Genomic DNA, 144,179 nt, shown 5'->3' with positions numbered 1-144,179 from the left:
AAAATAAAAATAAAATAAAAACTCCAAAAATAGAATAAAAGGAGTCAAAAAGCCAAAATAAAAAGGCTAAGGATGGAAACAAAGTGTAGAAGCAAAAGAACAAGGTTTTCTCTAGTTACATAATATGAAGACCCTATTTTCTTAGACTTGTCTTTTTGAATATCCATTTCCTTCCTTCTTTAAGCAACACCTACGCCCTGTATCACCTAATAAAGACCTCTAGCTCAATTAGGAATAGGTTGGTGTGATAGTAAGTGGTAGATGTGTTTGATCAACCTCGGCTTCCTTGGATTGTCATTGAGATTGTGAGGAAACGTGTGCCCACTATACACTGGAGTTAGCAAACTTGAGTGGAAAAATTAGAGTGTTATGTGTTTTGACACAGTTCCTTGTGAGAACCTACTTAGGCACGCTACCTAAAAGTTTCAGAAACGGACCTGTCATTGCATTTCATATCATAGTTCATTGTATAGTTATTTATCTTAAGATTATTTGATTATTATGCATGTATTAGTTTAAGTTTTAGAATGATCATCCTTGTTTAAATACTAGTGAGATGTAGAGATTCTGAGATAAAATTAGGAAACAATTACTTTTATTTCTTAGTCGTTGTAGTATAAATGAAGTTTGTGAGTACCTTCTCAAGAAAACTCTCACAAGGCTATAACTCGTCCACTAGGGAATTCCTAGTGGTTTAAGGCCTTATAGCATATTGGTCAATGCAGTCGCACTCAGCGAAACGAGACTAGCTAAAAATATATTTTTTGCCACTTATTTTAATTTCACATATTTGCTTGAGGACAAGCAAAATATTATTTGGGGGTGGTTTGACAAGAGCCTAAAACTGTAGTTTAAACCCATTAATAGTATTTCTATTTAGCCAATTATGTTATTAATAATATAGGTTTATCACTAATTACGTGCTTTTGAGTATTTCAGGCTTTGGAGTTGAATAAATGTCAATTCGTTACTAATTAGGCGCTAAAAGGAGCTAAAGTTATTGCTAGAGAAGTTCCATGAAGAAAGCCCAAGTTTAATGGAGAAAAAGCCCATAAAAAGCCCAAGTCAACACTGTTAAGTGAAAGTCAAACTGGATTAGAGAGCTGAAGAAAAGTCAATAAAACTTCAAAAGGCCATATCTTTGGACTCAGGCCTTGGAATCAGGCCCATTTTATATCAAAATGACTGAATCAGAAAGCTCTTTCCAATGGTCTAGACCTTGACTCGATCAGAGTAGTATAACTTAGTAAAAATACGTGCTACAGTAATATGACCAGAATTGGAAGTCTTGGATTTACCCAATTGGGTTATGGACTTGATTTATGGGTCCACAACCTAACCTAAAATCCCATGCACGAAATTGTAACCTAACCCTCTCTTATATAAAGAGGGTTAAGGCTAAAACAAATATTGGCTACTCTTCTCTTTAGTTTAGAATAAATTAGGGTTCTCAAATTAGGGTTCTCTCTCTCTCTCTCTCTCTCTCTCTCTCTCTCTCTCTCTCTCTCTCTCTCTCTCTTCCTTTTTAGTTTTAGTTTTAGTTTATAAGTTTAGTTTGTAGCCTCCATTAGAATTATTAATAAAACCTTTAGTTTATTCAATTCAATTACTTCTTCTTTACATTATGTCTTCCTTTCATTCTTTTGTTCATGATAGTCCCATGAATCAAAGCTAAACTCCCATTAGAGGGAGTTTGAATGAAGCTTTGAGAGGACTTGATTTGTTAGTATAGATTTGCTATTAGGGTTTTAAGTTTAGGTTTTTCTTGACTTAGAGATAAGAAGAGTTTACCCTAAACTAGTGAATAGTGAGTTTGTCATGAGAATGGAAACAAGCTTTTTCTCATGCTAATCAGTTTATGACTGGAGATAGTATAAAGTAATTAGGGATCATTAAAGGTCTAGTCTTTATATTTTAACATTGTGTAAAAATATCTAGACTAGAGTTTTCTATACAAATCTATGCTAGCATGTTAAGAAATTAAAAGTGGATTTTAATCTCTCTCTATCTTTCTCCATATTTGATTCATCTATATTTAATTACTTTAGTTAATATTAGTATAAAATCAATTTATAGTATAATCGTAGAGTATAAATCTCACAACACAATATTACTCTCACCATTGTTCCTTTTGTTTGATTAGTTGGATTTCTTTTATGTCTTGGTAGTTTAGGAGTGGAATGAATCCATACTCTTTATATTACTTCATTATTTGAGAGTAGGAATATTGATCTAAACACTTATTTAGTTAATTGATTACGCATAGATAGTTGGTTTGCGTAAATTTGTCTTTATCAATAGGATAGTTTTGGGGTCTTCCTAAAAGTGTATGATACTGCATTCAGGGGCTTCTAGTATTAGCAAGAATAAAACTTACTCACGTAGGAGAGTTCATTAACCTAGACAATCTCCTGTTTCTAGTCCTCCATCTCTTAAGATGGTTGACGAAGTAGTGCAAGCTAAAAAGCCTCTCTCCAACTTCTACACACCGTTGCAAGATGGGCCTCCATCTTGTATACGAATGTACACCGGGTGTACACCGCTTATGAGCGATTTAGGATTCCACTGAACATGTTCAATCTTCTACACATCTTCCACGGGTTAGAACACGAGTTACCGTAGGAGCATCTACGCCGGATACATGAAGTATGTAATACCTTTCATCATTCGGGCGTCACCTACAATCAGGTTAAGCTACGAGTGTTTCCTTTCACTCTAGATGGTAAGAGTCACGCTTGGTTTCTCTCACAGAAGGCCGACTCTTTCGATACATGGGAAAAGGTTGTGTTCTCCTTTATGAAGAAGTAATTTCCGCAGAAGAAAACAGAAGAGATAAGAAGCAAGATACAGTTCTTCAGACAGAGTCCGAGTGAGACATTTTCCAAAGCATGGGATAGATTCTCTGACCTACTCCATTCATGTCCTCACTATAAACTAGAAAAATCCACTCTTGTCTAATGTTTCTTCAAATGCCTTCTCCCAGAACACAAAGTAACCCTCGACATCATGAGTAATGGTAATTTTTTAGATAGAGGTGCAACCGAAGCTTTAACCTTTCTTGACAACCAAGCTGAAAAGAGTACCCATGGAGGCGACATAAACAATTCCAGAATAGCCCAACCCAGTACATCTAAGGCTAGTGGTATTTTTTAGGTGAAATCAGATCCATAAATCAAAACCCTAATAGAAACCCTCACAAGAAAGATAGATGCCCTCACAACCAAACAAAAAGACCAAACCCCTCATCCTGTCATGAACGTAAATACCTTACCATGCAATTTTTGTTTAAGCTTAAATCATATAGATGCCACATGTCCCTTGATCACAAACCTATCATCACTTCAGCCAAAAGAAGTATGTGCTTTCAATGTACCAAATGCACCATGCATGGAGACAACATCCAACCTTCGCATGGACCAACATTCCACAAAACCAAACACCACCAGGTTTCAACAGACTAACAAATGCAATCAGACAAGGGCAAGGTACCTATAACAATCAGAATAGAGCATTGGTTCCATTTTAGTTTAACCAGAATTATCAAAACCCACCTATCAACAACCAAATAGACCTAGACCCAATTACACCATCAAGTAGTGTCCAAACAGATAAGCCCACCGAAATAATGCTATCTGTCATGCAATAGCAAACCCAAATCCTAGCATCCATGTAACAATCTCTGAACTTGTTAGCCCAAGATAAAACCCAGAAAGGTGTGTTCCCAAGTCAAGCTATTCCTAATCCTAAACCGACAAACACAGCCTTTGAAGCAACAAGTGACGTGAACGAAGCTGGAGTGCTAAAACTCTTTCTTAATCATCCCATCTACGAAGATTGACTCCCCTTGTTCCGATGTATTCCTTTCCCATTCCATTCTATCTTTTGCTTTAAGGGGATACATCAATAAGGTAACCGGACCTCTCCACTTGGAGGGTGTGGTTGTAAGTACCTGAGCCTTAGTCCACAGTATATCTCGCATATTCTTTGTAAAATACCTTTTACTCGTAGTTGGAGTAAGTGTAAACCTGTGGAGCGAGTATACAATTTTTCTTTTCTTTATTTTACACTTCTTTTTCAAAAATGTTTTTTTTTTTTTTTGCTATTAATGATAGATTCTCGATACATCAATAGTTAAGTGATTTTTTTCAAAACGGGCAATGGATTTTACACAGACCAACCCCTAGAACAACGCAATCTAGGGGCGGTTTGAGATCAGCTTTGCATACTAAAGGTCGCCTATATCACCGAGCTATTCTCCCGGGTCAGGAGGTTCCATGTCTTACATAGTAAATCCCCCAACTTGCGTAGCTGAAGCTCTGTCTGTCTAGATTGAGTTCGCCACAGAAGCAACACTAAAGTTGCCTAAGATTATTTGTTATGATTTGTTTTAAAGTAGTAACATCTAGAATCACTGCTTTTGAGTATGAGTCTCTTAAAATATCTCTCCAAAGTTTTCAAAACCAGAAGATATAAAAATGAAAGTTATACGTCTGCAGTAACCAAAATGATACCAGATTAACGTATAATTTTATCTTCTTGGAAAAATCTCTATATGGATAGAGATATATTTTGAATGAGAAAACCTAAAAAAAAAAAGACGAGGCGTCTCCAAACGAGAATTAAACAAATAGAGTAACCCAAAGTTATACTATTCTCTGTTTAATTCTATCTTTTGCCTCCACCTCTTTATTTTGTCTAGAGAATCTGACGTTAAAAGACTCAAAAATTTCCAAAATTTTCAAAAAAAATCTTTCTTAAAAATCATTACCCTCTCGTTCAAATCTTTTCCCCGTCTAAATCTCTCTCGTTTCTGAAAAACTTTTCAATATGTCTTCTGTAGCAAACAAAAACCCTCAACCTAGCAAGACTAGATGGATCAGTTTCAATGATTATGTGCAAGCAATTCCTAGAGAACTGCAACATAAGATATGGACACATATACCGAAAATCATTTCTGGTTTAGGTAAGAGTTCATACGCAAGTAAGAGACAAGCCAAGAGAGAAGACTGGTGCTCGAATTGTCTAACATCAACTTGCCCCAGTTTTCAACCTCATAACAATTCTATTTTTACATTTTTCATGTGCCAGCCACCTACTCATCGAGCATAACTGAAGAGAGTAATCCAGCCATCTAGTTGGGATTGACTCAAGTTTTCAAAAATTTCCAAGTCTTGGAGTTCTAACTTAAAACCAGCCACCTTTTTAAAATTTCTGTCAAACTTATTCAAAACCCAAAAAAAATTAATTAAAATTTTCTTTCTGTTATCTGTACATATTTCCCTACAGTTCATGTACACTTCTTTCCATCATCTGTTTTTCATCCACCATAGGATGTGAGTGTACCCTATACCGTTACGTTATATTTTTGATGTTGATCATTTTGGTACCTCACGAGTCAAGATCGGACTAGTAACGAAGCACGGATCAGCTCTGGAAGTTGGCAAGACACTAGGACAAGATTGGAATTTCCTGATTTCATTTTGGCTTGGGCCTAAATTTCATTTTCTTAAAAGAGGCACGTGCGAGGCACATGCCATCAAACCCTTAAGCCCACGCAATCGCCCACCTTCCTTTCTTCCTCCCCAAAAATTTCCAAACCCTAGCCACCACAAGCTGACACGCACCCGCCCCTACTCCACTCGCGGTTACGACCTCACCCCAACACACCACCATACAATTTTTTCACAACCTTCCCCATTTTCAACCCCCATTCCAACTCAAAACCCCAATTTTTTAAATCCCTACTCTAAATGGCTCGAGTTCTTAAAATCGTGCCGGAGCAAAATTTTCAAGACCTCTTCTATTCCGATCTGTTTGAAGTGCACTTCAGGGCTGAGATCATAAGAAGAGGATGGGAACCCTTGGTTTTGTAGGAAGATGTGGTTTATTCTCCCTCTCTTACTCTCTTGTTTTATACCTGCATGCTTAGAGGGGAGGATGACCGCATTACGGTTGTTAAGGATGGTCGCTCGCTGGAGCTCACCAAGGAGGTGGTGAGTGGACTTTTGGGGATTCCTCTGAAAGCTTATGTTCAAACGGAACAGTCCCCAAATGGAAGGACCATCAATGTGATGATGATAGAGACGCTTCTCGAAGGGGTTAAAAACCCCAAGTCTCATCAAGGCTTACAGAGTTCGCTCCGAAAGAAGAACCAAAATTATCAAGATCTGGCCAAGATATATAACCTGCTAGGCTCAGCCAAGCCTTCGGATATAGGTAAGGAGATGCTTCATCTTCTATGGATTCTTCAAGATTAGAAGAATAGCTTCTGCATTGTCTCCTTTATCTTTGAGCAACTCTGAAAAACCGAAGAAGTCAACTGCCCTTCTACCAGTGCTGGTAACCAAGATCATGCAACACTGGGGGTTCTAAGCCACAAACGCCCTAGTGGAGGTTAAGGATGCTACCACATGTCCTAACTATGCCCACTGCGTCCAGAAGTCATGGCTTCCACCAGCCGTTAGAGCGACTAAACAAGCACGCCCGACGAAGAAGGTGGATTACTTCGTTGAAGATGCCACTCGACAAATCACTCAGCCCATGGATGGAATTCACTTCCTCCATGGAGGCCAGAGGATTCTGCACTCATATCCCCACCAGCTCAAGGAAACTCAGTAGAACATCATAACAGAACAACAAACTATCCTAGCAGAACAGCATACCCTAAGAGAGGAGCAACGGTCCTTCCAGTAGGAGCAGCGACGTTTTCAGTACAGTGTCACTAGAACACTACAGAGGATCAGAGATGTGCTCTCGCGTAGTGATAGACATGCCAAGCCTCCACATCAGCAAAGAGAAGGATCTTCTAGACGTCGAGACGAGTCACACACGGATTCTGACTAGGATTCCTAGTGTCCGTATAGTTGGATCTATTTATTTTTATGTTTCTTTTTCACGTGTATGACATGGTATAAGTTTAATTTTATGTTTAATATTATTTGCTTGTTTTATTTTGTTTTGCTTTTCTTGTGGAATTTGGTTTATGAGTAGAAGGTAAAACAGATACATCATTCCAAAATTTTCCATTTTTTCTTTCATGCATGTTTTCAAAAATACAAAAACCCAAAAAGATTTTATTGTAGAATAAATATCCCTAGTATAATAAACCATGTATTTCTCGTTCTATATCAAACAACCCACGCCCCAAACTTATTTGGGGATGGCATATTTTCATCGTGAAGAACATAATACAGGTGTCTCGCCATTTTTGCTCATGTTTCTATGATAATCTCTTTCCTTATACTTTGAGGACAAGCATAGTTCTATATGGTATAGTAACATTTTGCAGAAACTAGGCATTTTCTATATAATAGTATATTTCTGCCTTTCTAAAAAAAAATTCGAAAAAGACCAAAAATATTTTTCCGTTTAGAATTAAAAAGTCTTGTTTCCTTTTTCTATGATGAATAAAAAGTTTAGAAGTCTCATTATATCAATAGAGTAAGGACTTGTTCTTCGTACTTAGACTAATATACGTACAATAGTTTCTGCATCTCTTTTTATGAATGACATGCATCAGCATTTGTTTGTATATAGCAGTTAGTTTCCAAAGCCAAGGTTAGAACAATTAAGTTCCATATCCTGTGAGAATCTAACCAAAAGCCTCATCTGAATGATTATTGAGTGATGACACAAAGGATGTCCGGATAGAAAGACTACACGTCCACTTGCTTAATCGCCACACCATATCCTATGATGGAATTTAAGCCCTTTTTGGATCGATATAGCCAAATAAACGTTAAAAACCCAAAAAGATAGTTTCCTCTAGTTACCCTCTTGAGTCTTCACCCTTTCTAAAAGCCTTTTTATTCTTCACCAAAAATTCCTAATCCGTTATAACACACAGTTAAAAGCTTACATAGCTGATGAGTTGAGAAATGGATGGATATCAAAAAAAGAGAAGGGAAGACTTTGTACAAAAACAGAACAGTTATTTTCTTCAAAAAGAAAAGAAAAGAAAAGAAAGACCCATCCAAAACCAAAACTCCAAAAAAAAAGTCAAAGGAGTCAAAAATCGAATCTCCCAAAAGTTCAAAATCAAAAAGAGACAATATCAAAAACAAAAAGAAACAAAAGCAAAATTATAACTCCCAAAATTCAAAATCATATGGAGTCACAAAGCCAAAAGGCAAAAAGAATGTATCACAATTCGGAAGTAAAAGAACAAAACGAGGTTCTTCTCTGGTTACAAGTATCTTGAAAACCCAGTTGCTCAACTTATCAGATTTTGTTTTTCCTTTCCTTTTTCCTTCTAAACCATCACCCTAGCCCCATAACTCCTAATAAAATACTTCTAGCTTGATTAGGAATAGGATGGTGTGATAGTAAGTGGCATGCGTGATCAATCAACACCGGTTTCTTTCTACGTCATTTGAGTATGCGAGGAATATAAGTGCCCGCTGTACTTGAGAGAACAAACCTTGAGTGAATCTATCAGAGAGTCGTGATTGCAACACACCCCTGTGAGAACTCACCTTAAAGAAGCTCTCCAAAAGCCTCGGAAAAAACTCTACTTTTGCATTTCATTGCTCATGTTTTGTGCATTTATCTCTAGATGATTAAATTACTATATATATGTTATTCTAAGTCCAAAGGAGCTTGTCCTTATTCCCCGCTAATGAGATATATGAACTTCTGAGAATAAATTAATAAGGAAACAAGACCCTTTGTACTAAATAGAAGAAGTTTTTGAGTACCTTTACTAGAAAACTCTCACGAGGCTTAAAGCTTGTCCAATAGTGAATTCCTAGTGGTTTAAGGCCTTGTTGCATATAGTCAATGCAATCGCACTCTGCAAAACAAGATTAGTATAACTGATAATAAATCACTCATTTGTGATCTTAATTTTTTCTCTCATCCTTGCTTGATGACAAGCAAGATGCTATTTGGGGGTGGTGATCAGCTCCCAAAATGTTTTATTACCATATATATTGTCAGACATTACAGTCCCCTCTTGCGCTTTTAACTAAAAAGATAACTCAAAGCTTTTATTACCTTTTTCAGGTGAAGGAGTACTTCAGACCACTTATCATAAAAGCTGCATCTTAGCACCAATAGGAGCCTTAATCACGCTTATTATGAAGACCAATAGCTGCTATGGAAAAGTGCTGAAAAGTCAAAATCAACTGTCAAAGGAAACGGTCAAAGTCAATAGTCAAAGTCCTCAAATCAGAAGACCAAAGATGTGTAGGAACCGTTATGGTCGCAGTTTACAAACCGTGAAAACCACTCGCAGCGGAAAAAGGGTTTCATGATTTTGATTAGGAACATACCTTTGCTCGACTTTGATTTCTCTGAGAATACGAATTAGCAACCTCAAGATCTTCTGTTGTATTCCTATCCTTAGAATGGAGTTATGTGGGCAACGATATACTAGCCCTTTCTTTCTCTCTTTGCCTCTCTCAATCACAAGGTCAGAACCAATTTTTGGATCTAACTTTCTTGAACAATTCTTGAGTGATTTCGGCCAAAAAAAGAGAGGTTTCTTTATATAGGCTATAACAGGGACCATGAGGAGAAATTAGGGTTGGGCCGCCTAACGGACTTGGGCTTCCCATGTTCACCCAGAACACACGGCCCAAGTCCGTCAACAAATGGCTTATTCCACTAAAGGTCATTGTTGCACTACCGCCTTAATCCCAAATTACGTGTATTATGTTTATGGGCTCCATATTATATGCTTGTTTATCTCCCCGTGTTAAGATATTGAATGCCCATTGATTAAGTCAAGTTACTGACAACTACATTATTCAACTTCTTATTTCCTTGAGTAGTACCACTCAACCTCATTGTCATATCGGATTAAATCAACCTGCAAGGTTTACATGACAATCTTTATGAGCTCCTCAAGGGGACATCATCAACCCGACTTCTTGCGGGTCACGGATTCCTTCTATAATCAACAGCACACCTTACGTACAATGTCATTACCCAATCCATCGAGTTTGTTGATTCACAAATGAAGCACACTCATTGTTGATTTAAAGCAATGTACAATGCACGTAAGTGCCCGTTATTATATCCGGATTAAGAGGACAAGCATCCATAATAACAGAGGTGTTTGTTCTCTTATATATTCTTTATAAAGAGAATCAACCTCACTTGGTCCTGTTCAATACACACAAAGTGTACTAGTGTAATCATGTAGTCAAGATAGACTAATACCAGATTATACTACAACCGTACCAATGGTTTGTCCAAATCCATCTAGGTTGTGAACGTTTACTTATACTTTATAAGGTACTGATGAAATGATCTTCTGTGTGTCACCACACACCATATCATCTACAACATAAAGTATTAAACGCATGCATATAACTAATAACATATATAATATGCATAACATTTGCCTATATGATTCTCATTCAAAATATAAAGAATTAGAGTTAATACAAAAGTAATACTTTTATTATATAACCCTATCAATCTCCTACTTATACTCAAAGCATTGCTCTTTAGTATACTACTAACAAATCTCCCACTTATACTTAAAGCTATGCTGCCAAGCATCTGATTCCCATTCCCTCAACAGGCCTATATAAAGACTTAGCCATTAAGCTCTTTGTAAAGGGGTCAGCCAGATTATCTTCTGATGCTATCTTGGTAACAGTAACATCTCCTCTTTTTATGATTGATCGTATCAGGTGGTACTTGTGCTCAATGTGTTTACTTGGTTTATGGGCTCGTGGTTCCTTCGAGTTAGATACCGCACCAGTGTTGTAACAATAAAGTGTGATACACATAGGTAAACCAGGTACCACAGTCAAGTCCAACAAAAAGTTCTAGAGCCAAACTGCTTCCATGGTGGAGTCAGACACGCATTTCTGCTTGACACTCCTCCATACTATGGCTCCACCTCCCAATGTAAACACACAATCTGAGGTAGACTTACTCTTGTCCCTATCTAACTAAAATTCAGAATCTGTATACCCTAAGGGAACCAAACTATCTGCATGGTATACTAACATATAATCCTTAGTCCTTTTCAGGTACTTCTGAATATGTTTTACCGCAGTCAGTGTCCTTGTCCTGGGTTTTTCTGATATCTGCTAACCATACCATTATGTCTGTCAACACTTTCACATTATTTCCAATGAGTAAGATGTCATCTACACAAAGCACAAGAAATACCACTACGTTTCCATCAAATTTCTTGTACACACAAGATTCATTTGGGCTTTGATCTAATCCATAAGATTTGATTACCTCATCAAAATGAATGTTCCAAGATCTAGAAGCTTGTTTAAGTCCATAAATGGATCGTTTAAGCTTACAAACAAGATGCTCTTGACCTTTTTCAATGAATCCTTCTGGTTGCTTCATATAGATGGTTTCCTCAAGACTTCCATTAAGGAAAGCTGTCTTGACATCCATTTTATAGACCCACTTGCATCCAATGGTTTTTACACCATTGGGTGGCTCTACAAGCTCCCAGACCTGATTAGAATCCATAGATTCCATCTCAGAAATCATTGCCTTTTGCCAAGATTCTACATCTCTATCTTGGAGTGCTTCATTGTAGGTCCAGGGATCAGGACCTTGGTTATCAATGGTTATGTCTAAAGACATTCCCAAACCAATCCTTTAGGTTGTCTAACAACCCTCCCACTACGACGAAGCACCTCTTGTTCTTGTACATCATTAGTGATACGTTGTGGTTCCTATTCTTGTACTATTGGTACTGAAGTAGTTTAAAGTCTCTCCTCTCAATACTTCTAGAATAATACTACTCGGGGTAATAATTTAATGAACTGTGGGTGGAATAAGATTAATGATGTATAAATTGCCTTCTAATGCACCAGAACAGATAAAAAGTTTAATTTTCTTAATGACGATTTGTCATTTAAAAGAAACAGAATATCCATCCTTAATTATCATAGAAACTGAAATTAAATTCTTTCTAAAATTAGGAACATAAAGACAATTCTTTAACACCATAGTCTTATTTCTACCAAAAGATAAACAAACATCTCCCACTGTAACAGCTACTACTATCATAGCATCCCCCCAAAGATATGGTAATCTCTCCAGCACTAAGTTTTCTGGTTTCCTAAAACCTCTGCAATGAAATGCAGACATGGTTAGTGGCTTCCGTATCTACATACCAGGTACTGGTAGATAACGCCGCTAAACATGTTAAACGACTAGTGCATGAGACATACCTCCATTATTCTCTTGGTTGAGAAGAGGACAATCTAGCTTCCAGTGTCCTGACTGCTTGCACTTGAAGCACTTGCCCTTAGGCTTTTTCACAGCTCTTTGAGGTCCCACGCCCTTCTTTACCATATTCCTATGCTTCTGAACATTATTCTTCTTCTTACTGCCATTAGGCATAGAAGTAGAAACCTTCTCAGTAGCATAAACCTGAACATAACTCTGCCTAAAGAGACTTTCAGCTGACTGAAGTTCTGTCATAAGTTCCGCCAAAGAATACAACATTTTGTTCATGTTGTAGTTAAGGCAGAACGGTTCAAATCTCTCAGGCAGCGTCATGAGAATGATATCGACCTGCATTTCTGCATCGATATCAGCTCCAAGGATCCCCAACTCATTCAAATAAGCCATCATCCTGAGTATATGATCCCTTATAGGAGTCCCTTCAGTCATAGTTGTGGTCATCAAGTTTTTCATGGCAGTTTGCCTAGCAGCCCTATTCTGGTGTCCGAAGAGTTCCTTGAGATTGAGCATCATATCATAAGCCGTGGTCATGGCCTGATGCTGATGTTGCAGCATACCTGACATAGATGCCAGAATGTAACACCGTGACATCTCATCTGCCTTGTTCAACATCTTATATGCTCCTTTTTCCTCTTCTCCAGCATTATCTTCAGGCTTAGGTGGGCATTCCTCATTGAGTACAGATTTGTACTCTTCAGTAGTCAACACAATATCCAAGTTGCGTTTCCAGTCTATGTAATTAGGGCCAAGGAGTTTGTTTTCCTTAAGAATAGTTGCTAGTGGGTTGAAAGTAACCATTTTGAAAACCTGAGAATCACATAAAATAACTATTATGTAGGGCAAAAACTTTTTGAGTTAATAACAAAAATTAATTAATTAATCAACCCGTCAGCACCCTACACACCGAGAAGTAGTAAGCCACGATAGTGTGGACATTTACCATTCTACATTTCTTGGAAATACTTTTTGGAGTTAACTTAAAATTAATTAATTAACTCATCAGCACCCTACACACCGAGAAGTAGTAAGCCACAATAGTGTGGACGTTTACCATTCAACATTCATGTAGAGAGGTTTTTCCTATTAGTTCTACTTCTCGTCAACTTAACAACACACCACTTGTTAGAGTGGACACATGCCATCTAGACAAGTTAAACTAAAATGCTGACCTTTCTTTGTTCCTACAAATAATAGCAGTGACTCCGATGGGGAGGATACCATTACTTGCATATAAGTGTATACCATTACTCAACACTAAGTCCATTATTTGTAATGAATCCCTTCAGATGGAGAAGTGAATCCATACATTAATAATTTCATATAGTTGTCATTTTGAAGTTTGTTCTGGTGATCCGTAATTAGACTCATCCGATATGGAGGAAGGCACTAAAACCGACGCGCAAGTATAATTTCATTACCAACAAACCAGTAATGGAGACCGTGAGATTTATATGAAACAAAATTCCCACTCCCACTTAGTTATTTAGAATTGAGGATCTTTCTGTTTACTGGTCAGGCCTATGTCCATGTTATCTATTATTCATGTGGGCTTAGTTTTTATCAAACATCCACAAATAAAAACATGCATATTGAATAAGCCAATATGAACAATAAAATGGAAAACAAATTCCCAACTGTTATGGCCCATATTCATTGCTCCATCCTGTTCGCCGAACTCTTTTAGTTGCCTTCACATAGTCCGTGAGGGGCTTTCGGCAAATATCTAATTTTTTTATTTTTTAGAAATCATGGCATGTTTCCTTCATTGGAAACCTCACGAAATCACTGCATAAACCCCCGAACAGCAAACAGTTTTAACCTTGTAGAGAAAAAAATTTCTCTCTTTCTGGCGTTAAGGGCGCGAGCCGCGATCTCTTTTTGGCTGTACAAGGCGCATGGCACGGCCATGCCTATGACGACTTCCAGGAGCATCAGCGCGACCTGCGCTCATGCCTTTGGCGATATCCAGATGCTTAAGCGTGCCCGCACTCCACCAAAAATGAACACGATTTGAATCCTGACCAATCCAACTTTTGATCTTTTGATCTCTTGATCTTACAGTAGGTTACATCATGGATTAAAAACAACAACACGATACATACCGTGATTTAAATTACATCCACCAATAAACAAATACTGTAAACAAATCGAAAACCAAGTCGATCACTTTTCATACATTCTGACCATAACAGTTGGTCTAGATGCCTGCAAAACCAAGTTAGAGCAGTTCTACATCTACCAACAGATCTACATGCTCCGATACCAATTGTAGGAACCATTATGGTCGCAGCTTACAAACCGTGAAAACCACGCGCAGTGGAAAAAGGGTTTCACGATTTTGGTTAGGACCATACCTTTGGTCGGCTTTGATTTCTCTGAGAATACGAATCAGCAACCTCAAGATCTTCTATTGTATTCATATCCTTAGAATGGACGTTGTGTGGGCAACGATCTACCAGGCCCTTCTTTCTCTCTGTGCCTCTCTCAATCACAAGGTCAGAACCGATTTTTGGATCTAACTTTCTTGAGCAATTCTTGAGTGATTTCATCCAGAAAAAGAGAGGTTTCTTTATATAGGCTATAACAGGGACCATGAGGAGAAATTAGGGTTGGGCCTCCTGACGGGCTTGGGTTTCCCATGTTCCCCCAGAACACACAGCCCAAGTCCGTCAACAAATGGCTTATTCAACTAAAGGCCATTGTTACACTACCGCCCTAATCCCAAATTATGTGTATTACGTTTATGGGCTCCATATTATATGCTTGTTTATCTCCCCGTGTTAAGATATCGAATGCCCATTGATTAAGTCAAGTTACTGACAACTACATTAATCAACTTCTTATTTCCTTGAGTAGTACCACTCAACCTCATTGTCATGTCAGATTAAATCCACCTGCAGGGTTTATATGACAATCCTTATGACCTCCTCAAGGGGACATCATCAACCCGACTTCTTGTGGGTCACGGATTCCTTCTATAATCAACAACACACCTTATGTACAATGTCATTACCCAATCCATCGAGTTTGTTGATTCACAAATGAATCTCACTCATTGATGATTTAAAGCAATGTACAATGCATGTAAATGCCCGTTATTATATCCGGATTAAGAGGACAAGCATCCATAATAACAGAGGTGTTTGTTCTCTTATATAGTCAGTATAAAGAGAATCAACCTAACTTGGTCCTGTTCAATACACACAAAGTGTACTAGTGTAATCCTGTAGTCAAGATAGACTAATACCAGATTATACTCAACCGTACCAATGGTTTGTCCAAATCTATCTAGGTTGTGAACGTTTACTTATACTTTATAAGGTACTGATGATATGATCTTCTGTGTGTCACCATATACTATATCATCTACAACATAAAGTATTAGACACATGCATATAACTAATAACATATATAATATGCATAACATTTGCCTATATGATTCTCATTCAAAATATAAAGAATTAGAGTTAATACAAAAGTAATGTTTTTAGTATATAATCCTATCAAGATGGAGGCCCTTATCTCAAATTATGAAGACTTTTTCCCTAAACCTACCTTGGTTATGAAGAAACCAAAAAGTAAAAGCAAAAGCAAAAGCAAAAGTGAAGGGGTGAGGTGTCTAGTTTGTAATGGAGAAGGGCAAATCTTTAAAAGGTAAAAGTAAGCGTATATAAGCAAAAAGCAAGATAGAGAGAAACCATCCATTGTCTTAGGATCCAAACCATTTGGTTTGTTTAATTTCTTGTCTTGTTATTCAATTCATGTTTTTATTTTCTTGTTGTTTTATTTCATTTCAATCTTGTTATTTACTTGTTCTTTGTTTCATTTCAATCTTCTTGTTTACTTTTTCTTTGTTTTAATCTTCAATCTTGTTTGTTTGCTTTCATTTCAATGTTTTAATTAATCTTCCTTTCATGTTTTCAATTCATTTCCATACAACAATCAAAGCTTTCAAGTTTTCATAGCTTAGAACCATTCTAATCCTACAAGGGTCTACCTTTCTTCTTCATATCTCCCTTACTCAAACTCTAAACAGTTTAGGATGAACCTTAACTTCTAATCTAAACTTTTTTGAAGTATACTCACTACAATATTAAAGCTTCATGAAGCCACATTAATTCTAATATTTTACTCACATTTGATCATCCTCTTTCTAATTATTAATCATTAATATGGAAATTAATGTGGATGACAAGCCACCTGACACGTGAATCACTGTTTGTCATAGTGATCAACTAAGATTAGAAATCACTAAATTTATGAAATACTTAATGTATTAAATGATGGCGTGAATCACTGTTAAAATACTCCTCATTATTTCTATGATATTGAGAGTAATTTAACTATTGTTTTTCCATCATAAATTTATTGTTTCTTCATCTCTAATCTACTGCTCATCAATTTATTTTAATTCTTTCTTATCAATGGCACCGCTTGCCATCTAGTTCATTTATATTACGCGTGTTTAGATTAGAAAACACTGTTTTTACTATTCCAAACACAACACTGAAAACACTGTTAGCAATTTCTTCAAATTTTTCTGCTACTATCTGAGTGCATACGAGTTGCGCAATCAACTCCCTGCCCTTCTATGACCTGACATTAAAAAAGTCAAACCCTATTTTTAATTCACGAGCGCGCGCACCCTATATTTTCCTTCACAGAGTGCGACCCACATTATATTCCTTAGGCGCGACCCGCGCCCAATTTGTCTTATTTCTAAGCACGCATGCGCCCTAGGTTAATTAGCTTAAATTAATTTTTTAATATTATTAGCAATATTATCTCACGAGTGTAGTACAGTACTCGTATACTATCAACTACAAAATTTTTAAAATTATTTTTTTCATTCTAAACGGTGTCTAGAAAACTCAAAGAATTGGGGTTCTCTAATTAAGGAATGTGCATGCACGGACAACCTCCCTCAATTCTTTAGTGGACTGGTCGTTGGTTTTATACAAAAATACAAAAAAAATTAATTAATATTAGTTAAATTAGAAAGCCCACCCACTACCAAAGCCGGTTTCACAGGCCTGACATCCAGGCCCAACAAGAAGCCCATAGTAAAAAGCCTTAACCTAATTTTTAAAACTCTTCGACTAATAAGGTTAATCTTTTTACAGGACTTCACAATCCACCCTGTACCAGTACTCGTATAATTGTTCAAGTAACACTAGACATGCTTCAAGGCTGTTGAAGACGCTATTTATAGGCGTAGCAAGGACGCTCCTGTAGGAACCGTTATTTCAGAACCACAATTTCTATGAACCGCAAACACCACACGTAGCGGAATCAATGGGTGTTCACGGTTTGGATAGAAAACATACCTTTAGATCGGATTGATATCTCTGAGAATCCAATAGCAATGAAATCAATAACCTCTTGATCTTCTGTTGTATTCCTTTAGAACATATTGGACGTTGTGTGGACAACGATCTACCAATCCCTTTCTCTCTTTCCCTCAAGATCAAAAACCAAGTTTCAGATCTACTTTTGCCTCTTTTTCTAAACCGTGAAGATGATGAATAGTGTTTTTGTGAATAGTGATTTTAGGCCTGAAAGAGAGTGTTCTATTTATAGGCTACAATAGGGACCATGAGGAGAAATTAGGGTTGGGCCTCCCGACGGGCTTGGGCTTCCCGTGTTCGGCCCGAACACACTACCCAAGTCCGTCAACAAATGGCTTATTCCACTAAAGGCCATTGTTGCACTATAGCCCTAATCTCAAATTACATGTCAGCGTTTATGGGCTCCATATTATATGCTCACTAATCTCCCCGTGTTTAAGATATCGAATGTCCGTTGATTAAGTCAAGTTACTGACAACTACATTAATCAACTTCTTATGTCCTTGAGTAGTACCACTCAACCTCATTGTCATGTCGGAATAAATCCACATGCAGGGTTTACATGACAATCCTTTTGTGCTCCTCAAGGGGACATCATCAACCCGACTTCTTGCGGGACACGAATTCCTTCTATAATCAACAGCACACCTTACATACAATGTCATTACCCAAACCATCGAGTTTGTTGATTCACAAATGAATCTCACTCATTGATGATTTAAAGCAATGTGCAATGCACATAAGTGCCCGTTATTATATCCGGATTAGGAGGACAAGCATCCATAATAACAGAGGTGTTTGTTCTCTTATATAGTCAGTATAAGGAGAAACAACCTCACTTGGTCCTATTCAATACACACAAAGTGTACTAGTGTAATCCTATAGTCAAGATAGACTAATACCAGATTATACTACAACCGTACCAATGGTTTATCCAAATCCATTTAGGTTGTGAACGATTACTTATACTTTATAAGGTACTGATAATATGATCTTCTGTGAGTTCACACCATATCATCTACAATATAAAGTATTAGACACATGCATATAACTAATAACATATATAATATGCATATCATTTGCCCATATAATTCTCATTCAAAAAATAAAGATTTAGAGTTAATACAAAAGTAATGCTTTTAGTATATAACCCCATCAGCTCCAGGTAACACCTCTATACATCCTCGAATCTACTGTAAGAGGATTCTATTTCTAGTAATAATTAGGATATTTTTGCATGCTCATTAGGAATTGCATATTAGACTTAAAATTTGCATGCGATTAAGATCTGGTACACATAAACCTGCCATATTATTTTATCGTAGACGCAGAAATAATTGTTTATCTAGAAATTCACCAATCACCACACACACACAACCTACACCCACCACCACTACATTTGTAGCAATGCGTGAAGAAATAGCAGAGAGACCCTCTCTGATTTCTATAAGACTTTCAACGATAGACTTGAATCCTGCATAATTCTTGCAGATACTACGAGAGATTTTAAAATACTTGCATGGGCATCTATCATTGTACTTGGCAGTATTTTTTGAGACCTAGGTTATAATACTTAATACATATCATGTGAGCATCTAGCCTAAAAGCCTCATAAAAGTGAAATATCTGAGTGATGACACAACGGATAAGTAAATTCTGAGTAGAGAAATCACACATCAACTTGCTTGATCACCATACCATATCTTAAGCGAGAATTTAGGCCCTCTTTAGATCGATATATCCTGAAATTCTGACCTAAGTATATTTTCCGCTAGTTACCCCAGTGAGCCTTTCATTAGCCTTTTCACAAACCACAAACCCTTTACCTAATAAAACAAAATAAAATAAATAAAATAAAATCAGCCTACCTATCTGGATAAATCTGAGAAATAGGATGAGTGAAGGAAATAGAAGAGAAAAACATGTATAAACAAAAATTAGTTAGTTGCTTCAAAAGAAAAAGAAATAGAAAAAGAAAATAAAATAAAGTTTCCATCAAAAGAAAAAAGAAGAAATAGAAATAAAATAAAAAGTTAGAACTCCAAAAAACATAATCAAATGAGTCAAAAGTCAAAACAAAAGGGATAAGGATGGAAACAAAGTGCAGAAACAAATTGTAGAAGCAAAGTAAGAACAAGGTTTTCTCTAGTTACATATTTTGAAAACCCTATTATCTCAGACTTGTCTATTTTGAATATCTATTTCCTTCCTTTTTTTAACCAACACCTATGCCCCGCATCACCTAATAAAGACCTCAAGCTCAATTAAGAATAGGTTGGTGTGATAGTAAGTGGAAGATGTGTTTGATCAATATTGGCTTCCTTGGATTGTCATTAAGATTGTGAGGAAACGTGTGCCCACTGTAAACTGGTGGTGTTAGCAAACTTGAGTGGAAAAATTAGAGTGTTATCTGTCTTGACACATTCCTTGTGAGAACCTACTTAGGCACGCTACACAAAAATTTCAGAAACGGACCTGCCATTGCATTTCATAGCATAGTTCATTGTATAGTTGTTTATCTTAAGATATTTGATTATTATGCATATATTAATTTAGGAGTTAGATTGATGATCCATGTTTAACTGCTAGTGAGATGTATAGATTCTGAGATAAAATTAGAGGACAATTACTTTTATTCCTTAGTCGTTGTAGTATAAATGACGTTTGTGAGTATCTTCTCTGGAAAACTCTTATGAGATTATAACTCGTCCACTATGGAATTCCTAGTGGTTTAAGGCCTTATTGCATATGGTAAATGCAATCGTACTCTGCGAAACGAGATTTGTTAGGACCACATTTTTTGCCACTTATCTACTTTTATTTCTCATCTTTGCTTGAGGACAAGCAAAATGCTGTTTGGGGGTGGTTCATAAGCACCCAAAAGTGTAGTTTAAACCCCTTAATAGTATTACATTTAGGCCAATTATGTTTATAATAAATAAGAGTTAGTACTGTTTACGTGTTTTTGTGTATTTCAAGTCTTGAAGTTGTTTATGTGCTTAAAGATGTTATTTTGCATGGAAAATGAGTCAAGATGAATGCTATAAGAGTTCTATGTTTAAATCCTAAGAATCAAGAAAAAAAAATTCAAGCCCAGTCAAAACTGGGAAGTCAAAGTCAATTCGGGTAGAAAAATAACTGAAAAGTCAACAGAACTTCAAATGGACCTATCATTGGACTCGAGCCTCGGAATTGGGCCTACTTTATGTCAAAACGACCATCTCAGAATAAGCTTTCTAATAGATTCAGTCTTGTCCCAATCATAGCTGTAAATATAGATGAAAAAATCACTAAAGTAATTTTCAGTAGTTGTGGCCTCTTTCGACTTAACCTAATAGACTTTGGGCTGACATTAGAGGCCCAAAGTTCCCTTTTTTGGCCCATGCACGAAAATATAACCCTAACCCTCTCCTATATAAAGAAAGTTAAGGATAAGTGGGGCGACTTGCGGATAATTACTTGTAGATATGAATTTTTAGTTATATCGATCCAAAAAGGGCCTAAATTCTCGCTTAGAATATGATATGGTGATCAAGCAAGTGGATGTGTGATTTCCCTACTCATAATTTACTTCTCCCTTGTGTCATCACTCAGATATTTTACTCACAAAATATGTATTAAGTACTCTAACCTAGGTCTCAGAAAAATATTGCCAAGTGCAATCACAAATGCTCATACAAGATGTTCATGAAAAGATGCAATTACTATTACCTACATATTAATCTAAGTTTTAAAAATTAAATCCTAATTCAAGTACTATGTGAGATTTCTAGACTAATATCATCAGATTGCTACTTTAACGGACACATCATCATTTAACTGACGGGTGCTAACAGATTGCTATTTATGTGAAATCAGGCATAGTACATTAATACGTTCGTTAAAAAGAATTGTATGTTGATACAAGTGTTAAGAGGACCTAAGTACATTGTATATTTTTGTAATTAAGCCTTCTTTATATTAGTATAGATTAACTTTCTTTTTCAGGTGCTCCCATTTACAAGCATGTTTCTATGGTACTCTCTATCCTTTATTTTCATTCCATACTTTGGGGACAAAGTATGATTCCGTTTGGAGGTGGTATAGAAACATGTTGTAAATGTTTAAGTACATATTAGGTTGTATATTATGCACTTTTCTTTATGTTCTCATCCTATTAAACTATTTGATAGGATTTAAACTATTTAATAGATTTAATTCTTAAGTACCCCTTAATAGGATGATTCTAAACAAAGCAATATTTAGTATATTTACTAAATGGACAAGCCACCTGACACATGAAGCCATACTAACATTGCTTTTAATTAATCATTAATGTGGCAAATTTTACTCCTATCTCTAATATTTTCTCATCATTAATTCTATTGTTTCTTCATCTTCTCATTACTGTTTTGGTAGTATACTTTTCTTATTTATCAAATGGCGACGCTTTCCATCTTGCTTTGTTACATATCGCGTGTTTAGAATTCACAAAACTGCTCACTATTCACTAACCAAAACACTGTTTTCACTGTTCACGATTTTCCGATTTATTTCTGCTACTCTTTGAGTGCATACGAGTTGGGAAACCAACTCCCTGCAACTTCGTGACCTAACCCTAGAAAAATCACACTCCACTTTTTACTTACGAGTGCACGTGTGCCCTAAATTTGCATGTCTAGAGTGTGCCCCGCGCTCCTTTAAATTTACGGGGAAAAAAAAAGGTACCAAAGTGCGACCCGCGCCCAATTTAGCCTATTATTTTAGCGCGCCCGCACCCTATTTTAAGTAGAATAGATTTATTTTTTTATAGTAACTATAATATTACGTCATGAGTACAGTACAATACTCGTATGCCCAACCGCTCCAGTAATTGCATAAAAAATTTGTCATACTTTATGGTGTCTAGAAAACTCAAAGAATTGGGGTTATCTAATTAAGGAACTTGCACTCACGGACGACCTCCCTCAATTCTTAAGTGGCCTGGTCATTGCTTTGAAAAGTTTTTAGTAGACGTGTTTTAAGGCTGTTGAAGGCGCTATTTATACGCATAGCAAGGATGCTCCAGGTAACACCTCTATACATCTTCGAATCTACTGTCAGAGGATTCTATTTCTAGTAATAATCAAGCTAATTTTTGCATGCTCATTAGGAATTGCCTATTAGACTTAAAACTTGCATGAGATTAAGATCTAGTACACATAAACCTACCATATTAATTTCTCGTAGACGCAAAAATAATCGCCTGTGTAGAATTTTATAGTTAGAGTTTTTGTATATTAATTAACATAGAATATATATTTAAAGCCAATATAGCTTATCAATATGTAGACCAACAATCATATGGTTATTATGCAAACCCTTCACCTTGTTCATGTTGTGGTAGTCCTTACCACTGGGCTTCTCAGTGCCCATCATATCAAGAGTTTGGGCATATTATAGGATATAATTATAATTATGAGCCTCAATTTTCAAACTTCCATAGTAACCCATCATACAATCAAGAGTTTTCTAGTCATCCAAACTATTCATGGAGTTCCACCAAAAACAATCAACCAACCATTCAGCCTCAACCTAACCCATCACAGTACAATATCAACCAGAGTCACTCAAACGCCATATCCCAAGAGAGACTCATATAGTATCCATTTGCCAATAACTATGACTATCAAACACTATACCAACCAAAACCACACACCCAAGCTTCCTCTCTGCTAACAACATTTGAGGAAATAATGGCCTAAAACAAAATAATACTTCAAAACCTAGAACGGACAAGATTGATGCTAACCTCACCTACGCCAGACCTTTCCACCATGCCAGAAATCAACCACACATCTAGTTTGCCACCCTTCCCAGACCAAATTTCCCAACTAGTAGCCAACTCAACAAACTTATTTAGGGAACAAAAAATTGAATCAGAACAAACATGTAGGGAACAAATGGCCGACTCAGTAAAAACATTTAGGGAATAAACTGCCATCACCCAAACTATGCTTCAGAATCTAGCCCAAATGATTTCCATGATCCCCTCACCTAACATAGAACTTTCAACCTTGCCAGAGATCGACACATAACTAGAACAACCTATTCCCATAACCAAACCATTCGACCTAGTTTAGACCAACCCTAAATTTCATGAACCATTACCTTCCCATTAACCATTGTATTGACTCCACACCCTACCTGGATGAGGAAATTCTTGAAGACGACTCTTTATGACTTGTTTTGGATGACCACTCAATAAATTCGAACGATGCCATTAAGGAACCTTATATTGTTTTAGAGGACGAGAGTGAGAAAATAGAAATCAACAATTATAATCTAAGGCATGAACACGTTAATGTAGAATTAAAGGAAGTAACTTCTTTAGCACAATGTGATCTCAATTTCGTTTGGCAGATGAGGAAATAATAGATGAATTTTTTAAGGATGAAGCCAATGACGACAACTTTGTAGATTCAGCCAAGCTAGATATAAAGTTCTCAAGTACGTGTGAGGATCCACCACCAACCAACCACCGTCCACCTGATTTACAACATCCGGAAATCCAACAATCTACCTTAACTAAGCCATCCATTCCTCCACCATTTCAAAGGAACCTCAAATTTGCACTTGAGTCTTTTGCCTCAGAGATCCTCCATTATTTTTTCAACCCTCACGATGAAGAATTTTTGCCTAGCATAGAATCCCATGAGTACACCATTCTTGTAGTTGAAGACTAAGCTTTGACTAAGTGTAGTGAGAAACCTAGTTTGTCTTATTTTTCATCATCTAAGCCTCATGAAAGACATCAAGATCCATACTTCATTCCTTTCTCACCAAAAGTATCACTAGTTCATCTTGGGTCATTCTAACTCTTTAAAACAACTATAACATGATAGTTTGCATATGTTCTTTGATGGGCTGCATAAGTTTTCATTCATTCTTCTACATGATTAGTTACAATTATACCAATTCATTCTGTTTGGAAGTGCATTTAGTATCATGTTTTTATGGCTAGACCCCTAACTCTTTCGACTATTAGCTTATGGTTGACCACGCATCATCCATCTTATGCCACCCCAGTTTCTTGCTTGTTTGGGGGTGGGCACAGTCTCGGGGAATCTGACTTCAAACGATCCCACATTAAGTCTAGGGAATCTAACTTTAAAATACCCATATAATTTTTTGTAACATACCACCTTAATAGAATATAGGCCACAAAAATTTTCAAACTTAAAAAGAGTTTTCAAATTTTGTTTGGGGGTGGCGTATTTTGGCTTTTCATTTCAAAACTTTTTGCCACCTTTTTGCCTGTCATGTTTACTCCGATCCAGTAGAATTTAGGTTATTTAGTTACGTAATTTAATTGTGTTATTGAATTATTTCTTGAAACCCATTCTCCTAAATTGTTTGGGAGTGGTATATTTAATGTTAGCACAATGTACGTTCACGTATTAAAATTGCATATATAAATATCAAAATATTGATTTAATTGGGATGCATAATGTAATTAGGTACCTTAATTTCGTGAAATTTTACTATTTTGTGGAATTTCGGAAGCTAATCCTATAGGAGCCACGATATACACATACTTGGTTTGTGAACGTATGATATTATTTTATATATGTTAGAGTCCGCTTATGTCCCAAGCACAAGTGAAATACATATAGGAGTTGCGTATGTTTTTATTTCTTTATATTAGTATAGATTAACCTTCTTTTTTAGGTGCTCCCATTTACAAGCACGTTTCTATGGTACTCTATATCCTTTATTTTCATTCCATACTTTCGGGACAAAGCATGATTCTGTTTGGGGGTGGTATAGAAATACGTTGTAAATGTTTAAGCACATATTAGGTTGTATATTACGTATAAAAATTAGAAAAGTATAAAAATCATAAAAATAGTTTATACTATGCACTTAGTAAAAATGGTATTGTTCCCTTCTCCAAGATGATATTAGTCTAGAAATCTCACGTAGTACTTGAATTAGGATTTAATTTTTGAAACTTAGATTAATATGTAGGTAATAGTCATTGCATCTTTTCACAAACATCTTACGTGAACATCTATGATTGTACTTGGCAGTATTTTTTTGAGCCCTAGGTTAAAGTACTTAATCCATATCTTGTGAGCATATACTCTAAAAAGCCTCATAAGAGTGAAATATCTGAGTGATGACACAAAGGAGAAGTAAAATCCGAGTATAGAAATCACACATCCACTTGCTTGATCACCATACCATATCCTAAGCGTGAATTTATGCCCTCTTTGGAACGATATAGCCAGAAATTCTGACCTAAGTATATTTTCCGCTAGTCGCCCCACTGAGCCTTTCATTAGCCTTTTTCATAAACCACAAATCCTTTACCCAATAAAACAAAATAAAAAAATTAGGCTACCTGTCTGGATAAGTCTGAGAAATAAGATGAGTGAAGAAAAGAGAAGAGGAAAACATGTGTAAACAAAAATTAGTTAGTTGTTTCAAAAGAAAATGAAAAGAGAATAAAGTTTCCATCCAAAAAAAACAAAAATTAAATAAAAAGTTAGAACTTCAAAAACAGAATCTAAGGAGTCAAAAGCCAAAACAAAAGGGCTAATTAATGAAGGAAACAAAGTGTAGAAGCAATGTAAGAACAAAGTATTCACTTTTTACATATTTTGAAACCCTATTACCTCAGACTTGTCTTTTTGATTATCAATTTCCTTCCTTCTTTAACCAACAACTATGCCCCATATCACCTAATAAAGACCTCTAACTCAATTAGGAATAGGTTGGTGTGATAGTAAGTGGTAGATGTGTTTTATCGACCTCGATTTCCTTAGATTATCATTAAGATTGTGAAGAAATGTGTGCCCACAGCACACTGGAGTTATCAAACTTGAGTGGAAAATTAGAGTGTTATGTGTCTTGACACATTCCTTGTGAGAACCTACTTAGGCACGCTACCCAAAAGTTTTAGAAACGGATCTGCCATAGCATTTCATAGCATAATTCACTGTATAGTTGTTTATCTTAAGATGATTTGATTATTATGCATGTATTAATTTAGGAGTTAGATTGATGATCCTTGTTTAAATGCTAGTGAGATGTATAGATATCTTCATTTGAGATAAAATTAGGAGATCTAATTACAATTTTATTTTATATTTCATATTATGTTTAGTTTTGTTGTAGTATAAATGAAGTTTGTGAGTACATTCTCTAGAAAACTCTCATGAGGCTATAACTCGTCCACTAGGGAATTCCTAGTGGTTTAAGGCCTTATTACATATGGTCAATGCAATCGCACTTTGCGAAACGAGATTAGTTAGGACCACATTTTTGGCCACTTATCTGTTTTTATTTCTCATCTTTGCTTGAAGACAAGCAAAATGTTATTTGGAGGTGGTGTGATAAGCACCCAAAAGTGTAGTTTAAACCCCTTAATAGTATTCTATTTAGACCAATTATGTTTATAATAAATAAGAGTTAGTACTGTTTACGTGTTTTTGTGTATTTCAGGTCTTGAAGTTGTTTCTGTGCTTAAAGATGTCATTTTACATGGAAAACGAGTCAAGATGATTGCTAGAAGAGTTCTATATTTAAAGCCCAAGAATCAATAATAAAATGCATTTTCAAGCCCAGTCAAAGCTGCGAAGTCAAAGTCAATTCGGGTAGAAAAAGGACAGAAAAGTCAACAAAACTTTAAATGGGCGTATCTTTGGACTCGGGCCTCCGAATTTGAACTACTTTATGTCAAAACGACTGGCTCGGTATAAGATTTCCAATGGACCTGACCTTGCCCCAATAAGAGCTATAAAAGTGGACAAAAAAGGCACTGAAGTAATTTCTAGCAGTTGTGACCTATTTAGACTTAACCTAATGGACTTTAGGCTCACATTAGAGGCCCAAAGTCTCCCTTTTTGGCCCATGCACGAAAATGTAATCCTAACCCTCTCCTATATAAAGAGGGATAAGCCTAAATAAAACTTTGCTACTCCTACTTTAGTTTAGTTGTAATTAGGGTTCTCTCTCTCTCTCCCTCTTTAGTTTAGTTAGGTTTAGTTAAGTAATTAGTTGTAGTGTAGCCTCCATTAGAACCTACCAATAAAAAGCTTTAGTTTTATATTCAATTATTGTCTTTACATTATTGTCTTAGTTTAATTAATCCAATTATATTAGGTTAATCCCCCCATTAAAGGGAGTGATTATGAAGCCTAATGAGGAATATATTACTAAGTATAATTATTTAATTGTGTATGTGTTTCAATGAGTTTAGTTTATTGTATGACTTCCAAAATAAGAATATAGTAAATTAAACTAGGGATTGTTATGATTAAGTCGAGAGATTTGGTTGTAAAAATCCTACATGCTAGTAATAATGACTATATATATTTAGGTTATTGTTAAGGATGATAACGTTTGAGGCTTTAGGTTGGATCATTGAGTGAAAACCTAAAGACGGTCTCTTTTCAATGAATAATTCGATTCTTGCATGAAACTAATCATTATGTTGATTTATTATTACTATCTCTAATATCATTCTCATAATTTAATTCACTGTTTAGCATATTTATTTACTATTTTTATTATCTCATATTACTCTCATTAGTGAATCGTTTGTTTAGTCTAAATTCATTTTAAGTACGTGCAAGCAAGAATGAATCGAACACGACTACTCCATTTATTCTATTATATTGAGAGTATTATTATATATTGATTAGCATGTTTTAGTACTGTAGAAACACTGTTTTTACATCTATCAAATCTTAGTTATCAATCATCGTACCATATCCTAAGCGAGAATTTAAGCCCTCTTTGGATCGATATAGCCAGAAATTTTGACATAAGTATATTTTCAGCTAGTCGCCCCACTGAGCCTTTTCATTAGCCTTTTCACAAACCAAAAATCCTTTACCCAATAAAACAAAATAAAAAATAAAATCAACCTACCTATCTGGATTAGTCTGAGAAATAGGATGAGTGAAGAAAAGAGAAGAGAAAAACCTGTGTAAACAAAAATTAGTTAGTTCGTTGCTTAAAAAGAAAAGGAAATAGAAAAAAGAAAGAAAATAAAGTTTCCATCTAAAGAAAAGAAAAATAAAATAAAAAGTTAGAACTCCAAAAACATAATCCAATGAGTCAAAAGCCAAAACAAAATGGCAAAGTATGGAACAAAAGTGTAAAAGCAAAGAGAGATGGTTTTCTCTAGTTACATAATATGAAAACCCAATTTTCTCAGACTTGCCTTTTTCAATATCTATTTTCCTTTCTTCTTTAACCAACACCTAAACCCCGTATCACCTAATTAAAACCTCTAGCTCAATTAGGAATAGGTTTGTGTGATAGTAAGTGCTAGATATGCTTGATCGACCTCGATTTCCTTGGATTGTCATTGTGATTATGAGAAAACGTGTGCCTACTGCACACTGGAGTTAGCAATCTTGAGTGGAAAAATCAGAGTGTTATGTGTCTTGACACATTCCTTGAGAGAACCTACTTAGGCATGCTAACCAAAAGTCTCAGAACAAGACCAGCTATTGCATTTCATAGCATAGTTTATTATATAGTTGTTTATCTTAAGATGATTGGATTATTATGCATATATTGATTTAGGAGTTACATTGATGATCCTTGTTTAAATGCTAGTGAGATGTATAGATATTTGAGATAAAATTAGGGGACAATTTCTTTTATTTCTTAGTCGTTGTAGTATAAATGAAGTTTGTGAGTATCTTCTCTGAAAAACTCTCACGAGACTATAACTCATCCACTAGGGAATTCCTAGTAGTTTAAGGTCTTATTGCATATAGTCAATGCAATCGCACTCTGCGAAACGAGATTAGTTAAGACCACATTTTTTTGCCACTTATCTATTTTTATTTTTCATCTTTGCTTGAGGACAAGCAAAATGCTATTTGTAGGTGGTGTGATAAGCACCCAAAAATGTAATTTAAACCCCTTAATAATATTCTACTTAGTCCAATTATGTTTACAATAAATAAGAGTTAGTATTGTTTACGTGTTTTTGTGTATTTCAGGTTTTGAAGTCGTTTATGTTCTTAAAGATGCCATTTTGCATAGAAAATGAGTCAAGATGATTCCTAGAAAAGTTCTATGTTTAAAGCCCAAGAATCAAGAGGAAAAACTTTTTCAATCCCAATCAAAGCTGGGAAGTCAAAGTCAATTCTGGTAGAAAAAGGAAAAAATGAGTACCTAGCTTTGCCCCATTCAGAGCTGATTAGGTAGAGAAAAAGAGTACTGAAGTAATTTTAAGTAGAATTGGCCATTTTAGACTTAACCTAATGTACTTTGGGCTCACATTAAAGGCCCAAACTCTAACCTCCAAGCCTATGAACGAAAATGTAACCCTAATCCTCTCCTCTATAAAGAGGATTAAGGCTAAACCTAACTTGGCTACTCCCTCATTAGTTTAGTTTTAGTTAGGTCTCTCTCTCTCCCCTTTCTTTAGTTTAGTATAGTTTAGAATTAGGGTTTGTAGCCACCATTAAAACCTTTTTATAAAAGCTTTAGTTATTATTCAATTCTCTTTTACTTTTATGTCTTTATTTTATTGTTTTAGTTTAATACGTCCAATGAATCAAAGCTAAACTCCCATTAGGAGGAGTTTTAATGAAGCCTATGTGAGGATTGTTTATGATTTTGTTTGTTATTTGTGTTTATGCGTTTAAAGTTTGAAGCTTTCATATTTTTAGAGATAAGAATTGTTAGTTTTGAACTAGAGTTTAGTAATTATATACAAGAGATTGATAGAAGTGTTATTCTCTCATGCTAATTAATTATTAACTTGGGATAGTAATAGTTGATTAGGGATCTTACAAAGTAGGAATCTTTATTTCATTGCATTGTGGAATTTGATAAATATGGTGACTTTAATACATTAACTAATTGAATTATGAATAAACTTGCATTTATAGATTTATTACTTCCTCTATAATCTTCTTTTCTATCAAAACCCTATTTCTATTAGTTTAGTTTATTTAGTTTACATTTTAATTAATAACATAATCATAGTTAGTTTATTATCAACATAATTATTACTCTCACCACGTTTCCCTTGATTTAATTAGTTGAATCCTATTGAGTCTTGGTAGTTTAAGAGTGGAACGAATCTATACTCTTATCTATATTGCTTCATTATTATTTGAGAGAAAGGAATTAGAATTGATAACATAAGAACGGTAATATTATGTGTTAGTTTCTTAGCATTAACATTAGTGTTTAATTATTTTTATGTATATCAAATGATGCTACTGCCATCTTAAACTTATTTAAGACAAGAATTCAATTGGTTGAATCTAAAGGGAAAACCCTCATTCTCAACCTGCCCACCCCTTTTAATTTTTCGTTCTTGTTTTTTCGCGTTTTCATTAATTTCTTATTGGATATTCTTACTGTGATTTTTTTTAGACTCCCGGTTGGGGCATACGACTAAAGAAAAGTTGTCCAGACATCTATGGAAGTCATCTATCAAAAGTTCAATTTCATTGGTTAAAATTAGGGAGCGCCCGCGCTCCCATTTGCCTTACACAGAGCGCGCCCCGTCCTCCCTTGTGACTGCGGAGTCACAGTGAAGAATATTGCCGTAAAACTATTTGTAAATTTTAGAAAATTCTGAAATTTTGCAGACATAATCCTTAAGGTGTTATTGATTTACTGTAAGTTTTTTAGAATTTTCCTAGTTGTTTTACCTAGTAAACTAATACAATATTTATAGTGCTGCATTTCCATTTTTAAACCATAAGTTTCTGGAAAAACATACGAGTAGGGTTACTTAGGAAGTTCCAAAAATTCTAATATTTTTACAGGAGTATCTATCATAAGTCAAGAGTTTGCAGTAAACATTGGAAGAGTGTTTGACTTGTTTTAACCACCTAACTAGTGGATTGTTTCCAATGTGTTTCTGCAGTTTTGCAACACTTAATTTCTGGAACAACAGCCGATAAGGATCCCCTAATTCAAGTGGTTGAAAAACCTAGTTTGTCATATGTCGCATCATCTAAGCCTCATGAAGAACAACTACTACCATACTCAAACTCTCTTGGACAATTCAAACATGACGAGTTATTGCATAAATTCCATGATGCGTTACATAAGCTTTATTTTATCATTCTGCATCTTACACTCCAAATGCAATATTTCATTCTATTTGGGGGTAAATGTTTTAATATGTTTGTCTATATTGATCCCTAACTGTTTAGACTAGTAGTATATAGTTAACAGCATATCATCCATCTCATATGTATAGTCTTGGGGAATCTAACTTAAAACAACCCCACATATAGTCTTGAATATCTAACTATAAAAGATTTATGTTATGTTTTCTCGATGCAATCTATGGGAGTGCATCATAAAAGGTAACCAGACCACTCCACCTGGAGTATGTGGTTGTAAGTGTCGGAGCCATGAGTCCACGTATACCTTGTATATTCCTTGTTAGCACTTTTACTCGTAGTTTGAGTAGTGTATCCCTATGGAGCAAGTATACAATTTTCTTTTTCTTTATTTTACAGTTCTTTTTAGAATAGCTTTTCTATTCCTGTCTTTATTTTCATTTCCCTATTTTCTATTTTTACATAAGCATTTTTCTTTCAATCTCACCTTTGAAGCTGAGTAGTCTTTCCTCTATAAAGAAAAGATGTGAAACAAAGCAGAAGGCGATAGGGATTAAGTGAAGGTGTCTTATGGTTATCTCTCATGGTTGTTTAGCATGTCTCGTCTTCCATAGGCATGTCATACCGTGGGATGGTTACCAGCTAGAGCCCTTGATTTCCAAAAAAAATTCCTACTGTGGGTGATTTCTACTTGCCCACTGATAAGAGCCCAAGACTGTAGTTTTAACCCCTTAATAATAATGTTTTTAGACCGATTATACGAGTAATAAATAAAAGTTAACGCTGATTACATGCTTTTATGAATTTCAGGAATTGGAGCCAATTATGTGCAGAAATATGCCCCTTTTGCGAGATAAAGGAGCAAGGGTTGGTTGCTAAGGAGTTTTGTGAATATAGGCCATGAATCAAGGAGAAAAAGCCTTTTTAAAGCCCAGTCAAAGCTGAAAAGTCAAAGTCCGGGCAGAAACAACACACAAAAGTCAGCAGAACTTTCGAAGGTCGTATTGTTTGACTCAGACCTCATCATTGGGCATACCTTATGCCAAAACGACCGGCTTGGAAAGAGATTTCCAGTGGTCTAAGCCATGACCCAATCAGAGGAGTAGAAGTGAATGAAAAGTCTGTTGAAGCCAAATTTAGTTGAAGAGCCCTTTTTGGACTGAAGAAATTGGGTTTTGGGCCCGATTTTCCAACCCAAAACATGGCTCCAAGCCCATGCACGATTTTTTGGATCTGTTTTCCTACATATAACAAAAGGAGGCTTGACTCTTAACAATGGTAGCTAGGGTAGGAAGAAAAGATAGATCTAGATTTAGACTCAATTAAAATTAATTAGTTTTTATTGTCTTGTTTTAATTTAGTCTTTGAATCAATTGTTATTTATTTATTCGATCAATAAAGTTAGTTTGTTCTTCATAATCTAGTTTCATTCCATTAATCATTGTAGTTTCAATTCATAGATTTAGTTATTTTGTCATTACTATATTCAATTAATTCTTGCATGATTAGATTTCCATTTGAATTAAAATAAGCAAAGTTAGAATCTTTATACCATGTCTTGCTTAAATTCATATAGAAATGATAGCATAATGATTCTAGGCTAAACCTCCAATAGAGGGGGTTGAAGAAGCCTTGATGAAGTTTGATTTGTGTTAGCGTAGAATAGTCGTTATTTTCCATTCCATTCTAGAAAATGATTAGTTCACCATGAGAATGGGTTTGATTGTTTCACATGCTAGATGTTAGTTGGTAGAGATTACCATAAACAACTAGGGATTAGGAAGAACCAATTGTTACGCAAAAGCAGTTCAATTTGGATTACGACGATTCTTCGTTAGTGAATTAAGTCGAGTTAAGATGCAATCAACCCCCTAATTCCTTATCATAGTATCAATTTAATATTTCCGTAGTTGAATTATCATAGTTAGTATTTTAGTAATTGAATTACCATCATAGTATAATTTCGTAAAGCTCTCATTAACTTTGGATAGATTAATAATCTTAGGAAACGTGAATTCTAAAGAACTAGGAGTGGAACGAATTCTCTACTCCACTTAGTACAATATCATCAAGAGTAGAACTTTGATAAATATAGAACCACGAATAGCTTTAGTTTTACTCGCGTCCGAGTTTCGTCGCTTGCGCGTGGGTAGAACTACATTTTACCCTTTTATCAAATGGCGTCGCTGCCATCTTAGTTCCGTTTAGGATTGTTTTATTAGTATTGTTAGTCATCCCAAAGTCCCATTATACCCACCCACCTTTGTTTGATCCTAACCGTGATTGTTTGGTTCATAAACAAAAAAAAAAATCCGAGAACAGAACTGAGCGCGACCCGCGCCCATATAAGGCTAATTTGGAGCGCACCCCGCGCCCAAATCACTGTAACTCGAGAATAGACCTGAGCGTGACCCGCACCCATATAAGGCTAATTTGGAGTGCACCCCGCACCCAAATCACACTAACTCGAGATCAGACCTGAGCGCGACCCGCGCCCATATAAGGCTAATTTGGAGCACACCCCGTGCCCAAATCACTGTAACTCGAGATCAGACCTGAGAGCGACCTACGCCCTCCCAAGGTAAATTGTGAGTGCACCCCGCGCCCTTGCAAGGAAAAATCAGAGCGCCCCCACGCCCTCTTCTGAATAGCCCAATTTTCACCGGTTAGTACAAACTTCCATTTTTTCAAGTTATTCAGTATTTCTAACTTGTTTATTACACTGAGCTCGCGTATTGAAGACGTTATTCATAAGCGAAGCAAGGAGGCAGTCAGGTACTTCTTTCTTCCAATCCTCGTATCTTCTGTAAGAGGATTTATACTAGCATATCATGATTGTTTGACTGTTATTGTGTTTCTTTAAATTTGGACTTAGCCTTGCATGAGATTAAGGTCAGGTAGAGAAAAAACGAGTAACGTAATCTATCGTGAACGTCAACAAACACACCTATCTAGTATACCACACACTCCACCTGAATTAATGGCCGAAGGAAGAGAGACTCCTCTCTCTGACTTTTACAAAGCCTTGAGCGATAGCCCCAAATCTTGCATCGTTCTTGCAGACCCAGTGGGGGATTTCCGAATTCCCCCAAAAATATTTAATTTGTTATCCGTTTTTCATGGGTTATGCCATGAAAAACCTTATCAGCACATGCGTAGGATCGAACAAGTCCTTACCATATTCCATCATCCTACGGTGGGTGCTGAACAAATTAAACTGAGGGTGTTTCCTTTCACCCTAGCAGATAAGGTGGCGTCTTGGTTAACTGCCCAAGCGCCTAATTCTGTGAACTCTTGGGCTAAACTTGTTCAAATGTTTATGGAACATTTCTACCCACCACTCAAGACAGATGAAATGCTTTCCAAGATTCATTTTTTCCGACAGAATCCTCATGAATCCTTTTCAGAGGCTTGGAATCGTTTTGAGTGACCTTCTTATAGAGTGTCTACACCATAACCTTGCAAAAGACACGTTAGTTCGTGCCTTTTTCAAGGGACTTTTACACCATCACAAGGAGGTCCCTGACATAATGAATGGGGGTAGTTTCCTCAGTAAAGGAGCCTCAGAGGCTTATAGGTTTTTAGAAGAACAAACAAAACGTAATAATAACTGGGTGGTAGTGACGATATTCCCCGCTCCGCTAGTTCTTCTTCAACAGTTAAGGCTGTCGGTATGTTTAAGATGAAACCTGATCCTGAGCTTAAAAGTTTAATCAAATCTCTCACTAAAAAGGTATAAGCTATTTCTGTTCAACAAAAGCCTCCTCCTGTCATGAATGTCAACTCCATCCCATGCAATTTCTGTTTGAGTCCTGAGCATCCCGACTCCTATTGTCCTCTCGCCTATGAACAACAACCATCACAACAAGATAACGTTTGCTCTATAAATAGCTATCCCATTCCTAACGCCCCTTGGAGACAAAAACCTAACTTCAGTTGGAGAAATAATCAACAAGTTACACCTCCAGGGTATAATAATCAAAATGTTAGGCCAGCGCCCAATTACAACCAAGCTCCACCGAGACAAGGACAAGGACAGGGATATTATAATAATTATAACAATAATAATTATAATGCAAATAGAGGTATCGTTCTGGTAAATTATAACTATCGAAACCCACCTATTAATAATCAACGTGAGATAGTTCAAGTCACACCACCTGTGACCACTACACCTACAAAACCGGACCGTCTTGACGCCTTCATACAGGTTAGCCAATAGCTTTTTCAATCCATGGCTCAATCTAACCAAAATGTTTTACAATCCATTAATCATTTAACCCAACAGTTAGCCCAAGAGAAAGCCCAACCAAAAGGTGTGTTTCCAGGTCAAGCGATACCTAATCCTAAAACAACAAACACAGCCTTTGAGGTAAACGGGAATATTAATAATGAAAATGGAAACGTAGGTGAGCTAAATGCAATCACCACTCTCCGTTCTGGTAGAGTGGTTGATAACAAGGTAACTATGCCTGTAGTTACCCCACCAGTAGTCCCTACACCTGATATTGTACAAGATACCGAACTAGAAACTGAAGATCCTACCCCTGTAGAGGTACCAGTTAAACCACAACCAAAGAAACAAAAAAGCCAAGGTTAAACATCCTGTTGATCCATATGTTAAATATAGAGAGAAACCACCATTTCCTCAGAGATTAGCCATGTTAACCAGGGATACGAACTTTGAGGAGATTAGGGACGTTTTCAAAAATCTGACGATAAACCTCCCTTTTCTTGACCTATTAAAAAGCTACCTCACCATGCTAAGTTTCTCAAAGAGTTATGCACTATTAGGCGTAAAACAAATATTCCTAAAGACGCCTTTCTAACTGAACAGTTCCCAACCTTATCCAAGCATAATGGAATTGTTAAGTACAAGGACCCTGGTCATCCTACTGTACAATGCACCTTAGGAGATTCCTATACGACGACCGTGCTATTAGACCTGGGGGCGAGTGTTAACTTACGCCCGTTTTATTTGTATAAACAAATAGGTCTGCAGGAGATGCAACCTACTAAAATGACGTTGCAATTAGCGAACCGGTCTATTAAGTATCCTAAGGGTGTAGTTGAAAACGTGCTTGTTAAGGTTCATGATTTCTACTATCCTGCTGATTTTGTTATCCTCGATACAGAAGTCGCTAACGACTCTATTCCGATCATTTTAGGGCGCCCTTTCTTGACAACTGCCGTGATGGTTCGATGTCCGTGTCTTTTGGCCATATTTCGGTCGAAGTAAATGTTTTTAAAATGATGCAATAGTTACCGGATACGACTATCGATGGGGAGATTAGCATGATCGAGAGCTTAGCTCAAGACTACTTTAATAACACATTTCCAGAAAACCAGATGCACAAATTCCTTTCCTTTGGAAGTTCAGATTTCACCGATGACTCCTACTTAGAGGAAGTCAATGCCCTCTTCGAGTTTACACCTACTTTAGACCCTTCTGTTGCTCCCCCTACTGAGTTTGAAGACCTGCTACCTAAACAAGTCTTCACTACTCAAGATGAGGAACTGCCATAAGCCTTTATCGACATCCCTACCACCCCTATGCTTAAACCTCTCCCTTCTGAGTTGAAGTATATTCAACTTGATCCGGATGGTAGTCATCCGGTAATTATATCTTCTCGATGAAGAGACACGGTTGATTAGGGTGATTAGGGAACATCGTTCTGCGATTGGATGGTCCCTAGACGACATTAAGAGAATTGACCCTAATGTATGCACACATCGTATCCTTTAAAAAGATAATGCAAAGACTTCTCGCAAACCTCAGCGTCGCTTGAACCCGGCCATGAAAGAGGTGGTCAGGGAAGAAGTCTTACGGTTACTCGATGCGAGAATCATATACCCAATTTCCGATAACGAATGGGTAAGTCCTATTCATGTAGTTCCTAAGAAAATAGGGATTACCATGACACGTAATGCTAAGGGTGAATATGTTTGCACGCATGGTCCTTTGAAATGGAGGATCTGTATTGATTACAGACGTTTAAATTCCATGACACGAAAGGATCATTTTCCTTTACCATTTATAGATCAGATGCTAGAACGTCTAGTTGGTCATGCTTTTTATTGCTTTTTGGATGGCTACTCTGGCTATTTTCAGATTATTATTGATATTGATGACCAAGAAAAGACTACCTTCACATGTCATTTTGGAACATATGCCTATAAACGAATGCCTTTTGGCATTTGTAATGCTCCTTGTACCTTCTAGCGGTGTATGCTTCATATATTTAGTGACATGGTAGAGCGCTTCATGGAAGTTTTCATGGATGATTTTTAGACCTATGGAGACTCTTTCACCGACTGCCTATCTAACCTGTCTAAGGTTTTGACACGGTGTGAAGAGAAGTGTCTGGTTTTAAATTGGGAAAAATGTCATTTCATAGTGCAAAAGGGAATAGTGCTAGGTCACATTGTATCAAGTGATGGCATCGAAGTAGATAAGGCCAAACTAGATAAGATAGCGTCTCTGCCTATACCACGGACTGTTCGTGATATTAGAGCCTTTCTAGGCCATGCAGGTTTTTATAAGCATTTTATCAAAGATTTTTCAAAAATACCCAAGCCTTTAACTAATCTGCTTTTAAAGGATGCCATTTTTTATTTCAATTATAATTGTAAATATGCTTTTGAAACTTTAAAAGCAGCCTTAACATCTGCACTAATTATACAGCCACCCGATTGGTCTAAACCTTTTGAACTCAAGTGTGATGCTAGTGATTATGCCGTTGGTGCGGTGTTAGGTCAGAAACTAGATAATAAGTCCTCCGTCATTTATTATGCTAGTAAAACTTTAAACGATGCACAAAGGAATTACACAACTACAGAAAAAGAATTTTTAGCTGTCGTTTATGCTTTAGACAAGTTTCATCCGTATTTGGTTGGTACTAAGACTTTAGTTTACACGGACCATGCAGCCCTTAGGTACCTTCTCGCAAAGAAGGATGCTAAACAGAGATTAATCCGATGGATTCTTCTCCTGCAAGAGTTCACCGTAGAAATTAAGGACAAAAGAGGGGTCAAAAATGTAGTTGCTGACCACTTGTCTAGACTAACAAATGACGATGATAGTGATTCTGAGTCCATACCTGACCTTTTTCCTGATGAGCATCTATATGCTATTTTTTCTACACCATGGTATGCTGACATTGTGAATTACTTAGCTTTTGATATTATTCCTAATGTTTGGTCAAGAAATGAACATAAGAAGTTCTTGGCCAGAGTTAAGTTATACTACTGGGATGAGCCCTACCTTTTTAAGTATTGTGCAGATCAGATTATTCGTCGTTGTATTCCCCAGTGGTAGGGGTGACTTCGGATCGGATCGGATCGGATTAACCTCCTCCTTCGGAATTTTTCCTAATTTTTTTCGGAACCTAATATGCTAGCCAAATCCGATCCATTTTTTTTTCGGATTCAAAATATATTTCCAATTTCGGAACTTTTGAAAATTTTGAAATAACTCGAAAATTTCGAAATACTTGGTAAATTTTCAAAGATCTCTTTAATTTCAATTATTTTTGGAATATCATACGCCAATGTTAATTGTAGGGAGAGAAAACCATGTCCACAACACCAATGTACCAACATCAATACGCACTTGTTTACTGAGAAAACCCATTTTCATTCAAACAAGTGATCCAAGAAAAAATGAAAAAAAACGCAGGCCACCAACAGCAAGCATTGCATTCTGTTGAGGTCTGGGTATTTGTAATGTTTCAATCTTTTTTCTTATGAGGAAATTGAAGCGTGAAGTGTCAGCATGAATAATGGATTCTGGTCTTGAACTCTAAGTAGCTTTACATAACATTATATCTATTGGTATTTGGCTTTTGGATTGGTCTAGAAGTCATTGTATGACTCAATGACATTTTTTTTTCATATCATTGTTGTTATGGCAGACGGTGTAATGACAGTGGAGTGGTCCAATTCAAGTGGCGAAGTAGCGGCTAGGTTATATTTTTGTTTTGTTTTTGGAAGTAAAAAACTAGAAAATGAATGAACGGTCGAGATCTAATCAAGTGGATAGTGAGAGAAGTACATATTTTCAGAATAAATTGGCAATAATATCGGAAATTTTGAATCGGCTATATATCGGAACTTTCAGATCGGATACCGTATCGGATCGGTTTTTAAAATTATATCCGAATTCGATCCAATTTTTATTCAAAATTTTTGGAAATCGGAAAATCGCCCATGAAAACTACACCCAGAGCCAGACCAATTTCTGGTCGGATTTCGAAAAAATTGAAAATTCGGCAAAAAGAGACACCCCTACCCAATGGGAATATAATGAAGTTCTATCGTTCTGCCATGACAAAGAGTGTGGTGGCCATTTTAGTGGTATGAAAACAGCTGCTAAAGTTCTTCAATGGGCATTTTATTGGCCTACCCTTTTTAAGGATGCCCAAGTGCATTGCAAGACGTGTATTCGTTGCCAACAACTGGGGCGAATAACTAAACATAATATGATGCCCTTAAATCCAATCATGGTGGTAGAAATTTTTGATGTATGGGGCATTGATTTCATGGGACCTTTTCCTATTTCCCACAATTTTATTTATATTCTAGTTGTCGTGGACAACGTGTCTAAATGGATAGAGGCCATGGCTTGCCGTAGCAATGACCATAAGACAGTTGTGTTTTTTGTTAAAGAATATATTTTCTGTCGATTTGGCATTCCTAAAGCCATCATTAGTGATGGTGGAGCACATTTTTGCAACAGAGTTATTACGTCTCTAGTTAAAAAGTATGGAGTTACACATAAAGTGGCAACTCCTTATTATCCACAAACTAGCGGCCAAGTAGAAGTTTCTAATTGGGAAATAAAAAAAATCCTAGCAAACAACTGTAAATCCTGATAGGAAAGATTGGTCTAAGCGTCTAACTGATGCCTTATAGGCATATAGGACTGCTTTTAAAACTCTTATAGGTATGTCTCCCTTCAGACTTGTATTTGGGAACCTTGTCATTTGCCCGTTGAATTGGAGCACCGTGCTATGTGGGCTATAAAAAGCCTTAACTTCAATATTGATGAGGCGGGTGTCAAGCGCAAGTTGTAATTAAATGAGCTTGAAGAAATCCGTAGCGATTCTTATGATCTCGTAAAGGATTATAAAGCTAACATGAAACGTGTTCATGATAAGCAAATCTTGCGCAAAGAATTTGTGGTTGGTCAAAAGGTCTTACTTTACAACTCTCGTTTGCATATTTTTCCCAGGAAATTAAAAACCCGTTGGTCTGGTCCTTTTCTGGTTACTGAAGTCACCCCTTATGGGGAAATCACCTTGGTAAATCCCAAAGACAACAGTACCTTTCAAGTCAATGGCCAACAGCTAAAACACTTTCACGAGTTAATATCCCCAAATGTGGAGGAAACCCTTTTACAGGACCCTGTCTATGAGGACTGACCTTTGTGGTTTGGTGCACTTCCATATATTTGTAAGTGCACCATTTAGGTAACCGGCCCTCCCTATGGAGTGTGTGGCTGTAAGTACCAGATCCTAAGTCCATGTTTAACATAATTCATGTTTTCCACTCTTGCATGTTTTCTCGGTTTTTGAGTCATGTTTCTCTATGGTGTGAATTATGTCTTTATTGCTTATTATTTTTCCTTATATTAATCCGTATTTATAAAAAGTAAAAAAATATTAAAATCATAAAAATAGTAATTTAGAAAGTCTCGGGAATCTGACTTTAAAAGACCCACGTTTTAAACAAATTTTCAAACTTCGTTGCCAAAAATTTGTTTGGGGGTGGGGTGTCGGTCTTTCCATCCTTGATTGCGAAACTTTCCATTTTTGTTGTTTATGCCATTTAATCATATTTTGATTCGGGTTGACAATATTTATAAATTTAGATTTCCTTTGTTCGCATAACTTACATCACGCATGCACTTCGAGGCATTTCCCATCTTTTTATATGTCACCCACAATTAAAGTAGCGTGTTTTATGGATCATTAGATTGGAAATTCTCCCTTGATCGTTTCCATATATCATTCGCAAAAATCGGACCGGTAACGAAGCAACAATTTTAGTTTGAAATTGCGCGGAAACATCGGAAAATGTCGGATATCGAATTGGGCTTGGCCCAATATCGCATGCACATGCGCGGCACATGCGTCTCCTTCCTCAAATCAAAAACAGATCGCGAGTTTTGTCTCACTTCCGCCATTAACGATTTTTAACCTTTAAAAAAAAAATTACATACATACCACCACGCCAATTAAGATTCCCCCACCCCAAATCTTCTCCACATCATCTCCACCACCATTTCCAACAGTTTAAACCACCAAAACTATTAAAAAAAATCCAAACAATTTCGAACCACCACCGCCCACCATTGCGCCACCTCCCAAATTTTAAGTGAGTTTGATTCAAACTCCATCCCCACATTGCATTCAAGCCCACAAACTGACTACAACCTTTAATGGCTCAAAGACAGAGAATTTTGCTGGAACAAGCTTTTACTGCTGACTACTTCGCACCGTTTTACAGTGACGAGTTGATTCGTAGGGATTGGAATAGTTTGTGGTATTCGACAGATGATTTCTACCACTCCAATTTAGTCAAACAATTCTATAAGATGAGAGAGTTGGAGGGTCAGAAAATTTTTGTGAAGGTGGCTGAGACGAGGAGAGAATTTCTAGAAAGTTGTTGGCTGATATTTTAGGCATTACGCCTAAACGCCATCTCGAAGCCACCTTGCAGGAATCCCAGTATACTGGAGTTCCTGCATTGATGAAAGACACTATCTTGGAGGGACGGTACAATCCGAGTTCACATTATGTCCGACAGTCATCTCTGCGAACCAACCAGCTAGCTGTAGCTTAGTAGATTGGTAAGAATGTCGTCGGGAAAGAGAAAGTCAACGACATCGGTCTGACCTGTCTAAACGTTCTCTGGATTTTGCAATAGAAGAGGTATCATTTCTGTATCCTCAATTTTATCTTAAATATGATTAGAGGAGTTGGGAAGAGTATTGTACCTCTCCCTGTTTTGGTAACAAAAATAATGAAGAGTTTGAGAGCTACTCCGAAATCTAATCGTATTATGTTCAAATTGCATTCAAATGCAATTATTTATACGGAGTGTATCCAAAAGACTTGGAAGTTATCAGAGGATAGGGTAGTTGATTCGGATGATGAGAACGAGGATATGACATGTTTGGATGAGAATGCCTTGGAGAGTTGTACTTCTGATTTAGAACGCATGTCAGTGTTGCATAGTGGCTTGCGTTACATTTATAGTATTTGTGAAGATTTACGGACTCGGCAGATTATAATTAGAAATAAACAAAATAACCTTCAGACAAATTTCGAATTGCTCAACGAGGGTGAGAAGGATCTCCAGGCTAACAAGGAAACTTTCGTCCAGCGTCAGGATGAGCATTATGTAGAGATGGAAGCACAGCGTAAGTTCCGAGAAGAAATGTGTGAACGCTTCCTACCCCACGGGGGTTCTTCTGAGGAGGAGGCATCTGTGAGGCACGAGCTTTGTCGCCGAAGGACGGATGGCTCGAGCCCATCAAGAGCTCAAGACCCATCTTCATCTCATGTTCCATCTTCAAACAGTAGCGGGTGGCTTAGGGAATTTATTGATTGATGTTGTTTTTATTGTTTTTTATTAGTTCGGATGTTAATTTTGAATTCAGTAGTTAAATTTGTATTCGGTAGTTAAATGTATTTGAATTTCGATTTTAATTTAATGTGGTTCTTTTCAAATTATGCGTTGATTTTTGTAATAATCCCACATTCCCGAATTGTTTGGGGGTGGTATTATTTCTTTTAGCATGGTTTTTATATGATCCACATTTTTAGAAGTAATTTTGCGAGGATTGTTGAGAATGTTGCCGATATTGGCATGCCTATGATTAGATATAGTGGTAGGATGAAATTTTAATGAGTTAGGAAGTTACTATCCTAAATTCAACCTAAAAGATATTAGGTTTATTTTGGAATAAAAAATATGGGTTGGTTCCGTTTTCGGTTTTGCAAATATTTTGTTTCCGGCAATTGCCTTAAAGCTTTTTGGCAACTTGCCGATTCGTTTTGGAAACTTAAACCCTATATAAACTTCTTTCATTCTCCACACAAAACCCACATATCTCACTTTCATCTCTCACCTTAAACCTTCAATTTTTTTTCCCTTTTGTTTTTCATCGCGACCACTCGCCACACACCTGAGCGCGACCCACGCCGAAACACCCTAGTCCCCGAAAGCACCCTGCAGACTGAAATCACTCAGAACTTCGGTTATAAGGGAGCGCGACCTGCACCCATCCAAGGCCAATTCAGAGCGCGCCCCGCTCCTTCTTCGCTGTAACTCGGGGTAGACACGAGCGCGACCCGCGCCCTACCAAGACCAATTCTGAACGCACCCCGCGCCCTGATCTTCACAGTCCGAATTTTCTGATTTTTTTTAGAGCTTTTCCAGGGTTGTTGGCAGCATTTTTTGAGAGTAGTTATTGTGATGAAATCTCCTACAGTCATACCTGAGCAATCTTTCGAAGACTTGTTCCAAAGTGACACCTATGGGGCGTGGTTTCACGACATGATCATACAAGTAGGCTGGGAATCACTAATGGTAAGTCCTGATGAACTCTATTCTTCTGCACTTACATCTTATTTTTATGATAATTGTAAGTTCTTTGATAGACCGGATGGAGAACAAGTGTTCTCCAACACCATTGAGGATGAACCAATGGAAATTTCCAGGTTCTTGTTAGCCTTTGCTCTCGGACTTGCTATGCCTGCTGAAATACAAGAACCATGAGGCTATTGGGTAGATAATATGTATGTCTACACCTATGAGTTCTTGCATGAGGCTTATAGGGCAGGAATTTTCCAAATAGAGGACCAAGGGCAATATAACGTAGCCCTTGGTAGCTTGTCCCTTAACGTGGGCACGGTGATGTTTTTTATTATGCTAAACATATTAGGGGAATGGCGTTTTTCTTCTATGAATGACGCCACTTGTAACATTTTCCTTGCTTTAGCCACGGGACGTATGCTCTATGACCTTCCCCGGACCTTAGTTTCAAGTTTAGCTCGAGCTCACAGTATAAGGCATAAGTATCTTCTTATGCCTGTATTAGTTTGCCGAATAATGCTATGCTTCTTCCCGGATTTTTGTGCCCGTTTCACGGATTTGGTTAGGGTCGAAATCATGAGACCCACCAATTGCGTGGTTCGTTCTTTTTGAGTTATGACTTGGCCGGGATGGCAGGTGCAACCTCATTTGGTTGCTCCTTACACCCTATCAAACCAAGTAGCACTCGCCAGGTTAGAACAGGTTGATGATACACAACGAAAGGCTTGGCAAGTTGTCATGGCATGGCAGGACGCGAAGGAACCTCACTTCTTTATAGAAGAGGAGGATGATGATGTTTAAGCGGTGCAGATAAGGTAAGTTTTTAGTTCAGTTAGTGTCTGCTTATGTCCCAAGCAATTTAATTTTTGTTAACCCCATAATGGGTGGAACTCCTATAGAGTTGCGTTAGTTTTTATTTTTTCTATATTAGTATGTTCTAACCTTGTTTTGTAGATGTTCCAGAATTTCACGCGTTTCCATGGTATTTTTCTACCCTTTTTATTTAAATACTTTGAGGACAAAGCAAGCATGCTTCTTGTTTGGGGGTGGCATAGAAACACGTGTAATTAAGGCATTTGTTAGGATATAGATATGTATAATATGCACTTGTTTTCTAGTTAAAATTTCAAAAAAAATTAAAAATAAAAATAAAAAGTTTATGCTATACACTTAGGAATATTGGTATTGTTTCTTACTCTATGCCCGAAATAATCTAGAAGTCTCACGTTAGCTTTTACATTAGAATAATTTTTCGAAACTTAGGTTAATATGTATGTAATAATCTTGCATCTTTCTATAAATATATTGCATGAGTATCTATGATTGTTTGGCAGTAAGTTTCTGAAATCTAGGCTAGAGTACTTATTCTACAAATCCTGTGAGAATATAGCCTAAAGCCTTATATGAGTGAAATGTTTGAGAAATGACACAAGGGATAAGTATATTCTGGATAGAGAAATCACATGTCCACTTGCTTGGCCACTATACCATGTCCTAAGAGAGAATTTAGGCCCTTTTTGGATCGATATAGCCAGAAATTCAAACCTATGAATTATTTTCCACTAGTCGCCCCTCTGAGCTTTTCTTTAGCCTTTCATAAACCACAATTCCTTTACCCTATTACAAAAAGAAAACAAAATAAAAATTCAACCTACCCATTTTAGAATAAGTCTGAGAATAGGATGAGTGAAGAAAGAAGAAGGGAAAAACCTGTGTAAACAAAAATTAGTTAGTTGCTTCAAAAAAAAAAAATCCATCCAAAGAAAAGAAAAGAAAAGAAAAATAGAAATAAAATGAAAACTCCACAAATAGAATAAAAGGAGTCGAAAAGCCAAAATAAAAAGTCGAAGGATGGAAACAAAGTGTAGAAGCAAAAGAACAAGGTTTTCTCTAATTACGTAATATGAAGACCCTATTATCTCAGACTTGTCCTTTTTGAATATCCATTTCCTTCCTTCTTAAACCATCTCCTAATCCCCGCAACACCTAATAAAGACCTCTAGCTCAATTAGGAATAGGTTAGTGTGATAGTAAGTGGCATATATGTTTGATCGACTTCGGCTTCCTTGTGTGTCATTGAAGATTAAGGTAAAGTGTGCCCACCGCACATCGGAGTAATGAAAACTTGGAGCGGAAAAATCGAGTGATTTTTGTCTTGACTTTGATGTGAGGACCTACTTAAGGACGTTATTCCAAAGTTTCATAAACGAACCTGTTACTGCATTTCATATCATTACTCATTGTATATATGTTTATTTATAGATGATTGATTTTTATGCATATATTAGCTTAGGTTTCGACTTGGTTATTCTTATTCATCGCTAGTGAGATGTATAGATATTTGAGAATAAATAAGGAAACAATAGTTTTATATCTTAGTCGTTGTAGTATAGATGAGGTTTGTGAGTACCTTTACTGGAAAACTCTCACGGGGCTATAACTCGTCCACTAGGGAATTCCTAGTGGTTTAAGGCCTTGTTGCATATGGTAAAAGCAATCGCACTCAGCGAAACGAGATTAGTTTGAACTCCATTTTTGGTCACTTATGCTAATTTCTCATATTTGCTTGAGGACAAGCAAAATATTGTTTGGGGGTGGTTTGAGAAGAGCCCAAAATTGTAGTTTTAACCCCTTAACAATAATGTTTTTAGACCAATTATGTGAGTAATAAATAAGAATTAACGCTGATTACGTGCTTTTATGTATTTTAGGCATTGGAGCCAATTATGTGCAGAAATGCGCCCCTTATGTGAGATAAAGGGGCAAAGGTTGGTTGCTAAGGAGTTCTGTGAATAAAGGCCAAGAATCAAGGAGAAAAAGACTTTTTAAAGCCCGGTCAAAGCTGAAAAGTCAAAGTCAACGCGGGCAGAAACAGCACACAAAAGTCAACAGAACTTCCGAAGGCCGTATTGTTTGACTTAGACCTTGGAATTGGGCATACCTTATGCCAAAACGACCGGCTTGGAAAGATCTTTTCAGTGGTCCAAGCTTTGACCCAATCAGAGGAGCAGAAGTGGATGAAAAGTCTGTTGAAGCCAAATCCAGCTGAAGAGCTCTTTTTGGACTGAAGAAATTGGTTTTTTGGCCCGATTTTCCTACCCAAAATATGGCTCCAGGCCCATGCACGATTTTTTGGATCTGTTTTCCTCCATATAGCAAAAGGAGGCTTGACTCTTAACAATGGTAGCTAGGGTAGGAAGAAAAGATAGATCTAGATTTAGACTCAATTAAAATTAATTAGTTTTTATTATCTTGTTTTAAATTAGTATTTGAATCAATTGTTATTTATTTATTAGATCAATAAAATTAGTTTGTTCTTCATAATCTAGTTTCATTCCATTAATCATTGTAGTTTCAATTCATAGATTTAGTTATTTTGTCATTACTATATTCAATTAATTCTTGCATGATTAGATTTCCATTTGAATTAAAATAAGGAAAGTTAGAATCTTTATACCATGTCTTGCTTAAATTCATATAGAAATGATAGCATAATGATTCTAGGCTAAACCTCCATTAGAGGGGGTGGGTTGAAGAAGCCTTGATGAAGCTTGATTTGTGTTAGCGTAGAATAGTCGTGATTTTCCATTCTATTCTAGAAAACGATTAGTTCACCATGAGAATGGGTTTGATTGTTTAACATGCTAGATGTTAGTTGGTAGAGATTACCATAAACAACTAGGGATTAGGATGAACCAATTGTTATGCGAAAGCAGTTCAATTCGGATTACGACGATTCTTCGTTAGTGAATTAAGTCGAGTTAAGGCGGAATCAACCCCCCCTAATTCCTTATCATAGTATCAATTTAATATTTCCGTAGTTGAATTATCATAGTTAGTATTTTAGTAATTGAATTACCATCGTAGTATAATTTCATAAAACTCTCATTAACTTTGGATAGATTGATAATCTTAGGAAATGCGAATTCTAAAGAACTAAGAGTGGAACGAATTCTCTACTCCACTTAGTGCAATAGCATCGAAAGTAGAACTTTGATAAATATAGAACCACGAATAACTTTAGTTTTACTCGCGTCCGAGTGTCGTTGCTTGCGCGTGGGTAGAACTAACATTTTACTTTTATCACCCACTGCACACTGGAGTTAGCAAACTCGAGTGAAAAAATAAGAGTGTTATGTGTCTTGACACATTTCTTGTGAGAACCTACTTGGGCACGCTACCCAAAAGTTTCATAACAAGACATGCCATTACATTTTATAGCATAGTTCATTATATAGTTGTTTATCTTAAGATAATTTGATTATTATGTATGTATTAATTTAGGAGTTATATTGATGATCCTTGTTTAAATGCTAGTGAGATGTATAGATATCTGTGATAAATTAGGCGAAATTACTTTTATTTCTTAGTCGTTGTAGTATAAATGAAGTTTGTAAGTATCTTCGCTGAAAAACTCTCACGAGGCTATAACTCATCCACTAGGGAATTTCTAGTAGTTTAAGGCCTTATTGTATATGGTCAATACAATCGCACTATGCGAAATGAGATTAGTTAGGACCATATTTTTTGCCACTTATCTATTTTTATTTCTCATCTTTGCTTGAGGACAAGTAAAATATTGTTTGGGAGTGGTGGGTAAGCACCCAAAAGTGTAGTTTAAACCCCTTAATAGTATTCTATTTAGGCCAATTATGTTTATAATAAATAAGAGTTAGTACTGTTTACGTTTTTTTGTGTATTTCAGGTCTTGAAGTTGTTTATGTGCTTAAAGACGCCATTTTGCATGGAAAACGAGTCAAGATGATTGCTAGAAGAGTTCTATGTTTAAAGCCCAAGAATCAAGAAGAAAAAATATTTTTAAATCCAGTCAAAGCTGGGAAGTTATAGTCAATTCGGGTAGAAAAAGGACAAAAAACCATCAGAACTTTAAAACAGCGTATGTTTGGACTTGGACCTTAGAATTGTTCCAACTTTATGTCAAAACGACCGGCTCAGAATACTCTTTCCAATGGAGCTGGCCTTGTTCCAATCAGAGCTGTAAAAGCAAACTAAAATGGTCCTAAAGTAATTTCTATCAGAATTAGCCCTTTTAGATTTAACCTAATGGACTTTGGGCTCACATTAGAGGCCCAAAGTCTAGCCTCTAGGCCTATGCAGGAAAATATAACCCTAATCCTCTCCTATATAAAGAGGATTAAGACTAAATCTAATTTGGCTACTCACTTATTAGTTTAGTTAGGTCTCTCTCTCTCTCTCTCTCTCTCTCTCTTCCCTTTCTTTTTAGTTTAGTATAGTTTATAATTAGGGTTTGTAGCCACCATTAAAACCTTTCAATAAAAGCTTTAGTTATTATTCAATTCTCTTTTACTTTTATGTCTTTATTTTATTATTCTAGTTTAATACATCTAATAAATCAAAGCTAAACTCCCATTAGAGGGAGGTTAATGAAGCTTTAAGGGGACTTGAATTGTTTAGCATAGATTTGTTGATTAAGATTTAAAGTTTTGGTTTTTCTTGACCTAGAGATAAGAAGAGAAAAATCTAAACTAGAGGATTGTGAGTTTTGCCATGAGAATGGAAAACAAATTAAACATTGTTCTCATGCTAATTTGATTATGACTAGAGATGGTATAATTGAATTAGGGATCATAAAAGTCTAAGATTAATATTTAAGTTTTTAATGAGAATATAAAAATTAGGGTTTTTCAACATATATGCTTTCAATATTAAGGAATCATAAAGTGGATTTTTTCTCTCTCTAATTTCCATCATATTTGATTCACATTATTATATTGTTAGTTAATTTAGTATTAAGATTAAATTCATAGAATAATCATATTATTAGATTTCACATCATAATCATTACTCTCACATGTTCTTCCTTATATTAAATTGGTTGAATTCTATTTATGTCTTGGTAGTTTAGGAGTGGAACGAATCCGTACTCTTTACATTACTTCATTATTATTTAAGAGTAGGAATATTGATCTAAACACTTGTTTAGTTGATTGATTATTTGTGTTTAGGCATAGATAGTTAGTTTACATAAATTAGTAAATATCAGTTATCTCGTATTCTTTGTTAGCAAGACTCTTATATCAGCTGAATAGAGCCATTCTTGCATTGAGAAAATTGCATTGGCCTTGTTTCATGCTGCCAGACGTCTTAAGCTTATTTCTAAGAAGGAATAGTCGAAGTTTATACTAAATATCCACTACGCAAGTTTTTTTTTTGCAATGTCTACAAATCGAGTCGTAGAATGGAAAAGTTACCTTAGTGCTTATAACATTGTCTCTGACACTCGTACAGTTAAAATAAGACAAACTTTGGTTTTGCTAATGGCTGATTTTCTTATTGATGATATTCCTATGTTGAACGCATTACTCGATGAGAAAAATGTTGATCCCTAATTGTCATTACCTCCCGGGGGCGATGACATGAAATATTTATCAGATATATCAGCTAATTAATTGCTAGATTTACACCGATGGTTAGCATAATAAGTATGGCTTCGGTCTTGGTTTTGTCATCTTGAAGCTGAATGAAGACATAATTAAGAGGCCTCTACGTTTGGGTTTTGACACTTCAAATAATGTAGCCGAGTACGAAACTGTCATTTGTCGTATGCGCACAACTCTTCAGCTGGGGGTGACTAAGTTATGATTAATTATTCTAAGTTAGTCGCTAGCCACTTTGAATGATAATATGTGGCTCGGGCGATGATAGCAGGATCGTTTATTTGGACTTAATTCAACGAATTACATGAAATTTTACATCTATCAGTATTGTGTAGTATCTGCATTATGATGTAAGGCATCCTAATTCTATCTCATACTTATCTATGGATCGCTGCCAATACAACACTAGATCAACAACTTATGCTATCAGATGATCCCAACAAGCTTAGTACTCTTAATGTCTCGGTATCTACCATGGCTACCGACGACGATCATGCAGCTGACAATGCTCCGAAATTCCTGATGACCAAAGACTCTATTGCAAAGTCACAAGTCTCAATCATATCCTTCGTTGTTGGGGTAGAATGAACGATTTACTAGGCCTCAAAGAAATTCATTCAAGACTATGTGAGCACCACTCCCGAGGGCGAAGTCTCGCTCACAGAGCAATGACCCAATGGTATTGGTGGTCATACATGCAAAAGGATGTTAAACATTTGTGCAAGAAGTGTGCCTTGTCAAAAACAAGATAATATGGGTCAAACTGACCGCGATGAAGCGTCATCCAATCCATAACCTTTGGTCATTTGTGAAATGGGGCCTTAACATTATTGGTTTATTTCCGATAGCCCCTGGCAGTGTTCGTTTTTTGCTTGTCACACCAAATTATTTTACTAAGTGAGCGGAAGCCCAGATCCATGCTTTAGACGTTAAAAATTTCTTATAGCGTGACATTATTTGTCGTTTTGGTATTCCAGCATCGTTGACTTCTGATAATGGCAAATAATACATCGTCTAAGAAATTTGACAATTTTGTTTTGACTTTAAGATTAGTCACAATTTCTTGTCACCATACCATCATTTATTCAATAGACAAGCTGAAAGAAAAAATGGACAAAACTTCGTTAGTTTGTTTCTAGTTTAGTAGTTTATTTTCCGTTATTATCTTTGTACTTTTCAAGATTCAGTGATCAATAAATAAGTCTTTCTTTCACTTTAGTTGTTCCAATGGTATAATTATGTTTCTAGTGAACCTTATTATTGTTACGACAAAATTTGACGAAATTACCAAGTTTAGCTTCATCAGTCTAAGTTTGAACGCTTTTATGCTTGCTTAATACGTTACTATCGTTACGATAAATCTAACTAAGTTACCAAGTTTAGCTTAGTCAGTCTAAGTTTGAACATTTTTATGCTCACTTAATATGTTACTATCACTACGACAAAATCTAACTATATTACCACGTTTAGCTTTGTCAGTCTAAGTTTGAACGCTTTTACACTCGCTTATAAACCATAAAAATAGTAGAATCCTAAATATTAATGCTACAAGAACACTAATACGTAATCCTATCGTTCTTACGTTTAAATCAACTATTCTTACTCTCAAAATATAATCATGCAATATAAGGAGTAAGGATTCGTGCACTCTTAACTCTCTAGACTTAAATCGAATTCAACTAATCAAACCCAAAAGGAACAATGGTGAGAGTAATGATTTGATGTGAAATTTCTATACTACCATTCCCAACACAAGAACAATAATAACAATAAGACATAATTAAATTAAACTGAAATTAAAACTAATTTAGAACTAAGATTGTGAATAACTAATTATGAATTTAAGACAACTAAATCTAAATAAGAATTTAAGCAATAATCTAAATTGAAATGAAGAACTAATACTTTATTCTAAAACTAAAATATGATTCTAAACTAACTAATTGAATGAATGTAAAAAAAACTAGATCTAGATCTAAAAACTAATCTAGATCTATCTTTTTCTAACCCTAAACTCCATTAACATTAGCTTCCGAACCTAACCACCTTTTGCTACCTAACCTAATTTATTTTCTAACCTAACTATCTACCCTAAACAAAGAGCTAAGCTTTTGTTTTTATACTTTCAGATCCAAAAATCGTGCATGGGCTTGGAGCCATGTTTTGGGCCGGAAAATCGGGCCCAAAACCCAATTTCTATAGTCCAAAATGGGCTCTTCAGCTATAGTTGGCTTCGACAGATATTTTGTCCACTTTTGCTCCTCTGATTGGATCAAGGCTTGGTCCATTGGAAAGCTCTTTCCGAGCCGGTCGTTTTGACATAAGATACTCCCAATTCCGAGGTCTGAGTCCAAAGATATGGCCTTCGAAAGTTCTGCTGACTTTGTGTGCTGTTTCTGCCCGCGTTGACTTTGACTTTTCAGCTTTTGACCGGGCTTTACAAAGGCTTTGTCTCCTTGAATCTTGGCCTTTATCACAGAACTTCTTAGCAACCAACCTTTGCTCCTTTATCTCGCCAAAGTGGCACATTTCTACACATAATTGACTTTACTGCCTGAAATACATAAAAACACGTAATCAGTATTAACTCTTATTTATTACTCACATAATTGGTCTAAAAGTATGATTGTTAAGGGGTTAAAACTACAGTTTTGGGCTCTTATCAGTACGTTACTATTGTTACTACAAATCTGACTAAATTACCACGTTTAGCTTAGTCAGTCTAAGTTTGAATGATTTTACGCTCGCTTAGTACGTTACTATCGCTACGACAAAATCTGACTAAGTTACCATGTTTAGCTTCGTTAGTATAAGTTTGAACGCTTTTACACTCACTGAGTACGTTACTATCGCTACGACAAAATCTGAGGAATTTACCACATATAGCTTTGTCAGTCTAAGTTTGAACATTTTTCCTCTCGTTTAGCACATTACTATCGCTACGACAAAATCTGATGAAATTACCACGTTTAGCTTCGTCAATCTAAGTTTGAACGTTTTTACGCTCGTTTAGTTCGTTACTATCGCTACGACAAAATATGACTAAGTCACCACGTTTAGTTTCGTCAGTCTAAGTTTGAACGCTTTTACGCTCGCTTAGTACATTACTATCGCTACGACAAAATTTGACTAAGTTACCACATTTAGCTTCGTCAGTCTAAGTTTGAACGCTTTTACGCTCACTTAATATGTTACTATCACTATGCCAAAATCTAATTCAGTTACCACGTTTAGCTTCGTCAGTCTAAGTTTGATCGTTTTTACGCTCGCTTAGTACGTTACTATTGCTACGACAAAATCTTTGCCAAGTTCAGTTAGCATTGGGGGCGTTTTTCTCTACATTGGGGTGTCTCGTTCCATTCCATTTCAACTACATAAATCAACAACACGGTCAATTTTCTACAAGTATGTTTTCTAACACAACAACAATATTCAATAGCAAACCCGTACTTTATTTTTATTTTTCATCAAAAGAATTTTTAGCTCTATGGTATTACATTCACACAATCAGCGATAATAACGAACTTGTCAAGCCATTTGTGAGTCTTACCTCAGAAATTGTTTGGCACTATAAACTTTGTTCGATATCAGTTCCTTCGCCGCGGCCTCATGTGTTCTCTATATCTACCACTTCTTTCCATCTCTTAAATTCTATGATCGCCATAAACCTCGTTTGTCTCGTTTTAAACACTTAGTTTTTTCCTTCTACTATTTTGCATCTAGAACTTAGCAAGCGCTTATATAATATATCTTGGATCTAGTTTTACATTACTGGTTGGATTTGTATCGGTTTTACTAATCGAATTATTAACTAATTAGAAATTGGCATCCAGTTTTTAGTTGCTAAGGTCTTCACGCTAGTCCTTGCCCTTGCTATCACCTTCGAATCCAATTCGTATTTAACTTCCTTTTCTTCCTATTATTACTTTTTCTGCCACTACCTTTAATTCTACTTCTACCATGCATCCTCATCACATGTGTTGTCAAACTATCATAGTTGATTATATTATTGCACTCTGTTTTCCGTATACTTTTTTATGCCACATGCCACTTTAACTCTTTTTATTTTATTTTTGTCTTCTTTCATTGCCAAGCTTTTTGGCAGGTCTTTTGTATCACCATGCTTCAAACTATGATAAATCATTGACCCGCCCATACAGATTTATGTGCACTTCTTTACATCTTTACGACAAGTTCCATACGTCCTTTATAGCATGCAAACCATTCCTTGCATCTCACAATGAATTTGTTGTTGCCTACATAACTTGCATCTCACATCTCCCTAATTATATTATTTGCATTCACACTACACTTTGTTATACATTCCGTTCACTCTTTTCTTATTTCATTTTTTTTATTGATTTTTCTTCTCTTGTTTGCCATATGAACTTTGTTCACTTGCCAAAGAGGGGGCGGTGTTTCAACCCCACCTATGTGGCAAACGTCCATTGGTAGGGATCTCCACTTTAATCATTTAATCAACAGGGCTAAGGCCCAATTTGCAATACTATGGATTGATGTACATGCCCATTAACTCATGTGTCTAGGGCTGAACCCTAGCCACATGGCTTGCCACTTACGTACATTAATTTATGTCCAGATTCATTTCAAAATCAAAGAGATAATTATCAATTGAGAGTTATACTCAATTACAATTACTTGAGCTACACGAAGTTTCTACTCTACACATATAAATACAAAACTATTTTTCATAAAGAACTACGTTCTTGAGACTTGATCCCACCGATAATTTGGGTACATAGGCAACCGAAAGATAAAGTCTCACCATTCTCTCGATCACCATCACTTTTCTCCCTACTTTTCTACGTTCTTCATCTCTTTCATCACCACTTAGTGTTTTGATCATATTTGGTCGAAACACCTTTGTTATTCATTCTACTTATTATTATTTTTTTCTCATTACTTTTCCTCGCTGATTTTCTTTCTCTTCTTTGCCATAAGAACTTCGTTCACATGCCAAAGAGGGGGTGGTGTTTCAATCCCCACCTACGTGGCAAATGTCCATTGGTAGGGGTCTCCACTTTATTTGTTTAATCAACAAGGCTAAGGCCCAATTTGCAATACCATGGATTGATATACAGGCCTATTAACTCATGTGTCTAGGGCTGAACCCTAGCCACATGGCTTGCCACTTACGTACATTAATTTATGTTCAGATTCATTTCTTATCAAAGAGATAATCATCAATTAAGAGTCATGTTCAATTATAATTATTTGTGCTACAAGAAATCTCTACTCTACACATATAAATACCAAACTATTTTTCATAATAAGGAACTACGTTATTGAGACTTGATCCCATCGATAATTTGGGTACGTAGGCAACCGAAAGGTACAATCTCATCATTCTCTAGATCACCATCACTTTTCTAACTACTTTTCTACGTTCTTCATCTCTTTCATCACCACTTAGTATTTTGATCATATTGGGTCGAAACAAGCAGTTCGAAGTGTACGAGAAATTTTTGGTTTTTTGTTTGATTTGAAAAAGTTGAAGTCTTCAGATCTAAATAGTTTAATGTCTTTTTGCGACAAACTTGAAGAAATTTTGAAATATGATGAAGTTTGTGATATTGATGAAAAGATTTATTTTATGAGTTAAGAATCATGAGAGATCTTTTACCGAATGACACAAAGAAAGCATTCGATGTGCTGAATCATTTACTATCACGAGATAATTGTTTTCCAAATGCATAGGTTGCTTACTTCTTTTTTACTATACCAGTTAACGTCGCATCAACATAAAGAAATTTCACAAAGTTGAAGTTGATCAAGTCTTACATTCAGTCGACCATGTCACAAGAAAGATTAAATGGTTTGTTTGGCGTTATTTATTGTTTGTTGTTAACTCTATTAGGAAAAGCTTTCAAACTGAAAACGTGTAGGAGATTATTGTTGTAGTAAGTGAATTGAAAAGACTTATTTCTACTTTTGAAAAGTATAGAGAAATCGGGTTTGAAGAAACTATGGAGGAAGCTAAAAAGATTGCAACTACAATGGAAATTGAACATGTATGTTTTTCGTTAGAAATGGATCATTCATAGAAAGAAACAATTCGATGAAAATGTTTGTGAAGAGGTGCCACAATCAGCGAAAGAATCTTTTAGAGTCAATTACTACTTCTTCTTCCTCGTAGATCAAGCCCTCTCTTCATTTAAAAGTAGGTTTGAGCAGTTCATAGTGTATGAAGAAATTTCCAAATGCATGGGTTGCTTACAAAATTGTTTTGACTATACTAGTTAACGTCGCATCAGCAGAAAGAAATTTCTCAAATTTGAAATTGATCAAGCCTTATATTCGGTCAGCCATGTCACAAGAAAGATTAAATGGTTTAGGTATATATGTTATCCATTGAAAATTCTATGGCTGAAAAGATGGATTATGGAGACTTAATTAGTGAATTTGCATCTAGAAATTCAAGAAGACTAAGGTTTAATAGTGCTTAGTTTTTGTAATTGAATTTTTCTTGAGGAGGTTTCTTGTCTAGGTTAGCAAATTGGGTTTTGTTAATATTGATGGAACTCAAACTTGAGGAGGATTCTTATCTTTCAAAAGGCAATGAAGTTTAAATCACAAAACCCCAACAACATTGGTCATGGTTTAAAAACTTAAAACATAAAAACACAAACAAACATTGTTCTCTAAATTCCTTTTTATATCAAGCATCAATAGGGTTGAAGGGTATTTTACTAGAAGTTTCCTACTTACTGAAAATTTTCCATGCCAACAAAGTTGGTCCAACCCACTGGGTAATGGTTAAATGGTATTTTACTAGAAGTTTCATACTTATTGAAAATTTGCCATGCCAACAAAGTTGGTCCAGCCCACTGGGTAATGGTTAGATAGTATTAATGCAACTATATTTTTTGGTTTCATATATGAGTGGTTTTGACTTAAATTTGGATAAGAAAAAAAAGCTGCTCGGATGTGGTTTTTTGTTTTGGGTAATTTCTCAAGTAGTAATCCATAATGTCAATCTGTTCCCAAGTAGTAACCACTCTTCAATTTTGACTTTTCAACCTCACTTTTGACACTTTTGCCCTTCTCCTTATTTTCAAACAATGCCCACGTGGACCTGCAACACTCTCTCTCCCCTCCTTACCTACTGCGCATAACTCTGTCATATTGTACCTGATGAGTTTGACTTTGCAGTGATGGACAACCGTTGGATCTTGATCAAGAAAACACGTTAATCAAAACATGTTGTAGTATCTGTGGTTGCTATAATGAAGAAGCAACTGACTAATAAACTATCAGCAACTCTCAGTGATTTTGGTTGTCAGTACATTTACAACTTTTACCTCGTATTTTGAGCCAACCTAAAAAAATAAGGACAAAAGCTCAAAGTTTATGTTTTTTTCTTGGTTGTTTCTTCTTCTTCCTCGTCATTGTCCCTCTGCTTTTTGTATTTTTAAAGGTTTGACATGGAAAACATGACACATTCACATGATAAAGGTATAGTTTGTTGTTTTTTAAGCTATCTAGGGTCTTGGGTCTACGGTTTTGTTCCACGTAGTTTAGTGTTTTGTTTGTTTGATGTTTCATCTTTCAAGGAAGAGGGTTTTGAAGACAGCTATAACGTCTCCATGCATAAATGCATGTTGATTATATAGTTGTGGTAGAATGTTGGTGGTTTCCATGTTGATTCTATATTTAATGTTGGGTTTAATATTAAGGCATTTAAGATAGATTCTGTCATAAATGTCCTGAAAGTGTTAGTTTAACTAGTTTGTGCTTAAATGTTTGAATTTACTTTTCAGTTTTATGGTTTATGGTTAGGTACTTCTTTGTAACCATCGTTTTTGGTTGTTTTTTTTTTTTTATACTTACTTGGTTAGGTACTTCTTTGGATGTTCTTATTCACTACAATGGGGAGATGAAAGCGGACAAGTATGGCCGGATGAAGTATGTTGGTGGCGAGGTGAAATTGAGAGTTTGTGATGGGGGTATTTCATTTGAAGGATTCATGAGTACCGTGGAAGGTGTGTTGTCGAGAAAGAGATCTACTTTTTCTATAAGATACTTGACGAAGAAGTCCCCGTGTCGAATTGATGAAGAAACAGATTATTTGAACATGATTATGAAACAAAGAAAGTCTCCAAGAAAAACAATGATGGTTTGGGTTATCAACGAAGTAGAAGTGGTAAGCAATGGACAACCTAATGTTAAGAAGAAAGAAGTTGCTACTAAGTTGTTTAAGAAAGACGAACTCCAAGCATTGTTTCTCCTGTGAAACACTCTTTTCTAAAACAGAAGGAGCTAGCTTCGTCGAAGCGTCCTATTAACCAATTTAAACTTGTCGATGAAGCAATTGGTAAGTAATGCAATTCCATTTGGTTAGGTCATTATTAGTGAGGGTGGGTACATGCTTTATTTCCTGATAGTTATGAATCTTTGGTTTTCCAGAAAGTCCCCTTGACCAACCCTGGAGTGGGAGAGTGGGGACTCATCAATGGGAAGATGTGGAGATTCACGACGTCGAAGAACACATTCAACCTCACAGCTTGTCAACGTTCGAAAAGGTGATGACAGGTAAGTCTTCGATATCAATGGGATATGTTGATAGATGATAGCTTACCTGTCACTGATAGTGGTGTGGAACTTACGGAGTGTTCATTGAAATATAGATATTTGGCCAGAGGGTGTTTCCTCTGAAGTTACACCTGAACCTTCAGTACAGATAAGAGAAACGGTTACACCGCCTTCTCTGTTTGTGGAAGGTACACATTATAGCCTTGCAAGGTAACATATAGTTCCAGTTGCTGATAGTGGGGAGCTAATTATCGATATAATGAGGGGCCGGTCAATGATGGTGATGAGCAAGATGGTGTACCGGATCTTGATCAACCTCGATTATGATGACTTTGATTCCCAAAATCCATATGGTATCTGAGAGGACGCCCCCGAGGAATATAGAATTTCCATGAATCAAAATATTGACAATAATGAGGGTGATGATGATGAAGTTGAAATACTACATGAAGTTAATTTTGAAGAAGAAGAAGTAGTACAAGTAAAGGATGGAGCTGATGATGATGAAGTTAGAGTAGTAAATGGTGGTAATCAAGATGATGATAATGAAGTTCAATTATTGGATGATGATTGTGATGTATGGTCTACTCCTAACCGTAGTCAAGAGTTTTTTTGGGGAGGCACGCCTATGACTGTTAATGATGAGGAAGGCCAAAGTGAACCTGATATTGAAACAAATGGAATGGTTGATGCTACACTATTCGGTGCAGAAGATCTCAATTCAGAAGACTTACATCAAGGATATGATCCTCTTCGCTCTCCCCATAGTCCAGAAACACCAGCTAAAGTGGATGGAACTCCTCCTCATGTGAACCTGAAGTTTGTTCCTCCTAAAGTAGGACAACACTATCCTACTCGGGATGATCTTATAAAAGACATGAAGTCATACGCAATAGCAAACATGTTTGATTTGCGTCGTGCGAGCACTTCTCCTGAGAGGATTTATATGAAGTGTAAGTCTCCTGGTTGCACATTTCATTTGTTTGCAAAAAGCCAATCGGTTACGATATATGGGTTATTATAACCTTCAGAGAAGCACATACATGTTCACAAGATAAAGCAATTGCAACTAATAAACAAGCTGATGCAAAATGGGTTTCAGAAGTTGTGAAATCGAAACTTAGGGACAATATTGATATGGCTCCGAAACAGTTGCAGTTGGAGGTTAAGGACGCACACCAGACAAATGTGTCGTATAAAGTTGCTTGGAAAGCAAAAGAAATTGCAATGCAAAAGGTAACTGCCTTGGTTATATCAGCAACTAATGAACGCAATAGTAGCAACAACTAGCTTATGTTTGTTTGGCTTTTTTGCTTGCAGATAAGGGGAAGCTTTAGTCAGTCGTACCAAATGTTGCCAAATTATTGTAAAGAACTTAAAAGAGTGGATTTAGATTGTTTCACCGAGCTGCAAACGTCATCAGCCCCTGAGCACAAGTTTGAATGTTTGTTTGTGAGCTCACGGTATAATTGTCCGAGCTTACAAAAGATGTCTTCGATCCATTGATTATGATTGATGGCACTTTCATGACAGTAGGTACAAGTCAATCATACTAACTGCTATCGCGAGCTGATGGCGATAGCCACGATGTTTCCAATTGCATTTGCCATAGTCCCAAAGGAAAATAATGACCACTTTGGGATTGGTTTACGGAAAAGTTAAGAGACCTTGTTGTTGGACGGAGCAAAACTTTGTTCTTTTCTCTGATAGGCATGTAAGCATTCTTCAAGCCGTGCCTAAAATACTTCCTAATGCAGTCCATTGCTTTTGTGCACAACACATTTCAAATTGTATGACTAAGGGGCTATTTGTTTTTTTGGGTTAAGTTATAAGAGGGTCTTATAAGACCATGTGTTATAAGAGGGTCTTATAAGATGGTCTTATAAAGTGGTTTGTTTTTCATTTTAAGTTCCTCTTATAAGCACTTGTAAAAATAGAAAAAACAAATACATAACATCTTATAGATGGTTATTTGACACATATAACCCTATTTTACATCACATTTAACTTGAATAGATTAATTTGAAATTAGTGTATAGTTTGATTTTCGATTTCAAATCAATTTTGATAATTAGAATATCGATTTTAAGAAACTACCTTAATTAGCGGTGGTGGTAGTGGTCTTAATTGCACGGTGGTGGTGGTAGTGGAGGTGATGATATTGGTCTTAATAGCACAGTGGTAGTGGTAGTAGTAGAAGTGGTAGATGTCTTAATAGCACGGTGGTGGTGGTGGTGGTGATAGTCTTAATAGTACGGTGGTAGTGGTGGTGGTGGTGGTGGTGATAGTACGGTGGTGGTGGTGGTGGTGGTGGTAGTGGAGGTGATGATATTGATCTTAATAACACGGTGGTAGTGATGGTAGTGGTGGTGGTGATAGTCTTAATAGTACGATGGTAGTGGTAGTGGAGGTGATGATGGTGGTGGTAGTGGTGGTGGTGGTGATGATAGTGGTGGTAGTGGCAGCAGTGGTGGTGGTGGTTTTAATAGTTTGGTGGTGGTGGTGGTAGCCGGTGGTGGCTAGGGCAATGGAGTTATTTGGAGAAGAAGATAATGAAAAGGGAAGAAGAGATAAATGAGGCTAGGAGTATATGGACGGGGGTGTTTGAGTCATTTTTCAAGTTATAAGACTTATAGAATTGAAGTAGATCCAATTTTGATACTTATAGAATTGGAGCCTCTTATAAGACATTTCTAGTAGAATGCCTCTTATAAGAGGCAAAAAACAAACAAAAAAAATGTCCAAAATCACTGGGCCACATCTTATAAGAGGCAAAAACAAATGGCCCCTAAGCAAGAGACAAAAGGGAAGGTGAAGAGAGCTACTGAAACTTATGAACAGGTAGAATTTGTAAGACTTATGAGCCAAATTTATTGTGCCGACAGCAAAGGTTATGCAAAGATTGTAAAGATTCCGAAAGAGTCATGGTGTTGTGCTTTTGCTCCAATGAGAAGGTATGGCATTTGCTACACAAATCACATAGAGAGCTGGAACAAGATGATACTTCCAGAGAGAGCTATGCCAGTGACATCTCTTGTCAATGGTATCAGGTTGAACATAATGAAACATTTTTATGACTACCGGGTGATGGCGTCAAAGCTGAAGACAAAACTGACCAAATCAGCTGAGGAAGTGCTCATCTCGTCGAGATATTCGAGTAGACGTTTCACAGCAACAAAGGCAAGTGAGCACGTTTACTCTGTGCAATCACTAGACCGTACTGACACCGTAGACCTTTTGGAGAGGACTTGCACATGCGGTTTCTTTCAGCAGGTTGGTTTTCCTTGTAGCCATGCTATGAAGGCAATCGATCACTGTAAGCTATGTGCATATGACTTTTGCTTGCATTGGTACACAAAAGAAACGATGATGGATACATATAGAGAACTAGACACCATTAAGAGGAAAAGAACGTGGGTTTGGGTTTATGATGGCATCATCGTCCGTCCATTCCGTTGATGAGGTGATGCCGGAAGACCAGAAAAAAATAGAAAGCTCTAAAGGAGAGGGAGGGGTGCAAAGAAGAAGGTGTAATACAGCGTTGTGGTGGTCTTGGACACAATAAGGCAACTTGCACGGTTGCCAGTGATGATGCTGAGTGGATTGATTTTTCAGCTGGGATTCCACCAGATTTTGAATATGAAGAGTACATATGATCTTTCTTTTAACTAATCACCAATAGTGGCAGCTTTGGTTTGTTTGTTTGAAATTGGCACTTGCAGTTGCATATATCTTAGTGGTAAATTGTTACCCTGTAGCTTTACTTCGGGGTTGATATTTTGGATAGTTTTGGTTGGCAATTTTGGTTTCATAATTAATTTGGTTTGAACGGACATCTTCTTGTACTATTAATATCAGTAACTATAACAGTGACATGGTCAGTCTCTAATGGATAGTTTCTTTACAAGTAGGCTAACATCATCAACACTGCCCTCTATTTTCATTTTAATAGGACCATCAATGGTGATTTGCAACTGGTTTTCCTTTGTCACCTTTGCTTCACTAGCAGGTGATTTAGCCTTATGTGTCCCTTCACCTTCTAGATCTATCCATTTAAAACCCTTGCATGGATTGGCCCTACATGAGAGAAACCTTCTTCCCAGACTATGTGGCTATGTACTTACACCATACCTCATATTCGTACTTGAGCATAGCGGACAGTGCGTAGTTGCCCATGGACAGTTGATCTTCCAGTGCCCAGTTTCCCCACACTCAAAACATTTGCTATAGTTGGTTAATGATGAACCAACATTTGTATTATTCTTGGTAGAATCCTCACCCCCACCCATTTTAAACGAGAAAAAAAAAAGAAAGAGAAATGGGATGGACCAAGAAAGGCAACCCATTTTGTACTTATAAAGGAAACACACTATTTTCCCGCCCAAGTGGTGTTGGCGCCAAACTATTCCCGCCCAAAACATTTCCCGCCTAAACTATACACAAATGTTTGATGAAACAAAATATTCCAATAACCATATTGCATTGCAGGACCTATCAGCAACTAATTCCATAAAAAATGCTTCACTAAAAACTTAACTCATCACTCCATGAAAGCATGAAGCAATGAATGACAAATTCCATCATCACAAATTCGTAGCTGATAATATTAACGGCACCACAAAATGATATTACCATACTAAAATTAGACAACTAAACACAAAATAGAAGAAGTTATTTGTTTCACTAAACACAAAATAGAAGAAGTAGCATCCACCTAGCTGTTTCATAGTGATTCCCATGCTCACGTACCGACTTCTTTAGCATCCTCCAAACTCTTCTCCAATTGCTCTTGTCTGCTTTTTGAAACAGTATCTGGATTCAACCCACAATTAATTATATCCATTCCAATCCTCTTCCTCATTCGATGGGGTTGCATATCTATTTTGTTTACTTCCTCGTACACCCCTCGAAGGCGTCCTAGATAGGCTAGGCAAAATAGGCCACAACTATTTGTATATGGTTGTTGGGTAACAGGCACAAACTCACGAGCCCAAGGGGCTCCCAAATCATGAGGTGACGATGGATCAGCATACCTCATGACATAAGTAAGACAAGTCTCTATAGCAAGTTGCTCATCAGAAACTTTCTTCAGACCAAGAGAATCATAGTTGTAGATTTTTCTCTTTCCAAAATTGTAGACTTCAAGAACCCAGTGGCTACCTTCAACTTGAAGAGGAATGATAAGACCCATTGCCCTGGATGGGTGTGCTTGATCTCTAATTCTTCCTTCATAAGGGTCTAAGTACTCTTTAACAACTTCATGTGGATGATACGCACCACTATCTACTCTGTCATCAGGAGTTGCACCACTGAAGGTTTGGTCTTCCATCTTCTTCTTAAAGTTTGTATACTCTCTGTTCATGAATTTCTACATCAACAAAATCATGAAGTACTTCATCAGTAAGGTGAACTATACAAAACAAATTCCATCAACCAATGTGATACAACTTACAGAAAAGTATACATCCTCAATGATAGTATATGTTTCTTCTTCTGGAATGTCATTTTCCTTACAATGTTGGATGTACCACCTGATCAACAGCTTCACATATATGGTGATCACCTGAGTCATAGAATTTTAAACATTATTATGCAGAAGTTGCTGATGGTTAGTATGTTAGTTGCTGATGGTTAATATGTAAGATAATATGTTAGTTGTGTACTGACCTCCCCATCTACCCACTCTCTTCCATGCAATGAATGGAAACTATGCACTGAAATAGACTGGTTGTATCCAAACACTCTAACATCTAAACAGTTTTGTGGACTGTACAACCTTGTGAACATCTTCCAATAGTACTGTAGTACGAGGAGGTCACCTTTGGTGGTGGTTTTCTTGATAAATGTTTTTGCCAGAGCAGACTTGATCAGCTCATCACATTCTTGTCCAATGTTTTCTTCCCATGACTGACCATGCATCCCTTGCCTTCTCTTCTTTCTTCTTTGGTGTGTTTCTTCAGTTTTCTTTTCCATTTCACTTGCCATTTGACTCTGTATGCGCACCACATCAGGGACCACCATTTCCCCCTCCACAGCATCATCATCATCTACATCATTATCATGTTCTCCCAACATCACATTATCATTTTTAGATTTCATAACAACAATAGATTTGGTGACTATCTACCTCAAAGGTTTGGCGGTTGTGGGTGACAATGAGCAAGTCGGGTTATGTCACTATTGCAAGAAAGTAAAAGCAGAAAATGTGACCTTCTCCATTTCTCGAGTTCGGGACTTCTTCCCCATCAATATCAACATCATCATTGGAGGGAACATCAACATTAGGTGTAGGCAAGGGACCATCACCAGGAGCAATGGCCAAGGGACTAATAAATGGCACATGCTCAACAACATCCATATTATAGACTTCCACTAGGGGACTTTGGCCAACCACATTCTCATCAACAGGCTCTTTCACACCTTCTTCCTGCACTTCATTGCTCAAAGACTCCTGAACCACATTCTCTTGACATTTGTAGGTATTTACAACCCTCTCTTCAACCTCCCCAACAAAAAACTCTGGAGACCCTCATCATTATCATAAGGGCCTTCATGTTCATGTTCATGTTCTTGGAAAAAACCATGTACATGGTCTTCCCCCATCACCTGGTCATCAAGAGGAGTCTTGGGTAACTCTTCACTAATATCTCTCAAAACATCAACTGCTACAACAAGATCAGTTTCACTACCCTCTCCCTCTCCATCTTCTTCTTCCTCACCTAAACCAATCAAATTTCTTCTTCTTTTTGGTTTGTTAGCTTCCTTGCTCTTAGCCTCCATGTCTTTTCTTTTCTCACTGACTTGACTTCTTTTCAAAATTGTTTGCCTTTTGCTAGCCTTTCTGACCTCTACTTTACTTAACCTTTGGTTTGGACTCTCACTTCTTTGCATACTCTGTTTCTCTTCACCCCTCCTCCTTACCATTTTAAACCCCGCATTCACTCCTCTTTTTCTATTTTCTTCAACCTCATGTGAAAGATCAAATGTAACTTTCTTAGAGGATGATGACTTCCTCTTAGGAGGTGGGGATGATGACTTCCTCTTCGAAGGTGGGGATGATGACTTCCTCTTAGGAGGTGGGGATGATGACTTCCTCTTAGGAGGTGGGGATGATGACTTCCTCTTAAAAGGTGGGGTAGACACAACTTCTTCCACAACAGCTTTAACCTTATTCTTAACAAACCGTGTAGTAGGTTTTTTGACAACAGCATCAGCATTGGTGTAGACACAGCTTCTTCCCCTTGTTTTCTTTGTTCTTGGTCCCTTCACAACCCCCTGGGATGATGATGGTTCACCCAATCCACTTTTCTTCCCACCCTGTAAAACCCCTTACAGTATTGTCTCCATACCTGTCCTAATTTCAGACTTGATGTCATTCCGAGCCACCCTAACCTATATTCAAAAGTTAGTTGAAGTAAGCATTGCCGGTGTATCATAGTGTCCTATCTACCTTATGAGCACTAACATAAAGTTCCTGATATATCCAGTTTACGAACCTATCTTATCAGTTAACATAAAACTACCATAGAGTTTCTGATATATCAAGTTTAAGAACCTATCCTGTGAGTCAACACAAATGTAATATATACTTCCTGATATTTTCAGTTTAAGAACCTTTCTTATAAATGCAACAGATGTCAAATAATTAAAAATGCAATGCTGATGTATCCAGTTGCAGAATATAATTAACAATGCAGAGTTTATAATCAACAATGCAGAGTTTCAATGATATGCTTACAAGGCCTTTCAGTAGGTGTGCCTGTCTCTGAAGCATCTCCTCTGAAATCGAAGCAACGCTTTGTGTGGCCTGTTGGTTGAAAGCCACCTTCATTACATCTTCATTCATTTCTTCTTTTTCAATATCCAAAGTGTCAAAGGCAACAACCTTACCCTTAAGAGGCTCGAACTTCTTCTTCCAGGTCTGGAGATGTAAGTTCTTGGGAGGCAACTGAACCCAATCTAGTATTCTTGGGAATTTACCATTCAATACCCTACGAGCCCCAAGAGAGGGGATGTGAAGGTATGCCCAAATATCAAAACAAATAACACAACCATAAACTGCAAAGGAGTCCTTCTCAGCTAACACATTTTTGTAAATATCATCCAAACAGTATTCTAACATCTCAAAGCAAGGTGTGCCCCATGGAAACTGATCAAAAGCAGCTAGGTCCTTTGCAAGATCAACATACCTTCCATCTACAGTCCTAGAAGATCCAGGAAGCACAACTTGGAGCAGCACATACAACCTATTGAGCCTAAATATATCACTTTTATCTTCACTACTACCTTTGGATTTTGCCACCACTAAAGCATCTAATATTTACGTCTCACTCACTTGATTGCTTCCTTTAAAAAACCTAGCACGAAATTCTGATGTGTTGTTCTTCACGTCAGTGGTGTAGAATGAGTTAGCAACATAGTTTACACTAAGACCCATAATCAATGCAACATCACTCTTCTTGAATACCAAATCTTTGTTACCAATCCGATAGCAAAGTCTACCAACTTTATGGCTAACTATGGCACAAACTAGTGTAGTTGTTGCGTGCATATTTTTTTGGATTTGCAAAAAGCTTCGAAAACAGGAATTCTCAAAATCCTCCCTTTCTTCCTTACTAAATCCACCAAATAATTTCTGCATTTTATCTAATGACATTCTACATGTCAGGTTAAGCTTCCTCATTTCTCCACTAATAATTCGAACCATAAAGATAAAATGAAGGTTATAATATGGAGATTGAAGTGAAACTAAAAATTAGGGTTTCCAAATTTAATTGAGGTTCACTAGGACAATTTTCCCCCCTAATTCCCAATTGATTTCTTTAAGTTTCGGTTATTGTGACACGTACGTTCCAAGGTCATTTCCCTCCACATGTCAGACTTCATTGGGTACCCAACTTCATTTCCCGCCAAAATACTGATGTCCATGTTGATTCCTCTATCAAATGAATAAACATATTCCGACCCTAGAACTATCAACAACTTTACTATACATTGCCTAAATAATTAATTCTAATAAGGTTAAAAAAAATTCAGTAAATTCAGTATAAAGATTAACATTCTACATGAAGCTTTTTAACATGCCGAAGCATGCTTGCCACTAGATATCATGAAATAAACATGGGTATTTGAAAAAAGAAAAAAAGGGTTTGATTGCCTTTAAATAAATAAAAGGTCTTCTACAAATTGGGGACACATGTCAATCCTCAAATTTCCCGCCAAAATAATGATATTCATATTCCTCTATCCAATTAATAGCTATATTGTGGCCTTAAGACTATCAGTAACTTTCTTGTACATTGATAATTATTTATGGGTACCCAAATTATTCATTCAATCCATTTAGGGTCCATTTATGGGTTAATTTCGGGGTAATTTAGTCGAGTTGCATACTTGCATGTCCTCTAATATGGCAACAAACGAATTACATTGGCTTTGACAAAGGGTCAAAATTCACTTCATTTTCTAAATTAATTTGGTCTTGCCTGTCCCTTCATTGTTTGTGTGTCATGATGACCATTTACGGTACATTAAGACTGTGAAAAGAAAACTAACCACCCCACATAATTACAACGCCTCGTTTCCCGCAAACATTTATCTTTAAAATCACTTCGAAATAACAGTGGAAATAGTCATCTAAAATTTGATCTCTATCACATTCTAATATTCTTTCTGTTAGCAACAATCTACCAAAGTTAAAACTTTTCTCTCCATCGTTTTTTATCAACATGCCTCTTCCTGGATGTTCAAGCGGTGAAACCACTGATTACTCAAGTGACGAGTACTCAATGTAGGATAGTTATTCTACTGATGACTACACTGATGAAGAAGAAGACGATGAAGAGATGTATGATCCTTATTTTGTTGAAGACCCTACTGATTACATGTGGGAAGACCAACATGATGATGATAGTTCCAGTTCTGGGGATGATGGCGATGATGAAGACGAGGAGGAAGATGAAGACGATGAAGATTAAGGGTTGTTCTGTATTTATGTTGGGGTTTATAGTTTTGTCTTAGTTTCTGGTGCTTTTGCAATTTTTGTTGATGATAGTTGTAGAACCAGAACATGTCCTGTGAATGCTGTGTAGATTTTGTTTAGTTTTAATGCTTTGTTGATGGTTTAATGGTTTAATATTAAGGGTTTAATACATGGGTTGGTTTAATTCATGATTTTTATCTTGTTATTTTTACAAGAATCTTATTATTTTTTACCATTATTCATGTTTTTGTTGGTTCTTGTAATATCTCTACATTTTTCTTATTAAAATAATTTTTTATAATAAAAAGAGTATATGAGCGATGTTAATGTAAATAACCGTCCATCTTAATGTTTACGAATCTCGAGGCTTTCAAACCACAGATGCGTTCGTGACCGTTCATTTGCATCTCTTCATCTCTAAGATAATCTGTGGTATCTATCCACACACCCATCAAATCACTTCAAATCAGTTAAAATAAGGAGAGAGAGTGTTGCAGTAGAGAGAGAGTGTTGCAGGTCCACGTGGGCATTGTTTGAAAATAAGGAGAAGGGCAAAAGTGTCAAAAGTGAGGTTGAAAAGTCAAAATTGGAGAGTGGTTACTACTTGGGAACACATTGACATTATGGGTTACTAATTGGGAAATTACCCTTTTGTTTTTGCTTTTTTGTTCCCAGGCCTCCATGGTAAGAACTCGCCTAGGGCCACCCCAAAATTCAAGGCCGCCCCTATCAACCACCTAGCTCTCTATAAAAGAAAATGAAGGATTGACAATATCAAATAGACAGCGGTTTATTATTTAACAATGCTTGAAGACTAATATATCATGCTCCCTTGATTGGGAGCAATGTGTACATCCCTAAAAAAACAAAAAATAAACTTTCAATGTAATAATTGTTGGGTTACCCATGTGGTTTATAAAGACATCAATAGACGGGTCTTCATTTTAAACAAACATTTTTGAATATCTTCAATCCTTCAAAGGTGCAGTGAAGAACCATCTAGTGCAAAAACATATTATTTTAGTTTATAATTTTTTCTTTTGTTTTTTTCTTGTTGAACCCGTTGATGAATTTTTTTGCCTTTAATCATCACTAAAGAAATATTTGTTCACAGTGTTGATGAGTTTCTTATATTATTAAATTTATTTATGTTAGAAATCATTACCATTAAAAGAAAAAAATGAGAGGGGAAGAGGATGTGGGGATTAAAGGGTCTCTCGTGGTAATTACTTAACTTGCTATTGTCACTCGCAATTTCCAAGTCAAACACAATTTTTCCTTTTTTTTTCTCGGACTGTGTTTGGTTCACTGAATATGGTTTCATCAAGAAAAAAAATTCGTTGAAAATGAAATGCCAAAATTCATTTGTCAAGAATGTTCGTTTTGGGTGTTTGGTTCATTTGTGGAAAAGTAATTCTGGACTGCATCAAGCCCATAGCCCATACACCCAGAGCACATGAACAATCCCCGAAAAGCAGCCCCAATAATACCCATCAAAACCCCAATCTCTCATAGACATGTCTTCTTCCTCTTTTCATGGACTGGCGCTCTCTCTCTCTCTTTGCCGTCAATAAGGAAAGCAACTTCCTTTTATTTGAAAAGAAAGTTGAATTCACTCATTTTGACCAAGATGAAGAATGTGTTTTCCATTTTTCTGTTTTCTCAAGTGAACCAAATAACCAAGAGATTCTATTTTCCAAGAAAATACTTTCTTTTCCTTCACTTTCCTTGAACCAAACACAATCTTTGGCTACGTTTGGTTCAAGGAATTTAAAATTCCTAGAAACTTGTTTCTATAAGAAATTATTTTCCTTGATTTCAAATTCCATAAAATCTTTTTCTTGTGTTTGGTTCAACTGGAAAAGAAAATGTTTTACAGGAATTTATTCTCCACCTGTTTGGTATATGGAAAAACTTTTCGATGAAAATGTAGTTAAGTTCAAACTAGTGTTGGATTTAGGAGGGCTGATATACTTCCTTGTGTCAAGTGTACAAAGGAAGACGATCCAGTTGAGTTGATGCTAATGAAACAGGTTCACATGCCAACTATGTTTAATATCTAAGGATTAAACTATTTGCACTAGAAGCTCACACTCATATCCAATCATAACGTCATATCCAATCAAGTGAAACACCAGTATTAGTATCACCTCAAGAATTTGTTTCACTATCACTTTTTGGGGTTTTCCCTACAGAAGGTGTGGGAGATTGTGGAACCTTCTGGTAGCTAGAAAATACATTTTTGCAAGATAGAACCTGCGATACACAAATAAAGAGAAATATAAGAGAACAATGTGTAGGTCTACCAATTAATATGTGAACTTCTGGAGCCCTGAATCAGAAAAATGCAAGCAAGATGAAAAGAGCTTCCCAGAATCTGATCAATGTTTTACCAATTCAAATGGCAAATATTGTTTCTGGAGTCTATAAAGGACTTATAATATACTGCTAAATAACCAAAAGTTTCTTATTAAGCTGCCATCTTATTAAAAAGACGAGCAAAGCATTACATGGGGTCTCTTCAACTAAAAGTCTGATCCAAACATTGCCCAAAAAGATAGGAGGGAGTCTATGCTTTGGAGGCTTCTAATGTCCCACCAAAATTCGTACAATCAAATTTATAACAGAGCAAAGCATTACTAAAAGTTCTTCTCCACTAAAACTATGATACAAACATTCCCTAAAACTATAAAATGGGAGTCTCCCAATTCAGATCCAACAGAGTCCCAATTCTTTCTAATAGACAAAAAGTAAAGACACAGCAAAAGCAAGTACTAAAATTATTATACCACTGAATACCAAATAAGCTACAAAAAGTAAAAACAATAGAGTAAGCCCCTCTTCTTAAAAAGATCCATTCCTATTTTCTTAAAGCACAAGTCACTCTCTTGTAGCAAAACTCGACAACCGATTCATACGAAGTTCGGTAGTCTTTGAAAGAAACTGCTTCCCAGCAAGAGGGTTTTCAGTTAGATACTCAAAAGTTGAGTTTAACATTTGAGTATCAAACCCTTCAATGTTCATCACTTTAGAGAAGATTCGGTCGCAAAAGCTTTAATCGACATTACTCACTGCATTTGCTAGGCGAGAAACTTGCTGCGCCAACCCGTCAAGCTTCGAAAAAGCTTCCTCCCACTGTCTACTCCTCTTTGCCTTTTGTGGCATCCCTTGGGTCTCGCTTACTTCTTCAACAGAAACATTTTCAGATTGTGTATCTCTGATTGCCTTCCCATAACTCCCTGTAGCTTGGTCATCCCCACAAACAAGAGACAACTCATCATATTGCTTTATTGGGACATTCAACAAGCCTTTTGCATATGGATTATCCTACATAAATTCAATATCAAAAACTTTTAACAATTTTGACAAAATAATATATACTAATATTTTACCTTAAACCAAGGCCAGAATCTCACTTCATTACATCGTATAATTGGAGGTGTTTCCATATCAGCGGTTGGTTCCACCACTAGATCCTTAGAACAATATGAAAATACCGATTAGTTGTTTCCCCCGAACATAAAAAATTATGCTTGATGACTCGGGTTTTAACGTTATGCCCTATAGTATGAAGGAACTCAGCAACTTGCTTTTCAACTTTAGTATTCCTTGAATCTCTTAACAAATTTTTTTCTTTAAATAAAACAACCAACTTTCGGAACGACTCTTTACTCATTCTCAAAAGATCGTAACACTCACTATCATCATTGATTATACCATCCAAATACAATTTTTGTCAATGTCACAATTCACATATGCCTTCCTTGGTATGCTATCGCTAGTGTGAAAGCGGTAGTTCTTGCACTTGTAACCTGCGCCATAGCTCCAACCACGGCAGCTACCTTACGTGTCCTTTCAAAATCATTCTCACTACTCATCTAAATAAAAAGGAAAGATCATACTCAAAACCAACATAAAACAGTAACAAAGGTCTACAAAGTGAACAACACATCACTATATAAACATCAATACACACAAATTAACTACCATCAACAATCTCGAAACACCATATCTACAACATCCAAACCGCATAAGCAACAAAACATAAAAAAATGAAAGCATATTCTCAACAAAATCATAAAAATGAACAAATTGGTACAAAGAAAATCACAACAACGACCCCAAATCGATTCTTTAATTGATGGTTTGAATCAAATAACAAAAAAGTGCCTTATTATACTCGAACAAATGCAGATTTGATCAAAGGAGATGTGTTTGAAACCAATTATTTCGAGATCTGAACACCCAATGTAGAAGTGAGGGAGATTAGGGTTTACTACTATCACCATTAATCAATGAGAGAAGAGAGAAGAGAGAGAGGGAAACTTACCTTCTTGAGCTTGATCAATTTTTTTTCTAGTTCGCTAGCCGTGAGTTATCGTCGGGATTTTTTTTTCTAGTTCGCTGGTTTGAAAATAGAAAACAACTTTCCTTTTTATTTTAAGTGAGTTGTTTTCTTTGCTTTTTATGTTTTAGGGAAACCATTTTCTATGTTTTTTGTTTTCTGCATGTTACCAAACACGTGACAGATTTCAAATTTAAAAAAAATGTTTTATTTTCTACCCTTTTCCGTGAACCAGACAAAGCCTTTATGTTTTTAGATGAAGTCAGATCCCAAGTTCGTCAATTTAGATCTGATTTAATTTCATCTAAAGGCTTGAAAACTATTATTTTGAAGAAAGTTTGGTGAACATCAAAATCCACATAATGCATTTTGTTACGGAATCATTTTTCCACATAAAACATAAAAGAATCTAGTACGTCACGAAAACAAAATTCTACAAAATTAAAAAACCACAAAAATATTTTATTGTGAAAAATGAGTTTCTAAAAAGTGTCGCGGGGTGCTTGCTTTGTGAATAATGGAGGGGTGGTCATGAAGGGGTGCTTACTCCATAAGTTAAGTTGGGGTGTCAAAACTGCTAACGTTCGGCTTTTCGGAATCCCACTCTCAGAAATATCTAATGAAATGAAGAAAATATCTTTGGAGTCTGGACTCTGGAGTGTGGATAATTTCTTGGGCTTAGGGGAGGGGTCCAAAATGTCGTCTGACCGTCTCTTTTTCTCTCTCGTCTCTCAATTACTCGGGCGAACCCAACGTTGCCACTTGTAGGCCTTGTCCTTTCTAATTTCGGTCTCGCCAAGGCTTCTTCTTGGAATTCTCAGGTAACAAACTATGGCTTCTCGCTTCAGTGTAACAATGATAGAATTATGTACGTACTCGGAATATGATGGTAAAAGTAACAAAAGCCAACCCGTTCACTGACTAAATTTTTATCATTCCACCTTTTCTCAACAATGAAACGTAAGATGCATCAAGACACTAAACAGTTGTTTGTTAAAGATGCATCAACACACTAAAATATACTTTGAACCATTACATAACATGAACCAAGCATATGCTTATAGTATTGTGTTAGGCTATCCTTGAAGTTTAAGACTGGTACGTTCAGCTTCCACTCAATGACTCAATATTTGATGGTCGTGGGGTTCACATATTCATATTCATATAAGACTCACCAATTCACCATCGTGATATTTGTACTGGATCTTTCAAACAAATTGAAGCAGAAACTAACTTGGTCTAAAGTTTATATTAGATTGAGAAGTGATACCACGATAATCATATTATGCATGTTAGTTTTGGCGATCGAGGGATTTAATAGCATTTCGCTATGACTATTATAGGAGTTAGTGTTATTATATAGTTAGATGTAATAGCATTCTTATTTGGGCATTTTTTTGCTTTAGTAGGAAGAAAGGGGATTGAGACTGGTCACTTAAACAATAACATCTGTGACATTTTTCGAAGTATTACAAAAGCTATGGTCTTGCAATAAAACTTTCCTTTTTTTTTCAATGATAGAAATAAGGCCCTTATTAAGCAGTAAGCGGTTTCATAATCAAGCTAATATTATTGATAGGAGTTGAGTGGCTTCTTTGTGTTGATTTCCTATATTTGTTCTCCATGGGAAATAAAAGGAGTGCCCTGGTGTGAGAGTTTATATCATCTTAGAGCCTAGCATTCTACCAATTGCTTTTTGGTGTAGAGATATTGGTTTTCAAGAATAATTTAAATGATCGGGAAGACAATGGGTGCTAATCTTACTTAAGAGTTATGATTGGTTCCCCTTGTTCCTAGAACATGCATATTAGATCTTTGGGCAAGGACAAAATATATGGATGTACCTGTGTGCACTGTAGTACCCTAGATTACAACCTATTATATTGCCTCACCTCCTTCTTCTCTTCTCCCCTCTCGTTCTTTTTCTTTTTTTCCCTCTTTCTCTCTTTCTTTATATATCTTCTAACCATCTCCCTCCCTCTAACCGCTAACTGCTCCCCTATCTCATGATCCTCTTTTCGTCCCCACCGACCCTTAACCGGCCCAAATTTTGTGCCGATGTATTCTTTGCTTTGCTATCGTGCTCCCACATGCCCCATTGCTAATCTGCCTCCTTTCACTGCCATCCCACTGGTTCCTGCCGCGTCCCTTGAATGATCCGCGGTATGTTATTAACACACCGCGTCCCTCCAGATTCATCACCCATTAGCGTATTCGCGGACTCGTTAACATGACATCTCTTTCTGTACCGCGGATCCGATGCGCTGCCCCGGTCTTCTCTTCGCTATGCGCCCTAGGGCCATTCGCCACCCATGGTATCAGTCACGGATATGACCCCCTACGGATGCCCTCTCGGTCCTATTGGTAGTCCACGGACAAACTATGGGGCCGAGACCTCACCATCCAAAGCATGGTTTCCTCCTTACTATTTCAAATTGTCCCATCTGTTGCACGACACGTGCTCCATCATTACTGCTGCATGGGAACAGTGCATGCGTCGTACAAATTCTGACCCTTCGGTGCTCGAGGCCCACGTGTCTCATTTTCCTTGGTTCCTTTATGGGCAATTACCTCTTTGCCCTCTGTCTCCTCATATCCCGCCCAAATCCTTTCCTTTCCCCAACACCCTCAACTTCTCTTTCCTTCTTTTTTTACTTTTCTCTTTCTTTAGTCGCCATTGTTTTCATCTTCCTCAATCCCCACTCTTCTTCCTACTGTTACTCTAACTCCTAGCTTCTCCTTGCACCACTTGCCTGATTTTGGTCCCTCCACCGCCTTGCTTGCTGTTGTCTCCCAGGTTTGTCCTTCCCCTCTCTCACCCCATTTGTTAAATTGTTACACTCTTTTTTGTTCAATATTGTTTCCACCCTCTCTCCTTCTCTCACACCTTGTATTTTTCTCCACGCGACCGCTTCCGGCATCCGCGAGATAGATATGCGGACCTAATTCGGCGGATACCTCCCGCCAACCCGATCCGGACGAACCGGGCGCTTATTCCTCCGGATCTACCCCTTCTACCGCGAATAGGTCGGAATCTCCAACCTCTAGCTCTTCCAGCCCCGCCTCTATCCCCTCTACCTCGGGGAGGATGGCCTCTCTCCCACCCCCCTCCCTCCTACTACCGCCGCCCCAATCTAGAAGCAGTTAAAACTGCCTACGGCATCCCAGATGACGTGTCTTTAGAGCTCGTGCCTGGTATCACCCATTTTCCACACCTGGTAGCACCGCGGCCTGGATGTCTTGTCGCGACTGTAGGCCAGATAGCGGCCGGTCTGTGCTTCCCCTTAACTCTTCTAGACATCGAGGTATGCAACCATTTCAACATTCTGCCTTGTCAAGGCATAGGTAACTTCTTGCGCGTTATGTACGCCGCTAACCACTACAACGAAACCCACACCCCTAAAATCCAACTCCGCGACATTATCGCTCATTTTTATTTGGAAAAGAGCACCAAATTCGGGAGCGTAGGCTATCACTCCTTTTGCACACGTCCGCGGAAGAAGTCTTTTGTTCTCCGTCTTACCACATCGGACAAAATGTGGCACTATTACCCATTATATGTGTCTGGAAGTTATCTTTCCGCGGATCTTCCTTCAGAAGTTTCTCTGAGGCATCACAATTTCCTTACCAGTGGTAAGTAACACACTTACATCCCCTTCACCCCCTGTATCTTATTTCTCATGTGTCTTCTTTCTGTGGTCCAGGTTGGAAACCAGACTCTCGTTCTCAGTTCTACGCCGGCATCTCTTTTGCAATTTTTCAAGAACTCCAGGATCTAGGGAGTACGCAGTGTGAGGTTCTTGGCATAGACCCAGACAAAGGCAACCCTCTTCTGCTTGATCCCTCCCTCAAAGACATCGGGAAGTACCAAGGTCCACTCTACCGTTTGCCGCCGCCCAAAGAGCGCAAGCCAAAATCCTCCCCCTCTTCCAAAAGGAAACGCCAACCCCACCGGTCTTTCGGCTATACAACCAAAATCACTCACTTTCGAAAGCCGCGCCCAACGAGCCGCCGCTCAACCCTGCCCTACCCCTACAGATACCGCCCCCTCTTCCTACTCTGCTTTAGCGGATTGGGAAGACGACTTTATCCATCCCTCTTCTCCGATTCCCACTGTGGACATGGCTGCTGGTAAGTTCAAAATTTGGGACAGCGATTCCGAAGATGATGAGCCCTCTCACAATGCAGCCAAGAGCCCCCCCACCAAAAAAGCTCGTACTGCTATTCCTCCCTCATCAGAGCCAACAACCCACGTGTCGCGGCCAACAGCCTCCTCTCGCCGCCCTGGGAAAGAGCCCCATTCAACAATCCCTCCGCACTCTGGGGCTGCGGAGATATGGCACCCTCAATTTAAAGCTAGAGATCGCGATGTAAACATTCGCGACTTAGCCCTAGACAACCCCGTTGTTGCTGCATCACTATTTTTCAGCTCTCATCTTCCTCGAGATCAAGCCTATGGCGACTCCGGTTCCTTCTCTGCTCACCGCACTTCCATTTACACTGGCTGGGAAAAGGTAATTTCTAATTTCTCTAATTTCCCGTCCGTTTTAACTCTCTTTGACACTTTGTTTTCCTTAGCTGAGTTTGGACATTGGCTTCGTGCTGCGCGGCCTGACCAATACCTTGGACTCTTTGGAAGCCGCTAAACAGGAGATCAACGGCCCCTCTGAGTGGAAAACTAAACATGCCCAGCTAGAAAAGGACTGTGACGGTTACTGGATCGCTGCCATAAAGGCGCAGAAAGCCTTTCAGCAATCCGAAGACAAGCATCGCAATTACGTAGCCGGTGTAAATTCTAAGATGGAGAGCCAAAGGGAGGCGGAAAAGATCGCTACTCAGTCCGCGGTAGACAAAGCTTTGCAAGACACGGTTGAAAGATTTAAAGTCTTGGCTGAGAAGAAAATAGCACATGAACTAAAGAACCAACTTGATTCACTTGCCGCTGCTGGTCGTCTACTTCCTTCTCCGCCCGTAGTTCAGATTCTTGATGATCCAACTTCTGATGCTCTAATCGAATCTATTGCTGTACTCGAGACTGCTACCCCAATTGTTCCCAATGCTACCACTAGCGCGGTTACCTCCCCTTTTGAGGCGGAAGCTGATCCTAGCCTCGCCGTGGATGGGACTGAGGTTTCTTCTCAGCAGGAGGAGGTTATGGGGCAGCAGTAATTTGTTTGTAAACACAATTTCATATGTTTGTAATTTTGAGGTACACTTATTGGTACTTGGTATTGCCTTTGGAATATCAATCTCAGTATTTGCCTGTTTATCTGGGTTTGCCCAGCATGCACTTCCTCAACTGTAGTCTATTGTTAGTTTTTCCCTTGACGCCTAGTATGAAATCATATACTTATACATGTATACAAATGAAGTGTACTACACCTCCTCTGTCTTGGTAGGCTTCCAAGCCTACGGGGCAACTCAATTTGCCCCCATGTTAATTTATTCCTCTTGTCCGCAAATTTCTCTTTCGCTTTTGGATGATTTGTGAAGCCTTGGGGGGCAATTCACTTTGCCCCCACGTTGATTTGGACGTTTAGTCCGCGAATGGCACTTCCTTATTTGTCTGCGGATAGCTGTGAAGCCTTGTGGGGCAACTCATTTTGCCCCCAAGTTGATTTGGACATTTAGTCCGCAAAGGGCTCTCTCCCCCCCCGCTGTCTCTTGATGGTTGTGAAGCCTTGTGGGGCAATTCAATGTGCCCCAAGTTGACTTGGGACGTTTAGTCCGTAAAGGGCACTTCCCCCGGTTGTCTCTAGATGGGCGTGAAGCCTATGGGGTAACTCACTTTGCCCCCAAGTTGATTTAGACATTTTAGTCCGCGAAGGGCTCTCCCTGTCTCTTGATGGCTGTGAAGCCTTGTGGGGCAACTCAATTTGCCCCCAAGTTGATTTGGACGTTAGTCCATGAAGAACTCTCTCCCCCCATTTGTCTCTTGGTGTGGCTGTGAAGCCTTGTGGGGGCAACTTCAATTTGCCCCAAGTTGGTTTGGACGTTTAGTCCGCGAAGGGCTCTTCCCCCTCACTATCTCTGAATGGCTGTGAAGCCTTATGGGGCAGCTCAATTTGCCCCCAGTTGATTTGGACATTCAGTCCGCGAAGAGCTCTCCCGCCCCACTGTCTCTTGACGGCTGTGAAGCCTTGTGGGGCAACTCAATTTTCCCCAAGTTGATTTGGATTTCTAGTCTGTTAAGAGCTTTCACCCTTTGCTGTCTGAAAGATTATTCTCTTTAGATCATCATTATCAAACACATTCTCTTTCTCCAGGCTTTAACAATTGCAAGACACAAACTCATGTAACTCCCATAATTTTTATTCAATAACAATTCTATTCTTGCTCAACTACAAATAGAAATAAACTTAACTACAACATGCCTTTGCTGTGGAATATTTTCAACATTCTGATATTCCATGGTTTTTCTATCATGTCTCCAGCTGCCGTCTTCAATCTGTAAGTTCCCAAGTACCTTTTCTGTCCACGGCATATGGTCCTTTCGATTGGGACCCAGCTTTCCCTCTGTCTCTTTCTTAGTGGTTGGTGTAATGCGCCGCAGTACCAGATCCCCGATTTTGAAAGCTCGAGGTTTTACTCGCATACCATACTGTCTCTGCAACTTTCGGTGATATTCCTCCAGTCGTATCCGCGCTATTTCTCTCTTCTCTTCAACGAGATTCAATTCCATGGCTAAGATTTCTTCATTCCTCCCTGATTCCACAGCTTTTGTTCTTGTTGTTATCTCTATCATCTATATCGGTATGACTGCCTCTAGTCCATATGCCATAGCGAATGGTGACTCCTTAGTAGATGTCCGCGGTGTGGTACGATAAGCCCATAACACGTGATTCAATTCATCCGCCCACGCACCTTTGAAATCCTCTAATTTTTTCTTTAAGTTATCCATTATAATTTTGTTTGACGCCTCTACTTGTCCATTTCCTTCTGGATTGTAAGGTGCTAAGAACCCTTGTTTCACTTTATATCCCTGAAGAAATTTGCACACTTTACCTCCAGTAAACTGAGTGCCGTTATCCGCGATGATCGTATGGGGTAGCCCGAACCTCTGAGATGATATTCTCCATAAGATTTTTTCACATTTTCTTCCTTAATTTGCTGTAATGCCACACCCTCCACCCATTTGGTAAAATAATCAGTAGCGGCCAACATAAATCTCCTCTTCCCACTTGCCGTCGGCAGAGGCCCTACAATATCTAGCCCCCACATGGCGAATGGCCATGGGATGAACACATTGTGCAAGGGCTCAGCTGGCGAATGAATGAATGGTGCAAACCTTTGGCACTTCTCACATTTCTTGGCGTATTCTGTGGCATCTCTTTTCATATGCGGCCAAAAATACTCTTGTGATATCAATCTGTGGGCAGTAGTGCGCCCGGCGGAATGGCTTCCGCAATCGCCTTCATGAACCTCTACTAGACATTCTTGCGCTGTCTGTGGACCAATACATCTTAGAAGTGGTCCGCTGAAATTTCTTCGATATAAGTCACCCTCTAGCAAGGTGTACCTTTGACTCAGCTGTTCCATTCTGCGCCTCTCCTGTTTGTTGTCTACCTTTACTCCCCCAAGAAAGCCTTTATCGGCTCCATCCATCCTTGATCCCCTTCAGTGGTGAGCCAAACCCCATCCTCATCTAAGGTACTCGGATTGTTCAACACTCGAACCTCAATTGAACGGCCCTCTGATCCAGGAAAAACCGCCGCTACATAAACCAAAGCATCGGCATGCCTATTTTCTCCGCGGCCCAGGTGTGCAAACTTTATCTTTTCGAACCTGCTTGCTCTTCGCTGTAAGACCTCTAGGTACCTCGCCATCCGAGGGCAACAAGCCACAAACCCCCCATTCATCTGACAAATTACCATATTGGAATCTGAAAAAACAGACAACTCCTTTACCCCCATATCTTTGGCCAAGTCTAAGCCCGCTATCACTGCTTCGTACTCAGACTCGTTATTTGAAGCCGCGAAGCCCAGTTTCATTGACAGCTCCAGACGATTGTTCTCAGGAGTTACCAACACGGCAATTCCATTGCCAGTATCTGTAGCAGAACCATCTGTGAAAACTCTCCATCCATTTCGCATATCCCACGGATCTAATGGATCGCGGCTGACCTCCCCCTCCGATTCCATTACCATTTCCTCCCCCCAAGTGGGATCCTCTGCTGGAAATTCGGCTAGAAACTCCGCCACGGCTTGCGCTTTTTCTGCCGTCCTGATCTGATATGTAATCTCATACGAACTTAGCAGTACCGCCCACTTTAGCATCCTACCTGACTTCTCAGCCTTCAACGCTTGTTTGAGAGGCAAATTTGTTACCACTACCACCGAATGAGCTTCAAAGTACGGCTTCAACTTAAGGGCCGAAAATATCAAAGCCAAAGCATACTTTTCAATTCTATCTTGATGCGGTCTCCGACATCCGGTAAAGTTTTACTTTGAAAGTAGGCGGCTTTTTCTTTCTTAATCGACCACACTCTCACCAAAGATCGAACTTATAGCGTGCTTCACTAAACACCGGATATAAATGCACGGCGTTTCACCCTCGCCCCGCCGCGATAGCAAAGGTGCTTTCTTTAAGCAATCTTTCAACTCTTGAAAGGCATCTTCACACTCCGCGGTCCAATGAAAATCCGTCGTTTTTCTCAGCAAACGATATAGAGGCCGGCATTTGTCCGACGACTTTGAGATGATGAACGCTTGTTGGGTCGCGGACCTACCAACCTTTGTACTTCCTTTATATTCTGTGGTGATGGCATTTCGATTAACGAACGAATCTGCTCGGGATTCGCTTCTATTCCGCGGTGAGTAACTATATAGCCCAGAAACTTTCCTGAAGTTACCCCAAATGTGCATTTCTCGGGATTGAGTTTCAGCTTATGCGTGCGTAATATGCCAAAAGTCTCCCGGAGACCTTCTAAGTGTTTTCTCTTCCGATGGGCTTTTCTCCACCACGTCATCGATGTATATCTCGATTCCCTTCATATCTTGCCTTGAACATCTTCTCTCCCGGCCCACCGAAAAGGTAGGGCCCGCGTTTTTTAAGCCGAAGGGCATCCTGGTGTAGCAATAAGTACCCTACTCCACCATGAAGGTTGTTTTCTCTTGATCTGGCCCAAACATCGCGACCTTATTGTACCCCATCGATGCATCCATGAAGGAGAACATTTTATACCCTGCCGTTCTATCCACTAACTCATCCACCCGGGGCATAGGATAACAATCTTTTGGACATTCTTTGATGACATCCGTGAAGTCAACACACATTCTAACCTTGCCATTCTTTTTTGGTACCGCGACTACATTCGACAACCACTCCGTAAACTTCACCTCCCTTATTATCACTGCCCCCTTCAGCCGAAGAACCTCTTCGCGAATCCCTTCCACGTATTTGGGTCTTATGCTTCTCATCTTTTGTCTAACTGGTTTAGCGTCTTCCTTCATATACAGATGGTGACAGGCGTATTCCGGGTCTAACCCTGTAATATCTTCTATTGCCCATGCAAATATATCAGTATTATCTGTCAACAACTGCACTAGCTCACCCTTCCAATCTTCTGGCAAGTCTGCTCCGACCGATGTAAACTTTTCCTCCTTTCCCATTCCAAGGTTCACTACCTCTAAATCATCCAACGTTTTGGGTCCCAGCGGGGGCTCACAAACTTTTCTTTCCGCAGCTTCCTGTAATTGCTATGCTGATTCTGATTCATGTGACGACCCCTCTCCTTTTGTTCCGCGGACCATTCCTTTTACAGTAACTTGATGAATGTTCTGTGCCGCTACTTGATCCCCCCTTATTTCGTACGTTCCACCCTTAGTAGGGAAACGGACCACTTGGTACAACGTCGATGGGATTGCCCTCATTCCGTGGATCCACTTTCTCCCTAGGATGGCATTGTACTGGGAGCTGGAATCCACCACCATGAATCTGGTGAATACCGTTGATGGACCTGCTGTGACTGGTAACATTAACTCCCCCATGGGTTCTGTCATGCTGCCGTTGAACCCATATAGATTGGTTTGAGGCGCTCTCAGCTGATCTCTACTGATATTCATCTCCTCCATGGCCCCCTTAAACAACAAGTCTACCAAACTTCCGCAGTCTATCAACACTCTCTTTACCAGATAATTACCCATCGCTATAGTAATTACTAACGCATCCTCATGCGGGGAAATCACTGACTCTAAGTCTTTTGGGGTGAACATTATGCCCTCCTCATCCTTCGCGGTTCCGGGATAACTAACCGCGGTATCTTTGTTTCACCTCATTCACCTGCTGAAGATTCATCGTCCTTCTTACCTTTTCTCTCGTGTGCATTTCTCCCCAAGGTTTCTCCACTAAAGATGACATTGATGGTGCAGAGAATTCTCATTTGGAGCTGGTACTCTCGACCTTGGTGAACCTCTGCGATAAATTCCCCGAAAGCATCCCCTCTCAATCATTCTCTCCACTAACCACTTTAAGGCATAACATTCATTTGTAGCGTGATTCCTGATTTGATGATACGCACAGAATGGCTTCCCTTCTATTTCCACAGGTGTACTCCGCGGACCCTCAAAGTATTGTTGCCCCTTAATTAAAGGCAAGATATCCTCTAAGGGTCGGTTAAACGGAGTCTGTTTGATTTCTCAGTAAGGCTTCCTTTCTCGGATTTCCCTTCTGTCGTGGTCTTCCGTCCTGTTCGGACCCCGGCTCTCCCCTCGGTATGCTCCCTTCTCTCTTTCTCCAGCTGTACCCTTCCCCTTCCCCTTCCGGTCATCTCGGTCAACGGCCTGCACTGCCTTTCCTGCTCGCTTGCTCTCCTTCGCATTTCTATGTATTATATCCTCGTAGCGTATGTATTTCTCTACCTTTGGATACAAAGCATGCAAAGAAGTGATTTCAATCTTGGAGACCGACTCATGAACTCTGGTTCCCGCCCTCAATCCGTGCTGGAAGGCTATGACCGCTGTATGTTCATCCAAATTTTCCACCCTCAATGTCTCCTCCTTGAACCTGCACAGAAACTCTCTCAAGGATTCCGCGGATCTTTGTTTTATGTTGAAAAGGGCCGCGATATCCACCACCCTTCTTTTCTGGTGTATGAAATGATCAACAAATGCGCGTTCCAGTTCTTCAAACCTTTTGATGCTCCGCGAAGCCAACCTGTAGTACCAATCTGATGCTCCTCCTTTTAAACTGGCGGGGAACATCATGCAGCGAAGCCCATCATATTTACTCTCCTGCCATAACGGCATCTGTTGCCGGAAATGGTGCAAATGATCCGTCGGGTCTCCCTTTCCATCATACCTCTCAAATCTGGGTTGAGAGAACCTCTTAGGCACTTCCGAATTCCATATCGAATCTGCCAGTGGATTTTTGTTTAGGCTTGCCACCTCTTTCTGCGTAGCGCTCTGGCTTATCTTTTCTGCTGAGCGGGTTATCTCCCTATCTTTCTCAATCATAGCTTGTACTACCTCCAAGGTGATACCCCCCGTTTGTTAGCGTGCGGTGGTGGGTACTCCGTGATTCTTCCCTCCACCTCATTTGCTCCGATCCCTCATTTCGGTTTCCCCTTGTGTAATCTCTCTCTCTCTTCTCAACTCGTCATTCTCATTTCGTAGCCTGACTATCTCCTCTTGGAGAAGTCTAGTAGCGTCAGCCGCCACATCGGCTATCTCTTCCTCTCTACCTACCTGTCCACCTCGGTGCTCTCGTTTCCCCACCACTTCTCTAATCGTTGCTTTCTTAGGTCTCCCTACTCCTCTTTTCACTATCGTAGCCATTTTCTTTCGGTCCCCCTGGGCGCCAAATGTAGTACCCTAGATTACAACCTATGATATTGCCTCACCTCCTTCTTCTCTTCTCCCCTCTCATTCTTTTTCCCTTTTTCCCTCTTTCTCTCCTTCTTTATATATCTTCTAACCACCTCCACTCCTCTAACCGCTTAATCGCTCCCTATCCCATGATCCTCTTTCTCGTCGTCCCGAATTTTAACCGCCCGGTTGTGCCTCGATGTATTCTTTGCTTTGCTATCGTGCTTCTACATGCCCCATTGCTAAAATTTGCCTCCTTTTTCGCCATCCCATTTGGTTCCTGCGCGTCCCTTGAATGATCCGCGGTATGTTATTAACACACCGCGTCCCTCCAGATTCATCACCCATTAGCATATTCGCGGACTCGTTAACATGACATCTTTTTCTGTACCGCGGATCCGATGCGCTGCCCCGGTCTTCTCTTCGCTATTCTGCCTAAGGGCCATTCGCCACCCATGGTATCCCAGGTCACGGATATGACCCCTACAGATGCCCTCTCTCGGTCCTATTGGTAGTCCGCGGACAAACTATGGGGCGAGACCTCACCATCCAAAGCATGGTTTCCTCCTTACTATTTCAAATTGTCCCATCTGTTGCACGACACGTTCCCCATCATTACTACTGCGTGGGAACAGTGCATGCGCCGTACAAATTCTGACCATTCGGTGCTCGAGGCCCACGTGTCTCATTTTCCTTGGTTCCTTTATGCACCTTATGCTGTTGCTTTTACCACGTCCTGATACATCCCTTTATCTTTCGAGTAATGTAGCAAAGGTTTGAGGGAACTGAGGTTCTCTTAAAAGTAAAAAAAAAAATATATATTACTCTCTTTTGCTCGTCGTACGAGTACTAACTATTAGTTTAGTACTGGTATTCTTACTCTCTAAATTCTTAGAGAATAAGGATTTATTTTGTTGGGTTGTATGCCTCTAGATATCTACTGCACTCTGTGTAGTATTGAACCATTGCTTTGGGTAGGTTTGGTGCTTGTCAACATGTCACCTGTTTTGGACTGTGTCTTGATATAGTTGACCGTTTGGCTTTAGACATGTATGTAACTTCCATGTAAGAATTTGATACATAAATTGAATGGTTTGTGCAGATGTTCTTATATCTCCGATCCCTTGAGAAGCACCTTTTTGTGGAACTTTGGACATGGGAAGTCGGTTTCTGTGGGATGTTACAAAAAAGGTGATGACTGGTGGATTGATTGGCCTCACTATTTCAGATCGATATTGTAGTTTTCAGGCTGTGCGAGGCCTGTCTATGCATCCTACATTTAATCCTAGCCCAAATACATTTTTAGGATTATTGACAGGTAAGGCATCGTTATATTTGGTTTGCCAAAGTCATGGTCAATATGATAAAACATCAAGAATTCTTGAATGAGCACATTTAATCACTTAATGTTACATTCTATTGCTGTACACTGATAGGTGTTTTTGTTGCAGATGATCGTGTATTGGTAACTAAGTTTTGTTTGGAGAAGTACAAATTTACTCATGGCGACGTCGTCGTCTTCTGGTAATCTACTGTCCACTGTTTATTACATATATTAAGCTAAAAGCATAATACTTCTGTCACTACACCAGATTGGGTAATAAAAGACAGGTTAAAAGACGCTAATATTAGCGCCGAATCTTTGGACCCGTAACCAGCGCCGTTTATATTACAAAAAGTCTCGTTTATTTTTTTGTTTGAAATACTTAAAAAAGAAAAGCCCAATATAAACAGCCCAAAACGAAATAAAAACCACCGACTCTTTTTTCTTTTTTCATTTCATTTCATTTCTTTTTTTTATTTCTCAGAAAGGTGATTTACTCAAAGGTGATTTACGAAAAAAGATTACGGCGAATCCACTGTCTCTTTCGTTGTCAATAAGGTGATTTTTCATTCTCCTCAAATCTAATTAGAAACCCTAGCTTTCTCATTATATTTTCTGTTCTCCTCAAATTGAATTGTTAAATTCGTTGATTTTGTTGATTTGAATGATTGTTGAATAATTTTGATTTAGTTATCTTATTTAACTGAATTTTAACATTGATTTGAGAAATATTTTTGAATGAGTAATGCTTTTTTGTAAATATTTTAGGTATTTTTGAATAATTCACAGCGTGAGTTCAGCTTCAGGACACCACCAGTTGAACTTCCTATTGAATTTGCTGTAGTAGGTAATTTAACCATCACCAAACTTCTCTTCTAATATAGTTCCAAGCTTTATATTTGACTTTTACATATATAATAGTGTGTGGTTTATGTTAGAAGAATAACATCACTTCATCTAGATGCAATGCCATTCTGTTTTTCTTCCTTAAAGTTTTCCATGTACACTTTTCTATTGAATGGTGCAGTTTGTGTTATAGGTCTAGACCTGGAAGCCTAAGTAACTTAGAAACTATGATTGTAAAAAACTCAGTATGATTTTAGACCACTAAATACTTGTCCTGTTTCAATTGAGCCTTTTTAAGGCCAAACAAGAAGTTTGCTTTGACTGAACTTCCATTGTTAGTCTTTCCCTACCTTCCAAATTTTATTCTCACGACTATTCCTTTCTCTACACCAGATTAGTTTTATCATGTCCTTTTACCTTCTTAGAGGAGTAATTGACACAGGTACTAGGTTTTCTTTGGAAGGAAAATCCCATGTTTAGAATTGGTCTAATAACCTTTAAGTCTAAACAAATTTGGAGTTGCAGGAATTAAATTGTCCAACAATAAATTCTAGTTTACAAATTGGTGTCAAACTGAAATGGGTTGGTGAAGAATATATATATGAACTCAACTGGGTATCAAACCAGACTAAACTTAGTTGATTATTGAGGTATGCATATGTCAATAAGTGTCACTGTCATGCCGATTGGGTCCTCATTTCTTAGAATTGGGCATGAAAGAAAATGGATTTAAAATTAACACTTTGAAGGTAGATATCAGTATTCTTGTTTGTCTCCCTGTTTTGACATTTGTTAGTGTTTTTTTGAGTTTGAAGGCTGCTATTGATAAACTTGATTTGATTATAGCTTTCTGCTTATGGCCACTTTTCTGTATTTAATACCCAACAATTATGATTGTCGATATCGTTGTTGTCCTTTGGTATTATTTGTTTATAATTGCATTTATTATGTCCATTTATCTGTTAATTTGAGAGTGTCCAGTGCGTTTCATCTTTTGTATCCTCAACACATCTTTTGTGTCCTCAATAGGCACGCTTGCAGGAATAAATCTCACAAACCAAAGCCATTTTTGTGTGATAGGAATGGCTCTATTACCACCAAACAAAGATTGGATGTCGGCACCATTGAATAGCGATGAATACTTGGATGGACTTGAATCCTTTTAAAGTTCATGACCGATAGATTAGGAAAAGGAACTTGGTGCTCTTGTCCATGCGAGGTGTCGTAATGTGAGTGGAAGGGTTGATCCGAAAATAGTGGTGACCATTTAATTCAGTATTGGAATAGACCCATCCTATAACGACATGGTATTTTCATGGGGAATCATTTGAAAAAGATGCAATCAATGTTGAGATTGTTGGTCCTTCCTCCCATAGCCAATATGAAGATGGCTATTCGAGACATTGATTTAGTTAGTGAAGAGTTGGGATATGCCCATCTTGATGGTTTGGATGAGTCCATGGATGGGAGTACATCAGATGAAGATCGAAATGTAGATGAGATGAGCTTGGACGATGATTCAAATTCTCATAATGAGTACCACTGTCATCAAAATCCAAATGACATAGGGAAGGAAACGAAGTTTAACAATTTATGGGAAGATGTGAAGAGGCCCATTTATTCATCTTGTAGGAACAATCAAACGAAGTTATCCGTGATTAGTTGATTTGGTTAACCTTAAGGCGAAACATCATTTGTCGGACAACAACTATTTCACCGATCTATTGAACACTCTAAGAGGAATTCTCCCGAAGATAATACCTTACCGGTCCGGTACATCTGAAGCCAAAGAATTGATCAAGTCTTTAGGTATGGAGTATGAGACGATAGATGCTTGTCCAAATGATTGCATATTATATTGGAAAGATGATGAAAGTCTACAATGTTGTCCAAGATGTGGTGTAAGTAGATGGAAGAATGAAAGAGGTGATGATCTATTAGAGAAGAAAAAACTCGTACCAGCGAAAGTATTGAGATACTTCCCCTTGATACCGAGGTTGCAAAGATTGTATAGGTAATCCTCTTGTTTAAATACTTATAACACATTGCCATTTGGTTTTAACAAGTAGCCAATTAAGATATTTATGTTTTCGTAGTGTTCCTTGGATTGCGGAGCAAATGACATGGCATTCGAGGGCGGTTGTCGATGAAAATAGAATGCGTCATCCAGTCGACTCTCTTAATTGGAGTACAATTGATGCTAAGTATCCGGAGTTTTCTTTTGAGCCTCGAAATGTCCGTCTAGGACTTGCAACGGATGGGTTTAATCCTTTTTTCTCATCGAGCAATTCAGATACTTGTCGGGCTTTTATGGTTGTTCCTATAACTTACCTCCATCTCTTTGCATGAATAAGCAATTTGTTATGATGTCTATGTTGATGCAGGGAAGAGTAGTCCAGGGAAAAACATTGATGTCTACCTGCGACCTTTGATTGCAGAGTTGAAAGAGTTGTGGTCCACGGGCACTCCATGTTATGATTCTTATACTCGGTCTACTTTTACCATGAAAGCAGTTTTATTATGGGCTATTCCGACTTTCCTGCGTATGGCATGCTTTTCGGTTGTAGAATTGGTGGAACTTGTGGTTGTCTGTTTGTGCGAAAATACATGTTCAATTAGATTGAAACATGGGTCTAAGAGACTGCATATATGGGTCCGCGAAGATTTCTTCACGAAGATCATCCTTTTAGGCCAAAAGAAACCGTTTGATGGAAAGGAAGAACTTGAGACTGCTCCATCCCGATTGACCGGTATTTTCAGTGTTGAGCATAGTAGAAGGGTTTGAAGCGGTGTATGGAAAGGGGCACCGGATAATGGCCCTAGTCGTGGACCAAATGCTCAATTCTAACTAAGTTGCCATATTGGGAGGCAAGTAATGTTTTAACAATATTTTGAATATGATTTATCACGTGTCATTGTCATTTGAATGTTTGTATAATGCCACGGGACTTGTGTGTCTTTCACAATTTGGATGTGATGCATGTAGAAAAGAAATGTCGCGGAGAATCTCATTGCAACTATTATGGAATTGGACAAAAGAGTAAAGATGGGCTAAAAAGCCCTAGATTTGAAAGAGATGAAAATTAAGCAACACTTGTGGCCCATAGAATCGGGAGATAAGTTACTATTACCAAAGGCCGAGTTTGCTCTATCGGGTTGAGAAAAAACTCTTCTTAGAGACTTTGTCCACTTTGAAGGTACCTATTGGATATAGCTCTAATTGGAAGCGGCATGCAAGCAGGATAGATTTTGAATTGAAAGGACTGAAATCACATGATTATCATATTTTGATGCAACAATTATTACCATTACTACTAATGCATGCTTTTAAAAAACACAAGCCATTGCGTGTAGCTATTGGGCAATTGTCAACATTCTTTAAAATCCTTTGCTCCAAAGTAATTTACCGTGATGAGCTTCGTATTGCAAAAGAAAGAGTGGTCGAAGCGTTGTGTGTCTTTGAGAAATATTTTCCACCTTCGTTCTTTGTTATCATGACACACCTTGTTGTGCATTTGGCGGAAGAAGCAGAAATTTGTGGACCAGTTTGGAGTCGGTGGATGTACATTTTTGAGCGGTAAGTCTTTTGAGAAAATCGTGCTTGTTTTTGTTATTAGTTATAAATAACATTTTGGTGGTGACATGTCTTAGGATGTTGAGATCTTATAAGAAGTACGTAAAGAATCTCGCACACCCCGAAGGTTGTATTCTTTTGAGCGTTATGTCATTGAAGAATCAATAATGTAATCGCATGGAGCACATGCCTAATGGCTCAAAGGGAAGCCACAAGCGAGGCAAGGATAGATATATTGATGATGATGGTGAATTTGTAGGCGAAAAACCCCTTAACAAAAAAGGGGTTCATACACTAACTAATGTGCAATATGAACAAGTGCGAAAATGGGTGCTTCAATGTTCAAAAGTTGCGATTCCATGGAGAAAGTAAGTATAACTAGTCAATGTTATCTTAATTTGTGACTACGTAACTGGGGAGGCATATATTTGACTTGTATTAGTTACGTTTCCTATTTAGGAAATACCAAGCATCGTCAATGGATTCAAATCCAGCAGTCATGGCGTAAAGGCAACAATCCGATGAGTTTTATTCCTTGGTTAAGGCAACAAGTAAAACATCTTCACACGAATTCAACATTTAAAGTTCAATTAATATTAGGTAGTTTTGTTCAATTAATATCATATATATATATGTGTGTTGGGTTTTTGACAGGCTTGAAAATAGTGAGATGTCCGTCATCAAGAGACTTTTGCGATGGTCCGCGACTTTCAAGCAACATCTTATAATTCCTATCAAGCAAGTGGATATGTGTTTTCTCACTTGAATGGGAAATTAACAAGACAACTCAGAATTCGGAGTTAAAATGAATGCGATGACCAGTTTTAAATTTCGAGTGCTAAAGATAGGAATCTTGTCGATGAAGAAGCTACCTATTATGGGGTCATAAGACAAATTCTCGAGTTGAACTACTTTGACTTCACTCAAACTGTATTTTATTGTGATTGGGTTCGAATTGAGGATAAAGCGAATGGATGTTACTTTGACCCTGATATTAATTTAGTTTTTGTGAATTTTAGTAAGTTCCGAAGAAGTTCAAAGTTTGAAGATGAGCCATTTATCCTAGCATCTCAGGCCTCTCAAGTATTTTATTGTAAAGATCCAACAAGGAGTGACTGGAATGTGGTGTTAGATGCTCCAAAGAGACTAACTAGAGATATGGATGCTTATGAAGATCCCTTGACTTTTGAGTCTAGAGTGCCTAGAGAATTTTTACATACATCACATTTAGAAGATGTTGGAGAAATAGGTGCAGATTGTGTACCAAACAATTCTCGTATTTTGAAAAAAAAAAACGATGAATGAATGATATGCATTTGTAACCTAGTCCAATGACATTGTAAAAGGCTGGAGAAATATATGCATTTGTAACCTATAATCAGTCAAATTAGTACATGTTTTTTCTTTATGGATGTTTTTGAATGTTTTTTATGTTAGCCAATGATTGATATTTTGCTTTGGACACTTGAGCACCTATGGATGTCTAGTATAGTCATAAAGACATTTTAGACTTTGTTTCTCCATTGTACGATATTTGAGTCAATAATTTGTTTGCTTTTTTTAGGATATGGCAGACCAGGAGAACGCAGAGGTATATCTTAGTGATTAAAGGTGTGTAAGTTTCATTGAATATGCTATTTTCTAATGGTTTGTGTTCTATAAAGAGCTTAAGGAAAAAGTTAAAAAAGGCCAAGAAGGGAAAGGCTGTGATGCATGATGATAAGCCTACAAATACTTCGAGGGTTGAGGTAATTAATTTCATGACTAAGGTGTATAACTTTCATTGCATTTTTTGTGTACTAATGATTTGTTTAAAAAGGCCAAGAAGGGAAAAGCTGTGATGCATGATGCTATGCCTACAATGGCGGAGGTAATGTCATTACTAAAGTCTAAAGGTATATAAATTTCATTGAAAATGTCAATTTCTAATAGTTTGTATTATTTTCAAGAGCTCAAAACAAGGGAAGAAAAGGATTAAGAAAGAAAAGGATTCCATACATGCTGCGTTAACTAGAGATACAAATGGAGGAGTACGTTTTGTTGATTCAAGAGCTGTTGGTGTTGATCCAGGTTAAAAAATGTTTTGTTTTGAACAGTTTACCTGCTACACTATCTTAAGTGTTAAATATGCATTTCCTTGTTCTTATGCTCAATTTCAGGATCAAGTGCTAGGGTGAATCATCAAGGGTCAATGCCTTTGTTTATATCACGATTCTTTGAGAATCTTGCTGGTAATGACTTTTCAGAAACAGTGTAAGAAACAAGCTAATATATTAAGTTAGTGCATGGATTTTTGATACATGTTCCTGATTTCAGGCTCATCATCAAATGCGTCCCAAGGTTCTGAGCCACATGATGGAAACCCTTCTGGTAATACACTTTTGATTTATTATCTTTTGTACTTCTTTGTTTAGATGTATAGTAGTTCATTTATTTCCTTTGAGTTTTTACATTTTGTTTATATTGTTTTCAATCTTTTTACCTCAACTGAAATTTTTTGTGCTCTGAAGAACTATGAACTTTCCGGGGTATTACTGTACTGTATATTGTGTATGTCTAACATATTAGATTGGTAGGTACTTCCTTTCTGAAATCTACTTAGATCTTAGACACTAGGATTGTGATATGCATGACTTGTGGCATATGATGAAATGGGTAAAGATTAACTGCACCCCTATCAGGTGCAGGCGTGTGGCTTTGAAGGCGTTGGGGCAACAGACCAGTAAACTTGTTAGACGTCTTGTGTCTAACAAGTGTGCTGACGGAAAATAATAAAATCTTCTTGAACTTCTGAGCTTTCTGACGTCTCACCAGCATTAATATCTTCTTCCTGTCTGACTACTTTAACTTCCTTCTGCTCCATGGAGTTGGTACTAGAATCAGCGTTGGTAACTTGGGCAACTTTTTGATCTTTTTCATATTGAGATGCCTGCTTATTTTCCAATTGCCCATCTTTAGAAAGGAGATCGTCACTGTTCCCCACTTGTTGAGTTGAATTAGCACTTATTGCCCTTGTATCTTTAGCAGTTTGGAAGAATGAAGAGTCTCCAGAAATTACTCCTTGTTTACTGTCTTCTGATTGCTTTTCTTCACTTTCGTAGGTTTTATATTGTTCAGAATTTACCTCACTTGAATCTACTCCGCGCTTTTCCCTAAAATCAACTCGGTCAGCTCTTCTTAATCCCTGAATGTTAGAATGGTCAAATGTGTTGCCTTCAACAGAAACTTTGTCCACTGCAAATGTGTTGTCATTCTGATGCAACCGCCCATCTCTCCGTATCACTTTCCGTCTTTTTTGGTGTGGTATAGCAGTGATAATATTTCCCCCCATTCTCTTGGCCGCACCATTTTCAGAAGTAGCCATCTCTCTGGAAATTATTCTCCGTCTATTAACAGCCCTTGTCATAGTTCTCTCAGAATCGTCTCTCACTTTAAATCCTGATTTGTCCTGCCTTTTCAGTTTCATTTCCATTTTGCCATTCGTTGTCATTGCATCACTGCCATTTCTAATGCAAGTACTTTGAGTTTTTACATTTTGTTTATATTGTTTTCAATCTTTTTACCTCGACTGAAATTTTTTGTGCTCTGAAGAACTATGAACTTTCTGGGGTATTACTGTACTGTATATTGTGTATGTCTAACATATTATATTTCAGAAGGTTAAGTGCATTTTTGGTTATCTGGAACTCTCACATTTGATTTCGGGGTTAACCTTTCTGCTGATTCTGTCAGGGTCACTTTGGGTGTCTTAATGTGGACCTTAAATTTGCTTACTACTTTTTCTTACATTTATGTACTTAAGTTTGTGCTGAAACTTACAGAAGTGTATCTGTCCCATTTATTCTCCATTTATGCCTTTGAGTTTTTTTTTTTGGTGTAGTTCATTTTATTTTATGGTTCATTGACTTAGTTTTTGTTGAATATAGGAAAGAAATTTATTGAATTTGACGCTGATGGACAACCAGTTGGAGATAATTCAAGTAGCTATTCCAGTACACTTGGTGGAATTGCGAAAACTCATTGTCCAATTTTCTATGAAAGTTTCACAAACGTTCCTGATCAAACTAAGAATGCAATTTGGAAGAGTATCAAGGTTAGTGTTGAAAATACATCAAAATGAATTTTTATTTATTTGTAAGTATATAAGATTAACATTGATCTGACTTCATTCTTATACAGAAAGAGTACCATGTTTCCGATACATATAGGAAATGTCAACTCAAGAAGGTTGGTAAGTCTTTCAGGGAGTACAAGCATCGCCTTAGAGTTAAACACTATGACAAGTACAAAAATGATGACGAAAGGAAAAGGAACTGTCCTAAAGGAGTAAAGCAGGACGAGTGGGAGAGATTTGTAGACAATGAATCGAAACCTTTCAGGAAGCGAATGCGGTTGATTGGCAAGAAATCAAGACAAGCAGTAAAGTCTTTGCATACATCAGGCAGAAGAGGATCAGCAAGAACAATCCATGAGTTGGTATGTTATTTTGCATCTTAATGTATGAGAAGTCAGAAAACAGTAAGTTGGTTCTTATAGCTTTTCTTCTATTATTTGTTTTTTAAGAAAAAGAGGAATCCTGGTGCTAAGTTCACCCGAACAGATTCTTACATAGCTATCCATACATGCAAAGATGGTTCATTCATTGCTCCCGAGAGGATGGTGAGCTATTTAAATATTAAATTGGAACTAGTTATGACTATTATATGTTTTGCTTTTGTGTGCATGTACAAATAATTCATTTTGTTCTTTGTGTCATTGTAACAGGCTAGAATTAATGCTATAATTGAAGTTGATCCGTCTAGCGTTGACTTAGACTTGGATAATGATCCGGTTGCGCAAGTGTTTGGTCTCGATAAATATGGTCGGGTGCGTGGTATGAGTGCTGGTATCACGAAGACTTCTCTTGTATCATCAGCTCCTGCCAAAGAGAAGCTTCACCAAGAGTACCAACAACGTACTTTGGTTGAAGAGCGGGTTATGAGTCTAGAGAAACATATGATCAATCTCACCCAAATCTTGGTGGAAATGAAAGACCAACAAACAAATTCACAAAAGAGTGTTACTGCTAATGCAGCAACATCTAATGTAATCTAATTATATCTCTTGAAATGCTTAAGCTGCTTTTTGCAATAAATTTATGCTTAGTTGCTTAATTTGTTTTTCTTTGTTAATGTTTTATTTGTTTTGTAGGTAAGGGAACCAGCAAATACACAACCTTCACGAGGTATGCAACTGTGTAAAATGTTCAACATGCATAGAGAACTGATTGCTAAGGGAAGAGCGACGAAGGGAAACATTTTTTATGATCCGGATGTCGATTCCTCAATGGAGATGTACAATGTCCAAGTATCTCTCATCCTTGATCGTAGTGAGCGACTGTTTGGGTCCAAAAAGACATTTGGAGAGCTTCAGCTGCCCACAACAGTGAAATGGCCAGCAATCTTTACTCGTTTTGTTTAGGTACGAATTTTAAGTTTTCTCCATTCCTGTTGTGTCCTGCTATATATGGTTTAGGACATAGTTTTACTGCTATGCATTTCTGTCTTTTGGGTTGTGGAAAATGCTGCTTGCTATAAAACCAATGTTGTCTCTGTCTTTTTTACTTAATTCTCTCAATCACAAATTGGCTTGAAATTAGATTAGTATAAGAAGTGATGATCTGTCTGCAACTCTGCATAGCCCTAGCTTCTTATTCATCTTTGAAATTGAAATTGTGGTGGTTAGAAGCTTAACCCAAAGCAAAGCATGCTCACTTATTTTATATTCTTATGCTTAGGTTGCAGAACCACAAGTTGCAAGACTATGTATGGAAGCACAAGGATTCATTGTTATGGGCAGATGGTTGGAATTGACGTCTCTTCTCCTTACTTCTGCAGACTTGGTATTTTCCAAGGTTTCAGATAAAGGTATAGATTCAGTTATATATCTAGTCAATTTTCTTGTTAGAGTAGTGTCTACTGTGGATTGAAGTGGGACCTCTTAAGCAAATAAGAGAGTCTAATCTCGTCTTCTGAATTTTGTGGGGTGTATGTCTTCATGAATAATGTACCTAGTTGCTCCTAATTATAAAGTGCTATGTTTGTTCTCTAGCTTTTTAGTGCACATTACATTTGCACATCTACAGCTGTAGGTGTAAATTTGCTCTACGTCTGATGAAATGTGATTGTATATAATCTTTTGAATGCACCTTTTAGTTGTAATTTGATGCTACACCAATTTGACAACCCTGAGTAGGTGTGTTTATTTGTCTACTGTCTATTGATTTTGTTTCTGAATTCTTTTCTGAGGCTCTCCTGGGAGCGGGTTCAACACTCGCACCTAGGGATTTTGGGAGCCTCACGTTGTATAACATACTTTCAATTTTTATGTTGATACGAACACAGTGAAATTTTATGGCTTATGCAGAGACTTGACCTGATCTAACGTATCAGGGTATGTATGCAGCCATTACTTGCTCAGTCTCACTTAATCTTTTTGATGGAGTGAATGGAAGCTCACTATCTAGTGATTTTTTTATATTAAACGGAAATCCTTTTTTGTTCAATATTACTTGCAGTAGTTCGGTTGTTGTTCTGCTATGTTCTTTATGAAAAAATCAACTTCTTAATATTGTGAAATATATTTCAGTAAAATGGAAAGTGTGAGAGTGTGACACATATATTAAACGGAACCGATATACAGCACTCAATTTTACTAGTTTGTGAGACGGTTGTTGTTCTGTATGTTTGCAGTAGTATTAGTATATCATATAAATCTATCACATATATTTGTTCTGTATGGTAAGGACTTGTGGATCATTGGATTTTCAATATGTATATAATGTTAAGAACTTAAGGTGAATATTCAATGAATGAGAGTTGAGTGGTTTCTCTTGTTGAGATTTGAGTGATTCCTCTCCGAATGCAGTGATTCTGTTCATTGCTTTCTTTTGTTATTTTCTACATCATCATGCATCTCACTTAAGCTATTAGCTAGTCCAGAGGAACTGATAATTAGCTTATGAAATGAGATAGCCAGATACACTGGATAGACGCTTTTTGTTTGAAAAAATGCCAGCCATGTTAGTTTGACCAATCCAATTTTAATTTGCCATTGTAACTGTGTTTTGTACTGTGTCTAACTTTTGTGTATATTTTTATGTCTTGCAGGACTTTGAGGCACTTTCTGGTTGTTTGTCCCAACTCTAGCTTGACATCTTATACTCACACAAGGATATACAAAGCTTGATAGTTATTAGTCAATGATGTACAATGATATACAATTAGTTTGTTGTTTGTTGATTTGCATATACTGGAATAGCTAATGGTCATATCATTTTTTGGAATGGTGATTCGTGGACAGATTTTGCCGACACTTTGATATACAATTAGTTAGTTGGGCCTCATCAAAAAGCTCTGCTGAGCCTGAGCCTGAGCCTGAATGTCCAGGTCAAATTTCTTTTTTTTTAAAAAAAAAAACTAAAACCCAAAAACCACGCCCCATAAGTGTCTACGAAAAAAACCACGCTATCTTAAGAGTGGTTTTTTCTTAAAGTGGCTATTGTATTTTCCAAGGCAAAAGATGCTTACTAAAGCGTGGTTTAAAATTTAAGACATGCTTATAAACGGGTCACCATCCGTCACTTTTTGTGCGTGGTTTTTTAGGATAAAAGACGCACTGTACATGTCTTTCTTAGGTGATTCTGTTGTAGTGTGTCCTGAACATCACGTTATTTCCATATACACAGCATGCCAACAGATGTTGTGCAATTCTTCAGTTTGCAGTGTATTTTCCGCTGTTTCAATGCTCACAACTGCTTGAATTGTGCATTTTACCCTATTTCAGTCTTTTGCTTTACATCTGCATAACGTTTTGGCTTTGCTAGTAAGATGATGTATAATACCAAATAGGCAAATATGATTTCATGCTGCAGAAAATCGTAATGTCTACCTAGCATCTGGTCTAATACATGGTCATGTGTGCTATCCATGTAGCACCTCAATTAGTACTGAAAACTACTCTATTTCCAAAGATTAGAGGAATACATGTTTATTTTTATTTTTCTTTCTTTATATATGTATTTGAAGTTCTTATGTTGGACTGTTCTATAAACCGAACTGGTCACCTAGTAATTATAAGGAGAAAGAGGTAAAAAGAATAATTGGCTTGCCAGGTGACTTGATCAACATGCCTAATGCATACGACACGCTGATGATTCCTGAAGGGCACTGCTGGGTCGAGGGGGACAATTCTTCTTCTAGCCTGGATTCAAGAACTTTTGGCCCGGTTTGTTTCTCTTTTAAGTCATATTCTTATGGGATTCACATGGACATACTGCATCCAAAACAACAATCTTAACAATTATCATTAATCTAAATAATGTGAATACCAGCGTGCATGTACGATGCTATCATATGTCAAGAATTCTTTTAAGTCTTGTACCAGCATGGTCATAGCTAGTAAGTTCTGGCATGCTCTTGGCTCATCCTGTTACTCATTTTTTTCCTTTTACAAAGTATTATAGAAGACGATTTTTTTTTTGTTTTAAGTGACTATGAAGCCATCACTTTCTGTGGACTGGCAAATCAATTATTCTGCTACCAGTTGGCCTAGTGATTTTTCCTATGTCACGTAGACACGGGTATGGAGTGTCCGACACGTAGACACAACTAATTGAAAGGAAAACTATTACTTTTCTTTAGTTACAGAACTAATTCTTGGGCTTATGACCTTACAAAGCTCCTTGCAAATAAACTACTATGAAAGTGGCATGTCATGAAGTTGTAACTGTGTTAGTTGATTATGTTCTCAGTCTTTTAGGGTTCAAAAGAAAACCCTAGTTTGACATAGTTTGCACAACGGGTGTCTGTGTGTCCATGTGTTGGACACAGATGTTTTTTAGACTATGAAGCGTCCATGTGACAGGACTTTTCAAATTTTCTTTCTGAGTAAATTTTAATTGAATGTGACTAGGTTATATTATCAGGAGCCTGTATTTTTTGGCACGAGGGGGGTTTGTTATATACACCACTTGCTTTTAACTTATGTCTGACAATTGAACTATTAAAAGGAAAAGAAAATATATTAAACTTGTGTCTGACATTAACTTCCTTTTGTTGCAGCTCCCATTGGGTTTAATCCAAGGGAAAGTGACTTATATAGTTTGGCCACCTCAGAGAGTGGGTGCAATTGAGAAAAGGATGTCATAAGGAAGACTGCTACCTTACTGATTCTTACGCTTGATGCTTTTTAATTTACGAAGCAGACTTGCAGTCCTCGATTCATTTTGTATGCAATTTCTTATATTTCATTCATTCTTCTGCCAAATTTCTTTTTGTGCCTCACCATAGCTCGCATGCTTTGATCGGTTGGGACGCTACGCCGCCATTCTTTCAGATTATCAATTCTTTTCCGTGGTTGATGGGTATTTGAATTAGTGTTCATCAACATTTTGTCCACTGTCTGTTCCGTCGTCATCCTTAAGATTCATTTTTCAATCTTTCTGGATGAATGTGTGTTGGTAACAATTGCTGCAACAAGAACAAACTATGAATAAGAAGGCTGGCTGAGGCACGGATCAAACGCTTTCTTTAAGGTTGTTTCGCGTCTGTTCCTCTTTATGCAGACAAAGCGCGTCAACCTCCAGGATACAACAGCCAGATAGACTCTCCTTTGTTTCCGCAGGATAAACCAAAGAAGAAAAGAAGAACCCGCGATTCGATCTTTATGAAAGCCCTCAACTTAGTATAGAAAATAGTTTTTGCACACATTATTAGCTGCTGCTCTAGGAGTATTTATAGAGAAAATGTGGAGCACTCGGTGAGATCCGGATAGGTAATCGCGATCCGGTTTCGATAAGAATTGGATTCTACAAGTCTATCACATCGTTTCCTAATCCATATCCAATTACGTTTCCAAACTTATCAGGAAACAGTTTAAGAAAAATGGTCTACCAAAAAAAGATGAGGGATCAAAGAGAGCCCAAGCCCAAGCCCAAGTTCACCTCTTGTTTTATCCAAAAACACAACAATCCCCCACTTATTTTTGATAAAACAAAATAAAAATTATACTTAAGGGCAATCAATATCAGTATCAACATGTTATGCATAGATGAAGGTGTCTACGACTTAAACCTTTACGTAGTGAAAATTACTCAAAGTATAAGAGCCATAAGTGACTAAGTCTTAAACTTAGGTCTTGAGTATACAATAAGTTATAATCACGACAACATATCCGGTGTTCTCCTTTCATGTTATGCACATTAAAGGCCCCAGGTGCTCTCCGGATTAAGTGAATGATCTAGAGAATCAGCCCTCATTCTCATAGAAAGCGGCCTCTACTTTCACATTCACTAGGTGAGTCTATCAAGAGTGCTCCCTGTAGCTATACACTCCGCCATAAGGACCATAGAACTTCATTAAGAGTTTTTCCCAGAAAACCTCAACCTTTATTATCGCTGCAGGATTTCATACATTTTACTATCCAACTACGGGACAGATAAGTAACAATGTATGTCTTACAACCAACATTCTATGACTTGTTCTTCCCTTTGAACCTAGTTCTTGGGATCTCCAAATCCCTAGGTTGGGTTACCATCATAGATGTTCATCTTCCAATTGGCCGGTCCATGCTTACCGGTAGTAGTCCACAGTTTTTCTTTGGCCAAAGCTTTGGTAAATGGATGCGCTAGATTATCCCCGGATCTCACAAAATCAATAGTCTTTGCACCTCTAGATATAAAATCCTCGACGATTACTATGTTTTACGGCCGAATCTGTCGTGATTTACCATTATAAAATTTTTGTGGACCGCCGATAGCAGCGGTGCTATCCAATGTATCAAAGTGTTGGTACCGGTTTATGCCAAACCGGAATATGAGTGAGAAGATCTCAGAACCAACCCGGCCTCCTCACTTGCACTAGCCAAAGCAATCAATTCAGACTCCATGGTGATCAAGGCTATAATAGTCCGCTTCTTGGACTTCAAGATCAAAGACCTCCACCGATGCTAAACACATAACCACCGGTGGCCTTAGAGTCTTCGAGAGAGTATTCCAACAAGACATCGTATACCCCTCAAGAACGGCGGGATATCTTTGATAATGAATACCCAAATGGTCGGGTTCCTTTAGGTATCTCATTAACACGCCAATTGCTTTCCAATGCTTAGCGCCGGGATTACTAGTATACGCAAAGAACACACCTCTTGATAGGCAATGTCGTCTAGTACAATCGTAGCATATCTCAAACTACCAATGATACTTGCATATTCATTCGATTCACGGGTTCACCATTATTTGCAAATAATTTAACATCGTGATCAAAAGGAGTACCAATGGCCACCAATCGAAGTAGTTATACTTCTTCAACATTTTCTCAATGTAATGTGGATGATCAAGCCATATGCCATCGACATTCTTGTAATTTTGATTCCCAAACATTACATCGGCCTTCACCTAAGTCCTTCATATCAAAGTTAGAAGACAACGGGTTCTTGGTTTCTTTTACAACATGTAAATTGGAACCAAAGATTAGTAGATCATCAACATATAAGCATATAATAACACATATCCCATCGAGTACTTATAATAAATGCACTTGTCACTTTCATTTATCTTGAACCATGGTAATGATAAAGTTATCAAATTTCTCATGCCACCTTTGTTTAGGTGCTGTTTCAACCCATAAAGTGACTTAAGTAATTTGCATACCTTTTTACCCTTACCCGGTTCCACGTAACTTTGTTTGGGTGATCCATGTAAATCTCCTCTTCTAAATCCCGTTTAGAAAGGTCGTCTTAACATCCATCGATGAATAACAAGATTATGAGCAAAGAAGCGAAGAAAGTAATACTCTAATGGATGTTACCCGTGTAACGGTGAATATGTGTCAAAGAAATCAAAGTTCTCTCTTGCCGAAAACCTTTGATAACCAACCTTGCTTTTAAACTTGTCCATTTGAACCATCGGTTTTAAACTTCCTTCTTAAAACCCATTTGTTTCCTATGGTCTTGCAACCGGGGAGGCAAATCAACAAGCTCCCAAGTTTTGTTCTCCACGAGAGAATCAAGCTCACTCTGTATGGCCTCTCTCCAAAACTTCGAGTCGAAGATCGAGAGCTTCTTCAATGGAGGAGGGATCTCCTTCCAAAGAAAAAGTGACAAAATCGGGTCCCAGTTCCTTAACAACCCTTGCTCTCTTACCTCTTCTCGGTTCAGATTCTGTAACAGTGTCTCTGTCATGTATTCTAGGTATATAAGTGTCAGAAACATCAGAAGTAGGTGCCTTGGAGGAAGACGCACCCCCACTATTTCTAGATAGGTATGGAAACCTGTCTTCAAGAAATTCAGCATCAGATGATTCAAACAAGACATTAGTCTTCATATCTAGAAACCTGTAGGCCTTACTGTTCATTGCATAGCCTAGAAAGACACACTCATAAGCTTTGCTCTCAAGCTTTGAGATCTTGGGATCATGCTTCCTTACAAAAGCCAGACATCCCCATGTTCTGAAGTAACTCAAATTAGGCTTTCTGTCCTTCCATAGCTGATAAGGGATAACCTTCGTTTTAGAATTAGCAATTCTATTCAGCACATAGCAAACAGTCAAAACAGCTTCACCCCATAAATTTGATGGTGCTCCAGAACTAAGTAACATAGCAACAGTTAATTCCTTAAGAGTTCTGTTCTTACGTTCAGCTACTCCATTCATTTCAGGTGAATAAGGAGCTGTCGTCTCATGGATTATACCATGTGATTGCAAGAAAAGATCAAAATCAGCAGAACCATATTCAGTACCTCTATCACTTCGAATTACTTTAATGTTCCTGTCATGCTGATTTTGAACCTCAAGTATGTAAGCTTTAAAAGCATCAAACGCATCACTTTTATTTTTCAGCAAATAAACATATGCAAACTTCGAGCAATCATCAATAAAAGTAATAAAATATCTTTTACCACCTCTAGTCAGAACTCCTTCAAGCTCACATATATCAGTATGTACCAAGTCTAGCAGGCTTGTACTTCTCTCAACTGATTTGTGAGGCTTCTTTGTGATTTTAAGCCTTTAGTGCAAGATTCACAGTGTGCAAAATCATCATCCAAGTTAGGAATTAAGCCAAGTACGCTCATGTTCTTAACATACTTCCTATTAATATGACATAATCTACCATGCCAAACATTAACAGAACAAGAGATCATATAAGCAGAAGTAGAAGTTTTATTCATATCAGCAACATTCAACTTAAACATCCCATTACATGCATAGCCCTTACCAATAAAAACCCCAGACTTAGTGATCACATACCGATCACTACCTATGACTTCTTTGAAATCCGGCCTTGTTCAAAATAAAACCGAAACCAAATTCTTCCTAATCTCGGGGAGTATGAAGCACATCCTTTAATGTGATTTTTTTTTTTCCGTATGAAGTGAACTGCAGCTCAACATCACCAGTACCTAGAACCTTGGTCGTATGATTATCACCAAGTAGGACTTCCTGATTCGTAGTTGTGGTATAACTCTTGAACCAGTTCCTATTATAGCAAACGTGCCTAGAAGCACCAAGATCGACCACCACCCTCATGGACATTAACGAATTGACCTCGGTTATCATATCATACAAAAAGGTTCCTCAGTAATATTAGCCTCACTGACTTTACGACTCTTACAGTTCCTAGCATAATGCCCCTTCTTCTTGCAAGTATAACAGACAACTTCTGACATGTCAACAGGTGGTTTCTGATTAATATGCACCTGATTTTGGTTCTGATTTTGTGGAGCTTTCTTGTTAATAGGTTTGTTCTTCATGGCCTTCTTATTAGGTTTCAAACTAGATTTAGTCTTACTGGTTTGTTGGTTTATCACATTAACCTTAGCCTTAGCAAATGACATGGCAACTTCTTCATTAAGGTCTTGTTTTCGTGATTCCTCTTCTATCACGAGTCTCATAATAAGACTCTCCATCGAAAACTCTTTAGACTTATGCCTCGGTATGTTCACGAAATCCTTCCAAGAAGGAGGAAGCTTATCAATGACGACAAAACCTGAAATTGCCGTCAATTTTCATCCGAAAGTATCTCATGAACAATAATCTGTAGGTCATGGCTTTGAGACCACAACAGATTTGTCATCTACCATCCGAAACTTAAGATAACGACTTACAACGTATTTTTGGAGCCGACTTCCTCGATTATCATACTTCTTTTGTAGGGCTTCCCAAACATCGAGCATCGGGCGGAAGTTCGTGAGTATAAGTCGTTATAGATCATCGACAAAGCGAGTTCGGGATGTAATTCTTACACTTGAAATCGCGGCGATCCACTTATCAACAACAAATGATAGAAGCAGGTTCAAAGAAGACATCTTCATCGGGAATCGGTTCACTTAGAACGTTTTCCACTTTCACGAGGGGTCGATAGAACATCATCTTCGCCTTCCACCGCTTGAAGTGCTCAAAGCAAACTTGAGCGGTCGATTATGACTATTGTCATTGTGGGACTGGATGGTTACCTTCTTCATGTTCCATTGTTAAACAACCTTAAAATTGTTGGTAACAATTGCCGCAACAAGAACAAACTATGAATAAGAAAGGCCTTGGAGGCCGCGGATCAAACGCTTTCTTTAAGGTTGTTTGGCGTCGTTCCTCTTTATGCATAAAGCGTCAACCTCACGGATACAACAGCCGGATAGACTCTCCTTTGTTTTTTCGCAGATAAACCAAAGAAGAAAAGAAGAACCACGATTCTCGATCTTATGAAAGCCCTCAACTTAGTATAGAAAATAGTTTTTGCACACATTATTAGCTGCTGCTCTAGGAGTATTTATAGAGGAAAATGTGGAGCACTCAGTAGATCTGGATAGGGTACTGATCCAGTTTCCCGATAAGAATTGGATTCTACAAGTCTATCACATCTGTTTCCCAATCCATATCCAATTCTGTTTCCAAACTTATCCAGAAACAGTTTAAGAAAAATGGTCTACCAAAAAGAAGATAAGGGATCAAAGAGAGCCCAAGCCCAAGCCCAAGTTCACCTCTTGTTTTATCCAAAAAACACAACAATGTGCAATGACTTGTAATCTCTGTTTTTTTTTGGTAAAGGACTTATAAACTTTTCACACAGCAGAACTGGGTCAGAAATGTTTATCCTAAGTTATACTAACAGAAAGAGGTTGAATCCTGTTCTTTTTTATTTTCGATAACCCTGAATCTTGTTCACTTATTAGTTTTGGGTATATGGACCATGGTGCAATGTTTTGTTGCATGTGTTTTATTTCATTGCAAAGTTGAGGAATATAAGTTGCCCTCTGAGCCTCAATTTTAGCATGTGAGGGTATTGGCATCTTTTAGAACTGAGAAAGTACGTGCATCGAGTATTTGAGTGGATATGGGGGGAAATTTGGTAGCAGTATTTGGTCAACTTTATAAGGTGCCTTTCCTTGAGCATACACCAGTTTTTGCCTTTTTTTAAGTAAGCGAGGGGAATCCGATCCTTAGACAATTCTGCTAATTACATCTGAAATGTTGCGTACTTGCAAACAACCAAGCTAGTAAGGGGTCATATATTGTAGCATTAAGTTTCAAGCTCTCAACAAAAAGAATTTCAGTTCAAAGTTATGTCAGACAACCTTGAAAACAAAAAAATTTGGTGATTTGCGTTGTGTTAACTGTTAAGACTTAGAAGTCACTAGTATTAAAGTTAGTCATAGCATTGGTGATGCTCTTTGTCATTCACAGTTAACACCTAATGATAGGATGATACAAGCCCTCTTTATTGTTGAAAGGTAGGTCCTCAGCTATGTGACTGTAAAGGAGTGATTTAGTCTTCCTTCACATACAAGACTAGGAGGGAGAAAGGGGGTTAAATATTGGAAAGACCAAGTTCGTTCTATGAGCGAACTACCTACGTATCTATCTCTCGATTCTGGGGGAGAGAAGAATCAGGTCTGACGTAGTTCATGTAGGTAGTATTTATTGACACTGGGAGTATAGATCCGCGAGACATGTGTACTGACATGTACAAGTGTGGGGTGGAGATTAAGAATGAGTGTTAGGTTGGTTTTGGTAGGAATTATGTGATGATTGGGGAGTGGTTGCAGTAGTCTGTATATTGCGGTAAGGGGTTGTGGAAGTATGGCCCTGGTAATGATTGCATTTGGACAAGGGATGATGTCATGAGATGAAGCGTTCTGAGTGAGTTCGTCCGTTCGACCTGCGTCGCCCTGGAGCGAGCTCGTAGGACGAACATCTTAGATCGGGCGATGATGTCGTTGCTTATAGTACGAGCTGAAATAGACCACCTACATGAGGCGAGTCACTTATGAAGCGAGTTCGGAGGACGAGGATGTGAGGTCGGTGTGGTATTTTTATTGTGCTGGACACGTGTATGATATACATCGATTGTGTATATTAGTCCCTCACACAGCCCCTTCTCATTAGGTCGTTCCAATTTTGTGGGGGCGATCTGATGAGAGTAATTCCACACATGGGAAGCATGCGGAGTAGAAACGGAAGATGCAAGTGATGCTGGTTTTGATAAGTACTGAATTGATCCTAGAGATGTAGGTTCTCAATTAGTAAGAAAGTTGTAGCTCGAAGGAGCCTTGGAGCTCGAGTGAGCCGGATGTTTTAGTGAGCATTCTACACTGAGTTGACCTTAGAAGTATAGGTCCTCGACTAGTGAGAAGTGGTGGGCTATGTAGCCTTTGAGCTCGCGTGAGCATTTTGCTTTTAGAGAGCGTTTTGCACAGAATTGATTCTAGAAGTGTAGGTCCTCCATTAGTGAGAAGTGGTGGGCTATGTAGCCTTTGAGCTCGCGTGAGCGTAGGGCGAGGGACCATTAGTGCTTAAGTAAGCGTTTTTGCTCCAGTAGGTCAAGGGACCTTTTAGCGCTTATGGAAGTGTTATGCTCGAGTGAACATAGGTCAAGAGACCATTGGTGCTTAAGTAAGCGTGCTACTCACTGAGAGCTGTAGGAACCGTTATTTCAAAATGACAATTTCTACGAACCGCGAAAACCACGCGCAGCGGAATAGAGGGTTCTCACGGTTTTGTTTAGAAATCATACCTTTAGATCGGCTTCTTGATATCTCTGAGAATCCGAATCAGCAACGAATCCGAATCAACAACCACCTCTTGATCTTCTGTTGTATTCCTATGCACAAAGTGGACGTTGTGTGGGCAACGATCTTCCAACCTCTTCTTTCTCTATCTTGGCCTCTCTCTCTCTCACAACCTTAGAACCGAAATTGGATCTGTTTTTGCTTGAGTAAAACCCTTGATAAAAAACGGCTAGAGAAAGATGTTTCTTTTTATAGGCTATAACAGGGACCATGAGGAGTAATTAGGGTTGGGCCTCCCGATGGGCTTGGGCTTCCCATGTTCGCCCAGAACACACGGCCCAAGTCCGTCAACAAATGGCTTATTCCACTAAAGGCCATTGTTGTACTACCGCCTCTAATCCCAAAATTGTCGGCGTTTATGGGCTCCATATTATATGCTCGTTGATCTCCCCATGTTTAAGATATCGAATGTCCATTGATTAAGTCAAGTTACTGACAACTACATTAATCAACTTCTTATGTCCTTGAGTAGTACCACTCAACCTCATTGTCATGTCGGAATAAATCCACCTGCAGGGTTTACATGACAATCCTTATGAGCTCCTCAAGGGGACATCATCAGCCCGACTTCTTGCGGGACACGGATTCCTTCTATAATCAACAGCACACCTTACATACAATGTCATTACCCAATCCATCGAGTTTGTTGATTTACAAATGAATCTCACTCATTGATAATTTAAAGCAATGCACAATGCACGTAAGTGCCCGTTATTATATCCGGATTAGGAGGACAAGCATCCATAATAACATAGGTGTTTGTTCTCTTATATAGTCAGTATAAAGAGAAACAACCTCACTTGGTCCTGTTCAATACACACAAAGTGTACTAGTGTAATCCTATAGTCAAGATAGACTAATACCAGATTATACTACAACCGTACCAATGGTTTGTCCAAATCTATCTAGGTTGTGACGATTACTTATACTTTATAAGATCGATGATATGATCTTACGTGTGTTCACACCATATCATCTACAACATAAAGCATTAGACACATGCATATAACTAATAACATATATAATATGCATAACATTTGCCCATATGATTCTCATTCAAAATATAAAGAATTAGAGTTAATACAAAAGTAATGTTTTTAGTATATAACCCTATCAAGAGCATGTTAGCTTAAGATAGTTTGCTGCTCACGGAGAGCGTGTTAGCTTAAGTAAGTGTGCTGCTCGCTGAGGGCATGTTAGCTTAAGATAGTTTGCTGCTCACGGAGAGCGTGTTAGCTTCAGTAAGCGTGCTGCTCGCTGAGAGCATGTTAGCTTAAGATAGTTTGCTGCTCATGGAGAGCGTGTTAGCTTAAGAAAACGTCTTGCTCGTGGAGAGCGTGGTAGCTTAAGAAAGCGTCTTGCTCACGGAGAGCGTGGCAGCTTAAGAAAACATCTTGCTCGTGGAGAGCGTGGCAGCTTAAGAAAACGTCTTGCTCGCGGAGAACGTGGTAACTTAAGAAAGCGTCTTGCTCACGGAGAGCGTGGCAGCTTAAGAAAACATCTTGCTCGTGGAGAGCGTGGCAGCTTAAGAAAACGTCTTGCTCGCGGAGAGCGTGGTACCTTAAGAAAGCGTATTGCTCGCGGAGAGCGTGGTAGCTTAAGAAAGCGTCTTGCTCGCGGAGAGCGTGGTAGCTTAAGAAAGCGTCTTGCTCGAGGAGAGCGTGGTAGCTTAAGAAAGCGTCTTGTTCGCGAAGAGCGTGGTAGCTTAAGAAAACGTCTTGCTCGCGGAGAGCGTGGTAGCTTAAGAAAGCGTATTGCTCGCAGAGAGCGTGGTAGCTTGAGAAAGCGTATTGCTCGCGGAGAGCATTCTCACTGAGTTGATCGTAGAGTTATAGGTCCTCAACTAGTAAGACTTGGAGAAGCTCTGGGCATGTAAGCTCAAGAGAGCGTGTTAGCTTATGAAAGCGTATTGCTCGTGGAGAGCATGGTAGCTTAAGAAAGCGTCTTGCTCGCGGAGAGCGTGGTAGCTTCAGAAAGTGTATTGCTCGCGGAGAGCGTGGTAGCTTAAGAAAGTGTATTGCTCGTAGAAAGCGTTCTCACTTAGTTGATCCTAGAGTTATAGGTCCTCAACTAGTGAGACTTGGAGAGGCTCTAGGCCTGTAAGCTCAAGAGAGCGTGCTGCTTGCGGAGAGCATGTTAGCTTATGAAAGCGTATTGCTCACGGAGAGCGTTCTCACTGAGTTGATCCTAGAGTTATAGGTCCTCATCTAGTGAGATTTGGAGAGGCTCTGGGCCTGTAAGCTCAAGAGAGCGTGCTGCTCAGGTGGGCCTCAGGACCCAAGTGAGTCTGCCTGCGCTAGTGAGCTGGTGGCTCTAGTGAGCGTCCTGATTTGGAGATCGCAGTTGATAGCTAGCCTTGACAACAGGAGCTGAGGCAACCTCTGGGGATGTGACAACAAGAGCGGATGCGACCTCTGGGGTCCTGTCAATAGGAGCGGAGGCGACCTCTATGGTCTTGTCAACAGGAGCTGAGGCGACCTCTGGGGTCTTGACAATAGGAGCTGAGGCGACCTCTGGGGTCTCGATAACAGGAGCAGAGACGACCTCTGGGGTCTTGATAATAGGAGCTGAGGCGACCTCTGGGGATGCAGTTGATAGCTAGCCTTGAATTGGCGTGACTATAGTTAGCCCCAATTTTGGAGCTTTGATTGACCTATCATAGATGCGAGCTAGCACCAAAGAGTTAGTTCGAACTAACAGTAGTAATTTTGGAGATGCATGGAGCATAATAACATAACTGAATATGTTTAGATGGCAATAATGAGCCCCAGTCCGGAGATGGCTGTGGCTAGCTCCCAACCCCTAGTTTGGAGCTTGATCAACCTGTAAAAAATGTGAGCTAACACCATAGATGCGGTAGTAATTCTTGAAATGCATAGAGTATAATAACTACACTATAGAGTGCAAGGCTCTAAATGTATCGAGTTACGTGTTGACCGGGACATGTGCTGCCATCGTACATTGCAAAGCATGGATTTGAGCTTCGAGGCTTGCCATGCTTCGTGGGCTTGAGGATTTTTGTTTATGTGTGGTTTCTCAAGAAATCAAGACCACAGACGATGCTAGTGAGCTGGCGGCTCTAGTGAGCGTCCTGATTTGGAGATTGCAGTTGATAGCTAGCCTTGAATTGGTGTGACTATAGTTGGCCTCAATTTTGGAGCTTTGATTGACTGAACATGTTTAGATGGCAATAATGAGCCCCAGTCCGGAGATGGCTGTGGCTAGCTCCCAGCCCCTAGTTCGGAGCTTGATCAACCTGTAAAAAATGTGAGCTAACACCATAGATGCAGTAGTAATTTCTGGAAATGCATAGAGTATAATAACTACACTATAGAGTGCAAGACTCTGAATGTATCGAGTTACGTGTTGACCGGGACATGTGCTGCCATCGTACATTGCAAAGCGTAGATTTAAGCTTCGAGGCTTGCCATGCTTCATGGGCTTGAGGATTTTTGTTTATGTGTGGTTTCTCATGAAATCGAGACCACAGACGACGCCAATGTAAAGGAGTGATTTAGTCTTCCTTCACATACAAGACTAGGAGGGAGAAAGGGGGTTAAATATTGGAAAGACCAAGTTCGTTCTATGAGCGAACTGCCTACGTATCTATCTCTCGATTTTGGGGGGTGAGAAGAATCAGGTCTGACGTAGTTCATGTAGATGGTATTTATAGACACTGGGAGTATAGATCCGCGAGACACGTGTATTGACATGTACAAGTGTGGGGTGCAGATTAAGAATGAGTGTTAGGTTGGTTTTGGTAGAAATTATGTGATGATTGGGGAGTGGTTGCAGTAGTCTGTATATTGCGGTAAGGGGTTATGGAAGTATGGCCCGGTAATGATTGCATCTGGACAAGGAATGATGTCATGAGATGAAGCGTTCTGAGTGAGTTCATCTGTTCGATCTGCGTCGCCCTGGAACGAACTCGTAGGACGAACATCTTAGATCGGGCGATGATGTCGTTGCTTGTAGTACGAGCTGAAATAGACCACCTACATGAGGCGAGTCGCTTATGAAGCGAGTTCGGAGGACGAGAATGTGAGGTCGGTGTGGTATTTCTGTTGTACTGGACACGTGTATGATATACATCGGTTGTGTATATTAGTCCCTCAGAGTGACCTATGTCATATCGACACACGACGGTACTGAAAGTTATGTACCTCAAATTTTGACCTGTCAAAAAAGCATTTCGTACACTAATCGAACACCAATGCATACTCTCGAATATAATGATTAGAAATTAGAACAACTAAATCCAATCATTAACTACTTCCTAATCCCAACTTTAATTAATTTTCCTGAAATGAGACCTCAACTCAACCACCTGGCCTAATGACAAGTAAAAAACACAACATGGCAAAGAAAATTGCGTGCATCCGTTTCTCAACCAAACGCCCATTATTACTTGATCTCGTTTTTCTTTCTTGTACAGTTGTACGTTTGGGGTGTTTTTTGACATAAACAATTCAGTCTTTCTCTCATTTCTTGTCTTTCCTTCTTCTTTAACTTTGTTGTTCATTTCTTGTGTGAATTTGGAGAGATGGGTAGGCTTTATTTAGTCAACTTGGAAGGTAACTTCTATAGTTGCAAACATTGTCATACTCATCTTGCTCTCTCGACCAAATCATGTCTAAGGTTCACTCTCTTTTCCCTATTATTTAGTCGGTTGTTCTTACGTTTTTTGGTGATTGATGGATACCATGTTTAGTCAATTTAGTACACGGAAATTTCTGGAAAGAAAGTTAGTCTTGATAGTTTGTGGAATTTAAGAATGCCCCATTTAGACTTGATTCAATTTATTTATTTCATGTCCGACATGTTTGGTTATTAGTTATCTTAGTTGTAGAGAAAATTTCTGCTTCTCTCACGATCGAGAGCGCCTTGGCGCCAGAGTGAAGCTGACTTCGCTTCATGACTCAGATGATTTAAGCGACTACGCTTTCGAGGAAGGAGGCCTTCGCGCTCGAGCCTTTTGTTTGTGGGCTTCATCACTGATACCCGCGGTTTTGGTTTTTTTGTATAAAACAAAATCAGTTTTTGGAAAACCTAACTTTTCAAAACCAAGAAAGAGAGAGATTATAAAGAGCAATTCTTTGTGAGTTGAGTGTTCATTCTTTGTGAGTGAATTGAGAGACTTGTAATCTGTTACTCTGGACATCTAGTAAAGCTTGGAACTCCTTGTAGGCGTAGGCAAATTGCGAACCACGATATATCTCGTCTTGTGGTTTGTTCTTCTTTTACATTAATTGTTTTACTTTATATGCTTGTTATTTGATATGAGAAGTGTTTGGATATTGCTTGGAGGGTGTTGAAGTCTTGTCTAGTGTGAAGGATCGATCTTTGTGTAGGATTGATCCGTTTGTTGTGGGTAACGTTGTTTCCGCGACTTATATATTCACAACAATTGGTATCGGGCGTAGGTATCGACCTAGGATTTTGAGTTTAGTGCTCAAAATTTGTGTAGACAAGGTGTTCGATTAAATTCGAGGTGAAATTTTTTGGGTTATTGTGTGTAACTTGAAAGATGGCTCCCAAGATGTCAAACGCAAGGTTTGAAGTAGAGAAGTTTAATGGGAAAAAAATAACTTTGGGATTTGGCAAGTCAAGTAAAGGACATCCTCATCCAACAAGGTTTGCACAAGGCTTTAAAGGGGATTAAATCTAAGGCGACGAGTATGAGTAATGATGATTGGGAAGAGTTCGATCTTCAGGCCTGTTCATCAATCCGGTTATGTCTTGCTAATGAGGTCATGTATAGTGTGATGGGAGAAAATACCGCTGCCGGTATTTGGCTCAAACTAGAGTCTATGTATATGACCAAGAGCATGACAAACAAGATGTACCTTAAGAAGCGTCTTTATCGGTACATGATGGTCGATGGTTCAACTATGCAAGAGCACGTTAGTGAGTTCCGTCGACGTCTAGCGGATTATTTGAATGTTGGTATGAAGATGGATGATGAGGATCAAGCGGCATGTTTAATATTCTCCTTCCCAGAAAGCTATGAGCATCTAATGACTACATTCATGAACAGAGAAGTCGTCAATCTTGATGAAGTTTAGAGTGCACTTCTTTCTTATGAGTTGATGAAGAAGACACGTGTAGAGAATAGCATTGATGCAGGTCAGGGGCTAGTGGCAAGAGGAAATTCAGTATGAACGAATTATTCAAGTAATGAGAATTCTAGGTCCAAGTCAAAGAAGCCTTTAAAACATGTACGATTGCTACAATTGCAATGAAAAGGGACATTACATGAAGTAATTGTCCTCACCCAAGAAAGAGAACAAGAGATGATGGGGAAGAAAGGTAAGGCAAAAATTGAGGCAAATTATGCTTCAGGCTCTGAAGAGGATGAGTTCAGTCTCTGTGTGTCCACACAAGACTATATGACCGAAAGGTGGATTCTTGATTCCGGATGTTCCTATCATATGTGCCCGAATAGAAAGTGGTTTACTTCTTATGAGAGCATTGATGGTGGTTCCGTTTTAATGGGTAATGACATTGCTTGTAAGACGGTAGGAATTGGAACTATACGGGTCAAGATGTATGATGGTGTAGTGAGGACTTTAACCGATGTGAGACATATTCCTGAGCTAAAGAAAAGTCTTATTTCTCTTGGTACCTTGGATTCCAAAGGCCACAAGTTTGTGGGCGAAGGTGGAGTCCTAAATATTGTTAATGGCTCTTTAGTTGTTATGAAGGGTCAAAAATATGGAACCTTGTATACTCTGATAGGTAGTACGGTGATAGGCGATGTAGCAGTGGGTGCATGTAGTAATGATTCTGAGTGCACTAAGATATGGCATATGCGTTTAGGGCATATGAGTGAAAAGGGTTTGTCTGAGTTGTGCAAGCGAGGATTCTTGAAGAACTTGAAGAAGCCAAGTATGGGGTTCTGTGAGCATTGCGTCTATGGGAAGCAGTGCAGAGTCAAGTTCAAGTCAAGCAAGCACACGACAACAGGCATCCTTGACTATGTGCATACGGATGTTTGGGGACCCTCCAGGGTGGCTTCCAAGGGAGGTAACCGCTATTATGTCTCATTCATTGATGATCATACTCGCTATGTGTGGGTGTATATGATGAAATCGAAAGATGAAGTGTTTGAGACATTTAAGAAGTGGAAGGCAAGGGTTGAGAATCGCACAGATAGGAAGGTAAAGACATTACGGTCTGACAATGGTACTAAGTATACCTATGGACCTTTCCAAGAGTTAAATGCGCTTGAACAAGGAATTGCCGCATTAATCGGATCGAGGGGGCACGCCCAATGAGAATGGAATGGGAGAGAGGATGAATAGAACTTTGCTTGAAAGAGCAAAATGTTTATTGTCTAATGCCGTCCAGGCAAAAGAGTATTAGGCGAATCTGATGTCCATGGCGTGTTACCGTACAATAGGTCACCAAATTACCACTATAGATTGGGACACCTTATGAGGTGTGGTGGGAGGTAACCCGGTGATTATAGTATTTTGAAGTGTTTGGATCGGTGACTTACTACCATGTAAGGGGGGACAAAGCTAGATCCTAGAGCTAAGAAGGCCATATTCTTGGGCTTCGCAAATGGGGTAAAAGGGATATAGATTGTGGTGTCTAGAAGACCACAAGTTCCCGGTCGCCAGAGATGTTACCTTTGATGAGACTTCCGTGTTATCTTCGCAGTTTCGGAAGTAGTTCAGCTGAGAATGGTGAAGTCCATAGAAGTTCAAGCTACTTGAGCTTGAGTTATCCGATGTGCCAGATGACCGGTTAGATCATGATGAGGTACCAAATCATGGAACCACACAAAGAACGGGAAGAAAAGCAAGAGCATCCGCGAACTTGTAGTGGCTAACCCTAGGCCACGAGACAAGTTAAAGAAGTGCACAAGTATGGGCACGAAGCCGTGAAACACTATGGTCGGTGGATTTAGTGGCATATGCATTTGAATATCGAAGATGATGAGCGGATAGCTTCAAGGAAGCTGTTAGAGATGCTCATTACAGAGATTGGTTGGTAGCTATGCAAGCAGAGATGGAATCTCTTGATAAAAATCACACATGGGACCTAGTTTTATTGCCAAAGGGCAAAAGGACTATCGGCAGTAAATGGGTGTTCAGAAAGAAAGAGGTCCTTCCCCGAGTCCGGCCAAAGATCGGGTACAAGGTAAGAGTGGTAGCAAAGGGTTTTTCACAGAAGGAAGGAGTCGACTACAATGAGGTATTTTCCCCGGTGGTCAAACATACGTCCATTCGTGTGTTATTGAGTCTAGTTGCTCACTTCAACTTGGAGTTAGAGCAACTTGATGTGAAAACTGCTTTCTTGCATGGGGACTTGGAAGAAGAGATCTATATGAGACAACCTGAAGGGTTTGTCGTTGCTGAGAAAGAAGATTATGTATGCAAATTGAATCGGTCCTTTATGCGGGTTAAAGCAATCGCCTGTGCAATGGTACAAAGCGCTTTGACACATTCATGATGCAACATGAGTACACCCGGGAAGTAAGTATGATTGTGTCTACTTTAGAAGGCTTCGCGTGGTAATGACTTCATCTATCTCCCCGCTTTATGTGGATGACATGCTTATTGCTTCCAAAAGCATGGTGGAAATAGACAAGTTGAAATCTCAACTTAGCTCTCGAGTTTGAGATGAAAGACTTAGGTGGAGCCAAGAAGATCTCGGGCATGGAGATTGTGAGAGATAGGAAGAAGCGACGGATAGTTGTATCTCGGAAGAAATACATTGAGAAAGTAATTTTCGATTTGGTATGGAGAATGCAAAGTCGGTTTCTACTCCTTTAAATTTGGGCATTTTAGGCTTTCAGCTAAGTTCTCTCCTAGTTGATTGGAGGAACAAAAGCATATGGCTAATGTTCCTTATGCAAGTGCCGTGGGTAGTTTGATGTATGCTATGGTGTGCAATTGCGCCGGACATTTCCACGCAAAGTTAGTGTTGTAAGCGGTATATGGCAAATCACGGAAGCAAAGCATTGGGAGGCGATGAAATGGGTACTAAGGTACTTGAAGGGTACTTTGGATGTGGGATTAGCTTATGGTGGAGGCACTTGTTATGTCGATTGGGTTTGTTGATTCGATTATGCGGTGATCTAGATAGACGACGATCGACTCATCGGTTATGTGTTTATGATGCATGGTGCACGGTTAGTTGGAGGTCTATGCACATTTGCTGATTGCTCTATCTACTACCGAGGCAGAGTATATGGCGATGGCGAGGCGATGAAAAGAGGCACTATGGCTTCGAGGTCTTCTAGATGATTTGGGTATTGAGAGAAAAGTGTTTTTGTGTATTGTGATAGTCGAGTGCTATTCATTTGGCGAAGGACCAAGTTCATCATGGTCGGACCAAGCATATTGATGTCCGATATCACTTTATACGGGATGTCGTTGATGATGGTGATGTAGCACTTGAGAAAGTAGACACCCATGACAATCCCTGCCGATATCTTGCGAAAGTTGTCACCGGAGTTAAGTTCCAACCTTGTTTGGACTTGCTCCAAATCCTACATGTTTGAAAAGAGCCCGTGGGGGCATAGCCCTTCGGGCGGTTGATCGCGAAGTCTTCCTTGTTGGAGGTGTTCCCTCTTGGATGTGATCTTCTTTGGATGTGTTCGGCTTGGTTTTATGTGTTAAAACCTCACCGAGGTGGAGAATGTAGAAAATTTCTGCTTCTCACGATCATCGCGAGCGCCAGCGTTGAGTGCGACGACTTCGCTCATGACTCCGATGATTTAAGCGCGATCCGCTCAAAAGAAAGCGCGACCAGCCACTGCGCTTCGAAGGGGCGCTTTCCTTCGAGCCTTTTGTTTGTGGGCTTCGCTTTCGGATCAGCGGTTTTGGTTTTGGTATAAAAACAAAATCAGTTTTTGGAAAACCTACTTTTTCAAAACCAAGAAAGAAAGAGAGATTATAAGAGAGCAATTCTTTGTGAGTTGAGTGTTCATTCTTTGTGAGTGAATTGAGAGACTTGTGTCTGTTACTCGGACATCTAGTAAAGCTTGGAACTTCGAAGTGTGGGCGTAGGCAAATTGCCGAACCACGATATATCTCGTCTTGTGGTTTGTTCTTCTTTTACATTAATTGTTTTACTTTATATGCTTGTTATTTGATATTGAGAAGTGTTGGGATATTGCTTGGAGGGTGTTGAAGTCTTGTCTAGTGTGAAGGATCGATCTTTGTGTATGATTGATCCGTTTGTTGTGGGTAACGTTGTTTCCGCACTTATATATTCACAACATTAGTAGATTCTTGTGAATTATCAGACTTCTTTTTGAGTGGTTCATATACATGCTATAACTATTGGCATCTGAGTAAATATAGTAACCTACATTTCCAAACTCAAAATCATCATAGTGACGATTTTTTTAGATTTGATTGTGGGTTTTTGGGTAATGTTGAGATATATAGTCCCATTGGGCATAAACTCTGCTTGAATTAGTTTTGGGCTTGGTGCTTCAAATGTAAGGGAAAACACATTAGTGAATTGTATTGGTGACTATGCTTGGACAGTCATCTCGATGCCTATATGCACCCCTTCTTAGTATACTTTTCACACGAACTTTCACACTATTAAGTACACCAGCTTTATGGGTCTCTTTATAAAGGAAAGCAAGTTTTTTTTTTTTTTTAATTCTTGCATGTAACAAATTTGTATTGGTTTTTGCTTGGCTCGTAAATTTGCAATGTGCATCTTAGGCTTAAGCCTATCATGTCTCCGGACAGCTTTTGTGCCTAAGGGTGCTCCATTTTCAATGTTGAGTGATGCTCAAGAGATTAAGGTGCCTTAGCAAGGAAAAATTCATTATGGCATATCTGTCATACATTTGTCTCAATATAAAGTGGTTACTTTTCTTGTGTTTTATCGGTCTTTGCTATTTATATTTCACTATTGATATCGCCATTTCTTTTGGTTTTGATTCGATAGAGTTCCTGCGAAAAACTGTAGAAAAGCTTCCGTACACAGAGACTTACACAAGGGTTTGTGTAATGCTACCGATAAAAAGAAATGCTAGTATTAATCAAGATGAGATGGGATGGTCTCGTGGATCACACGTGGAGAGGAGAGCCTCATCCAACGTTGGGAGATATCCACCGAGTTTAGGCTTGTGGAGGTGGGTCTTTCCCTACGTTAGCGAGTTCCCAATCTAGTCCATGTGAGTTGAGCGTCTCATTCATGTTCCTAGACTGCCTGGTTATTTTACCACTGTCAAAACCTTTATGTTGGATGCAGTACTCATACTTTCAACTAGAATTAAGGATGACTCTATCAATTGTTTCTAACAGGAGTAACAAAATTGATGACTTATTCTGTCAGTGATGAGGATACTGAGATGGATGAATGGTAAGACTTAAAGGATAAAGTTAAGAATATACAAGAAGGGAGAACTGATACAGATGGTCTCGCCATGTGCACATTTCCCTGCCAATATTGTGATTAGAAAGACCTAGTGATGGAACATATCTATTTGAAAACAATAGATTTGAACTAATGGGGGCATTTACTAGGTTCTAAGAAACTCGGGGGTCTCATGTAGCGTGGTTTCTACATTCAAACAAGAAGGAACAGGACTTATGCACCAGCTATAAACATTTGGGATAAATTGATGGTGTTATTGTAATTTCATCACATAGCAGATTTGACATCTACCAGTTTCATCACATCCCCACTTTTAACTATAGAAGGAGACAGGAAAAATGGGGGACGAGAGAGTTAAGAGGATAGAAGAGATGAGGGGAAGGGAATGAGCTGAAATAAGAACTAAGCAGCATATCTATGTCATAGAAAGGGCACAGGCGCACAGCTACTTATTCTTTGTATCAAGAGTAAACATCAAATGATTGACAGTTTGTCAGAGGAGGTGATTTACATTATGGTGATTGCTTTGTAATTGCCCTTATGTAATGAAAACTGAATAGAGTGCCATCCACATTAAGTTGGTGTATATCTCGATGTATTCCTCCTAATGCGCCTTTGAGCGTCTGTTACCTCTTATTGCATTTTCAGTTTACATTATTTTTTTTGTACGTGCCTTTCTTTATGCAGAGTTTTTATAGGTCTAACTCAGCAAATTCCTAGAAAATGGACTGTCCTAGTGAGTTCTTATGTGTTTTAAACACATGTTCTTAGATTAAGATTAATTTTGGGGTGTGTTATGATTATTATTATTACTTTTACTTGCACATTTTTTTTGATGACCGAAATAACCAATCATCAATGTTTGCGTGTGTTCTATCAGTCTTTTCATTGCAGGCATGGGAGGGCTTATCTCTTCAATAAGGTGTAAGTTCTTGGTTGTTCAGTAAGTTTAGACATATATAAGTGCTAGTCAGTCCTACCCCCGATAAAAAAAAAGTATTCTATTTGCTTTACAATTTATGGATGATTCTTCCATGTGGATATTAACTCATTCCATCTAGCTTTTGCTTACATGTTACTTCTCCTTTAAACGATAACACATTACTTCCTTGATGCTATATGCCACTCTGTTCTTTCTTTTTTCTCGAACTTAGCTTACTTGGCTCTTATTTTAAATTTTAAATCCACCATATATGCTTTTGTTACTTAAAATAACCACACCTGTTGCTCACTTTGAGTTTGTCTATTCCTGTTAGTTGAAGTAGGGTTGGGCACAAAGGATGAAGTTGGATGTGTTATAAAATATATGCCAAGGCTAAACATCTAATTTACATTGACACGGTCCGTATTCGACGCAGATACGAAGTGTCTGACACAGCGAAATATAAAAAAAGCCCGTCACAAACACATAAATACGTTTCCGACATGGATTATATTTGAAATATGGCGTGTCCATGTAACACAGCTAAATATAGATGCATAACAGTAGTATAATCATCAACTAGTACATCAATGAGTACTAACCAATGTGCAATGACTTTTACCTTCATACAAAAGCCATTGTGTAATGTCGTAATGCGATTGATTTGCATGGAAACCAATATGTGAACAGTAAATAATCCATCTTGTGGAGAAGTTTTCCATACTGAATAATGAAGAGTTTGGCTCCTTTTATAACATGACCGTCTTTTCCTTATTTACTACTTTTCAAACTATTTTTCAGTCTTGCTGTATCACCTTAATATATGGACCGTCTAATTAATTTTTCACTTGTTGAGTTCTGAACAGTGTCAATGTCTCACTCGGTGAGAATGAAGAGCGGTTGATGATGACTGGAATGCACACTGTTGCTGATGTATTTTGTGTTGGATGTGGATCAAATGTGGGGTGGAAATATGTAAGATCGCGAAGCAGATGTTTCATATGAATTTATGAATATACGGAAATTTGTACTAAGATGGTTCTCTTTCAGGAAGCTGCCCATGAGAAGGCCCAGAAGTACAAAGAAGGGAAATTTGTCCTTGAAAAGGTAGTCAGTGTACCAAAGATGTAGAAATACTTCTGAATGGAAAATGGTTATATTGTACTCAGAATCAATTTGAGTTGAGCGTATATTTTTGAGCAGGTTTAAGATCTCAGGTTCTGATGGGAGCAACTACTGGGTCACTAATGAAACTCGTGTTGTGGCTAGTGATGCGGATGATGCTTGATTAACCTACCGCTTTATATAATGCATTGCCTGTGCAATTGTACATACTTTTGGATCCGTAACGCTTGTATTTACTCATTTACGCAGTCGACCCAACTGGCTCAATAATATATAGACAACATGCATTTTCCAATGTTTGTAATCTAGTTTATTTACTAGTACTAGCATAAGTGTCACGTAGATGGCAAAAGAAGCTTATGCCACTATACACCCAAAAAGCATACATTCCAAAATAAATTTGCTAGGATCTATTTTAAACGTGTTTAAGTTGCATATAAATAAGTAAACAAACATTAGGAGACGTACACCAACTCAGTAAATCTGAGGAGTTTTTAGCTTGCTAAAATGTAAATATTAAAATTATTAAACTCTATGTAATAGAACTGAAAGTTAAGGGGCAATACATTCAAATTACAAAAAAACACCACGTAAAATCAATACAAAAGCGGTGGAATCTGGTACGTCATCTCCATGTCTTAGTAACAATCCATGACCTGCAACACAATTAATATGAATTAGATGGAGTATGAAGTGAGATAAACATGGTAGTAACATTGATACAATATAAAAACGTGCATATTAATTCAGAGACACGGTACAATTCAACTAATTTTCAGCAGCACATGTTTCATAAGTTAGTAAAAAAAATAATGCAATCACTATTTGACCACACCCCACCAACAATTGAGATTAACCAAAACTCACCAATGTACTTAACCGAGATTAATTGGTCTATATAGAAGCTTTCAATAGACTGTAGTTGTCCAAGAGTTTACACTACCATGAACATTGGAAAATGTCTTAAAGACATGATGAAGACGACGCGTAATCTCTGTATCATTTAAAATTAAAATCTTTCACTCCTCCCACAGGTTCATATGTGAAATTTCAAGTTACATCATTTTTGTAAATGCTATTACAACCATCTAAAAATCAACATAAGGAGAAGAGATAAAGACCTAAAAATCCACGAAAAGGTACACCTGCATAGTCCCACTTCCTCGTTGCAAAAACATTGGCCGTTGCAACCACTCTTGCATGTCTTTCCACCTATTCTCTATAAACAGAGCCAGTGGGTTTAAGTAAGAGATAAGGTGGGAAGCGATTTTAATCATATCCACAACTCTACAATAAGTGCAAATGCAAAAATTTCAATAAGGGAAAACAAACATGGGAAAATGAAGCTATGAAATGTGGCATTGTCATTACCACGTAATGGTAAACTTCAATTTATTAAAAATATAGGTATGAAATGAAATTGGCTACAGTGGATCATTAAAAATACTAGAAAGATGCACGTGCTATGCACGCGATGTCAAACAAAACTTACCAAAGAGTGTAAAATTCCAATGTTTTAAACAGCTTTAAGAGGCAACCTAAACCCTAATGTTTTATGTTATAGAATTCTCAAGGATTCAAAGTATGTTTGTTCCATGAATGAATGATTACTACCTACAAAACAATTTGGTGCAAAAAAATAGATGAGAAACAACTTTAAATTCAAGAAATATGCAATTATGCACTACACCACCATCTAATATGGCAGTGGAATAAATGTCTTCATTATGGGAAGTTGCTTGGTTGCAATATTCTGAAAATGTGCATAACACATTCAAATTTTTAAGCTCCTAAATATTATGCATGCCTTCAAGTGTTATATTGCTACACACACACACAAAATATACAGCTTGATTGAAGCAAATATCATATTCTACTCACTCAATCGATTGTGCATCATCTGGTCATGTGCATAAAGTAAATGACTAAATTTATGGGATATCTCAATAGCTTCGACCAAAGTATGTAAGGCTTCATCATCGGTTCCCAAGGAGAGATGAGCTGTAAGACGGGTTGATGTTAGCGGAATTGGCCATGTTATTATGTACTATGTGACTATTTAACCAAAGCATGAATCATCCTGGTAAACAAAGAAAATGCCAAACTCCGACAACATTAACATTAAGTGCAAATTATTAATATTCCATTGTAATTTTTTGGGTGCGCCCATTGAATTGATATACCCAATTGTCATACTCCAGCACCAATGGAAATGGCCAACAGACCAAGTACTCAATTACTATGGAACTTAAGGTTCTCTCAATGGGCTTCCCACATTATTCTCGCCAAGGATTGATTAACACGATTTAATGTTGTGAAGTAACAGTGAGACACTAAACCATTGTACTAAGCATTCAATTAAGCCCAAAAAATAAATAAATAAAGCTTACTCTCTGATAAATGAATCGCTATTCTAGCACAAATCCACTCGCTCCAGGTTTGCATTATGATATAACCAACTGCAACACTGTTGCAAATATCAAAAACCCATCTCAATAAAACCATATATCCAATATAATAATAACACAAAAAAGGAGGGGTGAAGTAAATCAATAATGGTAACTACATGCCTTCAAGTGTTATATTGCTACTTGCATGTCATTTTTTTCATGACTGAGGAGTACGCTGTACGCCAACTTATGCAACGCCATAGCACAAGCCCTTATAGAGTTATAGGTATTTCATGGCTAGTGATACTATCCTTTCCCCCTAGCCCATTCTTGTAAAATGCATAGTATGAATGTGTCAGTGCAGCAGAGGCAACAACTATTCTTTTGTTCTATATATTCGCCATTAACAACCTATGGTAATTCAATTGAGTCCCTTGTGTCACCGCAGATCTAGGGGTTGCTGGAACTCTGCGTACTGGAGATTCAAGAGGGGTTCATGGAGTAGAATCTATCAGTTCACATGATTATGAAACACTCAATGCTCCATAACCTATTTAGACTCCCATTAAGAAATAGAGGTCAGGTTTTATAGTCTAACCTATGTAGATATCAAACCTATTTAGACTCCCATTTAGATTTTACGCAAGAGCAAGCATAATATATTAAATGTATTTCAAAAATAGGTTGTAAAGGTTCTTATGAGAATAGTTTTCATTACAAATAGCAAGCATAGATCAATATGGGATAGGATGCTATAAAGTTGAATGTTGTATATAAAAGAAAAAGAAAACAATAGTGAAGCTTAGAAAAAGAGTACCTATAATAGGCTTAATAGCGCAAAATTTGTTGCCCCCAAATGGAAGGAAACCTGCAAGGCTGCAATAAAAGTACATTGAATCAAGTAAAGAATCAACATGATCACCAACAAAAGGGTAGTGTTTATTGCAAGCTCAAAAGAGAACTCTGTGAAATTTGAAGAAAAAATGAATGAAACGTTCCAACCATATTCCAACAATATTAGAAACTTAATAACATTTGCAGGTAAGTAAATATTGATTTTTTTAGTTACTGGTTTACAACACAAACAACAACAATCATATTCCATGCCCAAGAAAAATAATTCCTAATCAAGAAATGAGAAGCGAACGGCCATATCAGATAGAAAACATGAAAAAATATTTCATAATATAATTCAAAAACATAAAGTCTAGAAGAAAAAAAAAACTGAAAGCCACTTTAGTTCCTACTTCTTAATTCAATCCCAAAACCCAATTTCAAAAACTACATGTTGTAAGCAATACCCAAAACTCAATTTTAGAAACTAAACGTATAAATCAAATCCCAAATTCAAAAAGGATCTCATCAAATCCCCAAATCGACTTCTTTAAAAAGGATACCAACACTAAGTTAACTGAAACATCTAAAATTGAAGTCAAAGGGATTACAATTACGCACTCTTACCTGATTCTTAAGTTGGTGGATTACCTGATTACAATCTACGACCAACCCTGTTTCATATTTCAAATAACTTTTGAGCAGTGAATTAATCCAAGCAAAGATGAATTCATAATAATTTTTTTTTCATCAATTCATCAAATAATTAGTACTCAAATGAAACAATCAACCAATCAAGATCTCAAAAAAATAAAAATTTGAAGAATTGATGAATAAAAGGGAATTCGCATGATTTAGAGAATTGAAAGTAACAATCAAACCTGATTTAGAGAAATAGGCTGATGGTTTTCTTATCCAGGTCATTTAATTTTTTTAATTATGAGAAGAGATTTGAGAGAGAGAGAGAGAGAGAGAGAGAAAGAGAAGCGATGTAAACTTAAAAGAGAGATCGAGATAAGACTAAATATTTGTATTAATTAGCATGCAATGAAGGGACTAAATAATTCTAATCCCTAATCAACATAGCAAAACAACTATAGGAACTATAATAACCACACCGATCCTTTGTAAATGCAAGAGCGAGAACTTGTCTTCATTGCCACCAAACCGAAGAAACCGATAAGCAACACAACATATTGAGGTACAATAAAAATCCTATGCATTCACTTGGTGTCCAGGTCTTCGGCACCATCCTCAGATTGTAGTCATAATAACTAAATGTAGAAAATCAACCAAAAAAATTCATATAGACTTTGCTCAGGGAGTACAAATTAAATAATGCTATAGCTAAAAAAAATCTCAATATGAACTCACAGACCACCCATTCGAAGGATGATATGTTCATAAGCGAATTGAAAACAAAAAATGAGCGCCATTTACGATTATTGGATTTTTGTGTTACATATTATAAACAAAAAATCGCCAAATATCACCTTATATGCATTTTTCTACAATCCCAAATACAGATTTAATCTTGCTTCCTTTTGTTCCCACAAATGCTCTTAGATAAGACGTAAGAGTATATTGATGCAAGATTATCAGAATTTCGAAGCATTACATTACCAAGGCGGCGGAAAAGTTAAAGGAGTTTCATCGGCACTATGTTCCGCTTTGGTCTGAAGCAAGGGGGTTCTGGGTAATTCATGTGTACTACTCTTTAAGATTCTCGTATATACATTACCTTGAACTTCTTACTTTATTCCAAAAACGGGAAACCACAGTATATAGATCTTCTCTGATTAGTATATTGCGAGAAGATAGCTGGACACAAAACGTAAGATAACGGTCATGAGACAGAATCTTCAAATAAAACCTATACATCATACAAACATCAAAGAGGAAACTATATATTCAAAATTTCCTCTTTCATGATTCAAAATAGATGTAAACTTAAAACAGATGAACCGGTTATAGAATGCACTCAGCCACTCAAGTACACCACCCTGGAATATTAATAAGCTAATATAAGACCCTTCAATCACACCAATGAAATACAAAAGATAGAGAAGGTGGAACACTAAATAATAATAAAAAAAAATAGCCGGCCAATTAATTTGATCTCACAATATTTGAACTACATATCTTTTACCTCTGCAACTTGTGTATGCAAAACTGGACAGTAACCATTATATATCTCTTGGTATTACTCCATATCAACATCAATCTGATTACTTTATTTGTTTTCTACTTAGTTTCAATAACAACTTTCTGTAGAAAGGCTATGGTGTTGGTGTTGTCTGCCTCCATAAAATGTCTTTGGATGCCTACCTTCAAGTCATTCAATAGCTTCCATCCTAAGGAATACTTGTGCATGCCTCGGTTCCTGAATATCCTTGCAGCTGTCTTCTCCCAAATAGTAGCTAAAACTGCAAACACAAATGTTTTAAGTACTTCAATTCAAATGTTCTTAATCTTGCTCGTTCGATGCATACTAAGTAATTCCTCTTTGCATCAGCTACTGAGCAACATAGACATTGTCAAAGTATGGTAAATTTCAATTTCAACCCTTACAAAAAGCTCAAGATACATATCAGGGAAGGATCTTCTTTAGTCACACTATCCATAATCAAACAATCGAGAAAATTTCTTGAGTCGTAACTCTTGCTGCCTATATATATATCCTTTACATATGTGCTGGACTTGAGCGATATTACGTTTCAAAATGTGGTGGCAATATCATGACAATATAATATTTCTTCTAGTTCAAACTAATAGCAGATACCATATTTGATCCAGTATATGTGGCATAAGTTTTGTTGATACAATGGCATTCCTCATGGTAGTACTCCCATATGAGTTAACTAACCCCGATTGGAGGTTTTCAAGAGCATAATTTAGACCCCACTTTATCCTCACGTATGCTACAACCCATAGAAAATACTTACTGCCATAAATAAAAGGCATTTGACATCCAACTAAACATTTAGATGTACCATTGACAAAAAAGCTTTATCCTTACTGTTTGGTGTCTCAGCGGAACTATTTTGTCTTTAATAATTCTTGTAGTTTCAAGACGCCAGCAAAATGAAGTGAATGCTATTTTGCTATTCAACTCTTACTGAACCCTTACATTGAAGAAATTCATCTTCAGAGTACTCTCTACAGCTACCATGAGACAATAGCTTACAAATTAATAATTCATCGCAGACATGTGACATTAGATTTCATACATTGAAAGATTTGAAATCAATATAACAAAATAAATTTAGAAACTGATAGTTTTTAAAGATTTACTTCTCTTTGCGTTAACTGAATGTTCTTCTTCTAATGGTTCTCAATGACGGCTTCTATAAATTAAGAGCCAAGTAATCTTACCTTCTATCAATTGAGTAGACGATCTATAGCCCAGAGAAGAAAACTGTAGTTCAAATTTGAGAGCATGTGATTGGCGTGCCACTAACCTTCATACTGTATAGTGTATATGATGCATGAGCAGGAGAAAATATGAATTTTTTTCATTTGGTTATCTTTTACTGTTGGAAAAAGAAAGTGGGAGAGACGTGGAGTGGAGATTGAGAGGGAGACGGAAAATGAAAGGGCTCTGTGTATTTATGGTAATTAATGACACCGTAATTAATATTAAGTGGGTATTTATTGTGTGCGTACAATTCAAAATGGCGTGGATTTGGTTTTTTAATTAACCACCTCATGAAATGACCGATTACCCTTATTAAACAGTGTTAAACAACACTTTAATTGAAGGATAATATCAGTGTCTCGCCAATCACAGGCTCTATCCTTGACTTAACTTCCCGTGTTTGGAGTGTTTGATCAAGACTTTGATATCTACCCTCTCGTATCTTAAGCAGTAGGCAGTATATGTGGTCATAAACCACAAAAGCGGTGTAGTTATGAAAAAAAAGGAGAAGGGTGTCAGAAGGGACTCACAGATCTTAAGGAAACCTTTAGGCCTAATGGAGAGGCTTCTTTCAATTTCTTGACCGTTGATATGCACCATTCATCGTTCGTTCGAGCTGCTTCATTTTCCTGAGAAAATACAAGTGCTTTATGTTAAGAGAGCATGGGACATACTTAATTTCCAGCAACTGACAATTTCACAAAATCACAAGCGTCGGACTTTTTCTGATTTTCTAGTTATCATCTCGGGTGAAGTTGGGGATAAAAGTGTACATCGGCTTTAAAAATATTATCATTATAAACAAAATGATATATATCATTGGGAGGGAATAGTTTATTTTTATTTTTATTTTTTTGTAAATCGATTTATCAACGACAGCTATGGTGGGCATTTGGCAACGAAGAAAATGATTGCAAAAGAAACGTCTCACTTGACATTCAAGTTGAGTTGTAAAGAAACTATTCCCTCCCAGTTCCCCAAAGGCTCTTATCGAAACTGAGATACCACGTTTGAATTGCAACATTGGGCAGTAAAAAAAAATTGACGGCCCAAGTAATTTGACAACAAAACTAACATAAAGAGAAGGACATGGCCAGCATTTTCAAAATGCCAAGTGGACATAACTTTCAAAATGCCAAGTGAACAATACTTAAGACCATATTGTTCGCAATTTTAACAATGCAAGTTGTCACTCACAATAGCATCAAGTATTTCCTCCACTGTGCCATGGCAAAACAGGGCAAAAAGAAAGAGAGAGCACCTACAAATGCGTCATTTTCAAGATCTGGAAAACCAAACAATAGGAGAAGAGTTGGTTTGGGGAGTCGGAAGAGCGGGGAGATTTGGGGATAAAGCAGGATAGAAATAGAAATAGATAGAAAGATGAAGTACCTCATTTGAACAAAAACAACGACAAACATGACCAGAATCCAAAAGCTTCTTGGCATAATGGTTGTATAAAGAGTTGCGTCAAGACTGTCGATATGGACCATAATCTCCACCAATACCAGGACCTGCATAGCTAGGGTAAATTTGATGATCTACCACATTCAACAATAAATTAGAAAAAATTGATTAAAAAATCGACCTTCATCCCAATCCCAATCAAGGCCAAGCCATGAAAGATGTTGTAGGAAAGCATTCTTAGATTCCTTTGTAGATCTCTCCAAATCTGTGTCTTCTATCCGATAATACGTGCCTTTATGATGTTGTACAAATCAAACATCATATAAGATGTTGATAACCTGAAGACTGGATTCTACAAGCATCTGGTATATAACTGATAAGGACCCAATATCATCAACTGAAGACCACCGATCATATACTTGTAACCAACAATCTACAGCTGTCCAATTGTCAACATGCTCACATACAAGTGTACATAGTTAGGTAGCAACCACCCGTCCTTCAAACATCCTATACTCGGGAGACAATGTAAGAATTGCCTGAACATCGCATAAGGTAGCTCAGTAGTCCTCTAGTGCCAGATAGAAACAAAACCGGAGTTCTAAGCATTCCAATGCAAGCTTGAAACCAAGAACACAGTTTATTTCTGCCAGAGCAGCTTCAACACTTTGCTTCCTCATCAGGCATGCAGCTCGATACATGTTAGGTAGTTAAGTGTTGGATCTAATTCTGTTGCCTTCTCAAGATTATCACACTTCTTCTCGCCTTCACAGTATAGTGCTCTCTCCTGATACATCCATCCAAGAGGGTTAAAGGAGGAAATCACAGAGCTGAGTTTGTCACAAGACCGTTGTTTCCATCCCTTGATAAAATCCAGTCTAGCCAAGCCAGCAACAGAATAAACATGGACTCCTGACACAGCAGCCTCAAATAATCATTCAGCTTCGTCATATTCTTTCCTCAGAAGCCAGGTGCTTCTAGCTGACGAAAAGACAACTGCCACTGACTGAAGATTCAACTAACTGTTCCAAGAAGTAAGCTGTAATATCTGAACAGGGATCTCGGGCCATGGCAACCTCACTTAGCAAACAGTATAGCGAGAATGAAGCAGACCCAACCATGATTGCTCTATGTTGTCTATTAGCATCTCTGAATATCATAACTACCCGATCATCACTCAAACAATTGGGAAGATCATGAAGGAACACTTGCAGACATGAAGCAGCAAGGACATTGGAGTTTTCTGCAAGAGCATATTCCATAAGGTCCACTGCTTCTTCTCTTGAAGTAACAAAAGATGAAAGTTTCCTGTCACAGGCATCTTTGAGCCTTTCACAGCAGAATTTATTGGAAAATATCAATAATTCCAAGCAAAGATCAGGATAAATTTCATTTAGACTCCCAGTCTCACTAAAACCCCTGATTGCCCTCATACCCGATGGAGAAATGCCATGTTTGGAAAAATCTATGTCTTCTTGAAGTGATTAAGTAAAATCCCCATTAAGCATTGCATTAAATGCAGCTGATAGGGCGGCAATCTTCTGCCGGTCACAGGCTATTGTCTCATCTTCAATTTGAAATGAGACAGTTCTAGGATATACTACTAGTAGAGATAAATGGTATTTGAGTGTTTGGATTTAATTATTTATTCAGGGGCATTATGTGTCAGAAAAAAGCCCAGATGAATTTAAGAGGCCAGGATCATTATAGGATATACTACTAGTAGAGATTCCAAGTGAAGGAAACAAAAATCCGATAAAGAAGTGCATAGTTAAGTAGTAGCTACTTAAATACCTTACAAACTTTGACTTGGCAATGAGATTCAGAGAAAATTCAAACAACATGACAATTATAAATTAAAAATAAAAAGCGCAAAAATAAAAATAAAACGGTAAATAATAGCTAAGACAGTTTGAGTGGGTGATAACTAACGCCCACACCGTAATCCTTCACAAATCCTCCAAAGAGAAGAAAAAAAACAGCGTTGAGATGATATCATATTAGAACGTTAGAACGATAAAACATACTAACGAAGCAACCTAATGCAGCAAGTATTATATAAATTAAAAACATGTGTCTTATGTTTGAACTTTAAGATTACAACTTTAAGTGCTACCAACAACAACGTATTTGGCGTATGCACGGTCCACATTTCTATTAGAAATGACAATGCTCCATATAATATGTGATTATTATCTCAATATTAATTACCTGTTTCATTGAGAAGTTCTGATGGAGTCACTGCTTCCAGAATCTATCCAGCTGCCACCTAGACTTGATCAACCACTAATGATATGCTTAGATATGAAATCACGAAGAACACTGGAATGAATATCATGGTCTTTCATAACCCATAATACAAATAAAATTTAATTGCCAGCTGGGAAAAATTACTCCATCAGTTACTCCAACCCTTACTAAACATGCAAATTTGATAGTGGATAAGTGAAACATATATGATGTTAAAAAGTTGGTGGTTAGATCAATTAATATTTTGTGTAGTAAAAGTTGAAATTTGATGCAATTCGAGTCAAGATGCAAAAAAAGTTTATTTTAAAATAAATAAATTAATTAAAAAATAAGACATCGTCTATTTTGAATTAATTTCAAAACTTAGATCACAACTTGGTCCATCAACATAAATAAAGGGAAATTAACTAAAACTTTTTGCAAAATAAGCAAGTGAATCATATAACGGGTTTAGTTATAAACATAGCTTATTGAGCATCATATCCCTCTCAGTGTTCAAAGTATGAAATGAACCCTTCTAAGTTGTTGTTCTAAGAGGTTGCCAAAATAGTGTATTGATACAGGTTATACAACACCATAGCCTTTTCTTTGTAGAGTTGCATACCGGGTTGAATATAGATGAAGCGATCACTCAATCAAAACTTAAAATTCTGATAGAAACTAAAACTAACTCAATGCATATAAGAATCATACAAAAAAAGAATTTTTGGGATTGAAGTAGGTAAATAGGAACATGCAGGTATTTTGTCTGTTTCACCGCATATCCAGTTTAGTATCTTAGATTCCTAACTTTTTACGCTTACCTTTCATAACAACAGTCCTCTTAACGAAAAGCTCACTACTATTGGTGGAGGCATACAGAACCGAGTTTCAATTCACAACTGTAGCTTGCATGTTTGGCACCTTAAGTCCCACCGACGATACTTTCTTGAATTGTCCTTTATTGAAGCCACGTGTCCCCTACTGCAGTGGACTCATACATGCCATACCCCTGGAAAAATATAATGATTTGATATTAAGATTGTATGCAACGATCAGTCGCTTATAAATTTCCAATGGAATCGCATCTTAGGTAAAAAAACATTCACAGATAAATAAAACTTAATTTGAGCGCCAAGTAGAATCCCAATTCATATATAAGCATAGATTGAAAAAAGAACTACTGGAAGCTTTTAATTCAAAAAGAACTACTGAAAGCTTTTGAATTGTTTATAATGAAAATGATGTCAACTATGTTGGCGCACAAAGATGGAACCTGACAACCAAAGTCCTGAAAGTATTTTACTAACATCTAAGGCTCTAACTCATACATATTGTTTGTAAAATTTTGAGTGATTCAAGCTTATCAAAAGTATAGTGTATTCAGATGTGTTGCAAACCACCATTTGTTTTAACTCTAACCCTTTTTATGTTACCTAATTAACATAGCATCGAAGTAACAGAATATTTGTTCTACATTATGCAAGAGAGAAGGAAACATAATTTGCAGCAAAAATTAGAGTAATAGGTATTTGAAAGAGGAAACTGGCATTGACATGTGTATGATGAAATGTACCAACTAATGCATGTACCTCGCACCAATATTTTTTCTTGAAAACATTCATATGATTAGGAGTAAACTTCTAAAGGATTGAATTTTGTGCTAGGCTAATATGGAGGTTACCCATTGAAATTAAAAACAAAATAACATATTTCCCACGCCTAAGGCAATTTGGATTTATCACTATTATCATTTTAAAACTTCAATCATTAGATTGATCAAGGTAGACCCTTGTCAATGGTAAATAAAAAATAATAATAATAATAATAAATAAATAAATAAAACGTAATAATAAATAGTGTAAATCTATATAAATTTGAATTAGCAATTTTTTTCGCTGTATTAAAGCGATATTAAAAAAAATAAAATATTAGGTTATACAGGTTTCTAAGAGAACAATTTTTACAATATTTTGCCAACCTTCCAGAACTTAATTAACACTAAATGATAAGAAATGAGAGTAAGTTGCATCACCGAAAAACCTTTGAGGAAGACAATGAAGAAGCTGTACTGAGTGGTTTCATAAAATGGGACCCTTAAAATCAATACGAAGAAGACATGATGTAACAGATAATCAAATTGGAGTGGATGTGACTATACTTTATTTGACAATCAAAAGGAATTTAGGGAGGCAAATAGCAATCTCAAAGTTACATTGAAGCGAAGTGAGCAGTGGTAGTCTATGTCCGGCAGGCGACTTGAGATAAAAGGGAAGAAAAACTACAGGTTCAACTACTTGTCATGTGGGGGCGAAAGGTAAGATTTGCATAGAATAGAAATATCATTACTGGTTGGGGTGGAACCTTGCTTAATAAGATAAGACTGTTCCTATGGTTTTAGTAGAGTAAGATTGATCCTAATGAAAATATTAGCACTGCAAGGGTAGGGACATTAATAGTAAACATTATTAATACTATTAAGACTTTGTATTTATACTATAATAATATAAAGATGAAACTTTACAGCAAAGTACCCTTGCAACTAAGAAAGTAAGTAAAGTGATTGACTATGATTCGTACATAGCTGGTACACAGGACCGTTGTTTGTGCAACGAAAGTGGCACAGGACAAGCATTCTTCTAATGAGAATCCATTGAAACTGATTGGGCAGGAGACCTAGATGAGCGTAAGTCTACCACGGGGATATTGGTTTACAAAAGCAAAGAAAGGGAACAACGCCTAGCAACAGAGACCACAAAACAACCCGGTAAAAGGAGTTTCGAATAACTATTCTCACTTTCATATACGATTGAAAGGCCTTCCTTGTTAATTAACAGATAGTTTTCCTTTTCCTCGAAAGGAGAAAGAAGATGGTACACTCGAATTGTATTATTTAAGGGTTTATTGCTTGCCAAAGATCCTTCTTATAGAATTGGTAGGTCACCAAGTTGTTCAAATAAGTCGTGTTTTCCGTCTAACCTTTTCACCCCTCGGCTCTTCGAAACCCCAACACACTATTTGGTTTGTTCAATGGACACATCTAATATGATCTAGCAAACACGCTTACATGCTCTACGGCTTCTCAGCTCGAATGCGAATACCAGGATCACATTTACTCGTCAGCTAGCTAGCCACTTAGCATGTTCACCTAAACATCGTACCTATTTGAGGGAAATTAAAGATCTGTTCCAATAAACTTTTGAGTACCTTCACACCTAAGCCTTCGACTACGAATCCTGAAAAATGAAGCACCAATATATCCATTCAATGGAGAACAACCTTCCAACCAGATAACTGAAAACACACAACTTTCTCCACAGATTCAGCTTAAGCATTCATGTACTTCTTTGGCTCAACCAAAATAGTCAGATGCAATGACAAAATGAAAAACCCACGTGCTACAAAATGACAACCCAAAACCATTATCACTCATGAACCCCTAACCACTTAGAAAGTCCATATCCACAGTACAAACAACTCTACAGCTACCGATGGAAGAAGGATTAAAAAGTTAACCTTGCATCAAACTTGTGAATACTCTAGAACTGGCAACTCTGTATTCTAATTACCCTGATGTAAGCACAGCAAGGACAGGACACCCTAACGACAAAGACGAAATCCTCACATGTTAGGATGTGGTAAGAGAGCAGTTGCTCGATTTGCCGTGAAGTGGGTTTCAAAACCAACAGCAAAAAGAATTGCCGATTCTGTTGGTCATATGAAAAAGCTGACATTTCTATCACTCAATCTTAATAGACTGTCCGGAATGGTTCAAAATGAAGAAAAAAAAAGAAAACTAACATTCCAACAAACATCAAATAATGAATCAAATAAGAACACAACAATAAACAATGAAAGAAACAGTCTTCTTACCTGTTATTATTGCTTTATTCTTATGCTTATTTTGTAATTTAAAAAGAACAAATTTGTAGTGGTCATATTCATGACCTAAGAGGTTAGTGGTGACAAGTGGACCGGATGCGGTATAGTATGGGGGAACATGCTGCATGGGATCATATCCACGGTATCCTAACCGCTTTGGAACTAGTGCGAGACGTGGGAAGAGGGAGCGGAATCCTAACTGCAAGATAACTACTGCGATACGTGGAGAGAGAAGGGACACTAGATGAAAAGGAGATCGACGACCGAGAGAAAAAGGGAGGTTAGAGGAGAGAAAAGAAGATAAAAGGAGAGGAGGTTGGAGAGAGAGAGAGGGACGAGAAGGAGAAAAGAGAAAAAAGAGAGAAGAGCAAGAGCTTGTTACTAGTAATCTTATAGGTTGTAAGGATAGTTTATATATTTGGCGTCGTCTGTGGGGACATGAAGGAAAATGCCCACCGTAGCGAAAAGAGGAGTGGGAAGACCTAAGAAAATTGCAGTTAGAAAAACGGTCGAGGAAGTAGAGAGCGCTCCGATGGAAGGGGTAGGAGAGGAAGAAATATCAGATGGGGCGCCAGACGCTACCAAACTTCTGCAGGAGGAGATAGTTAGGCTGCGAAATGAGAATGACAAGTTGAGAAAGGAGAGGGAGACTACACATGGAGAAACGGAGCGAGGGGAGCCTCAAGGCAGCAAAGTGGAGGGGGAAAATGAGGAGAGGGAGAAAGAGGAGTACCCGCCACCAGACGCAGAACTAACGGCGGGCATCACTTTGGAGATGGTACATGTTATGATTGAGAAAGATAGGGAATTGAACCTCGTAGCAGAAAGAGCGAACTAGAGCGCTGCATAGAAGGAGGTTGCGAGCCTCAATAAAAATCCGTTGGTAGATTCGATATGGAATTCTGAGGTGCCCAAGAGGTTCTCCCAACCCATATTTGAGAGATATGATGGGAAAGGAGATCCTACTGATCATTTGCACCATTTTCGGCAACAGATGCGGTTATGGCAGGAGAGCAAGTATGATGGACTCCGCTGCATGATGTTCCCCGCCAGTCTTAAGGGGGGAGCATCTGATTGGTACTACAAATTGGCTTCGCGGAGCATTAAAGAGTTTGAAGAGTTGGAGCGCGCTTTCGTTGATCACTTCATACACCAGAAAAGAAGGGTGGTTGATATCACGGCTCTGTTCAACATCAAACAAAGGTCCGCAGAATCATTAAGGGAGTTTTTGTGCAGATTCAAGGAGGAGACCCTGAGGGTGGAAAATCTGGATGAACATACAGCAGTCATAGCCTTCCAGCATGGCTTGAAATCGGAAACTAGAGTGCATGAGTCGGTTTCCAAAATCGAAATCACTACTTTGCACGCTCTGTACCCAAAAGTAGAAAAATACATACGATATGAGGATATATATAATGCAAAGGACTGCGAAGGAACAGAAGAGATCAGGGAAGGCAGTGCAGGTTGTCGATGGAGATGACCGAAAGGGTAAGGGCAGGATAGAAGAGAGAGAGAGAGAGGATCGTACAGAAGAGAAAACCGAGGTCCAGAGAGGACGGGGGATCGAGGTAGAAGGGATATCCGAGAGAGGAAGCCATACCGCGAAATAGAATAGACTCCTCTCAACAGGCCCTCATCGAAAATATTGCCTTTAATTAAGGGGCAACAATATTATGAGGGGGGTACACCAGGTGAGATAGAGGGGAAACCATTCTACGCATATCATCAAATTAAGAATCATGCCACTAATGAATGTTATGCCTTGAAGTGGTTAGTGGATAGAATGATTGAAAAGGGGATGCTCAGGGAGTTTATCGCGAAGGTTCATCAGGTAGAGAGAGTGCCAGCGCCGGTTATAATTTTAGGCACTATCAATGTCATCTTTAGTGGAGAAATCCTGGGAAAGAATGCGCACAGAGATAAGATAAGAAAAACAGCGAGTTTACAACAGGTGAATGAGGTGGTGAGCACACCGCGGCCGGTTTGTGGAACCACGGTGGGGGAGGAAAACATAATGTTCACCCCAAAAGACTTAGAGTCAGTGATTTCACCACATGAGGACACATTGGTGATTACTATAGCGATGAGAAATTATCTGGTAAAGAGAGTGTTGATAGACTGCGGCAGTTCAGTGGATTTGCTATTCAAAGGGGCAATGGAAGAGATGAACATCGGTAGAGATCAGTTAAAAGCTCCTCAGACCAATTTGTATGGGTTCAACAGCAGTATGACAGAGCCTATGGGGGAGTTGGTGTTACCAGTAACAGCAGGTCCGACGACTGTATTCACTCGGTTCATGGTGGTGGATACTAGCTCCCAATATAATGCAATTCTGGGAAGAAGATGGATCCACAAAATGAAAGCTATTCCGTCGACATTTTACCAGGTGATCCGCTTCCCCACTACTGGGGGGACGTATGAAATAAGGGGGGATCAAGTGGCCGCACAGAACATCCATCAGGTAACTGTCAAGGGAATGGTATGAGGAAAGAAAGGGGTGGGGTCATCACCCGAACAAGAATCAGCATAGCAATTACAGGAGGCGGCAGTGACAGAAGTTTACAAGCCCCCGCTGGGACCAAAAACTTTGGATGAGATTGAGATAGTGAACCTGGGGGTGGGAGAGGAGGAAAAGTTTACATCAGTCGGGGCAGACTTGCCAGAGGAATGGAAAAGTAAATTAGTGCAATTCTTGATAGAAAATACAGATATATTTGCATGGGTGATTGAGGATATCATGGGTTTAGACCCAAAGTATGCCTGTCATCACTTGCATATGAATAAGTCGGTAAGGCAAAAGATGAGAAGTGTAAGACCTAAGTACGTGGATCGAATTCACAAAGAGGTTATAAGATTGAAAGGGGCTGGAATAATAAGGGAGGTAGAGGTTATAGAATGGCTATCCAATGTGGTCGCGGTACCTAAAAAGAACGGCAAGGTTAGGATGTGTGTCGACTTCACAGATTTGAACAAGGAGTGCCCGAAAGATTGTTACCTTATGCCCCGGGTGGATGAGCTAGTAGACAGAACTGCTGGTTACAAAGTGTTTTCCTTCATGGATGCGTCCATAGGGTACAATCAGGTCGCAATGTGGAGAAGACAACCTTTATGGTGGAGGGCGGCACCTATTGTTACACAAGGATGCCATTTGGTTTAAAAAATGCTGGGGCTACCTTCCAGCGGTTGGGCAAAAAGATGTTCAAAGGGAAGATTCGAAAAGGAATTGAAATCTACATTGACGACATGGTGGAAAAGAGCATGTCGGAAGAGGAACACTTAGAAGGCTTACAGGAAACTTTTAGCATACTGTGGACGCACAAGCTGAAACTCAATCCCGAGAAATGCACATTTGGGGTAACTTCAGGAAAGTTTCTGGGGTACATAGTCACCCACCCCGGAATAGAGGCGAACCCGGAGCAGATTCGGTCATTAATTGAGATGCCGTCCCCGCAGAATGTGAAAGAAGTACAAAGGTTGGCCGGCAGGGTCGCAACACTCAATAGATTCATTTCCAAGTTGTCGGACAAATGCCGTCCTCTATATCGTTTGCTGAGAAAAACACCAGATTTCTATTGGACCGCGGAGTGTGAAGCGGCCTTCTAGGAGTTGAAGACTTATCTAGCAAGGAGAAAAGTTGTATTTGTACCTGGGAGTTACTGAGTACGCGATAAGTTCAGTCCTGGTCAGGGTGATCGATAAGATAGAGAAGCCAGTTTACTTTCAGAGCAAAACCTTGCTGGATGCCGAGACCCGGTATAGTAGGATTGAAAAGTATGCTTTGGCCTTGATATTTTCAGCTCTTAAGTTGAAGCCTTATTTTGAAGCACATTCAGTGATGGTAGTTACAAATTTGCCTCTCAAGCAAGCGTTAACGGCTGAGAAGTCAGGAAGAATGTTAAAATGGGCAGTGATGCTCAGTTCTTGTGAGATCCACTACCAAATTAGAACAGTAGAAAAAGCACAAGCCATGGCGGAGTTTCTGGCCGAATTTTCGGCAGAGGACCCCACTTGGGGAGAGGACATGGTAATGGAATCGGAAAGGGAGGTTAGTCACGACCCTTTGGATCCTTGGGATAATCGCAATGGGTGGAGAGTTTTCGCGGATAGTTCAGCTACTGACACAGGAAATGGAATTGGGGTCGTGTTAGTGACTCCAGAGAACAATCGTCTAGAGTTATCCATGAAACTGGGATTCGCGGCTTCAAACAATGAGTCTGAATATGAGGCGGTGATAGCTGGATTCGATTTGGCCAGAGATCTGGGGGTGAGCGAGTTATCTGTGTTTTCAGATTCTAATTTGGTAATTTGTCAGGTGAATGGAGGGTTTGCAGCACGCTGCCCACGGATGACGAGATACCTGGAGATCCTACAACGAAAAGCAAGCAGGTTCAGCAAGATAAAGTTTGCACATTTAGGCCATGGAGAAAATAGACACGCCGATGCCTTGGCTTATGTGGCAGCGGTTCTTCCTGGAACAGAGGGTGATCTATTGAAGTGAGGGTGTTAAACAAGCCAAGTACATAAGAGGAGGAAGGGGTATGGTTAACCACTGAGACTGATCAGGGATGGATGGAACCCATAAAAACTTTCTTGAAAGGGGTGGAAATAGAAAATCAGCATGAAAAGCGCATAATGGAACAACTAAGTCAGAGATATACATTACTAAAGGGAGACTTATATAGGAGAAATTTTAGCGGACCATTGCTAAAGTGTATAGGTCCGCGACAATCCCAAAAAATGTTGGCAGAGGTTCACGACGGTGATTACGGAAGTCATTCCGCTGGACGGACAACAACCAACAGGTTGCTATCACAAGGATATTTTTGGCCCCATATGAAGAGAGATGCCATAGAGTATGCCAAGAAGTGTGATAAATGTCAAAGATTTGCACCATTCATACATTCACCAGCTGAGCCATTGCATAATGTGTTCAGCCCATGGCCATTCACCATGTGGGGACTGGATATTGTAGGACCTCTACCCATGGCAAGCGGTAAAAGGAGATTTATGTTGGCCGCTACTGATTATTTTACCAAATGGGTGGAAGGCGTGGCATTGCAACAGGTTAAGGAAGAGAACGTGACGAAGTTTTTGTGGGAGAATATCATATGTAGGTTCGGGCTGCCACATAAGGTCATCGCGGATAATGGAACTCAGTTTACAGGGGGAAAAGTGCGAGAATTTCTCCAGGCATTTAAGGTGAAGCAGGGGTTCTCAGCCCCCTACAATCCTGAAGGGAATGGACAGGCAGAGGCATCTAACAAAATCATCATGGATAATTTAAAGCGGAAGTTGGAGGAGCAGAAGGGTGCATGGGCAGACGAATTAAACCACGTGCTATGGGCATATCGTACCACACCGCGGACATCCACTAATGAATCACCATTCGCGATGGCTTACGGAGTAGAGGCCGTCATACCAATGGAAATGATAGAATCCACGACTAGAACCCAGGCTGTTGAAAGCGGACTGAATGAAAGAATTTTAACTGCGGATTTGAATCTCATCGAAGAAAGAAGAGAACTAGCACGCATTTGGTTGGAGGAATATCATCGGGCACTACAGAGACAGTATGATAAATGTGTAAAACCACGAAGTTTCATGGTGGGTGACTATGTGCTGCGACGGGTTACCCCTGCCACCAAGAAAGAAAATGAAGGAAAGCAAGGTCCAAACTGGGAAGGACCCTATGTAATCAGTAAGAAGGGTACATCTAGAACTTATGGATTGTAGACTACGATAGGGGAAAAGATAGAGAAGTCGTGGAACATCAGAATATTGAAAAAGTTCCATGTTTAGAGTCTTTGCTTAGTCTACATATGGAACATTTTAGATAGAGCTATGCGATAGAGGACTATTGTGTATTGAATATTATTATGGCTATGAAATAAACATACACTTCCTTCAATTATGTCATGCAATAGCTAATGGATAATCAAGCTTGGGGGAAAATATAGTTGTCTCAAAATGCTTCACAGCGAACTAAAAACACAATAGGGGATATCCCTTCACGAACTGTATGCCCGAATATACATGGGGGCAACCCTAAATAGCTTCACAGTTGATCAAAGAGAGCGGGGGGGATGAGCCCTTCACGGACTGTATGTCCGAATCGACTTGGGGGCAACCCTAACAAGCTTCACAGTTAATCAAAGAGAGCGGGGGGGATGAGCCCTTCACGGACTTTATGTCCGAATCAACTTGGGGGCAACCCTGACAAGCTTCACAGCTAATCACAGAGTGGGGGAGATGAGCCCTTCATGGACAGATGTTCGAATTGACTTAAGGGCAACCTCGACAAGCTTCACGGCCTAATCAAAGAGAGCTGGGGATGAGCCCTTCACAGAATTTATGTCCGAATCAACTTGGGGGCAACCCTGACAAGCTTCACATCTAATCACAGAGAGCGGGGGGGATGAGCCCTTCGTGGACTGTATGTCCGAATCAACGTAAGGGCAACCCTGACAAGCTTCACAGCTAATCAAAGAGAGCGGGGATGAGCCCTTCGCGGACTTTGTGCCCTAATCAACTCGGGTGCAACCCTAAATAGCTTCACAGCTGATCAAAGAGAGCATGGGGGGAGGAGCCCTTCGCAGACTTTATGCCCGAATATACTTGGGGGCAACCCTAAATAGCTTCACAACTGATCAAAGAGAGCGAAGGGGATGTACCCTTCGCGGTCTCTGAGGCCGAATCACCTTTGAGGAAAATTAAAATTTGGAAGAAAAAAAAAATGGAGAATCATCTTTGAGGCAAATGGGGAATCCAGCTTAAAATTTCTAGTAGAGTAAATGGCTTCAAGACGTATATATTTGAAAGAATTACGAAGTCTGAAATTATAACATGCAGATTAGAATGCAAATTGAAAGATAATCAGTTTCGATTAACACCTACTACTCAAACATATGTGTTCAGAGAGATATTTGTTCAACACAAGAAAAAGATATTTGTTCAACAAAAGATTACAAATCTAAGAGTCGACTTCAAAGAAAGAAAGCCAACAAATGTTACTGCTGCTGCTCAATGTTCACTTCATCCTGAGGGAGATTTACCTCCTCATCAACAGCGGTGTTGTTATCTTCGTCCAATTCAGCTGGGGATTTGTCAGCGCTAGGAGTGGAAAGTGGCAGATCAGTTATAGTAGTCTCAGTAGCCTCAGGAATTGCAGTCGATGAAACTATGCCTGGCGTATCAGGTATTGGAGGCAGCGGGGGAAGAAGCGGGCCTGCTACGGTAAGCTGATCAAGTTGATGCTGTAATTCACGAGCTATCTTCTTCGCAGCTAGGCTTCGGAACTGCTCTGCGGCTTCTTTCATAGCGTTGTCTAAGGCAGCTTGAGAGGCAAGTTTCTTCGCCTCTTTCAGGCTTTCTAGTTTGGAAGTGATCCCCGCTACGTAGTCGCGGTGCTTGTCCTCGGCAATTTGGAGTTCTTTTTGGGACTTTAGAGCCAAAGTCCGCGAATCGTCCCTTTCCTTCTCCAATCTAGCATTCTTAGCTTTCCAGCCGTCAGGGCCATGAATCTCCTGCTTCGCGGCATCCAGAGAATCCACAGTACTGGTTAAGCCGCGCAACACATAGCCAATATCTAGGCTCAGCTGCAGAGACATATTTGTTATCAAATGTAGTAGGAAAGAAAATGAAGAGGAAAAATTACTATGCACTAACCTTTTCCCAACCAGTATAAATGGAAGCCCTATGTGAAGCGACCGTGCCAGAGTCTCCATAGGCTTGGTCCCGAGGGAGATGAGAGCTGAAAAACAAAGATGCCGCGACTGCTGGGTTCTCCAAGGCTGAGTCACGAGTGGTAACATCACGATCTCTGGCCCTGAATTTAGGATGCCAGACTTCGATCGGGCCGGATGTTAGGGGACCCGCCAGAATAGAGTCCTGTCGAGGGCGGCGTGCGGGAGCAATTGGCCGAGAAGTCTCAGCCTGGGTACCAGTGCTGGGATGAGAACTAGTCTTGGCCTTTTTCGCGGGAGGACTCTTATCTGAAACTTCTACAGGCGCATCGCTATCAGAGTCGCTGTCCCAAAGCTTGAATTTGTTAACATTCATATCTGCGGTAGTGAGAGGAGAGGAAGTGTTGGCAAAATCGTCCTCCCACTCAGCTACACAAGAATACGAAGGAAGAGGTGGGTCAGCAGTAGTAGTTTGCACCTTGGAGGCAGCGACACGTTGGGCAACAGCTCGTGAATGAGAAATTTTGGTGGTATACTTGAAGGACTTATGAGATTGACGTTTCCTTTTTCGAGGTGAGGAACGTTTTGGCTTTCTTTCTTTGGGGGGCGGCAGCGATAGAGCGGGCCTTGGTATTTGCCGATGTCTTTTAGAGAAGGGTCAAGTAAGAGAGGATTGGCTTGGTCTGGATCAATGCCGAGGACTTCACACTGGGCACTCCCCAAGTCGAGAAGGGATTGGAAAATCTCTGAAGAAATGCCGGTGTATATCTGTGATCGCGAAT

At 38.3% G+C, this 144,179-nt stretch overlaps 10 protein-coding genes and 2 pseudogenes across 22 annotated transcripts; 7 read left to right on the top strand and 5 right to left on the bottom strand.

Annotated features, from left to right (window-relative positions):
• Positions 1 to 10,974: 10,974 nt before the first annotated feature.
• Positions 10,975 to 12,975, bottom strand: LOC147480253 (uncharacterized). The gene is made up of 2 exons (XM_086578602.1): positions 12,162 to 12,975; positions 10,975 to 11,045 (listed from the first exon to the last, which is right to left on the bottom strand). Exons 1-2 carry the CDS (start codon positions 12,973 to 12,975, stop codon positions 10,975 to 10,977), a joined length of 885 nt encoding a protein of 294 aa, XP_086434728.1.
• Positions 12,976 to 59,562: 46,587 nt separating this feature from the next.
• On the top strand, positions 59,563 to 60,596 carry LOC147480252 (uncharacterized). Of its 2 annotated transcripts, XR_015206857.1 has the most exons (3): positions 59,563 to 60,134; positions 60,213 to 60,417; positions 60,502 to 60,596. XR_015206857.1 is itself a non-coding variant. In XM_086581367.1 (2 exons), coding segments are annotated over exons 1-2 (564 nt in total). In that variant the 5' UTR covers positions 59,563 to 59,572; the 3' UTR covers positions 60,215 to 60,422. The 2 variants fall into 2 exon arrangements, 1 of the variants encoding a protein (XP_086437493.1); XM_086581367.1 differs by lacking the exon at positions 60,502 to 60,596 and having other exon boundaries at positions 60,213 to 60,422.
• A 1,366-nt stretch (positions 60,597 to 61,962) lies between these two features.
• LOC147480251 (uncharacterized) lies at positions 61,963 to 62,640 on the top strand. The gene has a single exon (XM_086578601.1). The coding sequence runs from the start codon at positions 61,963 to 61,965 to the stop codon at positions 62,638 to 62,640; it is 678 nt and encodes a 225-aa protein (XP_086434727.1).
• An 11,611-nt stretch (positions 62,641 to 74,251) lies between these two features.
• Positions 74,252 to 98,447, top strand: LOC147480247 (uncharacterized). 6 transcript variants are annotated; one of them, XM_086577557.1, is made up of 19 exons: positions 74,257 to 74,329; positions 86,415 to 86,630; positions 86,764 to 86,836; positions 87,121 to 87,194; positions 87,405 to 87,483; positions 92,621 to 92,647; positions 92,721 to 92,804; positions 92,876 to 92,926; positions 93,006 to 93,126; positions 93,216 to 93,287; positions 93,373 to 93,426; positions 94,983 to 95,149; positions 95,236 to 95,532; positions 95,620 to 95,715; positions 95,821 to 96,141; positions 96,247 to 96,516; positions 96,833 to 96,962; positions 97,440 to 97,488; positions 98,205 to 98,447. In XM_086577557.1, the coding sequence occupies exons 6-16, from the start codon at positions 92,624 to 92,626 to the stop codon at positions 96,514 to 96,516; spliced, it is 1,557 nt and encodes a 518-aa protein (XP_086433683.1). In that variant the 5' UTR covers positions 74,257 to 74,329; positions 86,415 to 86,630; positions 86,764 to 86,836; positions 87,121 to 87,194; positions 87,405 to 87,483; positions 92,621 to 92,623; the 3' UTR covers positions 96,833 to 96,962; positions 97,440 to 97,488; positions 98,205 to 98,447. The 6 variants fall into 6 exon arrangements, with proteins under 6 accessions (XP_086433684.1, XP_086433686.1, XP_086433683.1 ...); XM_086577558.1 differs by lacking the exon at positions 97,440 to 97,488 and having other exon boundaries at positions 74,252 to 74,329; positions 96,840 to 96,962; XM_086577555.1 differs by lacking the exon at positions 97,440 to 97,488.
• LOC147480250 (uncharacterized) lies at positions 77,523 to 78,686 on the top strand. The gene is made up of 2 exons (XM_086581523.1): positions 77,523 to 78,022; positions 78,087 to 78,686. Exons 1-2 carry the CDS (start codon positions 77,630 to 77,632, stop codon positions 78,675 to 78,677), a joined length of 984 nt encoding a protein of 327 aa, XP_086437649.1. The 5' UTR covers positions 77,523 to 77,629; the 3' UTR covers positions 78,678 to 78,686.
• Positions 81,077 to 83,119, bottom strand: LOC147480249 (uncharacterized). The gene is made up of 2 exons (XM_086578599.1): positions 82,820 to 83,119; positions 81,077 to 81,871 (listed from the first exon to the last, which is right to left on the bottom strand). The coding sequence occupies exons 1-2, from the start codon at positions 83,117 to 83,119 to the stop codon at positions 81,077 to 81,079; spliced, it is 1,095 nt and encodes a 364-aa protein (XP_086434725.1).
• On the bottom strand, positions 83,207 to 83,653 carry LOC147480248 (uncharacterized). The gene has a single exon (XM_086578598.1). It carries the CDS (start codon positions 83,651 to 83,653, stop codon positions 83,207 to 83,209), a length of 447 nt encoding a protein of 148 aa, XP_086434724.1.
• A 13,300-nt stretch (positions 98,448 to 111,747) lies between the features above and the next one.
• Positions 111,748 to 121,850, top strand: LOC147480246 (protein yippee-like; annotated as a pseudogene). The gene is made up of 5 exons (XR_015205879.1): positions 111,748 to 112,791; positions 120,389 to 120,432; positions 121,297 to 121,405; positions 121,481 to 121,537; positions 121,617 to 121,850. The product of XR_015205879.1 is annotated as a protein yippee-like (transcript).
• A 196-nt stretch (positions 121,851 to 122,046) lies between these two features.
• Positions 122,047 to 129,922, bottom strand: LOC147480245 (uncharacterized). Of its 6 annotated transcripts, XM_086578135.1 has the most exons (11): positions 129,786 to 129,922; positions 129,590 to 129,711; positions 129,395 to 129,458; positions 128,728 to 128,826; positions 128,155 to 128,197; positions 127,108 to 127,205; positions 126,521 to 126,600; positions 125,407 to 125,453; positions 124,763 to 124,821; positions 123,946 to 124,022; positions 122,047 to 122,211 (listed from the first exon to the last, which is right to left on the bottom strand). In XM_086578135.1, the coding sequence occupies exons 1-8, from the start codon at positions 129,837 to 129,839 to the stop codon at positions 125,435 to 125,437; spliced, it is 579 nt and encodes a 192-aa protein (XP_086434261.1). In that variant the 5' UTR covers positions 129,840 to 129,922; the 3' UTR covers positions 122,047 to 122,211; positions 123,946 to 124,022; positions 124,763 to 124,821; positions 125,407 to 125,434. The 6 variants fall into 6 exon arrangements, 3 of the variants coding, with proteins under 3 accessions (XP_086434261.1, XP_086434262.1, XP_086434263.1); XM_086578136.1 differs by lacking the exons at positions 125,407 to 125,453; positions 126,521 to 126,600 and adding an exon at positions 122,677 to 122,774; XM_086578137.1 differs by lacking the exons at positions 125,407 to 125,453; positions 126,521 to 126,600 and adding an exon at positions 122,701 to 122,774.
• LOC147480244 (ETO1-like protein 1 pseudogene) lies at positions 129,916 to 132,664 on the bottom strand (annotated as a pseudogene).
• A 4,834-nt stretch (positions 132,665 to 137,498) lies between these two features.
• On the top strand, positions 137,499 to 138,200 carry LOC147480243 (uncharacterized). Its single transcript, XM_086578597.1, has one exon. It carries the CDS (start codon positions 137,499 to 137,501, stop codon positions 138,198 to 138,200), a length of 702 nt encoding a protein of 233 aa, XP_086434723.1.
• Positions 138,201 to 138,856: 656 nt separating this feature from the next.
• Positions 138,857 to 140,213, top strand: LOC147480242 (uncharacterized). The gene is made up of 2 exons (XM_086578596.1): positions 138,857 to 139,092; positions 139,403 to 140,213. The coding sequence occupies exons 1-2, from the start codon at positions 138,857 to 138,859 to the stop codon at positions 140,211 to 140,213; spliced, it is 1,047 nt and encodes a 348-aa protein (XP_086434722.1).
• The last annotated feature ends 3,966 nt before the right edge of the window (positions 140,214 to 144,179 follow it).

Source organism: Coptis chinensis, chromosome 8 (genome assembly GCF_015680905.1).
Source record: "Coptis chinensis isolate HL-2020 chromosome 8, ASM1568090v1, whole genome shotgun sequence".
Lineage (NCBI taxonomy): Eukaryota > Viridiplantae > Streptophyta > Magnoliopsida > Ranunculales > Ranunculaceae > Coptis > Coptis chinensis.
Note: the sequence above shows the minus strand (reverse complement) of the source record. Positions and strands in the feature narration are given on the sequence as shown.

Coding starts and splice junctions, on each gene's coding strand:
- LOC147480243 (XM_086578597.1), top strand. CDS start 137,499: ATGATTGAAAAGGGGATGCTCAGGGAGTTTATCGCGAAGGTTCATCAG.
- LOC147480249 (XM_086578599.1), bottom strand. CDS start 83,119: ATGGGAAAGGAGGAAAAGTTTACATCGGTCGGAGCAGACTTGCCAGAA. Junction 81,872..82,819: donor TTACGGAGTGGTTGTCGAAT/GTAGTCGCGGTA, acceptor TCGGCCCTTAAG/TTGAAGCCGTACTTTGAAGC.
- LOC147480253 (XM_086578602.1), bottom strand. CDS start 12,975: ATGGTTACTTTCAACCCACTAGCAACTATTCTTAAGGAAAACAAACTC. Junction 11,046..12,161: donor CAACCAAGAGAATAATGGAG/GTATGTCTCATG, acceptor TATGGTTAGCAG/ATATCAGAAAAACCCAGGAC.
- LOC147480248 (XM_086578598.1), bottom strand. CDS start 83,653: ATGGGTAATTATCTGGTAAAGAGAGTGTTGATAGACTGCGGAAGTTTG.
- LOC147480252 (XM_086581367.1), top strand. CDS start 59,573: ATGAATCAAAATATTGACAATAATGAGGGTGATGATGATGAAGTTGAA.
- LOC147480247 (XM_086577558.1), top strand. CDS start 92,624: ATGGCAGACCAGGAGAACGCAGAG. Junction 93,127..93,215: donor AGCTGTTGGTGTTGATCCAG/GTTAAAAAATGT, acceptor GCTCAATTTCAG/GATCAAGTGCTAGGGTGAAT. Junction 95,150..95,235: donor CAATTTGGAAGAGTATCAAG/GTTAGTGTTGAA, acceptor ATTCTTATACAG/AAAGAGTACCATGTTTCCGA.
- LOC147480250 (XM_086581523.1), top strand. CDS start 77,630: ATGGCTGCTGGTAAGTTCAAAATTTGGGACAGCGATTCCGAAGATGAT. Junction 78,023..78,086: donor TTTACACTGGCTGGGAAAAG/GTAATTTCTAAT, acceptor TGTTTTCCTTAG/CTGAGTTTGGACATTGGCTT.
- LOC147480251 (XM_086578601.1), top strand. CDS start 61,963: ATGGCCCCTAAGCAAGAGACAAAAGGGAAGGTGAAGAGAGCTACTGAA.
- LOC147480245 (XM_086578135.1), bottom strand. CDS start 129,839: ATGCTTTCCTACAACATCTTTCATGGCTTGGCCTTGATTGGGATTGGG. Junction 129,459..129,589: donor GTTGTTTTTGTTCAAATGAG/GTACTTCATCTT, acceptor ACGCATTTGTAG/GTGCTCTCTCTTTCTTTTTG. Junction 127,206..128,154: donor GTCTACTCAATTGATAGAAG/GTAAGATTACTT, acceptor TTGTGTTTGCAG/TTTTAGCTACTATTTGGGAG.
- LOC147480242 (XM_086578596.1), top strand. CDS start 138,857: ATGCCATTTGGTTTAAAAAATGCTGGGGCTACCTTCCAGCGGTTGGGC. Junction 139,093..139,402: donor ACTTCAGGAAAGTTTCTGGG/GTACATAGTCAC, acceptor AGTCCTGGTCAG/GGTGATCGATAAGATAGAGA.